The following is a 122,279-nucleotide window of genomic DNA, read 5'->3' as shown; positions in this document are numbered from 1 at the left end:
ACAATGGAGAGGTTTGTGTTTCTGGAAAGGCAAGGAATAGTTGTTAAAGACACTTTTAACTGCCTTCTTCAAGGGTGTTCTCTTTTTGAAGGCTACAAAATCATTTGAAACCAGCAAGGGTTTCATTTATAACCTCAGACTATTCTGGTACATAGACTACGTTGAAAGCCACTGGGTGTTTAAAATACATGCACAAAAAAAAAAAAAAAAAAAAAAAAAGACAATCCTTATATGCATTTTATACCTGGGGCCATTTCTCAATATATGGAATCAGCATCCTCAGCCTGGCTTCTAAAGCGTCTCTCAGGAATTGATCTGTAGGCTTCTTCCTGGGTGAGGAAAAAAGTACAAATATGAAGAACATCCAAGTTAAAATCAGTTCTTGAGAACCTCAAGCCTCGGCAACAGCGATGCAAAGTATTGTGTATCCTTGTTGTCTCTAGTCCAATTTTGTATTGGGGAAGGTGGTATTGCTTGAGTAAATTACATTTCTGGATGGCCTCTCTGTCTATTGAGTTCCCATTGCCTGCCAAGGAAGATGCATTTTTATACCCAGTACTCACTCTGTCTTGCCCAACTGCACTTGTTTTTGTTCCTGCTCCAACAGATCAGACAGCTTGGTGTTGCACTGAGATACAAAGTGCAGGATCAATTCACTGCCATCGTTGTGAAACATCCCTGCTGCAGCACCAGAGAGACCCAGGGTCTGCAGGGAAAAAGGGAGAAACACAGATCGGGTCATACATACACTGCTAAGCAGGATCGGGCTAGTAAATATGGTGTGTTTATTTTATAAATGATGTTATATGAATTTAAACAAAATAATGCTGTATTAAAAATGCTCTGATACATATTTTCCTCTCATTAGGATCACTACTCTGCATTGTGCCTCAATTTAACTCTTAACACCGTTACCCTGCAGTTGCTGGGATTCATTCCTGCCCAGTACCATCTGCTGACTGGGGTACGCTGTCCAAGTTTATGTGGGGGAAGCATGCAGGTCTGTCTTTGAACTTCGGTTCCATCCAGCTTTTGACTGGTTCTTTGCTTCTCTCCCACATACCTTGGCTCCCTCTGCAATGGCTTCTGCCGTCCAGCCATGTTCAGGCACAAACTCCAGCGCTGCTGTGAGGATTCGGTGCTGCAGCTGCTCCTCGCTCTCATAGTCCTCTGACTCCTGGCCGCCCTGGCCAGTGTAACTATGAGAAGGTATTGGTACAGTGAGGGGAATGTTACCATCACCTGTCAGCAACATGGACTCTATCGCTCACTCAGTGCCACCAGTGTGTGTGAACATGCTTTGAGATCTGCTCACTCAATATACTTCTCATCTCTTCCTGTAAAATCCTTCCCCCTCCATTCTAGAAAAAGGAATTTTTAATGAACCTTTGCTGCTAGAGGAGAAGAGGGAAATAAGGAAGGCTCAATCCAGTTGGTTACCTGGAGATCAACCAGCCTCAAATACCCCACTCCTTAAAAAAAACAAGCAAAAACCACCTAACTTTACAGATATAAGCGCATGGACACTGCAACTATAGACTGACACAAGAACACAGAAGTGCGGGCCTGTGCTCTGCAGACTAGAAAGGCTTCCTTGTGAAAGCAAGTCCCATCTTGTCTCCACGATGGACAGTGGAATTCGCACTGTCACAGCTACTGAAGCGCCAGTAATTCTGGACTGCGCTGTCTCTGAGCAGCAGCAAGTTTCAGCAAAGCAAGTCCTTTTGATCTCACTGCCGGCAGGACAGCTCTAAAGCGAGCTACTGAGTTACCTGGAGCGAGGGCCCTGGGGTTCATGGTCAGGCTGGGGGTCTGCTGGGGGGGCGTCAAACTGCTGCTGAGGAGAAGATGCCAGCGGCTCCTTCTTCTCATCTGAGGCTCTCCTCAGTACAGCTGAGGCGTGGAGGGCCCGCTGGGGTGGGTAGAGCTGGCACCTGAGCCCTGAAAGGGAAACAAGGAGTCAGGCGTGTCCTTCAGATACAAGACAGCACAGGGGCTGGAGGAGAGCATTGTGGCAAACACAGCCAAAAGGCACAGAAACCCGCAGGGAAAGTCAGCCTTTACTTCTGAGAAGCACTCTTGTCATCCTAGACTTAACTTTACTTGATGAGGTGGGAACATACGCTGAGGAGAGGAATCCTGCACGCGGGGCAAACAGCGAGGAGCTGTGCAAGGAGCTCGCTGACAGCCCGCTGGCCTCACAGCCCCGGCGGGCCCCGCTGCGTGGGGCGGGGGGGGGTCGGCCCCGCAGCGCTGCCCTTCACCTCACCTTCCCCCGCACCCCACGCGCGCACCCGCCCGCCACGGGCACGCGCAGGGGCAGGCACACGAGCACGAGCAGGAGCACGAGCGCGGGCACGCGCGCGGACACACGCCCCCCTCCCCCCCCTCCGCCCCCTCACCCGCGCGGCCCCGCCACAGCCGCCAGCCCGCCCGCCGCAGGCTGCCTGCCGCCGCCGCCGCCATCTTGGAAGCGGGCAGGGCGCGATGACGCGGCGGGGCCGGGCCGTGACGGTGTCAGAGCGAGCCGAGCCGAGCCGCGCCGGGCAGAGCCACACGCAGGTAAGCGAGAGGGGCCCTGGGGCTGCCCCGGCGCTGTTTTTCCTTTTTTTTTTTTTAGTCCTATGGAAGGCTGCGGTACTGCTGAAAGCCCCTTCCTTGCCCTGTGTGTGGGAGGAGCGGCGCTGCTCTTCACGGCCTGCTGCTGCCCGTGAGGTGCGGATAAGCCCCGCGTCCCGCAGGGCGCCCGCACCGCGCCCCCGCCTCGCCCCCCGGTGACGGAGCTCGGCTGTGACCCAGAGCGGGCGAGCGCTGCACCCACAGCACGGGGTGCCGGCTGCCCCGACAGCCTGCCAGCTGGCTTGGCAGGTCCCACAGCCGCAGGCCTGCGAGAGAAGGCTGGGGTGTAACCCCTCCGTCCTAAATAAGTTCCACTCCTGGAAATCTCAGGGGAAAAATACCCGCTGCCCTGGAACGCCCCCCGTCATTGCTTGCCCTCTTGAACAGCCGCAGCCTGTTCTGAGAGCAGGGTGGGACTTTGTTCTATTTTTTTTTTATATGTTTTATATGTATCTTTTGAGGTTTTCAGCCACCTGCCTGGGAAAGATGACGTTTTGTCACGGTTAATACAGGTTTGCTGGTGTTAATCTTAGTTGTGGTTGCTTAGCTTGCATTCCAAGTGCCCTCAAGGCCGACTGTGAGGTCCCACGACCTGTATCATGTGCCTGAGATCTTTTACTTGTGGCTGTGCAGGCTGGATTACAACCCTTTCCTACTAGAGTCACTTGGACAAGGCTCAGGGTTGTCCCATTCTTCACGTCTGCAGTTTCTAGGAGTCTATGACATGTAGAGCTTGAGGAGCAGGGAGTCAAAGACTCCCAGACTCTGGGCAACTCAGTTAAATTTGGTGCAACACGTCTGTAAGCTCTTTGATGAAAACATAGCAATGATAAGGTTTTATCCAGGATGCATCATGTTGTAATAATTTTAGACGATGATCTTAAAACAGACTGTTTTGGAGCAAGTGCATGACTTACATCTGACTGCAGATGTAGTGGGCAACCAGTATGCTCATTACTGTCTCTGTCCTCCATGGTTGTGTTAAATTAGAAAGGCTACATTGGATGAGTAAAGTGAGAGGACAGGAAATTGTTTTCAGTAGTTGGTGCTGCAATGAGCACAGGTGACAACATGATTGACTCCTGCCATGATGCTTTTATGATGCAGATTTTCTTTGGCCTCTCTCAAAGATACAATATTTTTAAAGTATTATTACAGAGACAGGTTTCTCCAAACTCACAAAATACACATTCAGTTCCCCTCTTCCCTGCTGTATAATTGTTCTCCCAGTGCCTGCAATGGTAAGAGTTAAAAGAGCTTCAGTCTGGAGTGCTGGGAATGCCAAAAGTTACTTTTTTTTTTTTTTTTTTTTAATTATTATTATTTCCTTCACATACAGTGGAAGCAAACTCCACTAGGTCATGTTGTGAGCAGGGGACAGTTCTGTCAAAAAGTTGTCACTAGTCTTGTACTCCAGCAATCCTGTATACATTTATATTCAAATCCAAAGGAAAGCATGTAATTATTTTTATTTTTTTAAGCGTGCCTTGCAGTCTCCCTGCAAAACAAGCCTCAAAACTGGAGAAAAACCCAAATTATGCCCTTAAATGTAGATACTTCTTAATGTCATATGAATGCTTTACTTGTGGGACTTATGTGCTGCCTGTCTCCAGAAAAATTCCCGTTTATTACAAGAAGTCAGTGCTCAATGACCCAGTCATATTGTGTGAAGGTTTTGGTGCATTTGACAGTTACCCTTCCTGTCTTCCCCTGCCCTGTACTTCTGTTTGCTGTTGCCAGGCTGTTGCTGCTGCTGCAGAAATGGGGGAGTATGGGGTCGTACCTGGGCAGCGTGTGGCTGTCATCTGGGACAGTTCCTCGCCGGCTGCAGCACTGAAGGATTTGGTGGATAAAATTCAGGCACTGGTGGGAGCTGATAATCGTGTCTCTGTGGAAAACATTAACCAACTGTCTCAATGTAAGAATGATCCTAATTTTTCACTGCTTCTTTTAAAGGGAGAGGGTACTTTATCTTACGAGCTCACGTGTTCCCTGGTTTGTAAGTCAGCATTCAGAGCAGCAATAGCACCCACTGTTAATGCTCTCCACTGGCAATGCAGCAAAGACAGTGATATACCCTGGTCGTGCTTCCTATGTCTGGTGTCTTTAACCAGTTATTGCTGTTATACACAAGCATGAGAGTTGAAGAGGAATGTAGAACTGATTATTAAGCAAAGATTTGTGCGTGTGTGCATGGAAAATTGTACTATCTTACGTCTTTCTTTCTTTGCAGCGGCTCACAAGGAGTCCAGTTTTGATGTAATTCTCTCTGGCATGGTACCAGGCAGTACTGTGCAGCACACCACGGAGGTGTTGGCAGAAATAGCTCGGATACTTAAGCCTGGGGGACGTGTACTTCTGAAAGAACCGGTGGTTACAGAATCAGGTGAGAGAATCTGTATCAGCCTTGCTTTCGTGGTAACAGAGAAATTCCTGTGAGAATTAGTCTGTAATGAAAGGCATCAGGAACACTGGCCTCCATTTAGAGATTTTCATTCTCCTGACACACTAACCTGAATAGCATTTTTTTTAAATCATGTGTTTGAGCTGATAGCCATCAGGGGTTTCTGCAGGCATTCTCCTTCTATCAAAAGTGCAGGACAGGCATGTTCCTGAACTACACTGAAAATCTCAGTGGAGGCTGGTTTTCTCCTGGAGGTTGTAGTGTTAACAGATTGTCACAGGTGCCATGTTTCTGAGCCTCCAAATTGATTTTTAAAACAGGTGACAAATGCTGAGAGAGGCTGTTCTGGAAATATTCCTAGGACAAAATGAAAAATGTGCACAGTCTGGAGTAGATGGGGTTTTTTGGTTTCCAAAGTCACATCTGGCAGGCTGGACCGTGATGGACTTAGAATAAAGTGCAACTGAGAGTATGGAGACAAGGTGGCTGAACTCAGCACAGTCCTGTGCCCAAGGGAAGAAGCCTGTAATGGGTCTTTGATTAAACAGTGACTGTAGTAACTTATGTTTATTGGCACAAGGCTCTTGAATGTTATGTTTCTGAATTTAATGCTCATTTAGGAATCCATGTTTTGAAAATTCATGAGTTTTCACTGCACTATATTAAAATGTTTTGAGGGATCTTTCTTTCCTTTTAAAATTGGTGTTGATTGTGTTGAAGGAGGTTTTGGCATATGTAGAACAAATCTGGACCTAGAACCAACTTTGAGACCCCAGGCCATTATTCTAATGAACAAGCTGCTCACCCTTTCTGGTTTGTTCCTGCTGTCACTGGAGAGGGCCCATTTTAAAGCAAAGGTTTGGCTTGAGTACCTCCTTGTAAAGCTGTCTTGCTTTTCCAGGTTTCAAGCACCATATCCGTTTCTTAGTGACTTCTGTTCTTCCCTCCTGCTATTATCTGGTTTTGTGTCTTCCAGGAAACAACAGCAAAATCAAGACAGCAGCCAAACTGTTTGCAGCTCTGACTCTCTCTGGGATAGTGGAAGTGAAGGAGGTATGTTTGTACTTACTGCTTCCAGAACTCCCTCGTGCTGTTACCTTGAAATATTAGACGAGGACTTGATGGGTAGCAAGATGTTTTGCTACCCTGGTTTACTGTAAATGTGCATGGACATTGCCCCAAATTTTTGTTACTGCAAAGGTAGTGTTATTCTTTAGGGCTGAAAATAGAAGATAAACTGTCTTTTGTCATGACTGATTGCTTGTGTCATACTAATCAACCCTTTCTGCTGCACTGCAACAAGGACTGAGTCACCCTCTGCTCTGAAGGATAAGCAGCTGGAGCCAGACACAGCTGATTATCTGTGTTCACAGGAATAATGTACAGGGCACTGAAATAAGGTGGCTCTGTGTGAAGTTAACCTACGATCTTGCATTGCAGCTGCAAAAGGAACCTTTGACCCCAGAGGAGGCCCAGTCAGCCCAAGGTCATTTGGGTTACCAAGGCAATGACCTTCTCATTGTTCGGATAGAAGGCAGAAAACCCAACTTCGAAGTGGGATCCTCAAGTCAGCTCAAGCTATCCTTTGCCAAGAAACCTGGTCCTTCAGGTAATGTGTGGTGCTTGCTGTATGTGTGGATCACCTGCCTCTCAGGTGAGCAATATCCCTTGGAGCAGGGAGGCTGCTCTGTGGTAGGGAGTGCTACATAAAAATCTGCAGAGTGGGGGCTTTCCAAAGTTTTTGAATTCTCTGTTTGTTGGAAATATGGGGCAAAATACTGCCCAAAATTTGTTGGGCAATGGTTGCATTAGTTACTATTTCTTGTTTTGGCTGCAGGAAAACCTTCTGTGGATCCAGCCACTGCTAAGCTGTGGACACTCTCTGCCAATGATATGAATGATGAAGAGATGGTATCCATTTTTATTTGTGAGACTTCGCTGTCAATTCCTTCTCTCTTCTATTCTTTCCTACTCTAACTAGTTTCAGTCATGTCTCATGGGAAGCTTTACAATGAAAGAGGTAGAAAAGAATCTCTAGGGCAAAATTTCTCAACTGCTGTTTGAGGTGTTGGGTGCCCAGAGGTGTGGTGAGGGTGGAGAGGAGACGAGGTTAAGAGGGGATGGCTGCAGCACTTTATTGCTAGTGCTACAAACAGTGGCATTTCTGTGAACACAGCACAGCAATGTCATTCCTTACTAACAAGTCCATTTGCTGTGTGTTATCTTCCATGGTATGCTCCAGGATCTTCTGGACTCTGATGAACTGTTAGATTCAGAGGATTTGAAAAAGCCAGATCCAGCTTCCCTCAGAGCTCCATCCTGCAAAGAAATGGGCAAAAAGAAAGCCTGCAAGAACTGGTCAGTGCTGGGATTAGAGTAACAGTGAACCTCTTAACTGTAATATTGAAACTTTAATGTTGCGTGTTTTTTAAAAAGATTATGGGGACTTCAAAGCATAATTCAGTTGGTTCATGTCCTTTCTTATCTTACCTATTTGAGTGTGAATCCAAATACAGTGAGAATCGGTTAGCTATACCAAAACTGCTACAAACTACCACACTGATATGATCAACACTCTTCTTGGAGGTAGCTGCAGAGTTTGTGCAGCCTTCACTAAAATCCTGGTTCCTCAGATTCCAGGGAGAAATAGTTCGTATAGCAAACGTTTTAGAGCCATTTCCCACTCAGTTCAACTGGACAAGTTTTCTTCAACACTTGTTTTGCAAACTGTTGTATTGGAAAACAAGGTGTGTGAGAGTCCCAGAGGCATCTGTGTAATGTGACAAAGTGAGGGCTGTTGTGTGTGAACAGGTCTGGAACAAGTATTGGTGACTCACAACCTTTAAGCAGAAAGATACATATTTATTTATTTATGATTTATTTATTTTCTGCAGCACATGTGGCCTGGCTGAAGAGCTGGAACAGGAGAAGAAGAGCTCACAGCCCAAATCTGCCTGTGGAAATGTAAATAGTCATTTTTGTTTGTGTTGTGGTTTACAAGATGTAGTATGTATCTAAGAACAGTTTTCTCTGGTGACTGCTCCCTAAGCTCACTTACTGCTTTCAAATACTGCCTGTGTGGGTGCTGCAGAGCATCTGTTTTTACTCATCTTGACTCTGAAAACAGCCTGCTCTCTTGTGCCTGCATGCTATATCGCAATGTGTGCTGTCTGCTACAGTGCAAGTGCCACCCTTGTAGGTGTCAGAATGAACAGTGAACCTTTACTTCACTTGCTAACCAGTGATCTCCTCAGGGAAGATCACCTTATGGGAGTAGAGGGGATCCTTGTGGTGGTAAGAGAGCTGCCCAAGCGCAGCTTGCAGCAGTGGCTGGGCAGTGCAGCCCTCCAGTGGGGCTTGGGTGGAAGCTTGCTTCTTCCACGTGAGTGTCCTGCACCAGCTCCACTAACTGTGCTAAACAGGCGTGTGTCCAGAGGAGGTGGAAGGGAAGTGGTTTCTGTGCTGACGTATGCTGAGGAGCTGGTCATTTCTCTAGGTTCATAAACCATATCACAGGAAGAGGTAACTGAAAGTAGCTTTGATTACAGAAAATGTGTTTCGGTCTCTTGGCAGTGCTACCTGGGGGATGCGTTCCGCTGTGCCAGCTGCCCTTACCTGGGCATGCCTGCGTTCAAGCCTGGAGAGAAGATTCTGCTGAAAGAGAACCACCTGCATGATGCCTAACACTGACATCTTTGGATGTCCTGAAAAGGACTCCTCTGCTTTTCCGTCAGTCTGAGATGCAGTCTGAGACTTCTTGCAGTCCTCATCCTCTCCAATTCATGCTCTCCAGCTGATATTCCTTGTGGGAAGGGACACTGTGGGCACTGACATTGCTGTGAGCTCATTACGTGCAATCAACCTTGGGCTGCGTGATAATCTTTGGTAGCGAGTGGTCTTATATGGATTAGATTTAATTAATGTTACACCTTGTTTTAGCTGCCTTGATACTGAGACGCTGGCCGTCATAGCATATCCCACCAGCAGAGGGAACTGGAATCAAGTGTCAGGTTGACCTTGTGTGCAGCAGCAGGAGCCTCAGCAGTACTTCCTCTAGGCCACATTGTACTCCTCCTTGCCCTTATTCTACCTACTGAATCAGCAGCTCTTGCTCAGCTCTCAGGGTGACACTTGGGCTCCTGATGTCTTTGAAATTTGAACCTGTGGTTCTTTACCAGGTGAAGGTGACTCAGCAGCTCCTGTTGCAAGTCAGGAGCAGCGACTACACTTTGCAGTGTACTGTTCCTTGGTAAAGTCTGGCAGGCATGATGAATTTTCAAGTCTTTTGGGATGACATCCCCGTTCATTATGTTTTCATCAAAATGACAAAGACACTGCCATTGAGAAAACTCTTGCTCTTAAGGCAAGGAGCAAATTAAATGAGATCCGGCTTGTCCTCACACACCTTTGACCAACATGAACATAAGGGCAATCTGACCAAGACTATCACCTCTCTTGGTGGCTATCTAGTGACTCACCTGCAGTGTCCAATAAATAAGAACATAGCAATAACTTAATTTCTGGATGGTATTGACTATTCTTTATTTATTTGCATAATTACTGCTAGCGAAGCATCCACACAGGTGTGGGATGAGGGAGCTGTTGGTGTTTTGTGCCAGGCTTGCTTCTCACCCAGGGAAAGAGGAGGAAAACCCAAGATGCTCTACAGGATGTGACTTCTTGTCATTGTGCTTCCTGAGTCAAACAATAAAGTCATGTAAGGAGCTAGGATGAAAGGCTGTTCTGATCTTAAAATAAATGTGACCAATAGTAAAAGATTTGTTTTAAAATGGGTATTCTTGGCATTTTAAACATGTCTCTCCTTTTCCTTGGTCTCTGCTCACTCATCTGTGCTCGGGGCTGTTTGTGATTTCCAGAAACGTACTCTGCAAGCCAACATTTAAACATTTTGGAGTTCTACAAAGATTGTTCCACTGAAAGCATGACTCAGTGGCATGGAAACAATTATGAAGAACAGAATCAAGATGTCTAGATTCACTTTTTTATTCAAAGTAGATTTCAGAAAGAGCCTTTCTCCTGGTTCAGTAAGGAGAAGGCTTGCAGGGAGAGAAATGAGTGAGTCCTTGAGGTGTGCAAAGTCTGTGTGGATCAAGGGGCAGGAACTGCTGTGTTATCTGTGTCATGCTCTCTACCTGGGAGCCGGCAGAGACTTGAGGGATTGGTGGGGTGACCTCCAAGAGCTTGTAAATAGAGGGTTGGTAGTGTCGGCTGCCCTCTGGTGAGAGCATGGCTTTCCCAGGTCCCTTCCTCACCCTCCTGAGGCCCTGGCTCAGTCTACAGCAAGAACAACTCTCAAGGAGCCATATCCAGCAAACTTGTTAGTGCTCTAGTCTTGTAATTTAAAGAAATACGTAAAAGTCTCTACATACCTCTGACCTTTATTTTTTTTTAGTGCCTTTTTCTTCAGTCTCACTGGCAGTAGATCAGATCTTGTTGTGGTCAAAAGAAATACAACTGTACCTGGTAAAGCAGGTGTCACCTTTTTACAGGCAAAACTGTTGTAAGAATGGGAGTGTTTATCTTTTATTTTTTTTTATCTTCTTAATATATTTATATTTTGTAATTAAGAGTGAAAGCAGGATGGTGGCTGACAGATGCCTGATACATCTGCTAAGCAGAGATGTTACTGAGTTTTCTAGTTCTCTGCGGCTAACCAGGTGACCCCAGTTGAAAGTGTCTTGGGCCTGGAGGTTTCGTAGCCACTTGAAATGCTGCATCTCTTGGAGCACGCCTGCCGGAGATTGAAGAGCTGGTCACTGGGGTAAATGAGCTGAATGTTTCAATATGAAAGGTCCCAGATAAAGGCAGAACTTACAATTAGTTCTGCTTTCTGAGGGAGGAGGTGGCAGTGCCTTTTGTTTTACGATGATTCACTCGACTGGAATTTAAACAAGCTGGAAATGCTTTCAGATACTGCTGTGTTCAGTTAAGGATGTTTCAGGCTGTATAATCTTGTTCTCCACTTCAAAGTGCTTGCCCTGGGGATGGACTTTAGCAGTGGGACGGGGTGGGAAGATGCCGCCATCGAGCTGGTTTTGAAGATTATTTATCCTTTTAGGCCCTGTCCCATGTCTGATGCAGGCTCCAGCCACTGTCTGCCCTTGCATCCCAGTCCTTGCGTGTGGTGACTCACCATGTCTGGGAGGGTGACACTTGTCCCTGGGGGTGAGTAAGCTGAGGCTGTGTTCCAGTTCCCTTGCAGCTGGGATGGTTGTGGGAGCTCGGGAGGGGAAAGCGAGGGGCAACAGTGCCATCCCCAGGGCCTGGACACTTGCCAAGTGGGGCAGATCCCCTAGCTGCTTGATGTCCTCTTAGTGTTGTCTGATAAAACATTCAGATTCATCACCTGGTACGCAATAAACCAAATAAACAGACTAGAAAGAGTCTGAGAAATGAAGAACTCCCCTCTGGTTGAGGAGGGAGTGGTTCGGGAGCATCTGAGTGGGATCAACGTACAGAAATCCATGGGCCCTGGTGGGATGCATCCACATGTGCTGAGGGAGCTGGCGGAGGTGATCGCCAAACCACTCTCTATCATCTTCGAAAGGTCTTGGAGAACAGGAGAGGTGCCTGAAAACTGGAGGATAGCCAATGTCACTCCGGCCTTCAAGAAGGGCAAGAAGGATGATCCAGGCAACTACAGGCCAGTCAGTCTCACCTCTGTCCCTGGAAAGGTGTTGGAACAGCTTGCTCTGGATGCCATCTCCAAGCAATTGGAAGAGAAGAAGGTTATGAGGAGTAGTCAGCATGGATTCACCAAGGGGAAATTGTGCTCAACCAACATCATTGCCTTCTATGATGGCATCACCAGCTGGGCAGGTGTGGGGAGAGCAGCAGATGTCATCTACCTTGACTTTAGCGAGGCTTTTGATACTGTCTCCCGTGACATCCTGCTAACAAAGCTGAAAAGTGTGGGATAGATGAGTGGACAGTAAGGTGGGTTGAGAACCGGCTGACTGGCCGAGCTCGGAGGGTGGTGATCGGTGGTGCAGAGTCCAGCTGGAGGCCTGTGACTAGCGGTGTTCCCCAGGGGTCAGTGCTGGGTCCAGTCTTGTTCAACATCTTCATTGATGACCTTGATGAGGGAATAGTGTCCATCCTCAGCAAGTACACCGATGACACAAAGCTGGGAGGAGTGGCTGACACGCCAGAAGGCTGTGCTGCCATTCAGCGAGACCTGGACAGGCTGGAGAGATGGGCAGGAAGAAACCAAATGAAGTTTAATAAGAGCAAGTGTAGAGTCCTGCACCTGGGAAGGAACAACTGCATGTATCAGTACAGGCTGGGGGATGACCTGCTGGAGAGGAGCTCTGAGGAGAAGGACCTGGGGGTCCTGGTGGACGACGGGTTGGACATGAGCCAGCACTGTGCCCTTGTGGCAAAGAGGGCCAACGGAATCCTGGCGTGCATTAAAAGGAGCGTGGCCTGCAGGTCAAGGGAGGTGATCCTCCCCCTCCACTCTGCCCTGGTCAGGCCTCACCTGGAGTACCAGGCAGCTGCTGCCGTGGACATTATGGCCTCGAGGACAGAGGATGATGGGGAGTTTCCCACATTAACTATGCCGTGACAGAAGAGCTCATCACACCTGCTATGTGCCAAGCTCTGACATGCAGAGTCCGCCGGGGGATGGGGAAAGCTCTGCAGGCATCTCTTTGTGTGCAGGTCCTAAAGAACAGGTCAGAAAAATCCTGGTGCACTCTGTAAGCAGAGGTAAATTAAATTTTTTGCTGAGGTTCATCACAAACACGTTCATGTCTCAGTCTAATGCTCTAGAAACATAAGTCCCCTGCACAAATCCAACCACTGTGTTAGCACAGAGCCTGCCCCAAAACCAGAGTAGGAAAATGCCGGCAAAGACTCCAGAAAGTGCCTTCTCTTTCCAGGCAACCCCTACCCTGACCTTCCTCTGGCAAAGTCCCCCCAGAAATGCCCTGGGGGTGCCGTGGAGCTGTGAGCAGCCTGCCCCAAGCAGCAGCCCCTGCACAGCAGCAGGACCCTGCTCTGCCCTGCCCTGCCGGGGGGGCTTCTTCTACCCGCAGCTTTTCCCCGTAGCATGCCGGTCAGCTCCTTGAACAGGCTGAGTGCTGAGCCTGGCAGGCGGCAGAGGCCCTGCACCGGCGTACAGCAGGGACCCTGCTCTGCACCACAGCCCTGGCCACCCCTGCCTGCACCCTAGCTGCACAGTCTGCAGCCCACCCAGAGCGCAGGAACCACTATGCCCTGTCCCCCTGGATATGGGGCAGGGGAGCTCCTCCACACTGCACAAGCCATGAGACATCCTGGCAAGTCCTGTCCATTCAGAGGTGTACCAGCTGAAGGACACCCTCCTAGGAACCTCACCTGCATTGTCTTGCAGCAAGAAACTTACCATGCCAAGAGGTGTGAAGGTTTGTTCTTCACTGAGCTCTCCTCTGCCCCCACACTCATTCTGCTGCCATTAATTCCTTTCTGTCTTGATGACTGCAGTCAGAGCCCACAGCCCTGTTGTGCTGTGCAGAGGGGCTGCTCCTGGGCAGAGCTGTCTGCAGCACTGCCCACTTGGCAGGAGCTCCCTCCAGCCCAGGAGCCTGACCCAGTTCAGCAGCAGAGGCCCAACCCAAGGTGTTCCTTGGTTTGTCCCAATGGGTTCCCTGAAGATGTCCTTGTGGCTATGGTTCACAGCTCCTGAGAAATCTGTCCTCCTCTGCAGAGGTAATGTGGATTTAAGGCATAGTTGAAGAATGGCTTTTACTTTTCATTGAACTGCACGTTCCTTTGTTTTGGTCTGTTGGCAGTTAAGAAGCATCCTTCTCTGTCTGCAGGCTGGTCCTTCTCCAAGAAGATCAGGCTAATGTGCTAACAGTCTTAAAGAAGTAGTTATATATTTTAGTGGAGAAAGCCCAGATTTTAGCAAAGCTGATCAAGTCCTGGGTGACTGATAAGAGACATGGTGGCTTGGCAGGTAGGGACGAAGACCACCCATGCAGTGTCTGACAGAAAGGGTTCTGATTTCCCTGCATATTCAGACTCTATTGGGAGACACTCAGGATCATTATCAGATGGAGATTGCTGATACCACTTCATCTCTAAACAGAAAAATGAAGGAGTGTAGGAAGAAAAAAAAATCCTTTCTTATCGGTTTCTAGTATTGAAATCTTCTGCCTTACACTACAGCCCTGAAATCCCCTCAATAGCTGCATAGGTATCAAATACTTGAGGGTATTAGGCACAGTCTTGGCTCTTTAGAGTTTTTGCACGATAAGGAGCCCTCTGGTGCCCAGTTATTGAACTGCAGGTGCTGGAAGATGGAGCAAGGCTCGAAAGAAGTAAGACACAAACCTCCCAGGTTCTGCAAACCTTCCCGCTTTCCTTTCAGAAAGCACTAGTGGGCCCGTGAGGGCCGTCACTGAAGAGACCGTGGAGGGAACGATCAGACAAGGCGGCCATCCCTGGGGAATGGTGAGGTAGGAGGTCAGAGACATTGGTTACAGAGGGAAAACCAAATGTGGAAGTGGCTCTGATGGCAAGTAAAAGCCCTTTATGTTGTTCACCAAGCAGAACAGCCAAGCCCAGGCCCTCATCCCCTGGCAAGGGGGATCCTTTCCTTCAAGGGATACTCAAGGGCTGCTGCTGGGGGCAGTGGGATATGGTGTGCAATTCTTAGTGGAGGAGAGCAGCAGGCTCTCTGCTTCCTCTGCTTCCCAACCATACTCTGACCCTGGGATCTCCCAAGCTCTGCTGATGTCTCTCTGTCCTCACTGGCTGTTTCCTCTATTTCAAAGTTATGTTTTCTGGAGTATTTGCCAATGCCTGTGAGTCCTTTCAAAGCCCTGCTAGTGCTCTTCCTTCACACAAAATATCCCAGTCTCAATTTTTTCTTGCCTCCTCCCTTCACAGCTGTTGTGGGTACGCTCTGCTCCTGTACTTGGCACAAGTCTTAGGTTTATGAGCCACTATAGGCCTCAGTGTGATCACTGTTTGAACCGGATAGCTCGTTAACAATGAATACCTAGGCACAGCTCCTTCCAGGAAACAACCTGATAAGGAATCTGAGCTGCACTACGAGCCAATCACTTTATCTAATAAATAGGAAAGGAAAAGCCATCATGGCAGCATTCCCTGTTATCTACAGAATGTGGTGAAGTCTGACGCTGTCTCACTCCCCTGGGGAGGGCTAAGTTGTGGGGAAGGATTGCACAACCTGACTCCTGAGCAAATTGTCAAAATACCCGAATCCTGGAAAATTACTGACCAAAAGACAATGGCCTTGCGATCCCATTAATAGCAATCCCAAGCAAGAAATCTGGGCTCTCCAGGGACCCAGTGGGCTGCACCCTCGATCTCCCCCTGAGCTGGGACGACTCCCATGGAACCCCGAGGGAATGTGCTCCTCAGGGCTGACTCCTCGAGGAACAAGCTGTGGTAGTTTTAGTCAGCTGGGCAGCTGAGCTCCACCACAACTGCTCTCTCACTCCCCGTCCTCAAAGGGAAAGGGGGACAAAATACAATGGAAAGGGCTCAAGGGTTGAGATAAGGGCAGGGAGATCACTCAACAATTATTGTCATGGGCAAAACAGACTCAGCATAGGGAGATTAATGTAATTTATTACCTATCACTAACAAGCTAGAGCAGTGAGAAACTAAAAACACCTTCTCCCCATCCACGCTCTTCTATGTGCTGTTCCCTCCGCGCTGAGTGAACAGTGTCCCCCTGCAGGGGAACAGGAAATGGGGGCTGTGGTCAGTCCATGATGCTTCATCTCCACTGCTCCTTCACAGTCACTCTTTTCCCCTGCTCAAACATGGAGTCTGTCCCACAGGATGCCTTCCTGAACTGATCCTCTGTGCAATTCCACGGGCTGCAGCTCCAGCCTGGAGCCTGCTCCTGCAGGGACTCTCCATGGGCCGCAGCCTCCTCCAGGCCAGGTCCCCCTGCTCCACTGCAGGCACCTCCATGGGCTGCAGTGTGGAGATCTGCTGCACTGTGGTACACCATGGGCTGCAGGAGAACAACCTGCTCCACCACAGGCCTCTCCACAAGCTCTGCAGGCTTTTCTATGCTGTCCCACACATCTGAAGCCTGTAGACACATACCTCTCCTCCCCAGATTGCTCTCAACCTAGCTTTTCCATAACGTTTCTCCACTCTCACCCACCTGTTCCAAGAAACACAAAGCCATGGGCTGATCACAGACACCTTTTAGGTAACCTCTGGCATCACAGCACTATTCTTTGAGTGACATTTCCTCCTCAAGCCCAGTCCCCACCTTCCAAGCTGCACTTTGTGGCAGTCTTTCCCTTCATGCTGTTTCCTATTAGCAAGGAAAGTTCCATCATCTTGAAAACAATCTTTCCAGTAGGCATCCTGTCCCATCACCCTTCCTGTGGCCTTTCAGGAGACCAGTCCGAAGTAAGCTCTCCACAGTCTTCCAAGATATGTGCCTTTTGCTGGTTTCTCAGCTTCCTGTGTAAGCCATGTGCCTCCTGCTGTGCAGCTGTGTACTCAGGTGGAAGGGACATGATGACCCATATCCAGGCCCTCTTCCTGTATGGCGCCTACCAGGTATGTAGGCAGAGGGGATCTCACAGTCAGTGTGCCAACCAGGTGATATCTGCTGCCGTATTGAGGATACTGACAGATCTGAGCATGAACACACAGATCCTCACCGTGAGTCAAAGGCTGACTTACCTGCTTCTCCATAAAAAGTGATCTCATAGTCCCTTTCCATACCACGTTCCTGCTGCTGGGCTATCAAGGCCAGAGACAGAAGTGGCCTCATGGTTACCTTTACAGCCATGTGCCTCCTGCTCGTCCAGGTGAACCTCACTGGAGTCATAACGCTGAGGAGTATGTTTTGTTTTTTGGTAAATTGTCTCATGTTTTAGTGTTACTTGTTTTAAAATAAGGAAAAAACATTCTGTGACTGTGTGCAGCCAGTTCACTAAGGAAAGCAGGTGGGATTTGGAGCAAAGGAGCAGTGAAATCTGGCTGCTGATTTCAGTGGAGAGGTCTGGTGTAAGGAAAAGAGGTGCAAGCCCCAGGTGGCCCATGAGAGAAATGGCTGTCCTGGTAAGGTGAGGAGCAAAGTTGTCCATCCAGTGACTGGCTTCAAGATACTGCTTTTCCAATCTACCCAGAACTCCTTAGGAGAAACACCAATTAGGGAATGCTGCTGTCACTATTTGTCTAAACTGAAGACCAATGAAAAGTACCTGATTATCAAGTGCTCATTGAAGTTTTCCACTTTAACTACCCTTCCAGAACTTCACTAATTAGGTGTACAAGATTTAAAGGCTTGAAGAAAATTGTCGAGACATGGCTTGTTAGGCCTTTCTGTGTTTTAATGACCCTATGGTGTATTTAGTGCTCTGGTACCTCAGATACTGAGAGAATATTGAAGAAATCTCTCAAGGAGCTCAAGTTAGAAGTAAACACCAAAGTCTCTTGGAGCATTAAATTGGCCCCACTGAAGGTCATTAAAGACAAAGCTTCTCCATGGAATTGATAGAGCAGATTATCTGGAAGCCTTGATTACAGATAGGCAAGGGCACTGTCCAAGTGGCTGTTATGCTGAGAAAAGCCTTGGTTTGGACAAAGCAGAAAGGTCAAACCCTGACCACAGGCCTGGGAAGAGAGGTCCTGTCCCTCACCCATGAGGCAGTGAGATGTGGGGTATGTGATGGTGAGTGAATGAAAAAGGTATGACACTACAGGGCCTGTCCACAGAGAGGCAAGGAGGCAACGAGGCCCCAGTGTCACAAGGACGACGTGTCTCCTCATAGGCCACAGTGGCAGAGACATCGCTCATAGCCAAGGGGACAAAGACCTCTGTCCTGTTAGGGCCTCCAGCCTTGCCAGTGTCCTCTGCCATCTCCTCTGCAAGCTGACCTACACCTGCCCCTGTTTCCCTGCACCCTGTAGACACCTATCTCCTTTCCCCACTCAGGGCATTTCTGTACATGAATGTCACTGAAGTCTCATAGACGGTTCCTTGAAACACAGACATGGTCTGATCCCAGACTCCCTTTGGGTGACCTCTGTGCTCTCCTTTGAGGGACATTTCTTTCTTCCTCATTTCCACTCCCCACCTTTATAGCTACACCTTGTGACTGTTTATCTTTTTCCTACTGTTTTCTACTGCTAAGCCAAGAACCACCACCTCAAAAACCACTCCTCAAATAGGTGTCCCCACCTATCAGTCTTCCTGTGGTCTATCATGTAACCAGGCACAAGTTGCCTCACAATCATCTCCCAAGCTATGGGCCTACTGCTGGCCTTTAAGCTTGTAGGATAGACATAACCAAGCCATTGCACAGATCCCAGCCAGGAGTCAAGACCTGATACTATATATATATACACCCTCTATACTACTTCACTAAAGATGACCTCACAGCCCCTTTGCCTGCACCATTCCTCATGGTGGCCTATCAGCTGCAGAGACTCGAGGTGTTCGGTTCCAGGGCAGACACGTATTGCAGCAGGTCCAGTTGATGGGCAGAGGCCCATGGGATGAGGTTCAGCATGGCTCAGTGCTGGGTCCTGCACTTTGGTCACAAAAACCCCATGCAGCACTACAGGCTTGGGGCAGAGCGGCTGGAAAGCTGTGCAGAGGAAAAGGATCTGGAGGTGCTGATTGATACTCACCTGAACATGAGCCAGCAGTGTGCCCAGGTATGGTCAAGAAGGCCAATGGCATCCTGGCTTGTATCAGGAATAGTGTAGCCTGCAGGACCAAGGAGGTGATTGTCCATCCCCCTGTACGCTGCTCTGGTGAGGCAGCACCTCGAGTACTGTGTTCAGTTTTGGGCCTCTCACTACACGAAGGACATCGGGGCCCTGGATCGCATCCAAAGAAGGGCTACAAAGCTGGTGAAGGGCCAGGAACACAAGTCTTATGAGGAGCAGCTGAGGGAATTGTGGTTGTTTAGTCTGGAGAAGAGGAGGCTCTAGGGAGACCTTATTGCTCTCTACAGCTACCTGAAAGGAAGCTGTGGGGAACTGGGGATGGGCCTCTTTTCACAGATAACTAGCAATAGGACTAGAGGGAATGGCCTCAAGTTGCGCCAGGGGAGGTTTAGTTTGGAAATAAGGAGACATTTCTTCTCAGAATGAGTGGTCAGGCATTGGAATGGGTTGCCCAGGGAAGTGATGGCATCACAGTCCTTGGAGATGTTCAAGGAAAGGTTGGACATGGTGCTAAGAGACATGGTTTAGTGGGTGACATTGGTTGTAGGGTGATGGTTGGTCCAGGTGATCTTGGAGGTCTTTTCCAACCCTAATGATTCTATGATTCTGTGATTTTTGTGGCCCTTCTCTGGAGTTTTTCTAAAACATCCATGTCCTTCTTGTGCTGGAGGTACCAAAGTTGAACACAGCTATGATAACTGTAATATCACAATGATTGGGTGAAGTCCCTGGTGTCTGCCACAAAGCAGTCTGACACTGGGCTGTCCCCTGTTTGGGAAGTATCTTGGCAGGGAATGCCTTGGATGGTCTCAGCTGAGTTTAGGGAAAACATGAGCTAGCACCAAGGAAGTCCTACAGCATCCTGGCCAGAGGAACAGGACCACAACCAGTTGGAAGAGGGAACTGATTGTCCCTTGATGTTACGTACTAGAGTACCTTGAGATAGCCTGTCCTGCTTTGGTCTTCCCAATAAAAGAGAGGCTTAAGTGACTTCCTTGGAGTGTATCCAAATCTTTCAGGGTTGACACTTTCAGGCAGGTGACACCAAGCTGAGTGGTGCAGTTGACATGACAGGAGGAAGGCGTGGTGTCCAGAGGAACCTCAAGAGGCTTGATTGGGCATTAAGCAATCTGATATAGTGAAAGATGTCCGTGTGCATGGCAGGGGAGTTGGACTAGACGGTCTTTAGAGGTCCCTTCCAACCCAATCCCTCCTATGATTCCATGATTTTATGCTTCTGTGATTCTCTGCCTTCACTTTCTCTGCTTTCACCATGCTCGCTCACCAAGACAGAACAGAAATCGGGGCCATGGGGCTCCTCAGCCAGCTCCCACATATCTCAGGTCTACCTTCCCTGTGCCTACTTTTTTTGCATTTTGAATTGCAGAGTCCTCATTCCCCGAAAATACCTCAGCTTAGCACGTTATCTTTGGGTGAGTCTACTTTGGGAGATCTTTCACTTTGTGGGCTCCAGCCATTGGCCTACCCATGGAAAAACAGTCCCTGGAGATCCCCCAGGCTCTTCAGGCTGCTCCACACTTCACTCCTTAAGGACATCATCTGCATGTCACATGTGCCCAGGGAAAGAAGATCAGTGACCATACACAATCTGCATTATCATGGGATACCTATGGATGACTTCTCAATCCATCCCTGGGTCTCCAGTGGCTACCAATATTAATATGATCTTTTGTCTTCCAAATCCAACCATAAACAGCCCTAGGGTGAGTGTTCACCCATTTGAGTGAAATAGTTTGAGCTTGTTGTTAATACCATCCTTGGAAGAAGAGCCCAGCCATCAGGCACTGGAGAGATCCCATTTAATTACAGACATGACAGGAGAGCAGCGGCTCTGACACAGTGTTAGGCACACTTTTATAGAGGCTTCAGGTGAGACAGAGAAAGTTGCTTCCTCAGGAGAAGTTAGATGAATCCAAACATAAACATAGGAACATTATACCACAGATTACTACAAAATAATATCAACAGCAGTACTAATAATAAAAATCCAAACAAAAGGAATAAAAAAAGAAAGAAAGAAACAAAGAACAAAATGAACACAAAGTACAGTCCAGACATAGGATAACCTGAGAATCATTAGCATAGAGTGATGGGAAATTTATCACAACTGAGAAACATTCGTGAAATCACTTTCTTTATGGCATCCTTGAGCTCCTTGTTCCTCATGCTGTAGATGAGGGGGTTCACTGCTGGCAATAGCACTGAGTACAGAACTGTTGTCACCAGGTCCAGGGATGGGGAAGAGATGGAGGGGGGCTTCAGGTAGGCAAACATGGCAGTGCTGAGACACAGGGAGACCACAGCCAGGTGAGGGAGGCACGTGGCAAAGGCTTTGTGCCTTCCCTGCTCAGAGGGGATCCTCAGCACGGCCCTGAAGATCTGCATGTAGGACAGAAAGATGAAAACAAAACAAACAGAAGCTAAACAGACACTAACTATGAGAAGCACAACTTCCCTCATGTAGAATTGTGAGCAGGAGAGCTTAAGGATCTGGGGAATTTCACAGAAGAATTGGTCCACAGCATTACCTTTGCAGAGAGGTAGTAAAAATGTATTGACTGTGTGCAGGGCAGCATTGAGAAAGCCACTGCCCCAGGCAGCTGCTGCCATCTGGGCACAAGCTCTGTTGCCCAGGATAGTCCTGTAGTGTAGGGGCTTGCAGATGGCAATGTAGCGGTCATATGCCATGACAGTGAGAAGACACAATTCTGCTACAATCAAAAAGAGAAAGAGAAAGACCTGGGCAGCACATTCTGCATAGGAGATGGCCCTGGTGTCCCAAAGGGAGTTGGCCATGGATCTGGGCATAGTAACAGAGATGGAGCCCATGTCAAGGAGGGCGAGGTTGAGGAGGAAGAAGTACATGGGGGTGTGGAGGCGATGGTCGCAGGCTACAGCTGTGATGACGAGGCCATTGCCAAGGAGAGCAGCCAGGTAGATGCCCAGGAAGAGCCCAAAGTGCAGGAGCTGCAGCTCTCGTGTGTCTGCAAATGCCAGGAGGAGGAACTCAGTGATGGAGCTGCCATTGGACATTTGTTGCCTCTGGATGTGGGGATCTGTCCAGAGAGGAAAAGGCATTGAAAGGTTAGGAGAGTAATCGGTTTCTAAACTAATTCAATTTCTTATCAAAATCCCCCAGACTGCCTTTAACCTTCCAGGAAGAACTTTTTCAGGTGCCTTACATGACCTCTGTTTGAGAGTATCTGAGGGTGTTACTGGGAGCAGGGCAGTTTAATGGGGACTATTTAGCAGCAACCGTTAAATAAAAGCAGAGGGTGATCTCAGCATAAATCCACTTACCATATCAAAGAGCTTTTCAGCATTGTCACTCCCAATTCAACCAAATTCTGAACAGGGCTGTAGGGATTGTATGTTTTGTTCCCGTGGCTGCACCAAACATGGGGAAGTGTTTTTAAGGCAGAAATTCTGGACATCTCTACTGCACTGCAACTGAAACCATGTAGGTCTTGTGAGGCACAGGTACTGTTCCTGAGCCCAGAGTGAGGAGAGCTGGTTTATACATCAGTCCTGGCCTCAGCTGCCCACTCCTGGCACCTCTCTGAGCTGGGCAAAGATCACACTCAGACATTTCCCTGCAAGGAACCTGGACACTGCTGAGATCAGAGGAAGCCAGGTTCCAAGTTCAGATCTCCAAATCCCTCACCTGTCTCATCACACTTGAGGAGGGCTTCACTCAGCTTTTCCTCCCAAGCAGGGCTCATTTCCACCCAAAGGGCTCATTGCAGCTGCCCAGTGCCACTTCCATGGCCTTAGCACCAAGGTGTTTTCTCCATGGATCTCCGGGAGAGCATAGAGGTGCTATGGGAGAACTGTGCCTTTGTGGAGGGCAGCCTGCAGCCCAGGAGGACCCTCCAAGAAAAGACTCCAATGTCTTGATGATGGGGTGTCCTGAACAGCAGCATACACACACACACACACACCCGTGCAGTGTCCAGAGCCTTCAGGCTCGATGAGGACAAAGGAGGCAGGGAGAGGAGGGGAAACATGAAGAAATGCTTCTGGTGGCAGCTCTCTCTCACTGCCTGCCCATGTCTCTGCTGCCTGAAGCTGTCCCTGCCAGGAGCTGTTTCTCTGCCCCCATGTCTCCTCCTGTCCTCACAGACATGCTCACAGACCCCATCCCACATGCCCTGTGCTCAGCTTTGCCCTGCAGACACCTTCTGAGGACGGGGCACTGTCTATGAGCATCACAGCATTTGCAGATCCTAATGACCATCTGAGAAAAACCCTGAGGGGACCATAAAAGTGAGCATTCAGTGTGTAGGCTGAGGGGTGTGAGGGGACTCTCTGAAGTTCATCACTGACATATTGATCTGCAACTGCAATTCTCTAGGAGTCTCAGTCTCCCTTACAATCCTGACAATCCGTTCTCATGTAACCTCTCTCCCCTCCACAGCAGGAATCTGAAAGTCCAAGCTCCAGAAAGTGTCTGCCCCTTCAGGTAGCCCATGCCTTGCCCTTCCTCTTGAAAATCACAGAATCACAGAATTCTATGGGTTGGAAGGGACTTCAGGAGATCATTGGGTCCAACCCCCCTGCCAATGCAGGTTTCCTACAGCAGGTTGCCCAGGCAGGCTTCCAGATGTGCCTTGAGTATCTCCAGAGAAGGAGACTCCACAACAACCCTGGACAGCCTCTTCCAGTGCTTCATCACCCTCACTGTGAAGAAGTTCTTTCTCATGTTGGTGGGGAACTTCCTGGGCTCCATTTTGTGGCCATTGCTCTTTGTCCTGTCCTCACAAACCACTAAAAATAGGTTGGCCAAATCCCTCTGTCTCCCACACTTAAGGTATTTGTAAACATTAATAAGATCCCCTCTCAGTCTGCTTTTCTCCAGGCTGAACAGACCCAGGTCTCTCAGCCTTTCCTCATAGGGAAGATGCTTCAGGCCCCGTATCATCTTTGTGGCCCTCCGCTGGACTCTTTCCAGGAGATCCCTGTCTTTTTTGTACCGAAAACCCCCTCAGAAATGCCATTCTCTAAAGCCTCTTCTATTCCACACAGGAGAAAGAGGGACAGTCATCGTTACAATAAGCTATCAGCCCCTGGATGAGCCAGCTTTAGAAGACCCCTTGTGCAACCCCATCTGCATTGCCCTGCTGCCAGAGACTCACGGTGTAACAAGCCTGCAGCTTTGTCCTGCCACACGCTGTCCTCTGTTGCACTCTTCACAGACTTTAACTTCTCTCCTATGCTCTCCCCTTGTAACCAGCACCTTGTAAGCTCTGCTGTTCTGTGCAGAGGAGCTGCTCCTGGGCAGAGCTGTCTGTCTGCAGTGCTGCCAGCTTGCCAGGAGCTCCCTCCAGCCCAGGAGCCCAGAGCAGCCCAGCAGCAGAGGACCTGACCATGGCATCACTTGCTGTGTCCCATGGGGCTCCCTGGAGATATCTCCAAAGCCTCAGGGCTGATAGCTCCTGAAAGGCAACAGGGTCTCTCCTGGGGTGTGTAGTCTGAAGCAGACTGAAGTAATTCCTGACCTTTCCTTTCTGAACATGGGAGAGACATTAGGAGTGTGCTTTGTTCTCAGAATGTGGCTGTCTAACAGGAGGTACAAGTAATTCCCTCCCTTAACCCCTGTTCCATACCTGTTGCCTGGCAGAACACCTTGGCCGTTACAGTCAGGGATCATTTCACCTCTCTGACCTTTCTTCACAATTTCTTTAAGCAACTAAAAAAGAAGCATCTAGCTCATTGGTGTCCTACCAGGAGAGAGGGCACCAGAATGCCCTAGAATTTCCCATGGAGAAAGGGGAATGAGACAGTCAGACATCATTGACTGAGTTTTCCATACTGTGAACACAAAACTTTCTCAACCCTTAGACAAACCTCTTCCTCCTCTCCCACATGACCAGCACAGTGACTGGGATTTGGAGAAACCTCCTCATCGTGCTGATGGTGGCAAGCCAGCTTCTACAGACACTCATTAACGTAGGTTCCGTCTCTATTTGTATGCATACTGGGGTCCTTGGGTGGTCGGTTGTCTGGCATACTTGGGTGGTCTTTTGTTGAAGGCCAGAAGTCTTCCTCGCTGCTTGCCTTCTGGCCTTTCCTGTCTTTGACAGACTTCAGCAGTCAAGCCAGTTCTTGCTGGTTCCATTATCTATGCATACAGTCTTTTATTCCCTTATCTTTGGGTTGTTAAGATACAATTGTGCTAACTAAGACCTAGGAATCACTATCCTTTATCTTGTTCCCTGTCTCTAGTTTTCTTTATCCCCCTTTTCTTTATCCTAAGGAAATTCTTTTGCTTATAACACTCCTTCTTGATTCAAAGTTTTCATAAAATTCTTATCAGTTTCTACTTGGTGCTTGTTTCGGTTACACTTACAGGTTTCATAATCATCTTGTCCTTTCATGCAGCACCAAAATGCACACTGTACCAATACACAGGTTCAGAATACTAGTAAAAGCAAGAACAATATTCCTATAAGCAATTGCTTAAGCCAAAAAAAGTTGGGTAACCAAGAGGTCAGTTTGTTCCATAATTCTTGAATCCACGAGGTGTCATCTTGAACTATCTTGTGTAAGATCTTGGTCTTTTCCCAAATATTTTTGAGATCAGTCTCAATTTTTCCTGCCTCATTTATGTACATACAGCAACAATTTTTCTCATGTCTTTTGCCAGTACGCCCACACACAAAACCAGTGAAAAAAACATTAAGCCTGAATGGCAAGGGGAGCATAGGAGAGGAATATAATAATAAAAATGTTGCTGCTTTGTCACAGAGCTTGATGTAAGGATGAAGTAAGGGCCTAGATGTCAGGGGACATTTCCAACAGCTGCCTGTGTGGGGATGCATTTATTTTTTATCACAGCAGAGCTCCAGCACAGAAGTGCCAGGTGCCAAGCTCCCCAGCTGCCTCCTCTAGACCTTTCAGGCACACACGGCGCTTCAGACTCGGGGTCTGGGAAAGCCCCCCTGAGGCAGGAGCAGCAGGAAGGCCATGAAAGGCAGCGCTCTCCCTCCTCGCACCCACCGACACCCCGCGGCTCTCAGCGAGCCGAGCCCGGCCCCGCTCCGCTCCCTGCCCGCGGCCGAGCCTCAGCCGGGCGCCGCCGCCTCCATGGGGCCTGCCAGAGGGCGGTGCACGCGCACTGGGGGCCCGCGGGCGGCTTCTGGAGGCTTCTGAGGGTGGCGGGCAGCGCGCTGAGGTGAGGGCAGCGCTCGGGCTTCGTGGCTGTGGGGACGGTGGCAGTGGCTCTGCCAGCTGGAGGGCACTGCCGTGACTTCTGTCTCCTGAAATATTTCGTTAGCTGCTCACCTGTGGTGTGAATTCTTCGAAGCGGTAGGCTAAGCGCTGCCGTGGTGAGTGGCGTTGTGATGTGCGAGGCTGTGGTGAAATGGCGTGCAAAAGATCTGTTCTGTTCCAGTAGAAGTGTGCTGTGAAAAATGAGTAAAAATTTCTGTTGTACTAAACTGCATGTCAAAGGTTGGGGTTCATGTCTTTATGTTTTGTTTTGTTTTTCAATGATGTAAGCTTTTGGGGTTTTGCTGACTGCTTGGTCAGGTAGTTAGATTGCAGCAGCCCCAGTCTTCAAGATAATCTGAAGACTGCATGTCGTTAATTGCAGTGCTAAAGAAACTTACAAGTTTAGAAGTCATTTATTGAACTAATTGTGTGAACGTGAAAGATGCGTTATGCCTATTAACATTCTTTATGCTGAATATCTATTCCTATAATGTAAGAGGCCTTGCTAAAGGTTTTAAGATTCATGTTTACTACTCAGATGCTCATGAAAATACCCTATCACTTCAGCAGGAGATAATACTACTTTTTAATCTACTGTTTGCACCAGATTGAAGATCCGAGTTGCTTTTGAGTTACTATGGAAGGATGTGGGCCTTACATAGTTGATGAAATAGAGTATAAAAACCAGAATGCAGAAATAAATCAGTTCTATGGCGAATCTTGTGAAAATGCAGATGAAGTAAAGCCGGTAACATTAGAAGGCCAGGTAGAGATATTGCTATTTGTGTACAATAAAATAAATAATTTGGTATTTGCATTGGTTTAGGGGGTGAATTATCGAAGATGCGTGTGGTTTTTTTGTCTTGTTTTGTTTTTTGTTTGTTTTTGACTACTGCTTTGTAGTAGAAAAGGACATCTACATGGTTTGCGCCATCTTATCTGTAAGCTTTATTGCTAAGGAAGCTGCAGTACTTGCAGTTTATAAAGTAAATCAGGGCTGCATCGTAAACACTGTTTGCTTGCTTCTAAAAAAACTGACAGTGATGTTTGTTCCGTTTACAAGAACCTGTTGTCTTGTTCTTTTCTTCTTAGATTTGTGTGGTTTTCAGTGAAGAACTGAAATGCAGGTGTAGAGCAGTTATTAAGTCAATCATGTACTGTGCAGGTCATTATCAAACAGAATGCTTTCTGGGGGATTATGCCAAATACACTTTTGTTAAAACAGAGAAGTAAGAGTTTGTTGTTTTTCTTTTTTTTTTGGGGGGGGGAGTGTCACTGAAATGTATTTTGTTGGTTATCAGTATTTGTTTAGTTTAATAGTCACAAGGCTTTGGTCTCATTGAAGTGTGGTTCCACAAGAAACTGCTATCCATATGATGGGCCCTTGTCAGTGTGGATGCAAACCAGTCTTTGTTTTGTTAATTTTTTAAAGATGTTTTCTATTCTATTTTTCTTTTCCTTAAAGACTTGGAACTGGAATAGTGTCAGTTTAATATGATTGAGATTTATGGTTATCAGTTAATATTACTGAAACTTACCTTATTAAGGGATAAATAAATAAAACCACTATGAAACCAATTATTTCTAAAATATTAAAATGTGCCTTAAAAAATCTCTTCCAGCTTTCAGCCATGTTTAAGGTTCATTTCTTTAACACAATATTCAACTTATCGTACAAGAATCTTTACCAATGTTTTAGTAGTATTCAACAAAATTAAGAAAGCTTATTTAAAATATTTCAGAATAAGTATTTTAAAATCTTAAAATAAGTAACATTTTTAAATTGAATGTGCCTGTATCAGAGAGCAACTTGACAATGCCATGAGTTTAAAATACCTTCTAATAGAATTAAACACGTGATATACTGCTTTTCATTATGAAATAACTTACTTGGACCAAAAATGATAACTATATGGATCTTAAAAGCTTGGTATAGGTGGTGTCTTGCTGTTTATTAAATGTCTCCCATCAAACCATTTATAAGGGGTAATTACGTATAGATCAAGGCTCTAGTGATAGCTATACAAATATTTATTTATTTTTCTAGGGAAATGAGTACAGATGCATGTTAGTATATTTATTAATTTCCTTCTTACTGACTTTAGTCATACCTGGTTTCTCACTCAGATATAAGAATTGCCAAATGGCATATGCAGCATCAGATGGTATATATAGTGTATGAGGTGTAAATATCATGAAAAGACTTTAAACTGTACTGCAAACCTTTCTGATGTTTCTCTACTAAATGGGAAGTGCATTCATATTCAGGGCAAATGTGTTTATTAATTGCTCCTTACAGGACCTGTCTTAGATACAACCTACCTGCTTATTTGCAAGTACAATACAATACACACAGATATTTGAGGAGGAGAGGATGAATTTATAAAAACAGTAAAGAGTCTCCAGGCTGTTAATTTTCCATACTAATGGAACATGGCACTTCCATGATTTAGAGGTTTTCACACATCCAAGTATAATGCATTATTATGCAAAGTAAAGGTCAATAGGAAGCAATAACAACATGGAACTTGATTTCACAAATACGCATAAATAAATAAATAATTTCAGTGTATGAATAAAACTAGTTTCTGTGGACAGGTCATTAATGCTTTTCAGTTCTCAGTCTTCCTTCAAAGACTGAGGGCAACTTCATTTTTTGAGCTCTGTTCTTAATGCCTTGTTAGATTCTTGTTTCATTTAAAAGTTACAACATTTGTATTAGTTTTTCTTCCAAGAAATAGGTTGCATTCATTTAACCATTATTTCTGTTTTTGTATAGCTTGAAAAATACTGATAATTTGATATGGGGTTAATATTTTTCCTTTTTATTTACTACTACATTTGGCAACTAGGCAAATCAAAGCCAAGTTATGTGCTGTAGGAGATAATACATTTGATGTTATTCTTTATGTGACAATAAAAGATTAAAAAGTAAGATACTTCTATATCTAGAAACCTATTTGCCTGCTTTATTATGTAAATCATAACTTTGTAATCAGCTTAGGACTGAAAAGCATTATCTGCAAGTGAGTTTTGTCATTTGCCAGGTACAGTAGAAGCTAAATCATTAACTTATTAAAGATATTGTTTTATGTTAGTGTTGATGTAACTCTCTGGACGTGTTCCAGGAGGCAGAAATTCCATTTTCATTCATGTGTACATTTCTTTTGAAGGTATTGGCAGGCAAATGAAGTACAAGTCTGTAGCATTGCACAAAGATATGTTGTATAACAAAAAGTACACATTCTCATAAGAACTGCACATTTAGGTTATTTCATGCAAATTTCTTTTTGCCCTTTCAAGATTTTCTTTCATTTTTACAAACTTCTGATGAAGGTAATTTATTTTACGAATTTATCATTTATAGTTTGGCTTGGTTTAGGTCTAATTACAACTGTTAGAATTACAGGACAAGGTACAAGAAAAATCACAAATCAGGCTCACAGAAAATGAATGTTATGTTCCCAAAGCTGTTTTCCTGCTAGCTTGGTCTGGTGAAAGGCTGAGCAGCAGTGGATACCAGAGTCAATTCTACTCACTATAACCTCATTCATCTTTTTCCTCATTGTCCTAATCACATTTATTTCAGTAATGTGTTAAAATTTGAAGTAATACGTTAAGTTCTTCGCTGTTTAAAATTTTATATATATATATATATTTAAAGAGCAGATAACAAAAATTTTAGGGCTATCAATATTTTATGGAACTTGAATTTAAAAAAGTTGGCCTGAACAATGTTATTAAATGCATAAGTGTGTGAATGCTGATATTAGTGTTAAAACCAGAGCACTTAAACTTTAAAGTGGAATTGTTGGAGATAACTTTAAATGAACTAGAATTGTCCTGGGTGAAGTGTTGTTTTTCTGTTGTTTTTGTTTGGTTTGGTTGATTTTCGCTATTCCTTTTGATTACCTGGAGTTGTAATGCACAGCTGTTTTGGAGGTTGTAACACTGAAATGCGCAGTAGAACTGTTTGTCTTTCAGAATCTGTTACCTGTGTTCAAGCATTATAATATTTTCTTTGCTTAAAACAAATATTGTCTTTGAGGTTTTTAAAGAAATATTTGTTGTTATTTAAGTTGAATTACTCTGCATCATACAATGAGATGTCCCTTTAAAAATATAAATATACAGGAAGCAATTCAAGTGGACAGCTTTGTGAATTATTTACTGCATTTTCACGCATTTTGTGTTATATTTAGAATATTTTGCAACTACTTTATTCAAGTGCCTTTAAATACCAGTTCATACTTGCTTTGGATGGGGCTTTGAGCAACCTGGTACAGTGGAAGGTGTCCTTGCCCATGGCAGGGGGGTTGGAACTAGATGAAATTTAAGGTATGTTCCAAACTAAACCATTCTATAATAAGACTGAGTCCTCAAACCTTCATGGGGAGAAGTAGCTCCACTTGTCAAAATGTCTAACTTCTGCCAATAATCTGCTGTAGTTACTGTCAGACTTAAGCAGCTGTAATGTAGTTATAAAATAATTCACTTCCATCTGCTTGGATCATTCAGCGTTAAAGGCTGTTAACACTGTGGCTGTGGTCATTGCCATAGACAATAACTTTGAAAGTACATATAAAGTCTTATACCTTCTATCCGTTCAATTCTATCAGCTTAAATGTTCCTATTGTTTAAAACTTCAGATATACCCTAAATAAGTATGCAATGTTGATTCTGGTCAATAAGGATTTTTTATTATTATTATTTTTATTTTTTAAGGTATGCATTAATGATGATGTTGTCTCAAAGAACTTTGCTTGCTTTGTGGACACTGAAGAGAATACTGGAAGTCTTGCAAAAGATTAAGAGAACCAGACATCATTAAACGCTGAGAAGAAACTAAACAGCAAATCAGTGGCAACTCACTGTAAATAACAATATTGACTTTTTATGTGTTCAGATAACTTAAAAATTTCTGATTATCTTCTTAGGTCATAGTGTTTCTAGTTCTTTTCAGGAAAAGACATACCAAAGATCAAGCACAGATCTAAATGAAAGTACCAAATCTGTAAGTATCATGTTGTGTAATAAACTGTCAAAGGTGAATTTGATTAAGCATATATGGGACAGATAAGAAATGCTGTAGTCATCTAGTTGTTTCTTCTATGTAACAGATCTGGGAGACTGTAGTAATTATTGATAGAGTTAAATTGGAGTGGAATGTTGTTTCTTTTCTTTAAAATGCAGAACATATTTAAAAAAAAAAAAAAGAAAAGGTGCTAATCCTTGAAAAGGTTATGCCTACTCTTTTGCTCCTTTGCCATGGTTTTATGAAGATAATAGCTGTCTACAGTGGGACTTTCAGTTTTCTAAATATAAAAGACGGTAAACTTTAACGCTGCCGTGAAAACAAAATAGTCCTTATGCTACAGAATGGTTGATGTTTATTGGAGTTTCTTCTTGTTTGTTGAGTAGTCTAATGCCAAGTTCCCTTTATCAGCCACCTGAGTGCTGCAGATCTTTGACCAAGTCATGTCTGTTGATTCCTTGTGATAAAAGATGGTTGTTAGAAAATCCCCAGTTCAGAACTGAGGATCTTTTGAACAAGTCTGGATATAGTGTCTGCTACAAGTTATTCCACTGAGGATTTTCACTGATGTTCAATTTACCTTCATGTGCATTCACCTGTTTCTGTTTTTTCCTCCAGTCTGAGGTGTACAGACTTCTCATGATCTTTTATTCTCTTTTTAGAAAGATGTTTAAGAACTAAGCAATGTATGTTCATGCTAGTTCAGATCCCCGTTAGGGCTGTTGCTTGAGATATGACTGTGACCTAATGTTAATGTTTTGTTTTGTTTTGTTTTGTGGGCAGTGGTCTTGTCAAGTGCTTGAAAGAAAATTCTGCTCCATAAGAAGTTAGATACTTTTTTGAAGTTTGCTTCATTAAAATTGTTGCCTCAATCAGAAAAACATAAAATTTGGTACAGAGAGAAGTCCAAAATACTTGGAAAATCCTACAGTTAAGTAAGAAAACCACTTTTACCTCAGTACGTGGAAGAAATACTTCCTTGAACAGTATTTTAGTGCAAAGAAAAACATAGTTTTCATTTCTTCTTGATAGATTACCAAAGTATTTTCAGGTTTGCCTTGCAAGGAAAAGTCAGTTGTTCACACGGACAGGTACGGTGTGTTGTGATAAATATTTGAAATTGTTATGTAATCAGGGATTTAGGTGGTGGTGTATGTTTTGAGTTACTATTCTTGATCACTCAAGAGAAAAAAATGTATATGCACGCTTTTGGGCAAGAAGGGAGTTTGAAGCTGTTGATATTTATTCAAAGTACAATAAAAATAGTTCCTTTTCAACTATGGTTTGGTAACAAATATTTGATGGGGAGGATATTTTTCTGCACTCTAAACATGTTAAGTTTCTTTATTACATCAATTGTTAGAGTGATTTAATATTTTCAAATTCAATTAAATATGAATTGATTTGTGCTGTGCTTTGATTTACTATGATGCAGATCAGATAACCCATACTTAATATGCCTGAGTTGTTGGAGTATTTTAAATTCAGTATCTAGCTGATGGAAAGAACCATTGCTTCATTCCTTGAAACTTTTAAGAAATCTTTCTTTCTCCAGTGATGTTTGATTTTTTTTTTTTTTTCCCTCTAGATTTGAGAAAGCTACTAATTTTCTGTTAAAAAACTGTTTGGGGTTATATGCAGATACTAAAAAGCAAATACTGAATTCAGTTTTCAAATCCGTTTTCTTTATTTCTGTAGTCATGTTAGAAGGTTTTGCTCCTCAGCATAGATTATGCATGAAAAATATTTTGAGATTGAATTGGTTCTTGAGATTTTAGAAATATTGGTGGTATTTATAAATTGTACTTATGTTGTATTAGGTGAGTATTTTCTTGTTTTCTAGTTGTACATTTGTGTTTATTTCTTCATGGTGACCTATGTTCTACATTAAATACTTAAAACTAGGTTATCTTGTCACTTGGTTATCTTTTTACTTGTTAGTGCTGCATCTACTCTACTCCCCCCCACCCCCAGGTCTCAGGGTTAAACTGCTGAGAGGGAAATCATCAGGAAGCCTTACTTATGAGAAGGAGATTAAGAGTTGTTTGATTTATTAGTTACAAGAACCATTAATACTTTCAGAGAATTTCCACAGTTTCATGATCCTCTGCTAATACGGAGGCTATTTTCAGTTTGGAATTCAGAATGTCTGAAGCCTTAACATAATTGTTTCCCCCTGTGTTCTGGTAGATTTCTTGGTTTGTTTGTTTTTGGTTTTTTTTTGAGTTCTTTGCAAGAGCAAAGACTTAACGAGTTTCAAACTTAATTTTTGCCTTTTATCTGTCAACAGAAGATTAACTTAATTATATCTAGAGGTTCAAGGTGTTAGCATTTCTGCATTACTGGAAGTGTTTTCTATTTTCTGAAGTATGTGGCTGTGGTCTATTCTTTCTTCGATATTGTTATGAGATTCAGATTTACACAGATCATAAACTAACTTGTAATGCTGTCTGCCACATGCTTATGAAATGTGTTGAAGAAATAATGCCTTATGGAAGTGTATTGGGAAAAGATTTTCCTTGATTCTTAAGTCAGTGGATGGGGGGAAGGAAACAGGCATTGCAAATGTGACCTAATACTTCACATGCTTAAGTATTTTGGTTCCCTTACATTTGTGTTTAAACCATGTGTTCAGTTTTAACAGATGACTGTATGCAGTTTTGGGGAATTACAGATGCATTTTGCATGATACATTTCAGTTTTCCCTCTTCTCCAAGATTCTTCGGTCAATGTCTATACAACATGTCTAACAACTTCCATGATGTGATAGAGGTTTTAATAAATCTTCAACAAACTAATGTTAACATTTGATAATTGTTTGGTGGATAAATAAAAGCTTAGAAACGCATACATATTTTTTAGGAATCATCAGTAGATCAGGAACATACAAAGGCAAGGTCATTCATACTACTAACAGAAAACAACATGTCATGCTCTTGGGATCCTGCGCTATTAGAAGTGTGCTGAAACTGAAATTCCCCAGGAACTGCATGATTTTACAGCCAGGGTGCTAGAAGCTGAAGAAGAAAAGAAATTATTTCATTGATAATGAAATTGAATGGATCCCAAAGATAATATTCATCATCCTTTTTTCATAGTATTTCCCACAGGTTCTTTAATTTGTGTGTTTGTTTTCTACAGGAAAACAGTTATGAACTGCAAACTTAGTTATCAAATTTAATAGCTTTTTAGTCTTATCAATAAATATCTGTTAGTGGTCCAGATTCTAAGAAGTTAACTTTTAGCTTTTATTTGCTTGCAAAATAATATAGTGAAATTTATGGGATCTTCTCCTATGTGATTTAAATGCCTTCTTCCAGAACAAGTTATCGCTGCTTTTAAGTTTGTGGGGAGTAACGGAAGGTCAGCCTCTGTAAATTGACCTGGGCTTAGGTAGTCTTCTATTACTAAGTTCCTTCCTAAAGACTTAACAGTACTTTGATCCATGGTAAAATTACAGTATTTCATTAGTTAAATCGTTTCGATGTATTGAATACCCTTATTGTTAAGCTCAGATGATGTTTCACTACAATTCAAATAAATGCAAAGTTATCTTGGTATACATCTCAAACATGGTGTTTCGTTTTTCCTAGGTAACCCATCATATTCATCACAAAATTAAAGGAAAACTACATGAAGCAAAAAATAGTACTTACCCTAGGAAATACAGTTTGGATTGACCCAATGGTATTTTTAGTGTTGTTGAGTTAAAAAAGGAGCACAGGCAGAAATATATTCTGATTTTCATCTACGTAGCATTCACGCGTAACTAAGAACTGGAACAGATTGCTCAGTGAAGTTTTATACTCTCCATCCGTGGAGATACTTGAAGGTCCATCTGGATGCAGTCCTGGGCTACTGGTACTAGGTGACCCTCCTTGAACAAGGGGGTTGATTGACATGACTCCCCTCTCATAGCTTCATCTGTTCTGCAATTAACATGAATGTTCGTTTATAGATGGAATATATGTGAGAGATTAAAACTTGAACTGTAAATCTGGGGAGCTGAAAATGCACCAGTAACAGAGTATTGAATTAATTATGTCATCCAGACTATTTATCTTTTTGTAAAATCCAGACTATTTCATGAAGTTAATAACAAAAGTGGTTTTTTGGTTTTTACTATATCTTTTTGTAAAGTCGTTACATTTATGATATGTACTATTTATCTTTTTGTAATACTATTAGCTTAATAGAATATTTCCAGATAGGAAGTATCTGACATAAGTACCAAATGCATGGTTGCAGTAGTGCTTGCAGTAGTAATCTGATTGCTAGTGAATTATTTCTATGATGGTATGGGGCTATTCTGGAATCTGGTTTGTATAGTATAGATAAGTATAAAATATCTTCCTCGATTTCTTATTTTTAGATGGTGTAGCTCAAAATAAGGAAGCAAGCAGAAGACTCTACCCTGCATCAGCATAAATGGTACAAAAACTCAGAGTGATTTTGCTACCATGCTTGCTTTTTTTTTTGTCCTGCCAAACAGGACAATTATCCTTACCGAGATTATCTGTTTTATGTGTAAATAGATACAATACAGGTAGAAGTATCCTTTAATTGTTAAATTGACATTGAGCTCCAGAGACCAGTGGTGGTGTTGAGTATCTCCCCTCTTAAGCTAATAAATACTCTCCTCCAAAGGCTGAGGTCACATTGCTTTTGTAGCAAGTGAGGCTGACACTCTGTTTCCTGATATTGCTACTTAGAGACAAATTATTATGGCTTGGATACACATACAAGTGCTGAAACATACAAGTGGGCAACCTAAGGGGAGAATTCTAGTTGTATGTAAGACAGTTTATTTTCTGTTTGGGCTAACCCCAGTTAATCTTCCTCTATTCTAGCTTTTATCCAGAAATAAAGTGGTTTCAAAATGAAGTGACTGTTACAGTGAAGGTAAAAATAGCAGGTATTGCTGACTATAAATGTGACTTTTCTAAAGAGAAGGTAATTTTCAGGTAGGTTTATGAAACTTAAGTTTAATAAACCTAAAATGTGGCTGTTAGTTTGTATTTATTTATTTTTAAACATTTTTATAATTTAGTGCTTGTTCAGGAGACAAACTTTATTTGGCTGACATAGAGCTACATCAGTACGTGCTTACAGAAAAGTCATCATGTGTGATTAAGGACAAAAAGGCTGCTATTAGCCTCACAAAAGAGAAGAAAGGAGCATGGTGCAAGTTACTAAAGAAAAAGGTGAAGAGAAAATTGATTTGAGAATTACTGAATATTTCTAACATACTAGCTGTGCTTTGGTACAGATATTTCAGACTGTTTTTTGTTAACAGAATCCTCATGTGTCTTTTGATTTTGAACACTGGGAAGATTTTAAAGACAAGGGTCCTTTTCCGGTTGGTAAGGATTGAATAAGTCAGTGTTCATCGTGTATGAAATGTTTATCGGCAGTAGCCAAAGATCTGGTTGAGTCTTCAGACGACAGCAACGTAGAAAGTGATGAGAAATGTGGAGATAAATCTTTATTGTCTGTTAAGGATAATGTTGCAAAATATTGTCTCTCGCATGATCATTTCCCATAAAATTGCTGAAACTGAACGTATAGGTTGCAGAACTGTGTTTATTTTTTGGAGGAAAATAGTAAGTAAAGTCCTTCTTGTGTTCTAAGCATCTGAAAAAAATACTCTCCAGAAGAACTTTATGTATATTGTCCAGTGCTTTCGCTTCAAAATTGTTGGCTTTAATGATGACGTGCACAGATGTACTTTTAATTTAAGTAATTAAAGAGCTTTACTTACCTTAGTTTGCTGTGTTAGCAATAGTTAATAATTTCTGCAATTTCACAAACTCTGATGGTCTGTCAATTATTTCTACATTATCCTTCATACACATACGGAATCAGTTTTGTAGCAATTGCCTGTTTCAGTTCTGCATAAATAAATGATGCCTGAACTCAGATGGCAATCTGTACCTGACTGGAAATACATGAACTTGGCATGAAATACTGTACTGTGCAGCTAACTAATAGCAAACTGCTGTACTGTGCAGCTAACAAATAGCAAACTGCTGCATAGTATTAGCGGAATGAGCATTGTGGTAGAAAATTCAGTGTTTTCAGTTTGACATTTTCATGTGTTGTGAATTCTTTTCGTTACTTAATTTCCTCTCACCTAGCTAAAACTCTTACGCTAATGAAGGACAAAATCTTGTCTGCCTAGCTCAAAGGCTTCGAGCTTTCATGTAATTTGTCGGTAAATAATTTTACGCTGTTATATTTGTACACACCAGAATATCTCACAGTGAAATAATAATGCAATAGCTACTCATAACAAATTAAGCTGGTACCAATCTCTTTGCATCTGTAGATCTTTAAAACATGTTAGTCTCTCCAATGGAACTATATGATGACTTAAAATAGAGATTTAGCTTTACAGATTTGTTTTAAGAAGCCTAAAATTTTGTTGAAAATAGGAGACTGTCACATGACCTGCAAAAAAAAATATGGTGGAGCAGCATTTTTCCTTCTTCACGCATTGTGTCCTTCTGACTTGTCTGATACATAAATATAGTGTAAAATTATTTTCTACCAGTGGAAAAATCTACAATCTAATGGACATAGACAGTTATCTCTTAACGTTTTTAAAAAGCAAGGCAACCCTGTATAAGGTAAAAACAGAAGCCGTCTTTAGCCCTGTGTTTGTAGCAGGTGGCAAGAGCAGTCTTTTTAAGAACACTATAAAAATGTTTCAGTAAACTCCAAGTATGTTCTCTTGGCCTCTAGCTATTTTTGATGAGAGTCTTCATGAGGAAGAGGTTCTCTGTGGACTTTTTGCTTTGATTTGTTGCTTTATGAACCTCTGTCAACTTCTAACTCCTGTGTTAAGGAACTCAATGGTATAACATCTTTTGTGAAGAAAGTTTTGTTCTGTGTTTTGAAGCCATCCATGCTCTGTCTGCTTGATGTCCTGCACCAAGATGTAGTTTGCTTTTCCGAGTTTATTGACACTTAAGACTCAGTCACCATTTTCATCTCTACCCCCAGTCAGGTATGTTTTTCAACCTTCAAAATAGTAGTAGGTGGAGTTGTTTAATATTCCTGTGTTATGTATTTGGAATGGATGTATTAAGTTATTCAGAGGACTTGTGCTTTCAGTATTCCAATCTTTCTCAATATAATCACTTTAAAATATTGACACATGACTTGAGAAAACTACTTTCTTTATCCATTGGATTTGAGGGAACATAGTAAGTATTGTAAGTTACCCAGAACCAGTTTCTTGGCCAGGGAAATTAAAAGCTGCTTAAATCTGTGTATGAATTTGGCTCTTTTTTTAATTATTTTTATTAGGTACCAAATGGAACATTTATAGGATGATGTTACTTCTGTAAAGTCACATTCGTGCTGAGGATAATTTCTGTTGCAATTGCTTGGTGTTCTGTACCTTAGATGGCAGTGGAGAAAACACATACCTGAGAAATTAAGCCTTTACTTATGACCTTGCTTTAAACAAAGAATCACTCTCTTCTTTTCAGGCAGGTATGCTGTCCATTTTTACTTGATTCCCATTTCCTTAGTCTTCCAATTCTTTGATAGCTAGTGTTTGGTCTGAGCAACTGAGGATTAGAGTTAGTATGTGTTTATGCAATGTGTCTTCAGTTTTGTGTCACTTGTGGGTGATGCTGTGAACGATAGCTATTCTGTTCTTTCAGCAGAAACAACAACAGAGGCGTTCTGGCAGTGCTGCAGGTGAGTACCATTGTCATAATTAAAGTGCTCCTCTTGTTTAAGTAACATTAATGAAGAAAATAAAATAACGTATTAGCAAGCAATGAAAAAGGCTCTGCTGTACACTATAGTCTGGCTCAGAAATCTTTTATTCTCATATTTAACAAATGTCAAGTACTAAGTAGTATTGCAAAAATAACACATGCCAGCATGAACATAGCAATTTAGAAAGTATAAATGCACACCAACTAAATGGAATTTCCTTCAAACAATATAGCAAGTAAAAACACTCTAGTACATATAAAATATTTTACTCCGTAGTTTCCTCTGCTGGAACAACTTCCAAAAGCATCTGAAGGTGCATAGTGATGGGCTCTGAGAAGAAAATACATTGTTAGAAGCTTGTTCTGAGAACAGTATTCAGATTAATACTATTTTTCTGAGTTAGAGAAATGTCCTTCTAAGCAGTTGTTTCTTTTCTGTATTTGTATCTCAAACTTAAAAACAAATAAATAAGAGGTGGGAAATAAAAACAATCTTAAGATCCAGGCCAGTATATTTTGAGATTTCTAATATTGCTCTTCATAGAGTATACTGCTTCTAATTGCATGATTAGATCATACATAATAATTCAGGAGGAGGGGGAGGCAGACATAATGGATTTTCTTAATGTCCTTAGAACTACTAATTCTGTCCTCTGCAGCTGGTTCTACTTTCTGTTGTGGAAATGCTTGCATATCAGTTTGTCCTTGAGAGATGAATGAAGAGCTCCTTCTGAGACTATGCAAGATCACTTTATGCACACAGTGAGCTTTGCTAATGTTATCTGTCTGGAAAATTGCCTCCCTCCCTGTTCCCCCCAGCATATGACTTAAATTGCAATGGACCATATAATGAACTTTGTTGGGGTAGTTGCTTTAAAGTTTAGAGGTGTTCTATTGAATTTGGAAATGGTCTGTAGTATACTTACTTGATATTTTCTGGGGCCAGCTGAATTTAAAATGAACAAAAAGTACATAAAATATGAGTCCACTAAGTATAAATAAAACACAGTACAAATATGCCAGTTCAGGTGCACTGATGATTGGTATCAGCACCAGTAAAATGGAGACTAATGTCACTATGACTGGAATGACAATGGGTATCTGCAAGATAAAGATAAATAAAAAATAAATAAAAACACAATTACTTAGCTAATTGTTTTACTGTTCTTACAGAAGTTGCATATGTGAAACATAGCTTAATCGTCTTAGGATGTTTTTACTTTCAAAATTTCTGGAATTAGATGGGACAATTGAAAAAGTAGGAGGAAATAGGTGGGAAAAAGTTTTTTCTGTTGAATTGTTAATAAAGGTCTCTGTCTTTATTGCAAATAGCAATGTAGTATGTAGTAATTCATATACAGCTTAATGAATTGGAGACCTGACTCAGTACAGTGAAGTGTGGGTCTATTTCCAGGCACTCTTTCAGTGGTAGTCTGCTGACTGTAGTTCCCCATCCCTGAAAATCTGCCACAGCTTCCGCCCATCATCTATGTGAGTAAAACATTGCCTGGGCTTTTCTCAGTCTTTGAGCTTTGTCATAGTGCAAAACTTGAACAAAAACAACAAAAAAAAGACACAAATAAATGGCTAGATTTCAAGTAAAGTGGGTGGTGAGAAACCTCTACCTCAGGATGTTCAAATATTCAGAGTTTCAGGATGAGTTCATGTTTTAGTATTTACGGAAGTGGAGGAGAAGTTACACTGAATGTTGAACTTACCCTAATTGGTCTGTTGACTTCCTTTCTTGTAAACCTCATAACAATGAGTGCAAACACAGTTAAGCCATAAAATATCCAGACTGCAAAACTAAAGTAGTTTATAAGTGTGTTAATGTCACCAGGGATAATATAAATAATAGCAATGGCACCCTAAAAATGAAAACAAAAATTAGTATCAGTGAAGTTTAACCTTACTTTATAAGAGCTTATGTGTAGGTATGTGTGTATGTTTAGGGTATTCAGAACATAATTGGTGCGTGCTTTTGCTTAAACATCTGGGTGCAAGTGTATTGCAGTACATTTAAAGATAGTATCTGTAGCCTGACAATATGTTTGCTTTTCTGTGCAGTATGAATTCTATTTTAAGTTAAAACACGTAATCTTGTATATGCTAATCCATTTTGTTGCTGCCTGACTATCTAGAAGGAAGAGATAATATATTTATAATAATAATTATTATAATAAATATATATAATATTAATTATAATAATATATTATGTTTTTGGTTGTTGATTCTGGGAGTGGACAGAGCAAGAATTTTGACTCTATCTGGTATTACATTGATGTAAAAAGGTAAAATACAAAAAAAAATACAGCCTAGTTTTATTTTAAAATGTATTTATTAAATGTGTAGATTTTTTTTTAAATGAAAATATGTAAATGCATCCTTACAGGAGGACATAGAGTAGGAAATATTTCATAGGCTTCTTGTGAGATAAAGGATTTGCCTAACACTAATAATTTATCTTTTTATTTCTTGGTTTTCATGCTATAGATTCTTAAAACTTTGATTTGAATTTTGATCTTCTGGAATGAAACTTTTCAAATTAAGAAGTAGTTTTCATTGTATGGTCTTTGTTCCTAATAAATGTTCAGGATGTATGTTTATATAAAGATTGTAATCTCACAAAGATGCAAAGACATGTCAAAGCTGCTGGTAGGAAATTTTGAAAGCATGTGTTAAGATTTTTTTGTAGGTAATTTCTCTGTACTTAGAGTGTATACTTACATAAAACATGATAGCAGGTGCTGGTGTTAAACGCTTAACACTAATGTAAGATAGCACCTTTAGCATATGCCCTTCACGACCTGCTACATAAACAAGTCTGACAAAACAAAAACAAGGCAAACTAGTTAGTGTGGCACCTAAAGTTCAAGTGGTGTTACATTTTAACACTGCCTGTCCCCTTCCCCCACAAAAAAAAAAAAAAAAGTTTTCAAATTTATTTTATTATGTGTCTACATCTGACTAGAGCTTTCTTTAGAGTACACCGGTATTTCCTTTAGCATACAATGGGATTTAAAGAATATTGCACTAAACTGAAATAATGGAAATAACCAATGTTAATGCACAGAAATTGAAACTAATTCTGTTTTCAGAATCACTAGTTTGTACATATCGTTTAACTAAAATTGTTTTGGAAAAAGCTGCTATCTTTTAATTAAAAAATCCTTTTTATTTTTTTTCCATATTAAATAGCTACCTGTACAACCTTCTGTCAAAAAACGTCTGTACAGCCCTACCATATTCAGATAGATCTTACTTTTACTATTAAATAGAAGTGTTGAAAAATTGATAGAAAGGAATGGCTTTCCCTTCCAGTTCTTATCTTGACTGTTAGTGGTGTAGTTATGTTCTTATTCTTTTTTTTTGTTTTGTTTAATGACAACCTTTAAAATTAGCCAGCAAAAAGAAAAGGGGGAAAAAACACTTTCATGCCATGTCTACTTTGAAATGAGAATATTTTATGAGAAAAATCTTTTCTGATTTTTCAAACCTGTATAGCCTCTGCTTCCTTTTGCAAAATAAACTATAGCTAGATTTGTAAATACTTGTTATTTTTTACCTTTAGATCATAAGTATGTCGATATCTTTGTGTCTAAATACAAAAACATACATACACATTTTTCACCCTTAAAAAAATTAAGGTACTTTAAGGTACTTAGAATGGGAACTTACCTGCCTGCAGTAAAACATGTCCCATTGGCAGATCCAATTGTAGAAAAGGCCACAAAGAGAGGTACTATCCAAGAGGCTGGGTAAAGAATTCTATCTCCAAATGTCTGGGATATGGGATTAAAATGAATGTTTTTTTGTCATTTTAACTGCTATTTGGTATATCTGGAAATGTTGGCACCTCTTTAAAAATACAGTAAGTAACGTATCTGATGTATTAGTAAAATATTTGTTGTATATTTTGTTATTCAAGGATACTTGGCCAAAAGAAGACCGGAATTAATAGACAAAACAATCTATAAAGAGTGGAATATTGTCTTGAATGAAACAAAACCACTTAAATTGCTTAAGACACCTGGTTTGTGGATGTCTGCCAAAGAATAGATGTGATTACCACAGAGCACAGTGTGTACACAAGGTGATTCCAGTGTAAGTAAAAAGAATAACAATAGTAATGAAGGCATGGCAACCTAGGCCTTGTCGTGGGTGAGCACGTGAGGGACAAACTTGCCAAGTTCTTTCACTATACTTTGATTTTTTACCTGTGCCATGGTATGTTAATTGTTACAGCAAGGTGGGTTGGAACTAATGTAGGTACATGGATCTGCTGTAACTGAATTTCAATTAAAATTGACAGGTACATTTTGGATTTTCAGTTGAGTAAGTTAAGCATATCAAGTTCTACTTTTGCACAAAATTACCATCAGTGTAGTTGCTTTACCTGGTAGCAGCACACTCACCAGCACAAAGCAGGAAGGCTCCTTACAGATGTATAGACCTCTTTATATGGAGCACTCTGCTTATTTTGCTATTTGCTGTGGCCCTTTTGTGCTGCTCAGTAGAAGTTGGATTTTCTTTTAGTTTAGTCTGATCGCTTTAGAGGTAGCTGATGTGTGCTGTTGAAAGATGTTAAGCTTAGTGGTACACTGAAGAGATGTGGTTCTTTATCAACATACAACTTAGTATGCAGTTTTGCACCTCTTGGTGAAAAAAAAAGGCTGAAATGCATCAAAATTCTACATTTTCAAATACCTTTTTATTTTGAGGTTTTTAAGTATTTCTACATATAAAGTACATTTCCACTGTGTTACAGTGCATTCATGTATGCATGTGTGCATGTCACATGCTGTTCGTTTTCCCCTAGAACTTATATAAGGGGAAATTGCTACAAGCTCTCTGAACAATGGTTTGGGAGACAGATGTCCTCTGGAAAATTTACCGAGTAGAACGGAAGGGACAGATGTGTTTATATAAATTTCTCAAATGTTAAGAATAATCCTTAATGATTTTTTTTCTGTAATAGTATGTCATCCAATGAAGTAAAGAGGATAGTTCTCAGTTTAGTTAAGGTAAAAGGAAAAATGAGGAGGTGAATTACAGACTACTTGCTGTTATCTCCAGAATGGCAAAAATTGATCTGTTATTTTGCATGTGTTTATTTCTCAGAAATACTGGAATCACTGCAAAGCAGTAGTCAGATACTATTTTTCCTTCCATTCTTTCAGTACCTATGGAAAACAGTCAACCTCTGAGCTGTGGTGTTTACAAAACGTTACCTGAAGACTGCATTACTTCTGCTTGCTTTTTTTTTTTTTTCCTTTGGGATCTGATGGAGCAGTTTAAATTAGGCACTACTGAAATTAATTTTGGATTCAGAAATGACAGATAATGGGGAAAAATCAAGGTGAGACTGGCAGTTTAGAAATAAAGTGTATCTTAAAACTTAGAGGTTGCTTTTTACATTTTTTTTAACTGCTCAGGATGCTTTAATACCCATGGTTTTCTTTAGATGGCTTATTACAAAATAAAGTGGCTTACCACAGCAACTGCCTGGGACTGTAGGAGTTCTGTTGAAGTCATTACGGTGAAATATGCAATGTTTATCAGAACGTAACAAATTGTAACCAAGGGGATTCCAATAATTATAGATAGTGGTAGATTTCTAAGGAATGCAAAAGTAAGACTCCATCAGCATTGCTGTATCACTACCAATATTACCCTAGTAAACTGTGGACTCTTACTTTCCCCCATATACTCTAGAGGTATGTGTATATTTCTTTACTGTAGAGAAAGATAAATCAGGATTTAAAAAAACAAACAAACAAAAAAAAACAATCACAGATTTATGAAACCCAGAATACATACAAAAGGCTCTTTTTCTGTTAGTGCTCAAGCTTTCAGTAAGCATTCCTTTTAAAGATAAGCTTTTACTTTTCTTTTGGCATTAGTAGTACTACTTTTCTATGTGGTTTTACCTGTAAGGATTTTTAAGTTCTTCTGTGATGTAATTGAGTTGATTCCTGGTAGGAAAAACATTAAAACAATATTTGTAACAGTCATATGTAATGTGTTATAAGGTTAGGTGTTATTTCTTTTTTCTGTGTGGTGTGCCTTTGTAGTTTTTGTTTTTTGTTTTTTTTTTTTTTTAAAAAGTAAAACTGCAGAACATAAAACTGTGAGCTTCTTATCCAAATGTAAGCCTGAAGTAACTAATTTTTCCTCCTTAAAGTTTTGATGCATCTTACATTTTTAGAAGTACCTTAGATTCTTAGCCCTTGGTTAAAATATCCCCGAATAAGCAAAAACTAGGTGGACATCTGTTTCAAATTTACAAGATTACTTTTGAGCTTTGAGCTGTGCAATATCTAATATTTTTCAAATATAGGCACTAGTTGACTCTACCCATTGCAAGGTATCAAAAAGTCTAGGTAAATGTCTGAAACAGCAGATGTTCATGTCTAAGTTGAGAGACTCAAGCTTGGAAAAAGAACCTGGAAGAATAATCCATTTGTCTTACACATTGTAATAGGACTTGCTTTGCTGTAAGTAAAGTTTTATATTCTTATTTCCTTTAAAAATACAGATCTATTTGCAAAACTTGACAGTGTGAATATTTAAGAATAGCATTAATGGATCAGAGCTTGATCTTGGATTTGTCCCAACAGAGATTGAGACCAGTTCACATTCCTGTTAGTTTCAGGAACTGATGTACGTAAATGATTTTCAGGATTTTAGCAGAGACATTGGTATTCCTCCAGTAAGTTTATTTTAAGAAAGTAATAGTGGAAAGCAGCATCCGGAGTACCGAATATAAATGTTTTATGTAGATCATAAATGTAAACCTACAGCCTTCCATATTTGTGAGTATTTTCAAATGTATTTTCTTTGGTCTAACACAATGGATAAACAGATGAGGAGGTTTACAATGGGAAGCTTCTCAGGGAGGGAGAATTCAGTGCTTTTACATCAATTCTAAAGCTGAATAAGAAAAAAATGTAAAACCCTATGAATTCTAACTTTCTGATACTTATTCTTTTGTACTAGTCAAAAGACACTACGTATTTCACAAAACATGGACTTTGATGGGGGTAACCTGTGCGGACTTTAGGAATTACATTTTTTTTTTTGCCTATTGGAATTGCTTTTGATATCTTCCTTATTGTCACAGTATCTAAACACCTTTCAGCAGCCCTTTCAGGATCCATTATAGAATCTTTCCTAATAAACAGTAACCTGAGGTTTTGTTTTTTTTACCAAGCTAGTGTTCTTTTTCCAGAATTCATTAAGAGATTCTTTATAACAAGTCAGATGTTAACTTTCTTAGATCACATCTTTGAGTTCTACAGGGAGAGAGTAAACCAGTTAAAGGCTGTTAAACTATAACTGTTAACACTAGTAAAGATACCTTACCATCCATCATATGCCCAGAGTCCATTATAGAATGCCAGACCAATAGAGCTAACAGAAATTTTACTGTCCTTGAAAGAATCTTTAAAGTTTTCAGTTTTTCCTGCAAATAAAACAGATTACTGTCAAATGTTGAAATTAATCCCTTTAATTGCCACTAAATGAAGAAATATTCCAATGTCTGTTTAATGTTTTGAAACATTCTGCAGTTGAAGATCAATTTATACCAATTTTTATAAACATACATACTGTTGAATTTCCTGCCCCCTTCCTCTAAAATACGTAGTACCGTAAGGAGTTCCAATGATGTGGAACTCAAAACTGAATAAAGAGAGCCCTATTGTTGTGCTGTTTTTGTTGGGGAAGTTTTTAAATGGTCAACAGAAACTAAAATAATTGCACATTAATGTATATTTAATTACCTTGCGCAAGTAGAACAATTCCACTTACAATAATGATTGTGACAATGATCATTTTAGCAGCCGTGAGAAGATTCTGGAGATAACTTCCCAGCTTCACGCTCAGTGAATTCACTATTGTAATAACCACTAGAAGAAAGAAATTCATATTTATCTTGTTAAATTTGTCAGAACTGAAAGAAACATTGACTTCTAAAACATTTTTCCCATATTCAGTGTACTGCTTTTTCCTTTCAGGCTGTTCATGTATATATAGTTGTTTCTTTGTTTTTACCATAGTATGTTTGGATGACTTAAAATTGTGAGGAAAAAATGTTTCTGAATTAGATATCTACCATTAACAACAACAACAAAAAAGTAATTCTACAGCATTCTGATGAATACAGAAATATCTCTGAACTTCTCACTTTTCTGCTGCACATAAGCATTCTGTGCAGCTGTATTTTTCTTGGTAAAGAAAGGAAACCCAGGCTAGGAGCAAACCATCATTCTGTCCTTTTTCTGCATGGAGTTAGTTATTGTGGGAAAGACACGCAGTTTCCCAAGGTTCTGTTCCTTTCAGCGTAGGGCTGCTTTCTGATGTCCTCTTAAAGATTAATGTGCTGAAGTCCTACTATGCTATGTGTTCACTGATAGGACTGAACAGAAATTGCTAAGCAATTATGGAACTTGTCACTTTACAAGAAAAAAGAAGTCTTACCAATGGCAGCTGCTGCAAGACACTTGATGACAACTGGAGGTGGATCACAACCTGGATAAAAAGGAGCTGATGCATATTCTGCAAAGCTGAGACAAATGATTGCAAAAGAGCTGGGCTTTGTGACGAGTAAGCTTGTCCAAGAAAACAAAAATGCTGGAATTGGGCCAAATGCTTCCATGAGGTAAGGATATTCTCCTCCTGATTTTGTGATCATTGTGCCAAGCTCAGCAAAACAAAGTGCCCCTGAAAACAAGAAATGTGCGTGTTACTGGTTGTTTAGTTTATGCACTTTTCAAACTGATTAGAACAAAATAGTGCTTTTTTATAGGTAGCAAAATTGCAGAACTGGATATGTAAATATGTCATTTTTCCATGTTTGAGTAGTGTACATGCTAAATTTTAATTACTTGCAAGCAGTTTGTGTAAATGTGGGGAAAAATATACTGAAACTATTAAGTTACAATACAGAACTTACTATTACCTTCGTTTAAGACTTCAGCTGTTGAATTATGAACGTCCTGATTTCTTAAGAAACCAACACTTCCAACAAAGGTCCAAATGGGAACTGTGCTGGCTGACCTACCTTTTAGAAATTTAAGGTGGAAAAACTAAGCTTGCTGCACAACTTTTAAATTAAAATGCCACTGTAATTCAAAGCTGATCTTCAGTAGACGCTTCTAGCTTTATTGCTGTAGCTGCTCAAAAAAATACTTTTTCTATGATTTGTGGCTGACATGATGCACAAAGAATTCATTTTTGTGTTTTACTATTTGAAATATGTAGGAGGTGCTTAGCATTAATTTTTTGGGTGATAAAGTTAGATTTGAGGGATTGAACTAGATGATCTTCCAAGGTCCCTTCCAATCCCTAACATTCTGTGATTCTGTGATTTGTGCAGCTGTAGGAAAAATGTTAGAAATACCAGCCCTGTGCCAGCAAACTTTCATGTGCTATTTTGCCTGTGATTTAAGTAGAAAAGTACTCTATTACGGTTAGTTTTATTTTTGCTTATTTTATCCACTTGCTTTAAAAATGAACTGAAAATGATCATTACAGTTTTAAAAGCTTAGTCTATTGTTTATGAACAGCACATACTTAGTACACTCATCAGGGTATGACTAGTTTTGGTCTAGATGTCATTACCTAATTTGTAAAATGAATGGTATGCAGTAAATAAAAATATTTAAACAAAGATCCAAACTTTGTTGATTCTTTGTTTACCTAGTGTTGCAAGAACTCCGCAGGCTGCCCAGATGACTAAACAAGGACCCACAGCTCCAGCATTGGCAAGTACAGATTTTGGAGAAACAAAGATACCTGAGCCGATAATTGTACCAACAATCATGCAGATTCCACTGATCAGGCCCACCTTGAAATAAAAGGAGACATTTTGGTAAAGTAACTTCTAATATCTTAATTTATCACTAATTAGTTTTCAACATAAAGTTTCTACTAACTAATAAATGATGAAATTTTGTTTCTAAAATGCGTACAAATACTGTGCCATACTCCTGCTGTTTCCAGAAGCCATTACTTGTATTTTACCTGCTTGCATATTTGCTTTACTATCCTTTGGACTATCCATTTTTTTTTAAGCAGTTGCTCCTCCTTGCTTCAGGTATTTGTTAATATTTTGAAATTAGTACGATATTGCTAAGCGGTTAAAAGATCATGTTCTGACTTTGTAGTGACTTACATGTTACGTGAATCTACTAAAACTTAGGTATCTCCTGCTAAAAAAACAAAACAAAACAAAACACCATCATGGGCTGCTTAAATTTTCCTGTTAAGTCATGGCTAGTCTGATAACATCAGTATTTTGACAGTCTGTGTTCTTGGCACCAAACTGAAACTACAGAGTGTGTCTTTTTCCAGGTTACTTAAACTGAAAGAGAAATCACAATTCTCTCTAAGAGGCTTGTCAGGGACAAAAGAAGTGGCTTTTTTTTTTGTTCTTGTAAAAACATCTGTAATTTTCTGGAGAAAAATTACCAGTTGTCTTTCTGTACCACTAGCTGTTTTATAGAAATAAACATGTTTTCAGAAGCAGTGAGCCAACAACTCTGTTTAGACTCTAGAAGTTTACGTGGAGTTTGTAAAGTTTATGAAGTTACGCTCTCTTGAGCAATTTTGAAATTACCAAATATAAGACTTCAATATTATATGTTCTCACTTCTTAATTGTGTTTGTGTCCCAGCCATTTCCTAAAATGTAAATCTGCCACACTATGAAGATAAATCAATGCAAGTTTGGATACAACTTTTCAACTTTTTTGTGATGATGCGTCTACACAGATGTTCCGACTACCTCCCTCTGACAGCCCCTCACACATGTATTGGGGGAGGTAGGGTGTTGGTGCTTACCTGCTTTTGTAGGTTTGTAGTTTGGGGTTCCTCACTCTGAATGGATTGTCCATCCTCTTTTCTACTGTCCTGTCCTTTTCTTTTCCTCAAGCTTTCTTCACCCATTTGGCTTATTTTTTGAAATATCTAAATAAATAAAAAAAAAAAAAAGAGTCGAGTGTATTTTACTGATGTGTGCTTGAGTTTTGCTGCTCTAAAATAGCATACTACTGTCAGAAACTACAAAAATGCACACATGCAATACACAGGCAAAGGTCTTCCATCTAACTACCTCCTTGGAGATTAAATGAAAGAGGTGGTAGGTGTACTTTACCTCATCCATCAGACTTCCTGTAGATTTCCTGACTCACCTGGCAGTGGATGTCCTTACACCTTATGCCTCAGGTTACGTTTGAGAGAATCTCCTTACTGGAACAAGCTGGGTTTTATAGCTAGTCTCTGCTTTGAATTCCTCTAGGGGTCCAGTCGGATTTAATATTCCACCCAGAAACTAGCCTGTTTTCTTATCTAGGAGACATTCTTTCTGATCTTTGTTAAATTAAGCCTTGTCCCAGTTCCTTGGAGATGCAAGTATGTTAGACCAAGTGTCGTCTCCTGTAATTGTCTAATTAACAGCTCTTTTCCTCAAAAGGGTTACTGTTCTTGTTGACTCAGGATGAGTGTCTTTTACTGAACATTATATTCTGTTTAGAATTAGAATGGAAACAGTTTGGATTTAGAAATTCAAATTTATATTTGAGATTTTTTTTTTCTTGAGAATTTTGCTCATTTGCCACAGTATTTGAATTAAATACAACCCGAGATAGTGATGGAAACAATTTGTAATAGGTTAGGTCCTGATTCTCAAAAACTTATTCAGTCTACCTCCTCAGATCTTCCATCTGTAGTTGTTAAAATCTGAATGTTGAAAATTGTTTTGTAGTTAAATAAACAGCAGTTCAGGAATGCTTCATGTGTAGGCAACTTAGTGTCTAATAATCCTTGGCTTTTTTGTAGTATTTTGAATTCACAGAACATCTGTCTTTAGTACTGCTGGTCTTAAGAAACATTTCTGCTATAAACAGATCTGTTTTACATTTTGATATAAAGATTCAAAAAAAGAAAATCATCATGAATCCAACTTACGATTCAAGCTACAATAGAAAATTGCCCGTGTAAGGAATGCAGGGCTTGGGTCACTGAATTCTATTACAGCTTTAAGCCCAACTTCTCTCTTTAAAGTCTTTTATCATGAATATGTTTTAATCACCATCTGAGAGTAATTCATACTTTCACTTACCTTATTTATTTAGATTTGTTTAGTGTAATTCAGGCTTCAGGGATCTCTGTGTAGCGTGTTTCTTTATTTCTTCCGTTAGATTTACCAGCCAGTTAGAGAGCAAGACATGTCCATGTCTGAAACCAGAATACGCAGAAGCAACAGCAGCTTAAGTACAGAGGTTATAAAAGGTAATCATTAAACCCATTCTCAGCCAAGAAGCTTTGAGATGGGAACCACAGGTAAACCAATAGTCCAATTAGTTTATCTTTAAAAACAAAAAGTCTTTGTTCTATTTGTAAGAAAGTTTGTCCAGTACCTAAGTATTTTATCATGTAGTGAGAGTGAACCATAATTGGAGCGTATTTTGATTTAATGTCAAGTTATTTCTAATTTAGAATCACTGTGGAAAGATAACCTTGAAATAAGGTGCATGAAAGACATCTGTCCAGATGTTAACTGCATCCTATAAATAGTTGATGTTTTTTATCTTAAGGAGGTAGAGAAGTGTGAGCAGAAATCTTCACTTTGTTTTTCATTAACCTGAAAGCAGTTGAGTGGGCAGCTTGTGTTCCCTTCACATGCAGTTCCAATTATTTTTTCATTTTTGTAAATGTTTAAAAATCTTGCTTTACTGGAAAAATGACATTCTTTACTTAGATGCAGTTGTATATCCAGGAAAAAGCTGTCATCTTGAGTGCTGAGTGCTTTAATTCCTGCTAGCCATCCCTGAACTGTTTGCAAAAAAATCTTAATTATGCTTCACTTCATTATTTTTGGTAACGCAACCAGTAAGTCTTAATCAACCTGATGAAATCAAACTTCGGCTGACTTTAGGAAAAAAAAAAAAAAAAAAAAGTAAACATCTACTGTTAACAACTAAAAAGTGTATTAGTATTAGTCACGTTCAGATGTGTTAAGATTTTTATCTTGTTAAGGTAGTGCCTCAGGAATGATAGTATGGGATTGGAAATAAGCCCATATTGTTAGACTTATGTGTCAACAAAACAGGTGAAGACTTGATCTTGTCTGTATATTACTCCTTCAGTGATCTTGTCTATATATTACTGCTTCATTTAACACAGAGACCAATAATAACATATGGCATGCAAAAAGCAAGCTACCAGTCTGTCCCATTTATATCCTGGCATGATGTGATTGTCTTTTTCTCTTCTTTCTGATCTTCTGTTTAAGCACACAGGCTTGATCAGTAGGAACTCCTATTGATTTCAAATGTTAATGTAAATCTGTGACTAAAAATGAACTCTTCAACCAGTGTAAGACTGTTTTACATTTTCTTATTTGCCATATTTTGTTCTGGTTAAGTCAACCAGCTGTATCAGACTTTCTGCAAGACTGAGATTGCAAAGTGATGTCAGTACTGAAACTAAAACCAATGCTGCATTTTTACAGCTCTCACTATCTTATTTTTTTCCTCCATTTTTTTCTATAATTCTTGCAAAAGTTAGGGTTAAGCTTCAAGAGAAGCTCTTCCATTTCAACAAACTTGTTCAAAAACTATCATCTGAATGACAGTCAGATAATATTTTTTTTCCAACAGAAAAAGAGATTATTAAAATAGTCTGAATTCAAGCATATTAAAAGCCAGATAGCAGGAATTTTCACCTTCTGCATCTCTTACTAGGGCTTCAGAAATATTTTTCATGGTAGGTGTGGTATAGGACTAAGTAAATTGATGTTTCTATATCTATCAATTGCAGATGCCTAGTTTGGTATCAAATATTATGTAATGTAATTCTGTGTTCTCTAGACTTGATTATTTTGAAATTAAGGTACCTAATCTTGCCACTCCTATGTTTTTCCGGAAGTACTATGGAGACTACTGAAATAGCTAATGTAAAAAGAAAAAACACTTTTTTGTGGTTGGGGAGCAAGGTCATATATGTTGCTATTTTTTCCACTCAAAGTGAAGTATATACCTTTCACATCAACTGCAGCCTGGAATTTCCAGAGCAACAAAAAAGGAAATGTACAAATCCTTAGGTAGTTTTGATGGAAAGATAATGGAAAATGTCACTTTTAATTCCATGTTAAACAAGGTTTTACTTAAGGATATTTTTTCTTTTAGAATTTTAACCAAGCAGCCAATTCCTTGAGTCAGCCTAGAATTTGTATTTGTAAAGTTTTCATTTGTTGAATAGAGTTCTTAAATTTCTGCAGTAGCTTGACCTTAATTAGCCTTTGTTTTCTTATAAAAATCAAGATGTTTTGTTTTAGGGATTAGTTCTGGGATGCTGTAGGCTTCTTTAAGGACTTGGAATTTTACCAGAAATCCTTCTTTTCCTGAGCCACTCAAGGAAAAAAAAAAAAAACAGACATGGAGTTCAAGGATTCTCCTGGTGTTTTTTTTTTCTTCGTGGACAAGAGAAATTATGTTTTACAGCCATGGGAGAAGATTCCTTCCTTCTCAAATACATATGTAGATGAAGAGATCAAGGAGTTCAAATTCCAAGGGGCTGCAGAAGCAAATACTCTGTAGGCCTGTCCTGTCTAAACAGTGTAGTTTGAACCTTTTCAAATAGTGTTTACCAATTATATCATAAAAAGTAATTTTCAACTTTAATTCAGGAAATAACAAGAACATGGTGTATAAATATAGCTTTTATTATCATCTGTCACTAATAATAAAGGTTAATGTTTGTTAGGGTTGGTATTTATTGCTTGCAGTAATGCACGTATTCTGCTTTGGACTGACAATACTTATGCAAATGGTAATGACTGTTCTGACTTGCAGGTTTTACTTGGAGCTTAGCAGTATCTCAAAATGGGTACTTTCCATTCTAACCTTGCTACTTAACAGGTTACTTCATTTTTATCAGAGGAATGGTGTGTTTACTTGCACTTGCTCTTCTTTGAATCCTACCATTAACAGATGTGCTTTAAGAAGGTATTTCAATTCTGCCATCCTGCAAGCATGCTGCAAGTGGAATGTAAGAAAACAGTCTTTCTGAATAGCTGTGTCAACTGGGTTGTGCTAACATTGGCAAGATCTGTGCATCTTGTAGCAGTCAGTTGCTAGAACACCTCTGATATCACACCAGTGTTCTGGCTGCTGCTGCTGATCAGTGCTGGCACAGCATCAAGGCTATCCCTCCAATTCCTGCCTCTGCGAAGGCCATTAGGCTGGGCATGGGCAAGAGATGGGGAGAGAACACAGTTGAGACAGCTAATCTAAACTGACCAAAGGAATATTCCGTAGTGTATGAGGTTCTGCTGAGCAATAAAAGCAGTGGAGGACTGGGGGTGGGGGGTGAACTCACCATTAGCTTGTTAGGAAAGCATCTGTCTTCCCAAGAAATTGCTACATGTTTCCCTGGCTGAAACAAGGACAGTTTGCTCAATTTAGTTGTATGAGCACTAATTATTGTGTGATGCATACTGTTGCGTATGATTATATGGAGTGCCGTACAAGTTTTGAGCCTGAAAAGTATATGGAGGCAAGTGAGCTAACTCAATTCTGGAGCGTTTCCAAACTTTTGAGTAATTTTAAATAATGGAGGTGCAAGTAAACTTTAACATGTCAGTATTTAAATGCTGATCAGATGTCAGCCAATAGTACCATAGAGAAAAAAATGTTCATTCAATTTCTTGTTGACTGTTAAGGAATAATTAAGAATGAAAATGAAAGAGTAATAGTTTATCCGCAATAAGCATTTGGTAAGGAGGCACTTCCTTCTAGAGGTAGTTACCCACATCAGCTTTTATATGTGAAATGATGCTTTTTAGACACTCTAAGCCTTTCCAATGTTTGTCTTCTAAATTATTGTTTAGTTGGATTATGGATTAATTTTAGACTGTTTCCATGTGACATAGCGTTTTTAGAGCTGTTTGAGTTCTTCAGTCTGCTTGTGTGTTCCTGTTGTGCCGATCTGCACTGAGAGATAAATACACATTAAGAGATGGTGTATTTTGTCAGGCAGTGTATTTATTGCTCATGTTCTTGAATTTCACACTATAGGTCAAAGTACCTATAAACCATGATTTTTAATAGATATTACTCTGAGTATGCTCAGCCATGTGTTTCTACTGCTGTAGTGAAGGCTCTTTCTGATACTTTGTCCTTTGTAGGTAAACACCATTTTTCTGCTGTCGTTGTGATGGTTGGTGTGAGATGCTTGACACAGAACAAATACAAGGCTCTCAAAGCTACATCTTAAAACCATGCAAAGGACACATTATTTTGTTTCCAAGATCCTATTCTGTTTACTTACATTTTTCTCATGGTATTTTATATCACAGTGAATTATGGGACTAGAAGACTTAACTTTTCTAATATACTAGAGAATTAGGCAATACGTTTGTTAAAGATTTTCAGCTCTGTTGTGAAATACAAATACAGATCATGTTAGGATGTTAACAACATCTTTTAGAGCAGACAGGCTACTCAAAAGATACTACAGTGAAGTAAAGACATAACTGAAGTTTTGCTGATTCAGTAAGCTTACATAACAAGTATAGCTATTTAGATAAATTTGGAGGGTTTTAATAATCTCAGTATGTAGATATTTTTTCTTGGCATAATTATTAATTTCAAAACAAGTGTTTAAAGTTCTTTCAACTAATAATAATTTCACGTCTTTGTGGTGAAATTCAGGACATATCCAACAACCACTACCAATAAATAAGTAATGCTGTAGGTTGTGTTTAGGAGACAGGTTTGATTTCTGACATTTCTAATATATAAATCTGAGTTTAAAATTAAACTTATCAAAACCAAATATTTAATATGTAAAGAAACTTTTAAGTACTATGATATGAAATCTTCAGATAGTATATGAACATGTTGAAATTAATTTAGCACAGGAAAAAAATCTGAGCTAAAAAAATAGGGAGATGTCACTTACTGAGAAACCACATTTTTTAAGGTAAAGAAGTCCTCAAAGTGCATCTGCTCTTTTGTACTCAAGCTGATGGATACTGTAGAATTTTTTATCACATTTGTTTCCATTAGGTTTGCAGAGTGGGATGAGTGCTGAGGTATTAAATGGCAGATCACTGCCTGTCCAGCCAGGGATTTGTAATTCCAGAGGAAAAACTCATAGAACACTTGATTCAGATTATCCATATAGTGGTATGAATTTTTCATGGTGAAGAATTTTAGGAGCTTCTCTCTTCTGAGCTATTGAAGAGCAGTGTTCTAGCTAGAAAGATGCAACATCTTCATGGCTTAAGAACATAGGAAGGGAAATGATAAGCAGCTGGGTTTTAGGTGACTTCCAAATCAGCGTATGTCCAGTTATTCCAGGAAGGAATTACTTGATATTGTACAAAATTTATAGCACGCTTTCTGGTAATCATTACAAAAAAACACACTGAAATATCTGCATGTCTTCTGTTTTACCTTGAGCTAATGATAAGCATTTCAGAGTACCGGATATCAACATCTATAGATAATACTTTTCTTACCTGAAGCTTCCTCATAAGCTATAAATTAGAAAATGAATGACCTGTGGTCCCCAGGACACTATAGGGCATATTTATCTTAATGTGTATGAGCAGCAGAATCTCTCTGGTATCTGTACAGTAACTGAAGCTCTGAGTACATGATACTGTGCTCTGAAAACAAAGTAGTAATGCCAGTATATTTTAACAGTATTCAGAAAATGCATCTGAATTGCTTTGGTTTATGTCAGCCTCTCCAGTGTTCTTGTTTGTTTGTCTTTGGAAAGGCAGTAGTAGTGTTTGCATTTCAATTTATAATCAGATTATTTGATCCAAATACTTCCGAGGGAAAATAATGCCTTGTTACAAACAGAATATGGTCTATAAATGGAGAAATTAAACTTTAATGTGACGACATTTTCTACAAATTCCAGATTTTCTCAGTTTCTTGATAAGAATTGAAGCGCTTTCCCTTTTTATAATTCGTTTTGTGAAAGGAAGTTGTAGCAGTAGCAGAAACTTCATTGTTCAGTTTACAAAGAGGAGACTACTGTAAAAGGAAGCAGTGTGCTTGAAATCAATAGACTCAGCACTGGCTGAGTTAAGATAGTGAGTTGCTAATGTCAGCTAAGTAGCAAAAAAAGATAAATTGGCATGGGAATAAACGGTCAAATAATTTATTTAGAAGAGTATCTGTGTTTATTTGAGTAATTACGAAACAAGGCCAAGAAACATGATTTTAAAACATAGCAAAGTCCTGGTTTTGTTGTTGTTGTTGTTTTATTCTTAGGCACGGTTTTCTTTAATACTCATGTACTAACCAAACTCATTTACTCGATTATGCAAAGTTCCAACACATTCACACTTGAACATGTTTGGAACTTGTTTCTGATTACAAGGTGATGATTTACTTAGATAAGGATAGCTAATTCTTCATTTCAGCACTTTGAGGATGCGTAAAGCTGTGGTGCTTATGCAAATAGGAAAGATTATTCTGTTTATTTCTTTGTATTACTGTAGTATTGAGTAGTAACAGCTATGGCACTGGACTATGAAGGAATTTGTTGCAGTGAGTATGAATTTACCAGTCAGACTAAATCTGGTTTTATTTCTCAAAATAATAAGCCAAATGGATAGGGAAGAATATTGATTTTAGAAGTGCTTTTATTGGTGAGACTGCCTTTGTATTTTCACCAACAAACTGGGGTGGCAAGGACCAAAAAATAGTCTGTAATAGAGTAGATGAAAATTAATTGAAAAAAGTGAGGAAGAAAGAATTAGTGACTTGCTGTCAGGCTTGGAAAAGTTTTGTCCTGCAGGAGTTTTTCCTGGGTCTGTTCTGTTCACTGGTCATGTTTATGTTGCAGCTGACAGAAGATACTATGAATATACAGATTAGTGAACAGTACAAAATAGGGAGGATGTTGTAATGCAAAGTGAGAATTCAAAATCATCTTGAAAGCTTGGAAAATGATCTTAAAAAGTAAATAAGACAAGGAGGACTGTGACAAGGTGCAGCGTGTAGGCAAGAGTAATCAACTGCACAGGTCAGGGATGGCAACAGCAGGTTAACAGCAGTTCTTGAGGGGATTCAGTGCAGTGACTGGAGAAAAGAACTTCCATATTTCACCAGAAATGGTCATCATTGTGTTGTTGTGACGAAGACAGCTGTGTGGTACGTGTAATCAGAACAGGAATGCAAGCTGCAAAGCATATGAAATTTTGCTTTGAATGGATGGTTAATCTCAGAGAGAGGAAGGGAATAATCCTTTCTCCATGTCCATGGTGAATAGGACTAGAGGTCTCGCACTTAAACTGAAGCAAGAAAGATTTATCTTAAATTTTCTTTCTAAGGGAATTTTTCAGTGATTCTAGATTTTCTGTTGTGTTGAAAACAATACCTAGCAAAGGAGGGAATTCGGAACAAATGTAGTCTACTGAAAAAGCTTTATAAGACATAACAGTTCGAATCATGAAGGCCTTTCATGGTTGCTTCGTTGTTGCTGATAGAAAACATCTTGAATGGTGTGCTTTTCTGTTTTGTTTGTTAATTCATGTCCGTGAACATTGAGCAGGATTCACAGCATATGCTTTGGTATGTACAAAGTGATTTCTATGCAAATCATGCAAGCTGGAGAGGTAAAAGTAGACCTTTGTCTATTTGATTGCTGTGGGAGGTACAGTTTTCAAAGGTTTACGATATCCATATAATGTTTATGAAGTACATGATAGTAGTTGAAATTTAGAAAACAAGTACAACATAAATGTGTGATAGAAGGCTTCTGTCATCTTTGGGATTTTTGTCTTCAATACTTTTTCCCAATGTTGTTTTCTGTCATGAACTTCATCCCATTACTTAGTTTGCCATGGCTCAAAGGTTACTGAAGTAATGTATTTTCATCCTTGGATGTTAACAGAAAAGTGAAGAATGATTACAAGTTTTGTTTCTTCCGTAGTTTTCACATTAGTTAGAGAAGAAATCTGTAACTTTGTATTTCCATGAAGCTCCCTCCAAAGAGGACGAACAATAAATGTCAGATTTTTAGTTTTCTTTTGGTTTAGCACCATTACGTCTTTGTGCATAGTAGCAGGAGTGGAAACATACTGGTCAATGGCTAGTACGACATACTATTAGGGAATTAAAAACACATTGGAGTAGGAGTTCTCTTTTACTCTGTGGAGAAAAGGTAAAATAACGAGATCCTAGTAGTTAATTGGAGGTCGAACTGCAGTCATGTCTAACAGTGTAAGAAGTAGTATCTTTACATTTTGCACAGATTATTAAGGTGTTGAGTTTTTCTTTTGTGGTTTTTGCCTTTTTTTTTTTTTTTTTTTTTTTTTTTTTCATTTAACTACCTACTCAACTGAATCAGGGTGAACGTGGCCTTCCTGCTTTGTTGGTACAAGTTAGTTGTGTGTTCTTTTACAGGTGCTAGCCAAAGAATTTTTACCAATTGTCAGGTGGTATGTGATGAACATAAATGCAAAAGAAGCAGCCAGCAGGTGTAAAGTACTTTGTTACACGGTGAGTACTTTTTCTGTATGTAAAAGCATAACATCTCTTGCTACCGAAACAGAAATTGGTAGGCATTGATAGCATATTGAGATCAAGTACTGCTTTTATATTATAACCCTTGCCCATTGTGCATACTTTTTCATGCTCTCGTTTTTATACCAGTACTCAGTTTAGTAGATGTTCATTTTTTCTTAGCTTACCCTGTTGTAAAGAGCTCAGTGTAGTGGAATGTGACAACTTTGAATTTGAAGACCATTTAAATATTAAATGATCTATGGCTGTTGTCATTATCTCCGTTCATAAGGATCACAGGCTTAGTAGGAGCAACTCTGAAAACTACAATTTTATATGCAAAGTCTGAAAACGAACAACTGAATTCCTACTACTAAAAACTTCTGTGGCTCCAATCCATGTGTATAGTAGCAGCATGGCAGCAACCCCTAAGTAGGCACAGAGTCCTGTACAGTGCATAAAACAACAACTACATCAAAGCCCTTAAGGATACTTTCTCCTGTATTGGGTTAATGTGGCAAGATATTTTATCAAAGCAGTTCAATGTGTGCTTCTGGTAGGAATTACAAGATGATCAAAATCATATGACTGATGGGGAGGAGAATCAGTAACCATTAAAGTGTTCAGAATACTTGTGCATATATGTATGCAAAAGTGATTACAACAGTGAAGATCACAAAATTTAGATAGACCCGCACTTGTGAAAATGGTACGCTTCCTTTTACCTTTGATTTTTTCAGACCACAATTAATCCTCTATTAAAAGAATCTGATACTGTTTTAAAGGGAAGAACAGATACCAGCAGTTATTTCTCATTGGTTGATGTTCAAGTCTTACCCTAACTTGACCTGTTTGCTTCTGACTTGTATAGCTCCTCGCTTTCCTATCTTCTTTTTGACTACTGCAGCATGAAGCTAATGACCATGGAGAAGAATCAGTCATTTGAAGCATGAGGTAGCCAGTGTCAGGGAATATCAGTACTCCAAGTGGGTAATAATGCAAGTACAATATCTACCCTTCTTCCCAGTGGCTGCAGAGACTCAACTTCCATACTGTTTCAGAGAAAAGGAGGAGGTAAGGAAAATCATTCTAACCTTAACAAAGTCAGGTGTGCATTCTTTAGGAAGAATGGACTCCAGATAATCATTTCTATGTTAATAAGGCCAAATAGCATTCCTGGGAGGGATGGACTTCTTAAATATCTTGTAAACTGTTGCAGTTGACATTCTGGTGGGGCCTGTAGGAGTGGCACACCCAGTATTATCTTAGCTCAGAAGTGGGAGATAGAAACTAGAGACTGCTAGTTTTTGGCCAAAGGTCCCTTTTGTTAGCATGAACTTCTTAGACCTCCCAAACATTAATCTTCCACCACATGATGTTTTTGTTTTGTTTTAATATGACTTTAAGAGAAAAAGGGAACAGATGCTAGTTATACTTGACAGTTAAAATAAAATGGTGTAATACTGCCTTGCACGGTCACTTCACGTGAAGTTCCTGGTTGTCATCCCTGAGATCTGCTGATCCTGCATTCTTAAGCTGATACTCCACACCCTTGTGAGAAACATTTATTTCTCTGCTTGTCTGTCTATTATCCCTTCACTTACAATCTGTCTGTTTTGCCTGCTCCTTTACAAAATTAAAATAAGTTTCAGAAGCACTGGTGGTATCAATCATTTCCTTGACAGGAATATAATATATGTTACCATGTACACTTCCCAGCACTAGCATCTGATTCAATAATTTTTTATCATGGTGTAAAAACATTGTTTCATTTATCATCTTTATGGAATTAATTTGTAATGCAAAATTAAGAAGATAGGAATGTTGTCTATTAATTACAAAAAGACGGATCTTGTGTTTCTATGACAACATATATTTGGTAGCGATAAACAAGTTCTCAGTCTTCCACATGGTAATTTAATTCTAACCTAGCCCATTTAAAACCCTTTTTTTTTCTGATTTCAAATGGAAACAAAGTATTCTGTAAGTTGTTTTAGTGAGTTGGCTTAAATGAAGGCTTCTGCTGGATAAATGCCTGTGTTCTAAGGCAATATATGAAAAAAGTGTGCTTCGCTTACATTAAGTATGTGAAATAAAAGGTCCTTGTATTGGAAGTTAAGTTCAGCCTATCTATCTTTCATTCAGTGTCTGTGTTGGTTACATTGCATTTTCCTTTGGTTCAGGCTGAATTTATTTACCTAATCCAAGTTGTAATAAAACGTAACTTAGCAACTGTGTTTATAGGTATATTAACCCAAGGACAGAGTGAAGGAACTCTTTTCCCAGTAATAGAAAAAAATAAAAAGTTTTATTGACCTCACATTGAATAAAAGTGTACGCAGTTCTGGTAACTAGAAAAATTAGATGTTTTCTGGTTAGTTGTCACAATTTTGTGCAACTTCAATCATCATTCCGAAGTACTACCAAAACTTCTGTCAGACCAGTTAGACATAAGTCTGCCTAAGTGCTACCTCCATGGATAGCGGTTAGTGCCTTCGTGATATCTATTATATTGCATGATAAATAGATTAAGCAGTGACAGGGAGGAGATGCTGCATTTTGTACTGTATTTGGAAAGCCTGACAATCCAGTGTCAATCAATTTTTTCTACTAGATAACCTTTCACTTTTATAACACCAATTTTCAAATAGCATGTAATTGTATCTCATTTGATTTTTAATGGCAAGTTGTAAAAGTGATTAAAGCTTCTTAACCGTGTTTGTTGTTCACATCCAGAGTTTAGCATTTACCTTGGGTGACTTTTACAGGCAGTTCACTTCAATGCTGTCAACGTATGTTTGGGGGACCATGTTTTCCAACTTAAAAATGTGTCTAATTTTTCAGGATATTTCTAATATTACAGAACTGTTGGTCATATTGTATAGTATTGTTAAAATTTTCTGGTTCCATTTAGGTTTTTGTTACAGAAATGAAGCAACAAACAAAAAGCTGGTCCACAAACTTGCATGTGAATTCCAAAATGAAAGTCATACTCCGTATTGCTTCAATATTGATGTGCAGTACTGTTGAAACACATTTATTATAAAAATTAAGACAAATGTGTGTCATACTAATCTAAGGACTGGTATTGCTGCAGAGAATGCTCTGGAAAAAATACTTCTGGCTTCCTGCAAAGCTGCTGAATTGGAAGTGGGAAAGACCACTCAATCTGGAGGGAGGACTGCATCCTCTGCCAGGGTCTTATCCCTTTGGCAAAACTATGTTAGGAAACTTGTTGAGGCCTGGGCTCTTTTAAATCTGCTTTGTGGACAACTGTGCGTTCAGGCACCACAAGTTGTCATGAAGATGTTTCTGTCCTCTTTGCTTCACAAATATTTCTGTCTGTGAGAAAACAAGATTTATGGCTGGCAATTCAATCTAAGAACATCCTTGAAACACAGAATGTCAGGATGCTTCATCACCAGCAAAGAGAACGGACAACACCATTTTTTTTTTTTCAACTTTGGTCATGATCTATATTTTATTTGACAGTTTGTGGGGAAACGCCTGAAATTTGGCCTTTTAATCAAAATATATAAGATACGTAATAGACATTAGCACACGGAGGTTTTCTCTTTCCCTGTTCAGTTGATTTATAGCACGCTGTATGTGCTGTTTCTGTGTTAGCACTCCAAGCTTATTATTTTTATTTTGTTAATTATGTAATTGTGGACTTCTGTTAATTTAGAGCTGTACCACATTTTGCCTGAATGTGGAACAGCCTTTTTTTTTTTTTAAAAAAAAAGTTACATTTTAGCCTAGAATTACACTAATACCACTAATATTGCTGTAGGTGGAAAATTTGTTGTCATTTTGAGGACTCTTTAAAAAAACAAAAATGAAGAGGGTAAATGTCCTACTGCATTGCGTTGTTGAAAAAGTCAAATTCAGGCAGATAGTTCTGTTTTTCTGTGATAATCCTATCTTTGGTGATATGCTTAAGGCACCTTTATTCTTATCACTAAGATTCTTGGTGAATTTCCTTCTTAGTAGGTGATGGTTTCACATCACAATAGCTAAAATCATGTCCATAAACCAGGTCCTTATGAGAGACTTCATCCAAGTATGACTCATGAACTGTGACAGTATTCCAAATGTCGTTTTTTCCCAGAGATTTATGTAAGAGTTCTCTCATTCTCCTGTTTTCTTTGGATGTGGATTCCCAAATGACTTCAAGTTCACCTTCCACTTTTCTAGAAAAAAAAAATTAACAGCAATCTTAATTTTAAAACCACTTTTAAGCACTATGTAATTACAATATATGCATAACTAAATTATACAACATGTGTATTTAGATGCTTGAAATGTTCTGATTGAATTTTTATTGTTTTTAAAGGCCGGTAAATATCATGTTAGGAGAGGACGTGATCAGGAAGATTTCTGACCCACATAATGAGTTGGATTAAGTCCACACAAAAGAGTGGTGCTTGTGAGATTCAAATATTATGACCATCTTCGAATCAGGCTCTGCTGTGACTGCAGTTCTGCTTCCTTTAATAGGTATGTTTCTGTAATGAGTGCCCTTTTTCTTCTGCCAGATGCCAGGAGTTCTGTATATTGTCCACTCAGAAGCTAAAAAAAAACAGTCTGCTCAGATGGTTGGTTCAGATTGTGCTCAGCTAAATGCCTCTTTGTGGAGGCCAAACAGAAGCGATGTCGACTTTTGGGTTGGTTTAGTTGGTGGTGGTGAGTGGGGATATGAAGAACAGTTCTGAAGGCATTATGTCATTCTTTGTATGCTAATTTCTCTGACTGCATGAATGAATTATTTATTGTTCTTCTCAAGAAAAAGGTTACTTGTGAGAATGGCAGCTAATGCTGTTTAATAATGCACTATATTCTAGCCACTGACTTTTTAGTGAATTATACCTGGTCATAGTTAAGCACTTGGGTTTCCTCTGACTCACTTCTAATATATGTCAAAATACAACTTAATCAGTAAATTGAGATTACTTGAAGTGGAAAACAAAACCATTGCATGGAAAATGAGCACGCATCTTAACATTGTAGAATTCTGCTAGCCCTTTATACAAATTCTCCTGAATAGGGAAAGTGAATACCACTTTCTAAAAATGAGAAAGAAACCCCTGTTAAACATAAATGTAAGATTCAGTGCTGTCAAATTATATTTTTGGCAAAATATGTGTACCAGCAACTGTATAATCAGCACTTCTTATAGGATCCTTCATGATCAATTACACCTCCCATTGAGAAAGAAGTGGTAAAAAGTGGCCTCGAAATAGTAGTAGCTCATTCTGTGTCACCTTACGAGTGGATATAGAGACAGAAGTCAGAAAAATACCTTACTGAAAAGGCATTAGGATTGATTATCTTCATATTGCTTGGAATAAACTTCTGGTGGCAGTAGTAGTCTTAAGAATTGAATTAAAGCAAAATAAGGTAGGTGGAGGCAGTAGAATTGCTAAGAGGATCCCCAGGACTCTGCGCAGGAACATTAGAAGCCACATAAATGATTTGGAGCTTTCCATTCCTGCCAGGTCTCTAAAAAGCTAATTGAGAAGCAATCTCTCATTTTTGAAACACCAAAACTGTAGTTTTGTTCTCAAGAATTGTATTTCCTGTTGACACAATAATAAGGGTATCTGATAATGCTACCAATTACTCAGTATATGCTTCAAAATACTTCACAAAGGCAGCTATTCTCTGCTTAAATTTTGGGGGATGTAAGTTACAAAGAGTAAAAATTGTATGATTGAACTTCCCCTGGAAGCCATCCTGATATTTACCCTGAGTTTGCTTATCTACTTTCTAAGGCCAACACTTTTTTTTTTGTTTTGTTTTGTTTTTTTAAAAAAAAAACACAAAAACAAAACAAAAAAAAACTGTTGAATTGTTAATGCTCATGATCCTGAGGGAAAGTCAGAAGTAAGAAGACAAAACCGAAGATGACTGAATTCTGAGTTGTAGTTCAATGTTGTCAGCAAGGCTGACAAATGGGACAGGTATCAGACCATCCGAGCTATGCTCATTGTCACTCTACACACACAGTTTAATAGCAACCATGTCAATTTTTGAAAAAAGTAGTTCAAAGAGAGGTTTTAAAAGCACCAACATGGTTAGAATGACATCAATATTGAGAAAGCATGCATGTAGAGGGAATTGTGTATCTGAACTCTTCTTGGAGGATTAATTTTTAAACAAAGCTGACAGATGCAGAATCTGAAAGTGTTTGCTGACTTTGCTTTGGAATGAGCAGTCAAATCGTGTTGTTGTCAAGGAAGCATATTGCAGATAATCCTGGCTTTGCATGCAATATACTACAGTCAGAAGTAAGTCTTCAGTGTGGCATAATAGCTTTTATAGCTCTGTTTTTTTTGGTGAGCATCTAAGCAGCAGCAGTTACAGTCTAATTGTAGTTAGGATAGTGTGGGGTTTTGTCTCTGCAGGTTTGTTTGTTTTTTTTTTTTAACATCAATTTTTTTTAACAACAATCAAAAGCTAAAAATACATTCTGCTTATGTTGGGGGGGTAGTCTTTTTGTCCTTCACACAAAAATGAGTTTTTGTATGTTTTTAGTATTTCTGAAACTATATACTTAATTTTCTCTGTCTGCTAAATGTACATTTTCATATAACCTGTATTGTATGTTGTTTAGAAGACTTCCAGTACTACATACAATTTTTTTCCGAAGTTTTGCAGTGTTTCAGCATCATTCTACTTACAAACCTTGTAGAGTTCACAAAAGCAATCCTACTTTGTTATTCAGTGGATTGCAATAGCAGTGGATCTGTCACTGTCTTAGATTACCTTTCTTACACTTTGAGAAAAATCTAAAGGTTTAAAGAATAACCTTAAATACATTTTTTCTTGAATATAATTTAAAATGTGTTCATGTTTCACTTGCAAGCCATATGGGCACATATAGGAAATACCAACAGTTAGAGAACAATCATAATGCAATTTTTAATATATTAGGTCATAAATGTAATTGAGATACTGTTGTTCAACATTAGGAATGCCAATACAAATCAACAGGGTTTTGAGCTCTATAGTACAAATGGCATGCCTGGACTGAACTAGTTTATAGTACAGCTCGACTGCTGTTCATAGTCATAAAAATCAGTTAAATATATATATATTTTTTTAATTCTGAAAGTGGCAAATCTGTCCCTTGTTAACAAAACGGTAAGGTAGATTCAAAAGGAAATCCATCAAATGTGTATTTATTAGATTCATTTAATTTACTGCTACTCTGTTGAGGCAGGAGGACAGGAAAGGTGTTCAGCCTTCAGTAGAAGATGTTATTAAATAACTAACATATGTCTTGGTTATTTTTAGACTCCTAAATCATCAGAGACTAGGCTCAGATTGGTATTTTTCATACATATTGATTTTCTTGATATTAAAAAACTTGTAAGAATAAATTTCTCCTTCAAAGGGCATTTTTTTGGAGTTGATATGGATGGAATTAAGAGTATTTCAGCATTTTCAGTATAGCTATAACAGGAATGAGAAAATAATATACTGTTTGAGGCTCTGATGGAAAACAAGAGCTTTCTGCTGTGCACAGTTGACTGCCCGACCCCTTTTTTCCCTGTTATATCTAATTGGATTACTTCTGCCTATGACTGACATACCTTTTTTGCTGCAGCACTTCATTAAGGGTTTCCTGTTTGTCTTCTAGTAAATGCTGCAGGTACTTCAGTTCTTGCTGGTACTGAGCAGTCTTCCCAGCAAATTCTTTCTCCTGCTCAGTCATTTTGAGACTGATATCTCCAAGCTTCTCAGCTGCTTTCTTTTTATAGAGCTGTAAAAATTAATAGGAAAAATGTGATGACAGCAGAAATAAGAACAACTTACTACCAATAAAAGAAGCTTTGCGAGTTAGCAGTTTGATCAATGATGCCTTGCATTGATACATCAGGTAGGTTGCTTATGTGTATGCGTGGGTGTTTTTTTTTTAACCTATTTGTTACGTGAAGGCATTACACTGGTATTTTGCCACCTTGGGCAGGGACACCTTCTACTATATCAGTTTGCTGAAAGCCACATGGTACTTACCAGTTGTCCAAGTCGTATTTATCCATGTATGCTATAAGAAAGCATGTTCTGCTCTTTAATCTTAATACTAAGAGGTAGAACAGAGTAGCTTCATGTTTTAAAACATATTACTGTTTCACGTAATAGTTCATTCTGTTTACTGATGGCACAAGTCATTTTATGCTTATTGGCAGTAATAACCAGGTCTAATATACAGGTCTAGTGCTCTCTGAAATAACTTCTCCATTCAATTACATAACCATATGAGGAACTGAAAAAATACGGCTTGTCAGGTGTTGTTACACATTTCTACATGCTGCTTTTCTCTTGGCAGAAACAGACATTATCCAATAACAGCTTTTTTCCTGTGATTACATAGTGCTTAAACTGTTGATATACATGCAGAATGTCATGTCTGACATAGGCTATAAGAGATTTTTGGGATTGAAGCACTCAATAGAGCTGCAAAATATTTTGTGATCCTTTTCACAAGCTGTTTTCAGTTTAGTGCTTGTAAAATGTGTCACTTTGGAATTGTATTTTCTGAACGTAATAGTAATACTGTTGGCTTGACATGCCTGTTCTTCCTCTGCCAACTGAAGCTGAGCTATGTGTGCAGAATGGTTTCAAGATCAGTGGGGCACAAAGGGCAATAGTGCACCATTTCCTGGCCTACAGATTAAAACTTGAGACTAGATGTGAGTGATACAGAGTTCTTATCTTGTTCCTAGGAATGTTTATAACTAAGTTGATGTAAAATGCATAAGCAGCAAAACTTCAGCAGGATGGCTGACGCTAGACTGCTCCCTGCTCATTTTGGGGAGCTGAGCCAGGCTGGGGTGGTTCTGGGCACGCAGCTACAGGCACTGACAGGACCTTTGCAGCAGCTGCTATGTTTGAGTTGTTCAACATGGTCTTGTATTATTTTTTTTTCTGAAGTGAAGCAGGCAACAGTGAGTAGAATGATGGCAATTACCATTTGCAGGAAGAAGGGGATAACACAGCTGGAAGTGGTACTATTTTTCCTCTGTAGCTGAAATGGGTAGTCTGCCCATCGTCATGGCACACTAGGAATATAGAAAGCACCTGAGAAGAGCAGTGATGATGGATATAGCAGCTGGGACTGAACAGGACATAATCTACAGTCTTATAATTTCAAAAAGGTATGTTTTGAGCACTGTGTTTCTTTTATACTGTGTGTACTGAATTACTTGGCAGCTATTTATGTTGTTCACATGCACATTTTTCCAGTATAACTCTTGCTTTAAACAGAGCTGGTAAGCTAAATGATTTTCATCTAAAGTAAAACTAAATAATTAGGTGTGAACTAATTTTTTGGTTATATAAAGACTTTCTTTTTCCTTTACCGTTTAGTGTTTCCCAAGTTGCTATGAGTCAGAAATGTTCCTTGTATTTTCAAAAAAAGAAGGAAAAAAGCAGGAATACACTCTAGATAAAAGAGCCCTGTGTACAGAGACTTAATCTATGGTCTGATAACGTTAGATCCAAAGCATCTATCCCTCAGTGCAGATTACTGTTAATAGGAATGATATGAAGAAGCACCCTTGTTTCATTCATATGCCTTGGTGTGCGCAACTAGATTACCTTCTGCATCCTGTCAGCTATGCAATGACTACAGGCAATTCTGAAACAAACAATCCTTAGTGTTGAGGAATTGCTTGGAGCAAACCATTAGCATTTTCTCTTAGCAGTAATTTTGTGCTCCAACTGCAGTATGTAGCAAAGTGGAAGGAAAAATAAAATAGCCAGTCTGTGGGGTAAAGTTACCTGAAAATGTAATCCCAATGGGAGAGGCCAGATATCTTCAGTATAAAGGTTGCTTCTACCTATATTTATAAAAACTTTATCATTGATAAAAAATATTACCAATAGAAATTCAGAATCCATGAAACAACTTGATACGACTTCTTTTTGACAGTGTGCCCAAATGATGAACTGGAGTGCAAAATCTGTTATCAGAATTACAATCTTCACAGTTGTAAACCCAAAGTTTTGAACTGTCTTCGCAGAATTTGTGCTAGATGTTTGAATAACATACTACTTAGAGGAGGCGGATCTCTGCATTATCTGTCTCTCTTGTTGCCATGAGATTGAGTTGCACAAAGATGAAGTTAAAGCACTCCCTAACGATAAAAACATTATGTCCAAATTCCTATTAAAAGAGCAGCATGGAATTCTAACTGTGGTGAAGTAGTTTTAACACCAAAAAACTTGGCTTCCCCAAGCTCTTCCCATGAATCACCCAACTGTTTAGTAATTATGATTATGGAAGTACAAAGAGACTCCCCAAGGACTTCCAGTCAAACTGCTGCCTTAGATTACTATGCTGACCGTAGCATTGAGTCAGCATCTGCAAGTTTGCAGAGTCAGCTGGTCAAGATCTCTTTTCCAAGCTACGCAATCATGTGTACCTACAATACTGGTATGGCTGATTGGATATATATATATTTTTTTTTATTTTTTTTTTACTTTGGTTCCCTCCCTGTTGGAATCTATTTACTAGTGATTGAAAAAGTGACCCTAGGTATTGTGGTTGTGTTTTGTTCCCTCAAGTCTTACTGTATGTCTCATGTATGGCTTCTGCCAGTGCTTCTGCCAGGAAATTTGTGACTGCTTTTCAAAAAGTTGATATGCAGATTTTTTTAATCAGTAAGTATTTAACTGAACCATAAAATAATTTAATCAGACTTTAACCTTTATGCTCTAAGCATTTTTAATAGTCTAACTTCAGAAAGCTTTCTGATGATCTCTTTGAGCTTTCTTTTAGCATAAATGTATTTTTGTGAAAGCACAATAATTTGTGTTATTTCTCCGGTAGTCACAACATGGTGAGTTTTTTTTTTTTTAACTTTTTTTTTTTTTTTTTTTTTTTACTAAAAAGATAGTGGCTACTACTGCCTGTTCCCAAAGTAACAGTTTTAGACCACCAGCATGTGAATGAAAACCAACTGTGAAGAGATATTTGAAGGCTATTTAAAACAGTTGTTAAACAAAACCATTTTTATCAAATGCATGCTCACTGTTTAAAAAACAAAAAAAGATCAGAAGTGCTGCATATAATATGCTTAAAAATGTCCCATTGCAAGATAGTTCATGTTATATATGATTAATGAGATAGACAGAAAGAATACCAGTGGAAAAACTTAAACATTTGAGTTGAAACTTTTCTGATGATGAAAGGAAATAAAGTTACATTAAATATTCTGCTCCATAATCAGTAGTTTTTTTCAGGTGAGTTCTGAGTTATAACAAATATGACAAAGAATCATGTAGTTGAATCTTATAAGGCCAACTAAAGAACAATTTCTTCAAGTAAGCTTTAATATTTTCATGATTTAGTAAGCCTGAAAAATTGTCTAACAAAAGAATACCAAAAGATGTTTTGTTTCCTTAACACAATTCCTGAGCAAAAATTATTTTTCTGAATATTTGTATACAATCTATTTGAGACTTGTTCCACTGTCCTATATGGTTGTACTGATAACCTACAAAACATGTTGTACAGTGAATGACTTAAAAGGTTTTCAGTAATTGCTAAGTCCCAAACTAAAAATGGGTACCTATAAAGAGAATCACTTAATTTGCTACCTAGCTCAAGCATACACAGTTTAAAATTGATAATAGAGCTGTGTATATTAAACATCTACATTGTTTTAGGTTTCATTTAAAGCTCAAAGGGTTATTGCTAAAAGGATTTCACACTTATTGTGTTCAAAAACAGGTCTGCTTGATCTTGAAGGTTCTCAGTGAAAAACTGGGATTTTCTCAGTGAAAATGGGATTTTTGTTCATTTACTTTACCCAAAAGAATTTGCAAAACAGTAACAACTCTAGACCAGAAAAATCAGATCCACTTCGTCTGCAAAGCACACGTGACTTCAGAGGAAAGTGATCTAAAGGGAATAGAATTGCCAGATTTTTGAATGACAACTGTCTGTCTACAGGGGTATGTGCCATACATTTGCAGTGAAGAATGGCTGTTCCACCTAGTCATCCTTTTTTCCTTTCCTCCAGTAACAATTACAGTGATGTGAAAGAAGCCCCACAAAATCTGTTGACATGTACTCTTTCTGCCATGCATCTGACCTGCACCATGGTTTTGGAGTAGTTTGTGGACACTGAGATAGGAGGCGATGAATTCACCAAAAGGTAACCTACAATGCCTTATCTTTTAGGCACTTTTAAGGAACTCAAACCTGTATGTAGGCTAGAAGCTTTTCTCTCATTCTAATCTGAGGACTGTATGCTCTAGTTCATATGATAAATTTTATATTTATTATCTTGTATCTCATTATAATAGCTAAAAGTCAATGCAGAACACTCCTTTCTAAGATAACAATTAATGTAACACAAACTAGGAAGTTATATCAACTTCTCACAAAAATGTGTACGTTTTAAGTACTATTACCAATGAAGACAGATCTTGTCTTAATACCTTGTAACAGGTTCACCCTGCAACTTGGTACAAGGGGCAGTTATTCCAGCTGCAGTTCCCTGAAGCAGCTGATAGTGGTATTCCTCTGGCAGACTAATCAAACTAATGAGATCTTTAACCTATTTTATTCAATTAAGTAGGAAGTGTGTAATCTTGAAGAATGCTGTTGTTCAAGTTTCCTGGTTGCTAGAATCGTGCATTAACTGTGGAAGTAAACAAATCTTCCACGTAAAGAATTTATTGCCTTTCCATGTTCCCCTGAATTTTTATTGACAGCGCTTAAAGCGGAGGGGTGATATGCATTACATATTAGGATTAGAAAAGCCTTGATTAAAAAGAACCAAACTTAAAAACTTGACAATGTTTGTATTTAAACTTAGGATTTTAAATAAAAAAGTAAAACTAAGGAATACCCAGAACTTCTCATAAATCACTAGAGACAACAAAGTAATAAAGCTTCTATTTAGAAAAGTGGATTACTTGACTGGAGGTGTTCAAGAAATTAAGGTGTTCTCAGCAAAAAGGTGATTGAACTTTGCTAAAAGTTACAGTTAGTATGATAGTCAAGAAGTACATGATATTTTAAGTTTCTATATTTGACTGTTTAAGTCCTAAGCTATACTGACACAAATTAAGAACAAGAAAGTTTTGCCAGTAGTTTGTCACTTTTTTCTAAATAGACTAGAAACAGCAATATTTAAAAACATTATTTATAGTTTCCATTAACAGTTGATAGTGTTTTTTTTTTTTTAAAAAAAGGATTTTTGTTTATCTGATTTCTTTGTGATCTATCTGATCTCTTTATGAGATTTCTTTGAAGTACTACACCTCTTGCTTTATGTGATACACAATATTGAGAATACACATATGCTTAGAAACTGTGAGGTTGTACCTCAAACGCTATTGCTTAAGTGTTTACCTTGAATTACTGTAGCACTAAAGATATTAAAACATAAGAGTTTCAAATGTATTTCAGACTAAACATTGTTATAATGCAATTACATGCTATGCTTTGTATTTGCTTAGATAATCCTAAAGATAACCTGTGATGTATTAGGCTAGATGATTAGGCTAGATGATTGAACATACTCTGAGTTTCTAAATTGCCTACCCTTTGGTCACATAAAAGTACTGTATACTCAAGATAGTTTTTCACTTCTAAATCTAATTGCAAAGGATTTCAAGTTGAAGCATTAGCAGAGAGTGGACAAAAAAAAGTAGAATAATTGGACTACATTACTGAGCAAAAATCAGAAGTGCTATTTTATTTGTATTTTATCATTTTTACAACTTGTCATAATTTTCTGGGTAATGGTGTTAATGCAGCAACCTAGCAGATACACAATATGAAAACAAAATGGAAAATGTCATTTACAAAAACTGATGATCCATTTCATTTTTAAAAAACTACTTACTTCTCTCATTTAAAAAGATAAAAGTTTTACAAAATACATAGGTTAGAAATACTGCTTACCTTAACTTTTTCTTGCAGCCTTCCTAAGCGTAGACTGCCTTCTACTATTTTGTTGAGAACACCATGATTTTCATTTTCCAAACACCTGGCCTGCAAACATATATATCAAATTACATACATTGAAGGCAAATCTATTCTGAGTCTTAAGAACCAAAATGGAGAAAGAATCTTCAAAATTATGCTAATAATGTCTAATTAATAATTTATTAACTGGCTGTGAATATGATCACTAACAAAATAATACTTTGAAACACTTCTATTTTGAAAGGATCATAGATATATTAATACTGCAAACCAAACCAATTCTGCACATTCATCGACAGGTGTATATACGTATGCTTAGGGATTCTATTTGTACAGCTGACCCTCCAGGTCAGAATCAGTCTTCTCTCAGAAAAAACCTTGAAACTAGCAACAATTCATGGCAGGAATTTGGCATGTGGCTTACAAAATGGTTTTGGCTCATCCCTGCCTCCATCACTTTGTAAGTAGTGAATGTTGAAGTAGGGAGAATGATAATAGACTTTTACTTAGACATCCTGCTCAGTGTTGTCTCTTAGTAATAATGAGTGTCCAGTTCTAAATTCAGCCCTCTGCACCCCCCCCCCAATATTTTCTAGGTCTCCTCATTCAAAACCCTACCAGCTTATCTGAGTACAGGATACCTGCAATCTAACTTTCTGCCAAGGTATGTATCAAGTTCAGTGACTGAAATTAGGCACGGGTTGTTCAGATCCAATTCTAGCAGATAGCAAAGGAAACTGGATATTTTAAAGTTTTACTAGCATGAGACTATTTCAATAAAATAGGCTCTCAGAGCATTTCTGCTATTAACTCAGAATTAATTTAAATAAAAATAAGTGAAAAGCTTCAGAAACGAGTACATATTTTTAACTGCTCTACATAAAATAATCTTTTGTTGCTTCTATTCTATTTGCAAACATTTAAATAGCTCAATCAACTGGAATCATAGCTTTCTTTTACTATTAATTTGAATTATTAAGAGTTTTTTCTAGTAGGAGGAGAACTGAAACATCAGTTAAGCCATATTAATTAAAGGTAATTACCAAAAAAATAAGGTGATCACGTTCCTGAGCTATCTTCTCCACCAAACCAATAAGGTTTGTTAGATAGTGATGGGCTGCAACTTCTTTTTCTGTTGCTTCCTCCAACTGCTGTTTCAAAAGACCTATTTTCTTCTTTAATTGCCTATAAAATTAACATGAGACCCTTTAAGATTGGAAACTAATAATGGCATTAAGGGAACTTCCATTGTAGATACAAATCAGCTTGCACAAGTCTCAAAAACAATCAAGTATAGTGTTAAAGATGTACTGGCTCAAAGTATTTCAAGGGCTGAAAGTATCATTGCCTATAACTTTTTTTTTAATAGTATGCTGCATTAAGAGTAATTATAGCAGATACTCAAAAGAGCAATTTCTGCAATAGCTACAAGTTCATATTTCTTAAGAAAAATAATGATATTATTTTTACTTTTGAAAGGTTTGTTCTACCTCTGAACCATTCACGTATATGAGAAAGTCTGCAAATACTGAAATATCCTGTTCTTCAGGTGAATACACAAATGATTAATCATCATAGCTAACTACTAGCATTGAAGATATATTCTTAATTTGCATGTAAAGACAGATATGTCTACGAAAACAAAAAATTTATCAAAATTATTCAACAAGTAGGCCAAATAGGTGTGAGAAAGATGTATTTGAGGAAACACGGCTGCTCTACAGTAGGTAAAAATGTTACCGGGATGTGAAAAAAATGTTTTTACAGATATTATTGCTATGGTATATTTTAGAAATTTAAGTATTGAGAAAATGATAACATAATATGAAGTGACAAAGGAAGATAAACCTGTTTGTCTTTTGTGTCATTTCCATATCAGCTTCCAGGATCTTCTTGTCAGCCATGAAGTTATTTTTCTCTAAAAGCAGTTTCTTGTTTTGAGCTTGCATTGATGCTATCTTTCCCATTAGGTCTTCCACCTCAGAGCGCTTTTTCTCCTGCTCCTGTTGTAAATGGCTGCAAAACCAACCATTTAGTACACATGTCACATATACACCTGCTGTACTTTAAAGCCAAAATTATGGTAAGACACTCATGTTAAAGATATGAAAAAGGTACACTGATAATGTTTAGTGATGTCAAAAAGTGGTATTACAATCTGATGATGTATCAAATCATGAATGAAACATAACGTAGAAAAAGTAATTCATCATCCTATCTGCATTTGAAATAATTTTTAACTATAAAATACATCTTCTAGTTAAAATGCAGTCCTTTTGTATATTTCCCCTCAAAGAAATTACTAGCAATTATGAGTACTTTTCAGGAAGGTGTCGTACCAAGAAACAGTAACTTCAACTATCCTAGGCCTGGAAGCAAACAAATTTACAGGAAGCCTTTAGAAAAAATATACAAAGTATGCTGCATGGCAGCACTTCTGTTTCATGTCATTTTCATGCCTCTAGTGTTGGGATTTATTTCTAGAATTACAATGTTTTTGAAATAGTAACTTTTCTTTCTGCTTTGGTAGTTACCTTTTATAGATTAAAAATTACCGGTATATTCCTACATACAAAGTGATGTATGCAGGTAATGATCTGCTTATGTGAATATTTTGCAGAATTGTTTCTCTATGCACCATATACAAATTCATACCTTTTTAACTCATTCACCAAAGCAAAGTGCTCCTCTGCTGCTATTTTGCTATCCAGTTTTGCTTTCAGCTCTTCACAAGTAGTATGTAAAGCTTCCAGCTGCTTCTGGTACTCTGCTATCTGTTCTTCTTGACTCCGTTTTTTATCTTCTAAAATTATTATCTGCTTGGTCAATTTTGAAGCTTTTGGGAGGGGAAGAAAAAAATGGTTACAGCACAGTAATAACAATAATTCAATCACCTAGTAGAACTCCAACTAAACCAATAATACATTAATTCATAGTTATTCAAAGCATTATGTGACTGGATTTTTCTTGTTTTTTTTTTTAAATCCTAATCAGTTAGGATTTGGAATCCAAACAGTTTGGATTTTGTCTCAATTTGTTTTGGAGAAGTACCACATTTTTCCACAGTTAAGCAAAGAGTTCTATTATAAGTCTGATTTTCACTGAAATCTGCCTTTCCCCATTTAAAATCAGTAAACCTGACATTTCAGATAGTATCTAGACAGAATTCTTTTTTGAATAGCTTATGGTGGGTTAGAAGAGATTCTTAGAGGATATTCAAAGAATCTCTTCTGATCTCTAGCGCATTCTAGTGGTGTTATCAACATAACTATAGAACATTGACCAAGAAATTCAGTAGAGGACACTGCTACCCACAAAACTATGTTGAGCAAAGAGCCAACCAAAAGTCATAGATGCAGAGCTACCTACAGCTAATATCTCTTTTGACTTCAGGTAACTCAAACAAGGCCACATGTCTGTTTCAGAACATTTTCCTTTCTTTCTTAACACTCACATTTTTTCTTAAAGAAGAAAGAACACAGCTCAGTGTATTTCTAATACTGGTAATGATTTTTTTTTTTTTTTCAGACAGAATAATCTTTTTATTCTTTGGAAGTGCTTGGAAAGTGAGAGATCAGATTAAAGGCAGTTTTCTATTCAAGAGGCTTCAAACTCAAGGCTACCTCTTTTCAGGCCTACGAGCTGTTTGCTCATTGAAGCATCATTTTGTGCTGAAAAATCTTTTAATTCATTTTGATTAATTCAGGAAAAGAACCTGAAATCAAACATGAGTTTTGTAGCCTAGCAGACAGGACACATCTACAGACTGTCTAGTTTCTGTTCACCAATCCACAGGTTCTTCCTATAGCACGTATTTCCATCACTTAATGCACTGCCAAAACAGTTAAGGTCAGGCTCTTATTTCCTTGTGAGAACTACAGCAATAAATAACAAAATCTGTCAGTCTAGTAGGAATTTCCTTCCAATTCGCACCAGATCAAGCTATTTTGAGACATGGAAAGCAGAACACTTGATTGGGGGTATTATATTCTCTCCAAAAGCTTTATATTAATGATACATAATTAAATGTTTTTCAAGGATATCCTAAACTGTGAATTAAGATTCACAGAATTCGTACCTTCAATCTTGCTTTTTAAACAGTTAACCTTTACTAAAAAATCTTACTTTCATTGTTAGGATTTTAAAATGTAACATGTCTGTCCTCTTTCTGATACACAGTCAGAAGTCTATTAACAAGAATTACCCAGAAGAATTTGCTCATACAAAACATAACCATTAGTAGAAAATTTTTTAAGAAATTATATTCCTTGTCTTGCTTGTAAGCATTCAGCGTTCTGAATTCAATTCAACATCTAATAAACAGCAATAGATAACAAAACTGATCCGTTACTTAACACATGGATGTAAATTTAAGCAGTATCATGCTACTTATGATATAATCAACTACATTTTATTAGCAATAAATATGGGTTACATAGCAAGAAACAACCTAAATTGAACATTTAAATAAACAAATACTACCTCACAAATATCAACCTGTAAAAAGTTAAGGTGCTCTCAAATTAGGAAAAGATCCAAAAGTACTTCTGTTTAACAGTTCACAAGTTATACAGTTACAAGTGACGTTGACGTTACTTTTCATGATCAGCTGACAATCAGAGCTTGACTTCATTGTGATCTTACCTGTATTCAGCTATGCATTGTATGCATGTATCAAGTTGTAAAAAAGCAAAACACCTCCACCACAGAAAACCTGCAGAACTACGTACGGTGTAAAATGTGTAGTTGCCATGTCTAGCAATTCAGGCACTTACCTTCCTGAACATGTTGTCTGTGACTATCTTTTGCTTTAGCATGTTGAATTTCAAGTTGCTCCATCAACAACCTGTTTTCTTCCAAGACCAGTGTGGCCTGAGTTTGTAGCTGATGCCTGCACAATAACAAACAGTTTATAAATAAAGTATTTCTAATTTTAATTTATGTCCAAAGAAAAAAAAAACAAACAAAAAACAAACAAACAAACAAACAACATTGACTTCTAACAGTTTAAACTTTATCATATTTGAATCCCTTTCAAAAAGGAATGAAAAACCTTAATTGAAAGCTATCTCAGAATCCAAAGTAAGCTTATTACAGACATGAGCTCTCAACCCTCAATACATAAGTTGTTTTTAAAAAATATTTAAAATTTTTGACTAATTAAAGCAAAAATTCACTGTGGAAAGAAGGAAAGATATGCATGTGTGAATTAAAATCACAGAATCAGTGTGTTTGAGGCTGGAAGGGACCTCTGGAGATCATCTGGTCCAACCCCCCTGCGCAAGAGCCAGACATAGTTTTTCCTCAAGATCTATAATCTTAAACATTTGCACAGTACAAGCAAAACACTAATTTCTGGTAATATAACTTGCCATTCTGTAGTGGTAATAAAGTTATTTTTATTTAATTGCTTATGCAGGTCTTCATTCTCCTTCACCAACTCTTCAACTTGCACTTTAAAGTTCTTCATATCCTCCTGGAAGATAAAGGAATCCAAATCATAATAGCTGGAGGGAAATATTTTAACTTTGACATCAAAATACACATACCTGGGTACCCTTCTAATTCTCATGTTAACAGCATTTTATCTCACGAGTCACTCATCTTTAACTCAGATGTGCACACTTGATTTTTTTTTCCAAGTGTGTTTTGAATTAAGCAACTCATAGATCCTTAACATATGTATTCAAGCAAATTAATTCTGGAAATAACCAGATGATAGCATACATTTTCAGAATGAAATACTGCTTATTTTATGGCATAATTTTTGAAGGAAATATTCTCAAAAACTGTAATAGTTCTGCTCTGAAGCTCATGTAGTTCCTCAGATTTGGTCATACATGGTTGTAAATGAGACCAGATGAGTGTCTTGGTAATCTTTTTCATACTGTAAACAAAGATTCTCAAGAAACTAATAACCATTTTTTGAAGATTCAGTAACAGAAGATATTTCTAAAGAGCAAAAAGAGTCAGTACCCATGCCTTAAATAACTTGAAATAAATATTCTTCAGCCACAAAATCCATAGGCCTGCAACTGGTAGATACAGGGCACTGGATTCCCAGTTATGAATGGCAACAGTAAATTGTTTCAACATGGACTGACTGTTTATGGTTTACTCTATTCCCATACATTCAGTGTTGTGTCTGCTTCTACAGCTGAACAGCCTGACAAAACCAAACCAAGTGCTTTTAAAACAGCACAATAACAACGTATACCAAAGTAAAACAAAGTCACTTTTAATTTTAGGTAGAACCCAGCTTTGACAAATCCCTTCTAAAAAATCAGTAGTTTTTTCTGCCTTATTTTAGAAGTACATTTTCTTTAAATGGCAACTTACCTCATATGCAAGACTTAAATCTTCCTTTTCTCTTATTCTATCTTCGTATGCCAGCAGAAGAGGTGACAAATATTTCATATCCAGCTTTAAAAAACAAGTCAATATAAATAAATTGCAAACCACAATCTCATCAATATTTATTATTTCTTCTCCTGATACACATTGTCAGTTTTAACAGCTATTAAGGGCTTTCAGTTGCTATTAGTTTTACGTATAAGTGAAGAGGGAGGACCTTCCGGTTTCTGTATAGCTCTGAATAACAATGGGAAAGGAAAATTGAAGATTCAGTTAACATATGAAGAAATTGTTTCACATGTTATAGGTTCCATTTCACAGATTACTTGCCTTCTACTTGCCAGAAGTTCGTAGGCTACTAGTGGATCCACAAACATTCCTACCATAAGACTCACTGAAATATGCTATTTCCTTTTAGTTTTACCTTAAGCAATCACAGCAGAAGATTAACAATTAAGATTAATAATGAAGCAATAGACCTTGATGCATTGTGTATGCTGGACAGTACTAATGGAAGATGTAATTTATGATTCTCAGGGCAACAGTACTTAATTTACATTCAATAGTGCGAATTTGGTAACTGTAAGCAGTCTGTAGCTTACCATAAATTTAGCCAGTTTTACATATTCATTGCAAAATTCTGCCCTATTCCTTTTTATGTTTATCTTGTTCTACCCGTATGTGATATTTCAACAACATAATTAAATAAAGGCCTGCAAATCTGAATATTTTGGTTCCTCTAAAGGAAGGAATGAACAGATCAGTGAAAATATGATGCTACTTACCAGCCATGGGGGTGGTGGTCCTTTCATGGGTAAACTTTTTATTTTTAGATGCTAAAGAAGATATGTGAGAAAAAAATTAAATTATTTCCTTCTTTTTGAAGCAGCAACCATTGACCACTGCAAAAGTGGACAAGTCATAACTATTACCCTGAACAAGCTTACGCCTCTAATTACACATTGCATACGTAACACAGACGGTCAATAAAACTGAAATTTAAACATCTTACAATACAGGAGAATAGCTAACTTCTTAAAGTTAGATTTAATGATAAATGCTTATTTTCAATTTCAGAGGAAGCCTATGCCATTTGTGGACTTTAAGATTATTTTATCTGGATTTGCCTCCCAAAACTTACAGGTGACTGAAAGGGCAATGGGACATACGTATGCAAATTGCCTTTATAACCAACATTCTCACCTCTTCTTGCAATAGTGGCCTGAATTTAGTTTGATAGCGACTTAATTCTACGTTCAAACGATGGACTGTCATTTTCAAAGCATCATTTTCGTCTACAAGTTCTTGTGCTTGTCGTTTCAGAGAAAGTAATTCTGTAGCTTCCTCTATTAAAACAAATATTCAACTCATTCTAGTCAAAATTCAAGAAACATTAACAATAATTTGTTAATTATAAGGGAAAAAATCTCAATAAATTATTATCATAAGAGAACTTCCCAAAATACTCTTACAGAATAAAGCCATGAGAAGTTATTAGCACAAAAAAACATTATGAAACAACCGAGTATTTTTCCCATGATCCTGTAAGTATTCCTTGACAAAATTTCTACAAATGTAGAAAATACTGTTCAGAAACTACTTCTGCATAGATACTTCCTCATATCAGTGAAGTAGAAACCTCCTACCAGTGGAAAAGTTGTAAAAAAAAAAAAAAAACTAGAAAAATCAAGCATGATAACTAAGAATAGTTTGTATTGAAAGAATGTTTCTCCCACCTTCTTTGTGTATCTTCTTTGCAGCTTCTTTAAGTTTTCTGTTTTCTTCTTCTAATCTCTTCAGTTTTACTTGCTGTTCTTCCATTTGCTGTTTTGTCTCCTCAAATTGCTGGGCCATAGCCTGGTATACCTTATTCAAAGACCAGTTTTCTTGTTTTAGCTCTCTGAACTTCTCTTTAGCCATGTTTTCCCGTGCTTGCCTTGCCCGAATGGATATATCTATAGATGCCACATGTCAATATTTTCAATATTTTAATTGGTACATTGTTTGACAATCACTTACTTAACACTTCAAAAGTCACTCAGATTAGAAAGTAAAAACAACTCAAACATCTAGCATAAAAAGCTTGGAACCACTGTTTTCAACATGTATCACAGAGCATTCAGCATTCTTTTATCTCCTGTGCAAGATGAATACTTTTCTTCCTCCCCCATGAATTAGGCTTAGTGAGTACAAGCAAGAAAATGTATTTTTTTTTTATTACACATGTATTCTTTAAAATGAAGATTTGTAGTAATGGCACAGAAAAATCAGAAATACCTGGGGATAGTGGAGGTTTCTCCCATATAAGATTTTCAGCTAATGCTTTTTCTTCCTAGCAGAGAAATTATAAAAAATAAAACAGTTTGCTCTAGCATTTATCTTTTCTGAAGTACACTGAACAGCATCTTCGCTGGAGAACTTAAGAAACAGAACTTTTGAAACAGTTTATTTTTTTTTAAGGTTTGATTTGCTACTGACAATATAAATCACTTGTCATTTGGCTATCTTAACATCTTTTTGTCACGTACCAAAGTCAGTCACTTTTGGATGCTTGAAACGGTATTTTCATTAGTTGTCAAAGACATACAGTTCTCACAAAATCTCATAACAGAAAAAATAAATAAAACAAATTTTCTTGACCTAACATAACTGATACGGCTCCCTTGTTAGTTTGCATAGAATATTCTAGAATAGAACACTCTTACATGAACTGTCAGTCCATAATTGGGACTCAAGTATGTTGAAGTGTAAAACCCTATACAATAATTTTGTTCTTCCTGTATTAGTTAAAGCACATATTTTTACAGTTTCAGAAAGTTCTTTCAACAGTAAATAATTTGTAAAAACAGCCTGTATTTACGCTAATACATTTACTCAGGGTGAACATGACTGACATACATTTTTATGAAACCACAGAGAAGTTCTGTAAGAATACAATGCCATGTGATTTAACATGCTGAAACACTGATGCCCAAATAAATAGAAATTCAAGAACAATTTCAAAAGAAAATATATGTTGTCAAGAATTTGAAAAAGGAAGAAATCAACAATGTTAGCAGTGGAAGGCCTGACCATTTTTCTAAGTAGTATTCCATGACACTGATGTGAGAAACCAAACTTTTGGGTATTCTTTTTCAAGCTCAGAAAAGCAGTCAGATGGGCCCAACTCATAAACTACATAAAAATCTGGTGAAGGCAAGCTCAGGAGAATTATCACTGACAGCTCTCTCTTTCTATAGAGGATGTCTCCCACTCTCACTTAGTTTCATTCTTTCACATGAGGAACAAGAGCATTTTTTGTTATTTTTAATAAAACCCACACCCAACTTTTGTGTGGTCTACACACCTATATGATGGGGATTTTTCAAAAGGAATGATTAGGCATTCTTGTATGTCAAAGGAAACATTCCCTAGTGACAATAAGTTAGTTTTCTTTTACGTGGATTGTAAATTGTCAGCTAACAGCACCAGAATGCATCACAAATGAACCTTCAAAAGTCTTACCTTTAAATTCAAGCCAAGATGTTTGTTTTCTGTTAAAGAAAAACAGATCTTTCAGTCAATTAAGAATGAAAGCATTAATAAGTCTGTAAATTACAAAGGTACATACAGATACTTTAGTACACATATTACATACTGTAAATAAATGTGAGAAAGTCCTTGAGGCTCCAGCCCCATTCATGGTATATTAGAATATTGATGTGATACCTTACTTTACCTCTCACACTGTATAGATACAATTAAGGAAGAAATTAAGTTGTATTATCAAAAAAAAAGTTCTTCTAGCTGATTTTCAGACACAAACATGTCTTCAAGAAAAATTAATAAGAATTTTTTTTTTAATCTCCTTAACAGTAATAGCTTCTGGTACTTCTTGGGTACTTTCTTCCATTTTTTGAGCATAGTTACACTCCAATAGCTTCCAGAGTATAAACTGGATTGATCCTGGTACATAGATCAACAGAAACATAGTAGCTATACTGGACAAAACTGAGCTCATTATTTTTTGTTGTCTTTTAAATGCACCTGATTGTTAGTGGATGTTTAGGAATTTCAGTTTGATTGCAGATTTTCAATTTTCTCTAACTACTAAAAGTGGCACTTTAATGGCATTTCTTTATCTGCCCTTTTTAAAAGGAATTTATCATTTATCATATGGTACTAATAAATCTAGTTTGTTCAAAAATTGTTTTTCCCTTGTCTTAAGTAAGCTTATTTACCTTCTGTTTGCACATTTGACTCATCCACCTGCATGTGAAACTCAGTTTCATGAGACGATGTTTCTTTCTTCTCAGCATTATTACTAGGAGGTAGTGGAGTCTCTTCCTGTATAAAAGACAAACAAGTCTATCTAAATCATAACACTGTCGAAATAGCCTATGCCCAAATGTCTTGATATTGAAGTTTTCATACAGATAATGTCTTGGTCACATTCAGAATTGTACTTCAAAATTTTAAGATAATAAAATATACACTTTTTTGGCTTTAGGACTATACATAATTAAAATCTAACCCTTACTGTGATCAGCAGGAGGTAAAGAACTATGATAATCGTCTAATCTATCCCAGGGCAATATTCCTTGTCATCTTATTTAGTCAAAGAATTGATGAAGTTATCTTTTTGCTTGTTGTGTCATATCTAAACTTACTTTTTAAGAAAAATGGGTCATTTATCTACCACATCACAGTACATGAGGAATTCATGAATAATTTTTAGCCTTGTCTTAGCTGTTTTTCCCTGTTAATTGCATAGCAGCATCCTGTGTATTTAACACCCTCCCTTTTTCCCCCCCTCCTCTCCTCTAACTGATTACTGTCCCTTCACCTAGGTGTGTTTTCCAATTCCTTTCACATACACGGCATTTTATTGCTTCTCAGCTACTCAGTTACTTATTCCTGTTTGTTGGAACACATTGGACAGGCATGCAAACTGAACTTTAGATGTGCCTTAACTGTCTTAAGCTGCTTCCACGCTGTAACATGGAAAAATCCACTGGTGTTCAAGCCACAAAGTCATTTCTTTTGATTCTGAATGTTCCTATCCCTGTGAGGGTCACTGCTCCTTAGCACAATATTGAATCAAGAACTAAGCTTTCACCATACATAGAAGTTCCAAGTGCATTTAACAAAATATGTAAGTGTCATGCTCAAGATGAAAGTATCAGATGTTTCATAAGATTAAAACACATACTCTCATTAAGTTTATAGTAAGAGCCACACTACCAGTGATTTCCTATTAAGTTCCTAATAATCAGAGATAGAGAATCTGTAAGGATCAACAAACAAACCTATCTTAGTATAAAGGTAACTGAATCATAAAAACATATAAAAATTGAATAAATGCATAAACATTAAGAATATTTAGAAATATTTAATATATTAAAACGCAATAAAAGAATTAACTGATTTGAAAATCCTACCTTTTTATTTTTGCAAGGAACAGCATAAATAGCATTGTTGCTAAAGCTTTCTTCCCTTTTCTCATTACTCTGAGAGCTGGACTCTTCCTCTTTATCAGGATCTGAAGGATAGGTATCCATGTCCTCATCCTCACAGCAATTGCCTGATATTTCTAGGGACTGCAGAGGAGATCTGTCACTACCATCAAGTTTCCAGTTGGGCCTGCAAGTAGAAAGCAGTTTAAAGCTTGCTTCAGTGTCGCTTACTCTTCTGAAAAATAAATGTTTGTAAAGTAGAACCATCAATCTGAGAATATACACAGGTCCAACAGCAGAAGCAAACAGACATGTAAGCTTCTTTGGCTGCAAACAAAGTACCTAACCTACGCAATACACTTCAAAATAGACAATTAGCACTACATTTACTTCTTTCGCTTACAGAAAGCCCCACACCAGAGATCAAAGGTTGCCAATTCTACAGTAAAAGTAGACTAAATTTTGCACAAAGGAATTACCTGACAAACAATTCAGATGATTCCCCAGCATTTAACTTCTTGTATAACTGATAGGCATTTAGCAGAAATAATGCATGTTTTTACTTGCTGTGCAAACCAAGTCTCGCTCTGAGGACTGTGTGCATGACATCACTTCATGAGAAATGGAATAAGAACTGTAGACATTTTAGACTCTATTTATGATGTGGTACGAAAAATGGTTATAACACTCAGAGTTTAATTAGTTTTCAGTAATTCTTGGGTAAAAATATCTAATTGGCACATTTTATCTCTAATTTAAGATATCCAAACAGAAAGTATATGTTACCCCATTCTGAGCTCTGTGACTGTTGCATATGGCTCAAAGCACTCTTGTTCCACATAGGTGGAATCACTTTCCGAAAGTGATCGCTGCCGAGGCTGAGGAATAGCAACAGTGCGCCCTGTTAGTGTTGTTGCAAGGATAGCTGCTGCTAAAGCAGATCTGGAAGAAAAAAGAAAAAAGCAATGAAACTACTGATGTTGTCTTCACATTTCATATCCTCTTCCACTGCAGAATGTCTTCACTATTTAAGCAAAGCAAAAAGTTCAAAGTTAACATGCATAAGCAACACAAAGTGCTAAGGGACTAGTTTTTAACTATCAACTCCCAAAGTAAAGCACAAAATCAGGTGTGTTCTCAAGGCAGATATCAAAGAGTACAAGTACCTAAATCAAATGCATGAAAATAACAATGAATATACTGAGTTATATTTCCAAAATTAACACCAGTAATTTATAGTACTTAGCATTCACTTCAGTCATAACAACAGTACCTGGTGGCACACTGAAAAAGTGTTTAATATTCTGCTATTTTGTTTTCTAGTTCCTGTTATCCCCTACTCTGAACCTTTTACTGATGACTGAAGCTGTTCATAGATCCTGGAGCACTGCAAACTAGGACAAACGTAAGTAGACAGAAGCGCCTATTAGTGGGATGATGCAGAGCAGAGAGAAGCGCAAGATGAAGAGGGAAAGACAAATGGGAACAAAGATTAAAGAAGAGAAATGGTAGGGACTGTAACAGGAATGACAACAAGTGGAGGTCAAAAAAAGGAAGAAGAAATTAACTAGAATTAACTAAGAATGTTATATACTAGAAAGACCATAGAAAATAACCAGAATTTAACTAAATATAGAGAAAACATAAAAGAAAAACTCCATGAAACTACAAATGAAAAGGAAAATATATTTGTATTTTCACTTTGTGTAACTTGGCTGTATAGCTAATTCAAATCTAATCCAACATGGTTTTCTATACAAGTTTTTAAGTCTTCTTTTTTTTTTTATATGCAATAAAATGGCAGAATAGTAACATTAAACTTCTGCTCTTCTAACAAGCAAAAATTTCTAAACTCACTAGCTCTGCTACACTCTAGCACCCAAATTAAAAACAGCCCTAGCATTAAAAAATCAATTTGTCATCTTTCTAATAAGTTACATATTCATAAAAGTAACTGTTCTAATTACTTGGCTTGCTTACGTATGGGAGGAAAATAGGCATCTTTACAATTCAAAGAAGGGAACTGCTCTAATTTAAAAATACATTCTGTTTATGAAACAGCTTATGTAAATGCTACAGCAAGGACATGCAATTCTTCTCGTCATATTTTTCTAGTATGCTATTGCAATCGATGAAACAAAAAACAACTCAAAACCTACCTGGGCCTTTCTGGAGAAGGGTTTGGACTACGAGGGGGAGGGGTGCGGGGAACTGCAGGTTTAGGAGCTATGGTAGCAGCAGGGACCAGGCCATGAGCTATATGTTTCTAAACAATTTAAAATAAAATTAGTTGATAATGACTTTAAGGACCACAATGAAGTACAGAACCAAACATGCACAAAAACTAACTATACAAAATAATATAAAAGGGAAGAACATTTACATGCAATTAATGTAAACAGAAGACAGAATGATTTTAAGTATAACTTCAGAACGTGTATGAATAGTTGCTAGTGAAGGTTAGAAATGTAATTTATGTAAGACCCATGACTGTAGGTTCTCTACCCATTACGTCACTATCCACAAAATTCAGTTTCTTAAGGACTGGTCTGTTTTTGTGTACACACACAAGAAAAAACATACTATAAATCAACTTTTTTCAGAAGATTTGAATCTAGTTTCATAATAATATTATTCCCTCTCTTGTACAAAGGGTTTGTAAGTCAGAGGTAATCCTCTGTTGCACCAATATGAGATGAAAACAAACAAACAAACAAACAAAAAACAACTATCACTAACAAGTTTTAAGGGTCGTAACAGTTCATTTAGCCTGAAACGGGGTTAAAAAAATCTTGGGGAGTTTTTAATCAGCAAACCCAATACTTTTTTTTTTTTTTTTTTTTTAAAAAAAAAAAAAAAAAAAAAGGATGTTGGTGAGTGCCAGCAGAGAAAAAAAGGTGCCAGCACTCCCCACAGCGAGTGCTCTGAGAAGGGCCACAGAGCAGCGCAGGCTGGGACGAGCTCTGGAGATGGGGGCTCCGCGACCTCCCCAGGCAGTTCCAGCGCTGGACCACCTCACAATTTTTACAAATGAGGTAAATTTTATATTTGAATCCGCGCCCACCGCCTCTGATGCCCGCTGCAGGCACCAGCACACGCTAGGCGCTAGCCGTAACCGCTGTGAGGGGCGAGGCGGGCGCCGGGTTCCCGCCGTTTCTCCTCAGAGCCCCCCGGGCGCCTCCCGCCGCAGGACGGCCCCGGCCGGCCCGGAGCGGCTCCGCCTCAGCGGGGCGCTGCCCGCAGGCCCCGCACCCGGTACCGGGCCGCCCTCAGCTCCCCCCTGCCTCGCCCCGCGCCCCGCGCCCCGCGCCCCCCGCCCCAGGCACTCACGAAGGGGCCCCGCCGCCCCCTCCCGAGGCGCAGCGGCATCGGGGCACCGGCACCGGGACGGCACCGGGACGGCACCGGGACGGCCCCGGGCGCTCCTCCGGTCGCTGCGGGCCTGCTACCAACAGCGCCGCGGATTCGCCGCCGCTTGGCGCTCCCCAATCGCCGCGCTCCTTGCTCGGCCGTAGCGACCGAGCGGCGGCGGGCCTGCCGCCCCCTGCCGCCCCCTGCCGCCCCCTGCCCCGCAGTGCGGCCTGCGGCAGAGCGCCGCGTCTTCTCGTGACCTGTAGCTTTAAAAAAGCTTGGAACAGGCTTACAGCCTTCCTCTTCATTATTTTTATTTTTTTAAACAGGGTGTAACTGCTGCTGAAGAGCTCCAGGCGGTGTAATGACAACAAAAGCAAACTTTCCTGCGGCAGCGGGATCCGTGGTGGTCCCCTATGGGCACGTGGTTGGGAACGAGAAGTGGAGAGGGTCAGAGATAGCCCAGCGGCTGCAAGGTAAGCACGAACAACTCGGGAGGAAAAAAGCAAAAACCTAAGGCGAAGCAGTCCCTCTGCTGCCCAGTGCTGTTGGATTGGCTGGGACACGCTTTACTCTCAGACTGGGGCTGTATTTGTGCAATAATCCATGGTAGCAAGCTGAAAATTCTGTACCTGTGATTAATCCTGTCATAGCTGCCGAGCAGTGCAGAGGGGAAGAACTGACTGCTGCTTGGGAGCCACAAGCAGTGAGTGCGAATTCACCACTGTGAATGTGCACCGCCACTGAAATCCCTCAAATTTGTACAGATACTGGGGTAGTGCTTTCACTGGCTGGCAAACTGAAGGTGATGCTGTCAGAAAAGTGTGGGAGGTTTTGTTCAAGTCCAGAGTTTATCAAGAAGCTATCTGGAATCTGCACTGTCAAAGTGCTGTTAGTTGGCATTTTCAAAGGCATCATGCAGTACTTTAGGTTGCTTGTGCTGGCCTTGCTTAAAAAAAGAAAAACTTGACAATCAATTTCACTTTCTTTAGAAGCCAACAGGAACTTTGACACATTAGGAAGGTTGTGCTGTTAAAGTACAGTAGTTAAAAAAATATAATTGCATTTTTTTCTTTTAATGTTCTCATGTTAAGGGAAAATTAAGCTCATTTTTGAAGATGGCTTGGGACTCGTGGACTTTCATCTTTCAAACAAAATTTGCATTTTATACATTTCTGAAGCAGACTTGGTTGCAGGAGATGACTTCAAACGAAGATTGGTTCGGTTTAGGAATGTAAGTAACACATAAAGAGAAAAAGTTTCCAAGTGGAACTCACTTATTCTGTGCTTCTGAAAACATTCTTCATGTGCTCTTCAAATTCTACAGGAACTAAAGTTGTGTCATAATTTGACACAACTTTTTTTCAGTGAAAACTGAAAAATTACAAATCTATGTAATAGTACTTTACTGAACTCCAGTACTGTTGCTGCAACTTCTGTTCTTCCTCTGATTTGCTTTTAGGTAAATTAACTCATACACGACAGGAGTTTGCTCTGTGCTGCATTGCATCAGCTTGCCGTTAACAAGGACTTTCTTTTTTCCCCTGCCTTCCCTTTCCAATACAGGCCAACAGTCTTGGTGGAATTGTAATTGTCGAGAGGACTCAAATAAGCGACCAGTACTTCATAGCAGTGCAAAAGCTTGTTGTGCTAGAACTCGGAATGGTGCTGCTTCCTGTGGCAAATCAAGCAGAAGCTTCTCAACTTATTACTCAGCTTGTAAGTTCCTATATTAGTGGAGAAGCACTTACTAAGCTATGGGAGGAGAATTGCCTATTTTTCCCTACAATCATCACCTGTGTTCAGAAAGAATGGGTGTGATCTTAAAGGAACACATAGTTTTGTTGGGGATTGTAAGGAAAAAAATATCCTGCGACAATAGTAAGGTAGAACAGTTCAGTGGGAGGAGGAAACAGAGGGGAAAAAAAAAAAGAACTAAGTACTGGATTATATATATCTTTTGTATTTGATGAAGCACTGAGATGCCACTGGACAGCACTAAGCAATTCTTTAAGTCATCTGTCAAAACCAACTTGTGATTGTTGTTTAGTCTCAGGCTGAGGAAACTTCTTACAGTGATTACGTCAAATAGGTAACAAAATAACTGTTTTAGTTCATGGTTTATTTTAAGAAACTCTTAGATTTCCTAGTGAGGCTTTGTGGATTTGCATCTAAACCTTTGAGGGCACAAAGGTGAGGGGCAAGGATGTTTGTTTCTCGAACTTCCTCGTGATTGCATTGAAATTGTAAAACCTACTTTAAAAACCAAAAGCAGAACTCCAGCAGAGGGCGCTCGGTATCGCCGATGGTTTGGTTTTGTTTCAGGTCCGTGAACAAAGTAAGGATCACAACAGTAACCCCTTTCTTCGTAAACAATGCTCTCAGCTGCTAGAGCCATCCGTATTTCGGACTGTGCAACAAATTCCAGGAGTTGGGAAAACAAAAGCTCTACTTCTACTGCAGCAATTTGGAAGCATCCACCGGCTTTGTAATGCATCTGTTGAAGAGCTTGAGGTAGTAGTTGGACAAACGGTAGCACAACAAATCCACACATTCTTATGTTCCTGACCTGTGTAGCATTGTTTTGGAAGACAAGACTGCTTCTGTTATTGTGAAGTCTAAGATTGTTTTTAATGATCACATACAATGGTAACTTCCATAATCCTGGTAACAACCAGAGGGTGTTGAGTAATTCTCTAGAGTTTACTTCCTCTTTACCACTGCTCTGGTTGTGTAGACTGAGCTGTGAAAACTACCTTGGAAAAGGGACTGGGACGTGTCTTACATCCATCTTGAACAAAAAAAAAAAAAAAAAGAGAAAAATACGTTTTTTTCCTCCTGTGAATGCTGAAAACAAGGTAATCTGTCCACATACATCTTCCAGAAATACCACCCAGGTGTTAACAGTGTTTATTTATTTAGAGTACATGCTACAATCTAGCATTCGCCTATCTTTCAGTAGAATAGATTGTCTTCTCAGTAGCTAGAAATATGAGAGTTAAAATGCTTGTAAAAAAAAAGTACGTCTTTCACCACCTTTTTTTTTCTCCCTCCAGGGAGTATTTATAACAAGCTGGGGGACAGATATTAGTCTATCATGACATGACTCTAGTTATTAAAACATTTTTTACAGTAGCTAGTAATATGCTAACTTCGTATTGATTATTTTTTTCCTTAAATTACATCATCCTAACACTTAACACTGCAGTTTAGGTAAGACTTCAATTGTTTTATAGTTGAATTCTAAGGTGAAATTGTTTCTACAATCCAGAAAACATGGAATACTCAAAAGAAATGCTTACTAACTACAGTTTCAGATTACCTTTTTTCATCCAAATATAGCACTTATTTATAGTCAGTTGTATGTAATAAACATACATGAAGTTGATTACTCTTTGTATACCCCTCATTCTTTAATGGGAGCATGAGTTTATGTATTAGTGCGTGTATAAAAACAGTTACAGCTTACAGCAAAAGTCATCACATGCATCCTCCCTAGAACCGTGCCTTATTTTGTAGAAGTTTGAGATAGAGATGAATTGTAAATCCAGATGACAGCGCTAGTGTGATGGTGATGCAGTTACATTGGTTATTAGATAAGTTTATGCAATTAATGACAGTAAATTTTTTAAGACTTTTTAAAATTTAGATTTATTGTACTGTACAACTTCAGACAAGCACAATAGAGTATAATGATTACTTCATGTCACAACCAGAGAGAGAACGCAGCTCTTGCTATCAAAGTTATTGCAGCTTGCTTAAGCTGTTTGTTTCTAAATGTCTTTGTAAGAGGGAACTTTTCAAACTTCACTTGATGTAACCTCCCCCTGTGGTGCTTCATGGTAAAACTTATGATTTATAACTTGGGAGTTTCTTTGGAAAGTGCTACCGGAAAACATCTTTGACTACACTAACTAACTTGTTTCTCTGGGTCCTTCTTCAGTCCACAAGTTGTTAACAAACTTACTTCATTGCGTAATACTTCCACTATTAATCTTTTTCAAGAATTGTGTAGTGGATGGGTTTTCCTGACATACTTTTTATTTTAAATGATAGCCAATTCAGTAAGGATAAAAATTTTTGCTTTATGCACTCATTAAGGTGGTGTTAAAAGTTCTCACTACTTGGGTTTCAGATCACAGCAGGAAGGCAGTGGAGCAGGACTTTCAATTCTCGTTTGTAAACTAAAAAGCAGCAAATAATAGAGCCTTGGCACCTCTGTAATCAAGCTAATCCACCAGTGAACAGCAGACAGATCTGCTTCTTATACTGATTCCTTACTTGGGATCTAAATATACTTGCAATTTGGCCATTAAATATTTACTGAATGGTAAACATCAGAATATCTAGAACTATAAAACAAGATGCTGTTTTCTTACAATTAGGGAATACTTAATTTTCATTACAAATCAAGGTATGTTGCTATCAATATTGCAAGGTAAACACAAAAGTGCCTTTGTACAATTTCAAATGCCCACTTGTTCACTACATTAAATACTTTTAATTAAAACTAGTAAGTAGTAGTACTGAAAGAGTTATAGGCTGAAATACTGAACCATTGCAAACCTTTACTTTTTTAGGCTTTTATAGTACCCCTATATATTACATCTGTTTGGAACTGTATTACAAATATGCTTAAATCAAAATAAGAATCTTTAACAGCGTAACTTGCTTTGAAATTAGCATTTGTCCTATGTTAGCTATTAACATAACATGAATCTTGAATTAGCTGTTAGAAAATAGTAAATATATATTTGTACAGTACTTCATGTGATGATGGGAAGGGAAAGGCAGTTAACCATGCAGCTGAGAAACATGAGAGGGAAAGATACTTGCAGAAAGACTATCACAGGGAGCTGAGAGGAGAGGAACAATGAACTAGAAGGAAGTTTGTGTTTCTTTGCTAGGGATTTCACTAGCTGGATTATAACTTTCCCCAGCTTTGCAAAGTAACTATCTTCTCTGTGGAATACTAGGTATCAGGCTCTTGCATTGTATCAGTATATGACTGCTGCTGGTGTTTAAGAAAAAAAGTGCTACTACAAATACACACGAGGAGTATTAACTACTAAGGACAGATTAGTCACAAGTCACATAATTGTTTATGCAACTCTTATAGGAAAACTCTAGAAATGTGTTAGTATTCCTTGTAAGGAAGCAAGCGTAATACTAGTTTGTAAGTTTCTCTACTTTACAATATAAACTTGCAAGTAAGATAAATTTCTATGCCTTTTTAAGGAGCATTACAGAAGTATGCAAAGAGATGTAAATACTCAAAACTTTTAAGTTACGTTTTACTGTCCAAGCTGTAGCAGAATCAAAAAGCCACTACTAAACTGCAGCATTTGATTTTTATTTTTAAATAAATCATTAACATATTTACACCTATTATGTAAGAAACTAAAAATGACAACTTTGAAGCTTATATGCAGACACAAACTTTCCCATTATTTTAAGTTTTGAGTATCAAACAGCACATATCTACTCTGTAGACAGCAACATTAACTAACACTAGTGTTAGTTCTTCCTCTTAAGATTTTATAAGCACTTTTTTATTTTGAAGGTATCACCACAATTTACATACTCTTGATCAATATACTGGAGAATGTAATTTTTAAGATTTGTTCCACAGGTATCAATTTTATCAGGACTAATAAAATACCAATCTTAATGTAACTAGGTTAAATAACTTCAAGTTTGGAATAAAGCCTTTTTTTCAATAATCCCATAAAGTAGCTCTTAAAATGAAAGCTAAATCAGGAAAAGAGCAGAGTCAAACTCTTTTGTAGTCTAAAAGATCATTTGACTTCTAAGCCCTCTAATTCTTTTCCCGAGTTAACTATTCCACAGAATACACCTAGTACTCTCAAAGAGAATGTCTATGTATAAAAACCACAAGTCTGTTACACTACCTTTTGGCAAAGGTTAGTTTTTTTTCTGAATAACATTATTCTCTCTCCTTTGCTGTTTAAGATAATTCCATAAAGTAGTATGAAGCAATTTATATCAACTCTAAACTTTTACAGCAAAATCATCAGTGTGCCACCTATTGTTTTGCATGCAGCATTGTTTGTAATAAATAAGTCTATAATAGTTACAAAAAATTAGTTATAATGTATTTTGGAATTCCAAAGGAATCCAGTCTCCGTATAAGAAATTCTTTCATCTACAAAGTGTTATTCTACACCTCCCAAACCATTTTGTTCTAACATTCAAATCTTACTCAAGTTTTACAGTTTTTGCTAGCCTCTGATCTTCATAGTGGCTCAATACACAGCAAGTAAAGTCAAGGGCATTTGTCTAAGTTTATACAAGTGTATATAAGGATAACATCGATCAACATATTTTATATACATTTTCAAAGGAAAAACCTTCATGTTAACGGATCCTTCTGAAAACTTCAGTACAATGAACTTTCTGTATTCAGAAGTGCAAAAGGAGAAAGCTTTTTCTTAGTTTGAGAACTTCCAGCCACAGCAGAAGGAAGGCAGAGGGTGCTTGCAGCTTTCTGTCTATTTTTAGTTCCCCAACTTAGAAAAGGCAGTTTCAGCGGGGCCTTCTTGGTCTGATCAATCTTATCTTCTTCCATGGCTAAACAGATTAGGGAGTATGTCTTCTGCATTCCCACAGAATATGTTGCACTCTTACTATGCTATAGGAAGAAAAGAATCGTAAGAATCAGTCAATAAATAGGTCAAAAGTTTGAAGATAAGATTATGGTGCAAATAGTTTTCAAGGCAGACAATGGCAAGATTTCTGTGCTAATTATGTAATAATCGAACACAAAGTCCTTCAGTGTGCAGGATTCTGGTATTTTGCCCAAGTAGACTTCAGAGGTATACTATGCAAGTGTAAAGGGACTTGTGAATCTGTAACAACACAGCCTGTGTAAGTTAAATTGGAAGCCAGTAAGTGCTGTATGACGTATATGGTAACCTTTCCACACAGTTTGAGTATGTTGTTCTTGCACAAATCTCTCAAGGTGAGTTTTTGGTGTCCTTGGAGTCCAGAAAGTCTTAAGAGTTTGTTTTGTTAAACACCCATGAACAAGCTCAGTGTTGATTGCAGCTATTACAACAAAAGCTACTGTAGAATGTTCTTTTGGGTTATCTGGAAGGCACAGCCCTCTCCACCTTATCTTAGCTGTGTCTGATTATATTCTAGCCTTTTATGTCCTGCAGCAGCTTGGAATGGCAAGTTTGCAATTCCTTATATTGAGTAAGGAAAATGAACTTAAAACAAGAAAACCCAGTGGCAGTAAGGGCACCTTGATCACTTCTAAGGCAGCAATAATTCAGTGCCTAAGCTTGCCAGGGAATGCTAGAAGCATGAAGCAGTGGATTTAGCTGAACTACATGTTCTTTCACGCTACAAATAATTTTTTTTTTTTTTTTTACAGCTTAACATTTTTGAATCTTGTGATCAATTTTCCCTAGTCTAAAGCTTCCACAGCAGTTTAGTAACTAACTATATAGTTAAAGTTCATCAAAATAAAACCAAACACATACATTACATTAATCTGTGAATTCTTCTACACTTACAGATCATTTGTGTTAACAGTGAATAGAAAACGAGCATGTCTTGGATGCCCTACTGTATTCTATTAATGTTTCATTGGGGCTTTTCTTCTGCTGAACAGGATGATAACCTTCTTTATTCTCTGCGACAAGTTAGGGGAAAGTTAAATATGCCATGGAATTTTTACTGCAAATAAATTAAGATGTTCGACTAACAACAACCTGCCAACAACAAAAAACACAACCCCAAGCCATTCTTATGCACACAGACTGCACTATAGCATGGTAAGCCATGATGCAAATTCAACTCATTTTAAACGCACTGCTTAAAACAGAACGCATGGCTAAACACTTCATATATTCAGTGGTGAAGGTGGGATATCTAACTGTGTGAAAGTAAACATAATCAAGGATTGAAGCCAGGAAAATATAAGAAAAAAAACAATCATATCAAATCTGTAAATGTATTTGCCTCGTTACCTACCATAGATGCTGTTGTATCTTGGCAACTGATAACCTCAAACTCAATGGGCTGCTCTCCCACGCTTTTGAATTTTTCCAGCACCTCATTTACTCCAAGCCATTTGCAATCCACACCACCAACTGAAACAATGTAATCGCCTTCTTTTAGGCCCACCGACTGTCAAAAGATTTCATACAGGTTACAATCTGGAATTATAAAGCTGTATAAAGTGTTTTTGTCATCATGCAGTATCTACCCCAAAGGCATTTCCTTCTTAGAAGCCATGAAACCACTGTCTAGCCAGACATGTGGAACAAAAGTGTATAACTAGGATAAAAACATGCAAATATCTCAATTATACAAGTTACCTCCTTTGTGGAATTACCGTTGATAAATATGATTCTAGTATGCTCATAGCTTGTTTTATGTCCTTTTCACTTTTCTCTGAAGTGAAACCTGGTTTTGCTGCCCTGTTATGTTCCATGAGGTATTTTCTCCAGTTTTCACTTCTATTTCTTTAATATTTTCAACTGTACTTATGTGCTTGCTTCTGCCTTTGCTATAGCTAAGCTATGCTCATCTCTGTATGTTGTTTTATCCCCTTCTTCCCAAAACAAGGGCAGTATATTAGAAGCCATTAAAACATACTTTCCCCTCATTTTTCTTTGGCACATGCTAACCTCCCTTCCTGATACTCATCCTTATTGTAGCTACTTTCTAGATTCTATGTTCCTTCTAACTTCCTGAATGAGATGGGGGATAACACACTTATTTTATGTTTTGGATTTTCTACCTATTAAGTGTCGACAGAGGAAGAAATCTACTTACTGTACTTTAATATGATGTCAGGGATACGAATACTCTAACATCTAAGGTGTGTATGTAGCAATAAAAACTTATTCAGATTGTATGAATTAACTACAATGACATACACTAGAACTCAATAAATATTCCATACACCAATATCAACAAGCTAGAATTGCATTTAAAAGACTGTACTGGTAGGGTATGAAGATAAATCATTAATATTGCACCAATCTACTTACTGCTGCAGAGCAAGCTGGATCAAGACAATAAATCTGTACAGGTGAGCCTCCTTTAAGGCTGAATCCCAGCTCTCCTGCTTCACAGTGGAAACAAATGGTACGTGGAGCCGTCCATCTCTGCTTGGCTGAGAACACTGACAGTGGGCCCTGGAAGTAACACAGCGTATTATGGTTTACTGTCATTTGTAAGTAGGCGTTTCTATTTATTTATTTATTCATTCATTTTAACTCAGGTTAACTTCCAGTTAATTCCATGGAAACAGAACTGAGATTTATCCCAGAAGTGCTCAGCTCTGCTTCAGGGCTGTTCAGGTGACACTTCAAACAGAGCAGGATGAGAGCAACTGCCAAGCTGTTCTGAGATTAGTCTGCAGACTCCAAGGTCCTATGTTACTCCGTTTTGGAGGAGATAAACTGATTCATGAAACACCACGTACTCTGATCCTAACCAGAACTCCCCATTCCCTTTGCCCACTGACAGACACAGACACCTGAAAGACTGGTTTGGTAGCATGCAATGTTACGTATTCTGCCTGCCCATTTCCTGATACCACTTGTTTCTCCTCACCTTTGAGTTGTATGAAACTATCTATTGAAACTTCGTGAGACTTTTATGAAGCTTATCAAGAATGAATGTTGTACAATGCCATATAAAAAACAGCACTCTTATTCTTTGCTAGTTTCAAGCCTCTAAAGCTAGGATTGATCTCTCTAATAACTTCTGAAAAAATAGTTACTACAGAATACGGGATCTCTCTCCCCTCCTCCCCCCCAAAAAAAGCTAAAATACTTGTGTCACTTCCCTCATTTTAGAATGAATTTAGAAATGACAGAGGTCGTTAGGCATGTTACATACCAATCTGTGAAAGAAGTCTTTCACTTTCACCTTGGAAAATTGAGGAGTGATTGTTTCTACTTTATGCTCTGTTTTAGCTAAAACAAAAAGAAAAACAAATTAATTTTCTCTTGAGTATTAGTTAAAATACATACTACACTGTATTTTTCTTGCATTCTAAGTTAGATACAAATTTATCCTGAATTCTTATAAGGCTATAGAAAAACTCATTTGTTTGGAGATTCACATCTCTATAGAAAGACATGTTTCTGAATCACATTAAAAGTGTCTTCAGAAATCATGGTATCAGTGCAGAAAGCTTAATCCATCCAAACAACACTATGACATTCCCCTCTTCCTATGTATACATATACATGTATCTGTGTAAGATTAGCAAAGTACTTACAAACGTCTGATTTATATTGAAATAAGTTAGAGAAATTGTTTAATAGTCATATCTGAATGAAAGCATACACATGTATGCAGATGTCATTCTCTAAGTACTTCCGTGATCCTACATGCAAATATTTTACAACACAACAGATAATAAAAGCACGCTATTGCTACTGTTACTGGTAGCTCTTAACTGATCTTCTAACACCACCTTTTTTCATCTCCTTCAGGCATATCCATTACCTACCCTCCTGTTCTCTTTAAAGTCTTCAATAGATCTGTGTACCTCTCATTAAGTTGACTCATTAACATGATCCAAAGATTATTCTATTAGTCCCTTAAAAGGAGTCATCATAAGACACTTTCAAGTTATATATACATTACTTCAGAAAAATATTAATACTGATTAATGGAGAAAAAATTAGGATCATATTTAAAAAGACAGAAAAGTCATCTTTAATCAGTCAGGAAGGCTGGGTTGCCTAATTGAAAGCACAGTTAAAAGGCTGCATTTTTCAGATGGGAAGAGGAAAAAGGGTAGCCCAGCAATACCTGAAAATAGGACTCTTAATTGACTTAATTTGGGCACTAGATTATTGTTTAGATACCCTTTTTGCTAGCTGTGGATACTTACGAAGGATATCTGGAGTCTGGATTAGACTGAGAAAGTCATCTTCCTTCTCCTGCTGAGCATATTTGAGAAGTGAGCGCTTATGTGCGGCTGTCAGAACCTCCTGAAGAACATCAATGTTCCGAAGCTTTTTGCACAAACCACAGACTCTTAGAGCTTCTTCATGGTAAACAACAGCTTTGCGTAAGTGTGCTTTCCCTGAAAAAAAAAAAAAATTGAAACTGTTGGTTGTCTTCCACAGAATAAATAAAGGATTGTTTTCATTTTTTCACAGAATGGTTGAGGTTGGAAGGGACCTCTGGAGATCATTTGGTCCACCCACCCCCTGCCAAGCAGGAAACTGTCAGTTACCTAATTGTTTTCTCTGAACTTTGTCCTTTAAAACAGTGAGAGCCATCAGTCCTTCCGGCATGTAGTCATACAACTGGGACAGGGCTTTTTCCTGCTGATCTTCATCATCACTGGACTGCACTATAGGAATGGATATAGAACATTAGCCATCGCACATCTCTTGGCACCTTGTTCTTTCAGAGTACTGTGCAACAGTTACTACTTTCTCTCCAAACGCAGATATTTTTACATATATACACTGACATAAATTTCACATTTCTAGGACTTTTATCAGTATGCAAGAAATGCTTAAAGCCAGAACATAATCACAAGAATTAAACAACTTAGTAGCATATAATAGATTAATAGATATAACATTTCTTCTGTTTCTGCAAGAGGTAGCTTGTTGAACTTTTCCAGTCTTCTGTGAAGGACAAAGAAGCCTGGCCTCGTATCTGGACAGGAAAGTGGCCACAAAATAACATACATTGAAACTCCCCAATGTTCCAGGCTCTTTGTTGTATTCACAGACTAAATTATAATTATTTACATGTTTGTTAGTGTTGTTTACATGTACATATATCAAACATGATTCTTACATTCATGGTCACACAAAATGGTGGCAATGAAGTAATGTGCCAGAGCTTTGTAGTGGTCCGATTTTATTTGTACCAGTTTAGACCAAGAATAAGGGATATTCTCTTTGACTGGTTCCTGAGTCATTGCAGTGTTAACCATCATGTAAACCTCTCCCACCTAAAATAAAGCACAGAATTGAAATGTGACAGCTTTACATTAGTTATTAGGAGCTCAGTTACTCAAATAAGGGATATTATAGTCAGCCTTGAGATAATTTTATGTGCAACCCATCACAAGATAGACCACTTTGGCTAATAAGGAGACAGTAATATCTCTTCTATTCCAAAATGGCTCAGAAAGCATATCCAGATCTGTTTTCATACCCAATTTTTAATGTCAACAACCTCAAGTACAAATGCTACCTTCTGGGGCACAGCCTGCCTCTCCATTTTTCATGCAAGTCCCAAAGCAGCTCTGCAGCTACCAATCTGATTCTGTGCCCTTCCCCCAGTTACAATTCAGTTACTCTTTTGGACTTCTTAGGTTTGCTCAACCTCAAGCCACTAGGAAGTTACAGATTGAGTGTTCAGCATGTAACAGAGAACCACACAAAAGACTCTGCTCTTTTGTATGCTGAACTGTGGACAAGGTCTGTACTGTTTGGTAGAGCAATACAGCAAATTGCTTGTTAAAAGAAAAAACAAAAAACAAGCTTTGGCAAGTGCCCAAGATTGCAACTTTAAATATAGTTTGAGCTGTTCCTTGCTACTTTGGGTTTTCATTAACAATTGTCAGAATTTAGGCTTAATAAACTCTTAATATTACTAGAGGTTTATCTAGTAACACCTCACTGGAAACCGTTATTTTAAAGACTAAGTATTAAGTCTCTTATTTTACCTTGGCAGCTTCCTGTGTCATCTTCACTAGTGTGAAAAACTCATTGCGTATTCCAGGAAGGCTCATCTGCTCAAAAGCACACTCCTGAGCTTGAGCAAGCATCATTTTTACAAGTACGTTCAGCATTGCTGGGCTCATGTCATAACTTGGTGTGTGAGTAAAGGTCTCCTTTAAGTAGTTTAGGACTCCTGAAAGAACAATTTATTTTTTTTGGTCAGCATTACAGAAAGAGAGAGAAATGGGTGAACTTAATTCTAGCATGTATGATAATAAGATTAAAAGGTTTCTAGTACTGAATTACAGCAATCTGAAGGGATTCCTGGTATGCATAAAAATTAAACTGACCTACTGGTTTTGCTTTGCATTCCCATAAAACGTACAGATCTCAAAATCACAATTCAGAGGAGCAGCAGAAGATACAGGTTTTAAGGGCAATACCTTCAGATTTGTTTATAACAGTTCTGGTGACTGACCATAAAGCTACGCTGAACTGAATGTGACTTTTATATGGGGGTCGTAGGCTAGGGCTTTTATATAGAAAAAGAAAGAAAAAAAAAGTAATCTATGCAACTGTAAATTGCAGAACCCTTCAATGGAGTGAGAAAAATGTATAAACTTATTAATTATGAGTCTCCTTCGTAGATGTTGCTAAATGGAAGCTCAGTTTCATATAAGTAAACTAGGACAGTATATTTAATTGGATAAAATTACATTCTGCTCTAGACATTTGGTTTCACCAACATACTAATCATTCCTATCATTTATCACATTAAAAGCAAACACTAGCTGTAGTGCAAATATTAAGGAACAGTTTCACATATGAAAGCGTAACCTTCAGCATGCATGTCATCCAACTGGTTTAGTGAGCTCTGCTGGCCTGCTAATTACTGATAATACTAAACAAGTGCAAAGATAAGACCTCTGCTTTCTGAGTGTCCCACCTTCTGTAATCTTACTTCTTGTCACTTCTTTTATTTCTGCCATGCTGTGCTATGTTTTCCTACTGCCAGTTTCTGATATCTTTCATTTTCTATGTTATATTTGTATCTTTTAACTTAATATATCCTTACACAAATTTGAATTATGGCCATCTCTGCATTTTTCCACCACCACCTAAAGCCATTTGCCAGACACATCCAAGTACTGACAGAGCGCCCTACAAAAAGGAACTGAAAGTACAGAAAAAAAATCTTTTTGGTTCTCAACATAGTTCTGCTTACACAGTAAGCATACACACAGTGAGAGCTTTGTTGAGAATAAACTCTGTCCAACATTTTCCATTCAGCACTGAGAAATGGTTAATACATGCTGTATATCATGTCTCCAGCAACATAATGAACAGTGTTACGGAGCCATGCACAGGTACAATGAAATGCCTCTTGAGCATGTTGCTTTGGGGCCCTGGAAAGGTATTGTGGTAGTAGATGATACATTTAAATTTGTGAATTAATTCTGTTCTGCAAATATATTGAAAAGTAGTGACTTCATTTGCAAAATGGAAGGAGCAGCTGCAAAACGGAGAAATCTCTCAAATACAAATTTTCTACCTGAAATTTTAGTATCTGTAAGATACAAAGGTTGAAAACCAAAATCTACTTAATAAATGCATGAAGAAATGCCATCGGATTTTCTGGATAGCTGTTCTGTGTGCTCAGAAAAGGGGCTATATGACAATCCTATTATGTGGTTCACAGTTTGCAGCATACAGAGCAAACCCACAGCACAGATTGTTACTGCAAAAACAAATCTTAGAGTACATATGAATTATATGAATTACATAGGTAGTGTCTTTAAGCACTATTTGTAGCACAGATGATATTTACAAAAAATTAGAAAAACTACTTGAAGAAAAAACAACAGCTTCTACAAAATGTTATTTTAAGGGATCCAATTCCCTTTATTAGAATTTGCATTTTTCTTTGCTTGGGATGGAAATTTAGTATTTTGAATGTTTGCCTTTGGAATCTATAGACAACCTAGGTAGCCAACTTCAAATGAATTGTAAATTTCACCATAGAACATAGTAAGATTAATTCTGAAAAGACCATACAAAAATGGGTTCTAAGCTCCTTATTAACTCTTCAAATTGTTTATTGTACAGATTTTACACCAATGTAATATCACAGAGGCCAAAGCAGCTATGCCCATGAAACAAAGAATGAACAAAATGAAACAGTTAGCATTAGGACTATCACTAAGACCTTTGAACTACAATTCATTAATCATTAACCACAGCATTAACTGTCTTTATCAGCACATTCAAACTGCAGTTCCAGGTTTTGAATTAAAGTTTCATCTCAGATCTTCTCTAGACTTTTTGAATTTCCCTATTGCACCTTTTTTGCTTAAGGAATTTGGTAAAAAAAATGCACAAATTTGCAGGATGTCAGGCTGAGATAAGGAACGTTCACATAAATGTGTTTTTATATTTTGTATTTTATATTTGTACCTGCAGCTCTCTGAAAAGCATCAACAGCATTTTCAAGCCCATTCTGGGTCTGACGATTGCATCTTGTTCCAATCTGGGTATAGAGGGCTCCAATATTAAACAAAATGCTAGCTTTTTCAAGCAACAGATTTTGCTGACATACAGGAACACCTGTGAAAGAATCATACCTTTGGAAACAAACATTAGACTAAGTGTTAAGATGTGCAGAACCCATTGAAACTACAGATATTTTCATTCAGTTTTTCCAAAAGAACAGTGTCATTCTTAATAATTGTTCTGCTACAGTAAAAATAAAGGTGATTAGAAACACCATTATGTATTGCAATGACAATTTAGGTGCTGCAAACTACAGAATGGTTTTAAGACTTAGTTTTCAGGTTTTAAAGCAATGCCTCCAGAAGCATATTAGTAAGTGCCTATAAAACATTACTGAGGCTGAGAGCATCCTGGGGAAGTATTCCTACGTGCTTGCTATGTTCCTGTACTTTTTAATCAGGCACGCACTATTAGATGTTGCCACAGATTAACTATTGGCCCTTATATTCTGACCCTATATAACTTGTATTTTAAAGTTCCTTTTTGCAGTTATGACTATTAACAATCTTCTTGCTTGTATCATAGTTCTCATTTTTTTCAATCACAAAAATCAAAATTCTGAATTCAGAGTCCATCATCCTTGCTCATAAGTGTAGTAAACACTACACTATAATAAATTACATCATTCTTCTTTCCAGGGCCAGATACTCAAGAAACCGAAGGAGTGTCTGACCCATTCCCCATCTGCTTCAAGCAACAAAGTTCAGAGTCCAGGAAACATCTACAGTTGTCCAAAATGATTTTTTGCCCCCTTTTTCCCTTATGCAGACCTGTAGCCCAAAACATAACTCAGACAATAGCTTCATCCTAAGTATGAAAAGGGCTAACATATTGTATTCAGGTTTACACTTAATACCAAAAAACAAACAAAACAAAACAAACACACCACAAAACCACCAACCACTATTGACAATGCACACTGGGATGGGGGGGAGAGAAGCACAGACATGTTTCAAATTAAACAGGAGACAAGTTAAAGATTAACCGTGTTCTTTTAAAAAAAAAACAAACTCCACACTTACCACGTAAATAAAATTCCCATGTGCCTGGTAGGTGGGAAGAATCTGCTTTCTACATAACCAAGTTGAAGGAAATAGCTTATCAACATCTCAATGCCAGCTTCATCTCGGCTAGGAGTGCGGCAAGCCTTAAAATACAACAGGTTAAAATTAAGTCTATTCTGTTGAGTTACAGGATGAATACTGCAACACCCAGGATAAAGCTCTACTTCCTCTGGACTTCTGCATTTCATAGAAACGTGTGGAATGCGAGAACACTAAGCTTAAGACCATATGGATGTACTCCAAAAAAAAAGAGTTTTTCAGCTACACAGAAGTAGCACATAACTTTTATGGAAGAAAAAGGGTCCTGGTTTGTGAGTCTCAGACTTAATTAAACAAAGGTTGCAAGCATTTTATGAAAGCTACAAAGAAATTTTGTTTCTAATATAATACTGGAAACAGTAGTTAGAAATAATCACCATTTCACTGCAGTTCTTTGTGAGATGCACTCATTTGAACACTCTTCCTACTAAATTTACAATACTTCAAGTGAAAAGAATAGATAAGCTGGGATTTACAAAGCTGTGTCAATAGCTCAACCACTTTGCATAAATTCATTCTTTTCTCACTTGTTCTTTACTCAGATTGTGAAACTCTTAGAAAATGGAGATTCATGTTCTATATCTCAGAAATTAAGTCAGTAAGAATATAATAAGTCATAAGTAACAGTGACATATGCCGATTCTACACAAATGTTAATATTTGTAACTTTAGATTAAAAGATCTCATGAAAAAAAATCTCATTATGCCATACTCCAACTTACTTGTCTGAGATCCATGAGATCTGCTATTTCGTCTTCATACTCCGAACTGTCTTCACTATAATGTTCCAGAATAAAATCCTAAAAAATAAAATATTTGAACAGATAAAATTCAGCTAAGCTATTCATTATTTTTCCCTGCAGTTCCCAACAGTACAAAATTGGTTCAGTCCTGAACTGCACATTTTCTAGTCTCCTCCAGTCAATAGTATGGCAACATATAGTGAGTGATGAGACTTCAAAAAGACAGCAGAACTAATAATTTAATTGAGAGAAAAACCCAAATTTAAGTCTGGTGTAAAGGTACCAAACACCTATTATATCAACTCTATTGAGTTTTAAAACAACAACACTTAATGATTTTGAAAGGGATAAATGAACCCTGTTATCTAAAATAACAAGGGAATAAAGTGACCATAAAAACTTGTTAACAGAAAGAGGCTGCCGAATTCCTGTCAGCTATAGTAGTGCAATTCCACTGAAATTAGCACAGTTACAACAGCATAAGTGGTAGTATAATCTGGCCATCAAGATTAACCTACAGATGTAAAAGCAAAGACAACTTCTATGATGATAATAAAAGACAGTTTGCCATGAGGTTCAATAACACATCGCACAATACACAGAAAGGCCCAAAGTAGAGAAGGTGGCAAGGCATATTAGCCCACAAACAAGTGGTAATAACGCTGCAACTCTGCTTTTCAACTGAGCTAGCTTGGCTAGCACAAACTGGAGTATCATTCCGTTGTGCTCAGTAAAATCTTTATTACTATTTCCTTTACACTTAGAGCAGTAATCAGTTGTAATCTTATTGGAACCAAAAACTATAGAAGGAATTTTGATTCTTTTATTATTTATGCTCATTTTAATTCATGTAACTATACTGTCTCTAAAGTGGGATTTCTTATAACATCTTCTGACTCCTTGTCCTACTTAGATACATTATTTCAGGTGCTATCATAAAGAGGAAAATATGGACATGAAGGCCAAGGAAGCTGTAACATGGGGGTTAGAAATAAATATTGAATGGAACAGCCATAAATAAATATTGAATACTGATTTCAGTAATAAATATTGAATGGAATGGTATCACATTCAATCTTTGAACTTGCCAAGTCCAGAAGGAAAAGTGAAGTTTTATGTTTGTTTTGCAATTTGAGTAACATTTTACGTAACTAATTCCAAATGTTACTTGTAGCTTCCCCTGAAAGCCCAAAGATTATTCTCAGTTTAAACCCATCTTCCCCCTTCACCTCCACCCAAGATAAAACACCTAGTGCTCCTGTACAGCATATTTTAACTATTGCTTGTCCCTTGAAGAATCAAAAACAAATCTAAAACTGAGGACAAATAAGCCAAATATTCATAAAGGGACCAAACCATCCAATAGTTCCACCGCAGGCCGAGAATAAAATTATACTAAATTATTTGTCATGCTGTTTAAACTGTAACAGCTTCTTAACAAGGAAGATCTGCATCACTTCAAGTATGTAGTGCTTAGTAAATGTGAAGCATGGGACAAACACTAAAATCTTCATCTCTGCTAAGCACACCAGGAGAAAGCAGGCCCAGTTCTCTTTACACTGGAATGTAAATTAAGGCACAGAGCAGGGCAACAACCCAAGTAATTACTGGGTAATTTTTAAACACACTGTGATCACAGTTCTAGGACAAATACAGCAAAAAATATTTTGTACATAAGTTACTCCTACTTCTTCAAACAAATTTAAAATGCAAATTCTGTTAAGTATTCTGAAATGTATCTCTGAAATTTACCTTGAGGGGGAGTGTAAAGTCTACTTCTTTGGTTTCCTTCAGGCCAAGAGGTACCAAGGGAATGCTGAAAGTCTCTCTGTGGAAAAGATTAAAAGATTCAGAAATCTTAGTTTTATATTTGTCTGTCAATGATTATTTCTGTTTCATTTGATGACAGAAAACTAGTATGCTGATGGGTGCTCAGGTAAAACTTATATAGTTTAGAACAGGTCCTTCCTTTCCAAGAAAGTCTGCTTAGTAGCCTGGGAGTACTAGAGATGAGTGAGGAAAGTTATTTCTCTGTGCCTTTTTCATTTGAGACTATTTTTTCCCTAAGAAAAGAAAACAAGACTTTCAAAAGCTGGCTTACTGAAACTTAGCTCTACCTTTAAACACCTGCACAAGTTATACGTGCAAGAAACAGCTCCACAACTGCTAGGACATCTGCCACAGTAAGAGTTACTGTAATTATCAATAATTATCATCAGTATTTTACATGTTAACAATGTTTTTCTATGTAGAAGTGATGTGTCTAACAGGGAAAAGTGGGGCCAAAGTGTACCAACTTTAACAGGGAAAGGTCTAAGACTAGGAAGTTTGAGAACTACTGAGACAAAACAAGGTGTTAACCTTGTGTACAACTCAAACCATAAAACATCAAAGGGTGATAATGATGAGAACTGTGATATAAAAAATAATAATCTAATCCTCAAGAGAATACGCGTCTATATTATGGACTTAAACCCATATCACACTAGTAAACAACACTAGCTAATGGGACTCTTATCATTTAATTAAAAAGTGAAAAAAACTACCATTTATCCTTCAGTATGAAAGCTACTTATATTGCTCTTCCTCTATATTACCCTATTATAAAAAAGAGAGATCAGAGTTAGATCAGGATTGCTTCCAGGTGCGTAGTTTGCTTAGTAGGTTTAATGGATTAGTATCTGGCAATTATGAGTTTTATCTGATATTTTCCATTTTCCTGCAAGCTGATTCACTGCATAGTCATTATTCGGAGTATACCACTACCAGCTACAAAATGACACGGGTGTGATTCATCTATGGTCTTATCAGCAGAACCAGCAAAATCACTTTCTCAGTGGAGAAAATTCTATCTGGGGAAGGTAGGAGTAACAATGCAGCTTCCTTAGCAGTGGAAGAGTGCTAAAACTGGTTTGCATGATCCAGAAAGTGGCTCTGCTAGCTTGGAAGGGGCTTCCAGGGTACAGAGCAAAAACACCACCACAGGCAGTGAAAATTTTATTCCTGATGAGGCTTTTGGAAGAAACCACAACCCTTTTACATCACTTTGTATCCAGATTTTTTCCCTCGGAAGGAAGTGAGACACATGTAAGCAAAATCCTGCCTTACTGATTTAATGAATTCTAATGCTGCCCACAGTTCCTGTAGACGCTGGCATTTGTTACGCAGAGGCATTTCTATTTTTCAAGTTTCCTAGGGGCCCCACACCCATGGAGTCAGCACGGATTACATCATGGAGGCATTGGACAGTTAGGGAGGCGGTCCTGCATTTCCAAGTCGGAGCAGAAGTGGTGTTATGCTGCTCAATGCAGCCGAGACGTGCGCAATAAGCGGGAAGACCAGCCCTTCAGACCAGTGCAATACAATAAACTGTAACCTAGTGATGTGGGTGTGACCTCATGTTGAGGACTGTACACAATGGATTCAGGTGGTAGCTATTAATGGCTATTTGCTATTAAAGGCTGGTGAGCGGGTACAGAGTGAGTGGGTTATTTTAGTGGATGACATATAAAAAGCATCTAGAGCTTCAAATGTACAGCATCACAGTGGCAAAAACGCAAAACTCAGAATGGGAAGGGATCGGGAGAGAAGAAAAAGCATACTGCTGCCCAGCCACAAGGCTTCTGCATGCCTTGGGGCCTGACCTACTGCTCGTCCTTCACTGAGAATCCAGATACTTCAAATATTTAACTAGAAGGACTGGCATTGCTGGAGTCTCACTCTTATTAGCATAGCCATATCTTTCATTGCTGCTCCCTATGCTCACATCCACCTATGAAGACCAGTAAGATTTTGAACAACAACAAAAAGATAATTATCTCATCGTATAGAGAATTGTCATGGTAGGAACTTTGGCACAAGTTTCTTCCGAGAAAAAAAATAAAACATAAGATATTTTGCAGTGGGACAGCATATATTGGAAACGTACCCCACTGGAAACATGCTTAGTCCCTGTGCATTCAGGCTTCCTTGTAGTCTACCCACAAGTTAAAACCTTACCAAAAACAGTGCTAAGAAGGATCTAAAATTATACCCCCCTCCCACGAAGCACTTTAGTTTACATCTTGAGCTGCTAATGTTAATCAAATATCAGAAATTCAGTTTCAGAAGCAGCAAAACATGTACCCTATAGAGAAATCTTTGCAGTATTCAGACAGTGAATAAACTTTGAAGTTAAAGTTTCATATTTGGGAAGTCCAATGCAATTTGAAGTTTTGTGTGCTTTTTCAAGTTGAGATAACATCTTGGAGCAATTCCAACTTCATCTATTACACATTTGTGTTTTAGTCCTCTAATTTATATCTTTCTATCACTGTAACGCGCACCTTAAGGATTATCTCAAGTCTACTTTGAGCTCCAAAGCAGTGTTGTTCCTTTATCCTCTAGCTAAAGAGAGGGCTGTTGTATGCCTTTGAGAACAGATAGGTGCAACTAGGTTTGCTCACTCCAAAACACTGTGAACCAGTTGGCCATCCTAGTACTTCAAATTCTACTAGGCGTTGTGTGTTTCTCCATAATGCCCCAAGGCCTTTCAATTCTTACAATATTCCCCTCCATGAAGGAACTCCGTATCTAAGGATTAGTGGCACATACCTTTCTCAAGTGAAAGACAAATATGCAGACTAGCCCTTAGTCAACAAATCTACTATCAAGTATGTTCTCTTCCTATCAAGTTCTCTGTTCTTTCAGGTAATTATTGTCCAGCATTCACAATAATCTAGAAACAGTTTTATTTCCACTGGCAAATAGAAGATCTGTTAATAATTGAGTAACTTAGTTTTAAACTTACTCTGTATTTTGATAAACTTCTACTGAGATGTTGAGTCCTTCTAATTCCTCCTTTAAGATCTGCAGGTCCGAGTTTACAAAACTTAGTTCCAGTAGTACCTGTTCTCGTACTTTGTTGTTGGTGGTAGCCCTGCAGAAAGAAGTGATTTTTTTTTATTGCTGAGAAACAGGTTTTGTATGAAAGCTTTGCTGACCCCCTTGCTAGCATTCTCAACATTTTTAAGATTTTTTTTTTTATCCCCTTAAGAGATGATACAAGACCTCATGTTTCAAAATTTATTAGTGTTACTGTCAACAGAGAAAGACAGTTTCCAGCTAATAGCATGCAGACACCTAGAAGATTTTTCATGTGCTATTTTTTTGTAAGATTAAGGCTCAATTTCTTTTTCAGATACATTAATCAGTAACAATAAAGCATTTTAAACAGAATCACTATCCCGTTTTAGGATTATGCAGTCTCTTCCTATAAGATATTAGGGTGGGGAGGAGAATCCGGAAATATTTTTTCAAAAGAGACTTTCCCACTTTGTTTAACTAAGTAATGATCTGCTGAGACTTCTGATCTTAACAATAAAGAAAACAAGGTTTACATAAAACAGTTATTACAGAATGTTTTACAGCCAAGTATACAGGTAGAAAAGTTTCTTTGTAATACAATATGATTTTCTCTATAATTCTTTTTTTTTTTTCTGAAGCAAATAGGATTTTTTAATTTGTTTCCTTTGCCATTTATATATTTACATTATAACTTCTTGAACGGCTAGCACTGCAGGTATTAATACAAGCCCCAGAGCATTTCTGCGTGATTTGCTATTTGCATGTTTCAGGACATTGTACGCCTATTTCTAACCCGATTCTCCATACAGTATTACTGTTTACAAGAAACTTAAACTATTACCAATAAACACAGATGTGAGTTTGAGATAAAAAGCAAGTTTTTTGTTGTCCAATTTGCAGCATTTTGTCTTTACCTTTAAGTTAAAATTAACCTCCATAAATATTTATGAATAATCTTCTCATACATCTGGCTCTACTGGGCACATCCTTCAGTTTTGCTGAGCATCTGGGTGAAGAACTGCATATCCCAAGGCTACAATTCTAAGCTTGTACTTCATATTTTAAATATACATTATCTGTATGTTTTCCATATTGAACTTCACTGGATTCCTGAGATTGCTTAGATTAAGCAGTGTTAAAATTTGCTGCCTGCATAACCCACGCTGGATGTAAATACAGAATTGAGTGAATCTTGAGCACCACATAAATAGATGGCCAAGCTTTGATGATAGCTGCAATTTAATTATGATGTTATTGAGGCTCAATGTTTGGGCTAGCTTACCACCATCCACAGCAGGGATTCTAGTATCTTTCCCAGAAACCCCAATATTCTGTCCAGGTAAACATCTCTAATATGGCTATATTGCTCTTGACAAGGTTCACTTGCCATTATTACTAGCAATAAAGTTGACCAAACAAAGCAAGAAAGATAGTTACAGTAAGTCTAACATTCAGCCTGTATGCTGCAACACAGCAGCTTTGAAAGCGCACTTTATAGCGGGCAGTAACTCAACAGAGTTAGTGCAGGAATATTCACAAAGCATCCAGCAGTCATTCATCTCCCCTCTCTCCTCACCAAAAAAAAATTAGTAATAATTAAAGAAATCATTTTGCTGTTTAGGCCAGAGAACTAGGAAGCGATGGCACATACCGTAAAAGATTTTCAGCACCAGCTCTCATTCTTACTGCTCTCAAGATCTGTTGGTTTAAGACAGCTCTTTGGTTTTGTAGTTTGCTTCGACCAGTCTCAGCAAGAGGATTACATCCCTGAAATAAAGGAAACAAGTTTTGTTGTCGTTACAGGATTCTGACAAGTGAGTAATGCTGTATTTGAAAGACCTTTAATGGCATGGGTTCTGTATGAATACCAGTTACCTACACTAACATCAGTAACAAATGATTGTTTTGACAGTATTTCTTTTCTCAATCTTATTAAAAAACAAAAGAGACGCCATGATCAAAGCATGTGACACTAAATTACAGGCTGAAAATATCTGGTTTAAGGCTTATGCACATCTTTGAGCCAGTCTGTTCTCCCCTAAAAATCTTCTGAAGCTATTGTCCAATTACAACTGAATTTGACAAAGTGCTATTAAATTCCTACAGTTCATTAAAAAAAAAAAAAAAAATCTGACAAGGCAATAAATCTTAGTAATGCTCCTCTTAACCTTTGTGAAATATCTGAGTTTCATACCAAGAGATAAAGGCTTGAAATACAAATTTATCAGAAAGCAGGATATGTAGCACCACAGCTCACACATTTAAGAATTTTTCTAAGAATCTCTGTTCTTGTTCCTTCTGGTGCTCAAACCTTTGTATTCCAGTGAGCAGTGATAAGATAAAACTATTACAGATGAATAGGATTGCATGTTTGTCTGACTTTGTTTGAGAGGAACACATTCTTAACAGTTTTTTTTTTTTTTAAACAGAAGTTTCAGTTCCACTGTTGTCATTTTTTTTTTGTTTTTCCTCTTTGCCTCTGCTCCCCCCTTCTTTTGAAAAGGCTTCTGTCTTTGAACATTAATACTCATCACAGCCAACCAGCACATCCCTACAGCCTTAACTACTGATTCTGAAGTAAGATCACTCTTTATTAAGGTTTACCCTTAAATGAAGTATGCCCTTTTGTGTGGCCTTGCTGGGTGTCAAGTTTAGCTGGGTCCTGCTGGATCACGCACTACACACAGAACAGGCTCAGCTCTGTCCAACTCAAGCTTTCCCACAAGTACCCCAGCCAATAGATTAGGCAGTTTTGGACCTCCCTCTTGGATTTTGACTAGAAGAATGTGGTTGTGACCTAACAGCATTTAAAAGTTTCTCAACAAGCTCTAATTATGAGTGGTCGGGCAATGACATACCAGTACATCAAAAGCAAGTATTTAAATAGAACATGAAGTTCTAATCAACAAGTCTTTATTTGGGTTAGCAAGTGAAGGCAAATTGACCTGGCAATTGAGCAACGATCTGATCAATCCAGATTACACAAGTTTATCTGAGAAAGCCTATAGCCTAATATTGTTAATTTTAAATCCCTAGTTTTACAAGTTTGTTAATAAATAGGTAAAATGACAGGAAGCTTGTGTAAACGTCTTCCAAAGCATCGTTTGCCAGATAACTTGAAAAAACATGTCACGTTAGATTACTCTCATCGCAGAAATGTTTCTACACTGAAGGACCAATTACAGCAGAAGCCCGAGACTTGGATGTGCTCTCTATACTCTCTTTGTGGAGAATGCATTGGTGGCAAACAGAACACAGAGAAGATGAACTTTTTACTGGAGAGTACATGCAGGTGTAGCAAACTTGTTCATTTATCTCAGATTAGGAGGAGTAATACTTAGGCATACTTAAAAGTACAACATGGTCTTGTATCTACAAATTGCTTTCTGCTCTTAGCCTGTAACTTCTTCTGGGCTGCTGCTGTTCTTCCTGCTTTGCTTTTTCTTCACTCTGTATTGTATGATATTTCTCCAGTACTGGTGTTCAAAGCCTTCTCCCCTTCCATTTTATCCACGCCATTTTTCATTTCAACCTTGCCAATGATTTCATCTTGCTTCCTGTATTCAGCTTGAATACTTGATTCTTGGGCCTCTCACCTTTAAACACCTGTGTAGGTCTGTGATGTTTTCTTTCAGCTTCTTGCCCAAACTGCTTAGTCCAAGCATCCTTCCTAAATGTATCAACATGCTACCCTTGTCTTCATTTTCTCTATGGAGCCACAGCTTCTATCCACACCTCCCCTACCTTTCTGTATGCCAAACAGGTTTCCTGACATCATTCAAATACTCCTTTACAACTATTTCTGGAAACTTTTTCAGAGAGATTAACTGCCTGATTCGCAAGCCCACAAAGCTCAGCAGAAGTGTTTTGTTTATTTCCATGGACATTTGATCAAGGTCCAGCCCAGAAGTTAAACAGACTCCAGCTGAACAATGAGCGCAAAACTGCAGTGACCTGAAACTCTGTGCTAAGAACAAAAGGGGCAGAGATGTTCCCCTTCGTTTTGGGGCCAGCTACTAATCTCCATGTGAAGCTTTAATGCAAAAAACATCCCCTGGGGACTAAAAGGAGAAGGAGCTAACAAACTGAGGTATCCATATCAACCCCAGTGGGTTGTAAGTGCTGCACTTTTGTCTCCCTGATGAAAGGCTTCACAGGGACAGAGGAGTCTATTTTCAGGATAGACTCACCTGCTGCAAGCACATACCTCCATCCACTTCAAGGCCAATAAGGAACTCATATTTTACCTTTTGGAAAATTGTGCTTTTTAGTTCTCCTGCACACAGTATGGGGACACTGCTAGTTTGTGTTCATGTGCAGGCTTAAACTCTATTGTTATCAGGCTGCCAAAAAACTCAATGCAGGCTGCTACTCGTCAGAACAGTAAAAATAACCAACACCTGCAAGAAACATTATGGCAAGTAAGACAATCTGAAGATTTCCCCTTGTGTGAAGCACAACTCTATGCACTTAGGTGTTGTTTCGGAGACAGATTTTTGTTTTCCTCCATGTAGAAGGTCCCTTTCTCAGCCAGCGTTTGCAACTGGCTCACGTTTGCATAACCCCAAGAATGATGATGTACATTAGAACAGCTGGCAGCCAACCTTCCCTGCATTTTCCACACCTACTGTTTCACTTCTTGTCAACAGGATGCTAGATGGGTCATTTAATTACTGTTTATTTCTTTGCAGAGTCGAGACAACTTGGAGAGTGAACTGGATCTTACCCTTATTATCCGCCATCTGTAAATTATTCATTCAATAACAACAAAGAATTTTTATTGCTAATGAAGATGCGAAAGTTACCAATAATAGGGTATGATTTAAGCTTTCATTGCATGTGTTTTTGGAAAAATAGCTTTCCTGTACAGACATTTCAAATCATGAACTAAGCTATCGGTTTTAAAGCCTTCTCCCACCCTTGAAGTATAGCTACACTTCACAAAGTATTTGAAGTGTCTAAATAATGTTCTTAGCTCCTGAAAAACTAGAAGCTCTTAAAAACCTGAAGTTCAATTTGCTAGCTACTTTTACTTTTTCCTGCTTGGTTGAGCTGCACAATCAGGAATCTGGTATGTTTTTAATGCCTCTTTTTCAGAAGCAAGACCCATACACCAACAGTTACAGATTGTTAACATTAATTATTTATGTACCTAGTTAGATAAATTCTCAGAAGAAACAGAAACTGATATTAAACAAACAAACGTGCATCTCCTGATGAAGGCTGGCCTATTCAGGGCCAACGTTTCATAGCAATCCTCTGACTAATTAATGGAGTGTGCTGACAGATTCTAATAGGATTCCTGCTCATCTGTTGTTAGAATTAATGCCTGAGCTTAGGTGGTTGGATATCCCACTGGTTTTTATTTTTAATCCTGTAAACATTGTCCTACACGTGCTTATTTGGCAAACAGCTGCATTATGAATGCCTGTGGGATCTCAGTGCGACTTGCTGTCTCTCAGACCAGGCACAGCCTGCTTAACAGCAGGAGGTCATGCAGAGCTGGAAAGCAGCTGATGGACTGTTCAGGGCTCACATGGGATTTGGGGAAGATTTTATTCTTCAGATTACACAGAAGCAGAAAGAAAGGGTAGCCTGGCAAACCTGCAGTCAAGTACTCCCGGTTAGCTGTCAATGGACAACATCTTGCCTCTATGCAAGAAACCAGTGCTCACCTCCCACCTGACAGAGCCTTCAGACCCCCAGTCTGCAGGGCACAAGCAGTATCTTTGTGGTTATCTGAGGTTAGGGGTGATGGAAGGAAACTTTCATGGAAGGAAAACAGCTGTCAAAAACACAGATCCCAAATAAAGAAATACCTGTATTAAACTTGAACGCCTAGGAGTTATTTCTCTAAAATAGAAGCATAAGGTCAGATACCCAGTTGTGATGCAAACAAAAATCATGAGTGTTTGCCTAACAATGAGCAATCACAGGAAGCATCTTTAGTTAGCATAAGTATGACTTGTGGAAGCAGTGGTTTGAACTTTTAAGATGAGCCGCGTACTGTCTGAAGGTGACACAGAGTTGAAACTGGGTGTGCCTTCTTCCTTAAAATAAAACATTCCTTTCCAGCCAGTGCAACCTGTGCTGCTTGTAAAGCCCTGTGGAGTATGCAAATGGCCATAGCCTCCAGATATTTAAATGTGTATGTGACTTAACTTACGGAGGTAAATTCCTTGGCTGCAATAGAGTTTATGGTAAATAAATTCACACTAGTATTTCTAGTAGGACTTCAGGAAATATACGTAATAATTTAGAAGTGATCCTATCTTCTACAATTAAAGTTGCTTTTTGCATATTTCTGTTGGTTCATTGTTGAAGTTTTAGCCATATACTGCAAATCTTTCAATAGTAGGTGTTTTTTATCTGTGGTTAAAATAAGGGGGAGAGGGGTGAAGAAGATCTTGTCTTCTGGAGCCCATACCATAAGCAATTGTTTTACAGATCTAAGTACCTGGCCAAATTATTAATGTAAACTTTCAGAATTAATCTTTGTATTAAGTTCCAAATCCGTATTTTCTGTACAATAGTATCTTGTTGCACCACTCACTAATCGACAGGAAAAAAATCAGTATTCAGTCAGAGAAGTCTGTCCCCTGATGAACCACATTTCAGAGGATTCCTTATCTCACATGCAGGTCTGCTTTCAGTTTTAGGTTTTTGAATTTGTATACAATGAGCGGTCAGGGCATGGCATGAAGTGGCGCGTGAATCATCACAACATTGTTTCTGTCCCTGCTAGACACGTAGAAAGAGAACAAACAGACAAATAAATATTCCTGTGTCAATGCTAATGTTAATGGTTGCCTGGCTACTAATGACTACAGACTTCCAGCCCAGTGGAAGCACAGGTGCAGCAGGTTGGTAAACTGAGCCATTAAGCACAGCGGGGCAGGGGGAAACCCTACAGAAGAAAGCCCAAAAGCTAAGGAGTGGAAGGAGAGAGGATTAATCAGGGAAGTGCTGACTCACGAGCAGGTTACCATACCTATCATCTTTTTCAGCCTGGTGCTTTATTTACAGAACTGCCTGTGTTCTGTTTTTAGCCCTTTCCCCTGGCAGGCAGGACTAATATGTACTGTCTTTCTTTCTGAATCACTAGTTTGGTCTAGATGGCAATTTTCTAGTCTCACAGACCAAGCCAAAACCTTTAGAAAGGTTGAAGAAAACAAGCATCTCCGCTCACCTGACCAGCATCTAAAGATTTATTAAGCTAGCTGTCCAGCTGCTCTGCCTGCGTGCAACACAATTTACTGCTATCCAAAACAACCACACTGAAGAAGGGACACTCGGTGCTGTACCACCAGCAGGTATCTGGAGACCTACAGAAAGCATAAGCCTGAAAAATGAACTAAGGCTTTATCTTATCTATTGCAGCTTCCCGATCAGGAAATTTGAAAAGTTACAATCTGCATAAGGAGTTATAAAGCAATAAACCAAGGTGGCAAAGATGTATTAAAAAGAACTTGCTAGAAATCTCTTCCTTCCTCTGCTCCAAGCCAACAGGAAAAGTCCCAGGACTGGTAAAACCCTACTAAGATCACCATGCAAGTGTTGGATCCTCTGGCTAGGTGAACACAGCTTTAGAACCATCCTGTGTTTTGTATATTGACCTGTTCTTTGGGTTACTTTGTGGTACCATACTGGTTTAGTGGGGTGCTGTAATCATGGGAGGGGAGCAGACATCAGCTTGGAAAACAGAATTGTCTTTCCCATGAGAACTCAAGAGTAACTAAAAAAAAAAAAATAGGAAGAGGTCTGAGCAGCCAAGCAATTCACAGAACTATGGAAAGCTTAAAGACTGACTTCCCAGAAGTACAAGCAGCATCTCAGGTAAGCAAAACAGCACACAAGGATAGACCTGCTTTAATTACTATTGGTCTGTTGAAAAATCCTTCCCATGTGAATGCCTTGCTCTACTTTTAAAACAAGCTGTTCTTTGTTCTTATCATTAGTTTTGTCACTCTTTTCTACTGGTCACGGAGATTCTTGCATGGGAGGAAATACAGGGAGTGGACGTGAATGGAGGGCTGGCATAAGCATGCTCGATTCACAGAGTCACAGCCAAAACCAATGAAAGAACGTGAAACTCTGCATGGAAGAGGTCGAGGCACAAAGCTAGTCATCTGTGAGCACTTGCACCACCCAGAACTATGAGTACAGTGTGCCCTGGTATCATACCATGGGGTAAACTGAATTACACTCTCAACATGTAATGGGCGGAGATAAACAAGACAATGCCCCAGGAAGCTGGTCCTGCTACTATCTTCCCAGAAAGCAAGAAGCTCCATCTCCTCTTTGATGGAAAGCCCTAGTAGGGTACCTCTACCACCTTGCCATATTCTCTCCAAGACATCAGCAAGGATTTAAAAAAATATATAAATAAAAAATAAAATCCCTCACTAATTAACTAATGAAACAGTTGAAGAAACTTCTTTTTCTGAGGAGTGTTATAAGGGGAATGGAGTAAGGGCAATATTGACAGAGTTCTGTTATACGTAGTTTTAACAGAACAAGGTGTGCAATCATACAGGGGATCTATTTAAAAAAAAAAAGTGGGGAAGTCCTCAGGAAGAAGAGGAAACTGCAATTTGCATATAGAAAGATGAGGGGCCTTTGCCATGGGGAGGAAAGAGAGAAAGGACACAAATATGGGGTAAGAGGAGGAGAAAGGTCACTGCAGGAGAACGGTAAAAGGAAGCCTGAGGGATGGTGCAGGGAGTGGCCAGGAGAAGCTGCCACCATCATATCTAAGACAAACCTGGCAGAGTCACAGCAAGACTAACTTTCTAGTGTGGCAACAGGTCCGAAAGCAGGAAGGAAGATTATATTTCTGTTTCCACATTTCTGCTCATTGCCCTTTACACAGAGCCAGTCATAGTTTTACAGGACCTCCTCCCTATAGAAAAAAAGCTAAACAAGAATTAAGGAAATTAATTTTTTTACATATTGCATCTTGGGTATATTCAGTGTCACTTTCTGGTATGTTGTATTCAAGACTACAAAAGGGTACTATATAAACTTTGAGTATACTTCCCACATCAATTCATTCATCACAAGAAAATATCAGAGTCTAGAACAAATTGATATATTATACGAACTACTCACTCAGATTTCTCAGTGCTAAAATTGCATATAATCTGGCAGAGTACAGAAGACAACCACTCTGCATAAAGAATATTTGGAAGCCCTTCTGTGAGCAGTACTGATACAAAGCAAGTGGTTTCACCTTGCTCCACAGTTTATAGAACAAAGATCAATTAAATAAGCATCTTTCAATCTCAAAACACAACCAACAGCCTTGGAAACCAGTGTGATTCTTCACCAATGATTCTGGTGTTCTTTCAGGGAAACTAAGTAGTGTGATTTTAGAAAGAGAAGGGAAAACAACGTGAAGGAGCTCTTGAGAGGTGGGGGAGAAACCCGTGGACACACATGACCAGTTCTATCAGTTTGTTACATTAAGTCATCTAGCATACCATTCAAATGAACACATAAGGTCTAAAGAGTAATTCTATCAAAGTAACTTCTTGGATCACGGCTTAAATCTGTACAACATTCCAGAAGGCTTTTTTCCTCTTTAAAAGTTAGTTTGTTTTCTTCTGGATGGAAGCTCTGATCTTTGAGACCATTCAACTAATGTATAACAAGGAATACTGGTTTTCCGTTTACATTTAACTTTTAGGGATAGAAGGCTTTGAGCATCTAGCTTGATCTGAAGTTTGCAACTGTATTAAAGATATGTAGGAGCTAGATGAGCCTTTCAAAGATCTCCTGAGTTAACAGAGTAAATAAAGTGTGCTACTGCAACTCTGGCTCAGCCAGATTTGTTTAACATCAGTTTCATACCCATTTTATAGTGGTTTAAGACAAGTGGGAAAGATGTTCATAAACAGATATAAAATTGATCTTGGATACAGTATTTTTATATTAGAAAAGCCTTTTACCTTTTCAGCGTATGAAGTTTACACAGACCTAATGTTGTTTCATTGAACTTATCCCCAGTGTACAATAACGTCATCAAGAAAGACCCAGCCCTCCAGCCAGTCTGAGTACAGCAGGTATATTCCTCTTACGACTTACAAAGCACAACGTGACTGTTAAACTGCAGCCTGTCCCCACCAGGAAGAACAAGTGGGAAAGACAATTTGTACCTAACTTAACAAAAACCTGTCAAGTTCTACTGACATGCCTACTACCAAGGCAGCCCGCAGGCATCCAGTACTCTAGAAAGTATAGCTGTGAAAACTCTAAATAATTACAACTTTGCCACACTTCATGATTTCGTGCTGTGGACTACTAAGTGATTACTCACCATATATTATAGTAGGATTACTCAAGTGAAGAAACCAGACAAGATTTGGTCAAAGTTTCGCTTCAGTCTGCCTAGCTGTTTATGTGGCAGTGCCGATTCCTCACAGCACGGCAGGCACAAGTAAAACTTCGCCCTTTTCAGCTGCAAGCAGTTCCTCTGCTAAAGGGCAATACTGTTTGCTTAAGCTTTGCAGGCTTATGAATACAGACACTACTGGGAGCAAAAGCCAAACGTTTTGTGAAGGAGGCAGCAGAACAAAGCAAATGTGCCTCCCTAGGGTGTAATCCAGACGGCAGCTGCAGCGTAGCACAGGGTTTGATGTCTGTGAGAAGAGAACGCCAATAAGCCGTTCACGTTTTGTTTTCCCCACAGAATAAGCAGTTTATGGTCTCCAATACACAAGTGCCACCAAAAACGCCCCCACATCCCCCCTGCCCCGGGGCCTCGCGTACTGGGGCTGCTGCTGGGCCGAAAGAACCCAGTCAGTCTGAAGAGTAATTAGGGCAAATGTTTATTAAAAACTTCCTAACGAGCCTGTTAACTTGACTGCTTCACTCCAGTGAGCTTTCCTACAGGTACACACGAGAGCTAGCAAGGACACGTAGCGAGAAACAAACAGAAAAACACGTAGGAAAGGGAGAGAGAGGAGAAAAGAAAAAAAAAAAAAAAAAGTCAGGTGGAATTTGGCTCGTTTTGTGGAGGCGGGAGAGCGCCGGGCACCGAGGCGGTGAAGCCGCCTCAGATCCTGGGGCGGGCAGCAGGGACCCCACGGGCGCCCTCCGGGACCCCGGCCCGCCCGCGCCCTGAGGAGATGAGGGAGGTGAGGGTGCTGAGGGTGTTAAAGGGTGCGCAGGGGGCGGCCACCCCAGCCCCCTAGGGCACAGCCTGCCTCTCACCTTCCGAAAGTAGCTGTCCTCCGCTGGCTCCGCCGCCTGGCAGCCGCGGGGCGGCAGGGCGTCCGTCATCTCCAGGCGAGTCTCTCTGTTGCTGCTACTCCTGCTGCTAAGGAGGCGATCGCTGCTGCGGGGGAGCCTCGACCCTTCGGGAAATGTCGGCGCTGCCCCACGGCACCGCCCGGCTCCACCTCCGGCAGCGGGGAGGAGCTGCCCCGCCTCACGGCGGTGCCCCTCACCGCTCTCTGGGCGGGTGGCCGCGGCACGAAGAACCCCGGTGTGGCACGGTCGTTCTCTTCACGTTTCCCCCTCACAGCCCACGGGGCCCGGCAGCCCCCGTCCCGGCAGGGGTAGGGTGAGGCGTCCCTCATCCGTGGCCGGACAGTGACTGAGGGGGAGCGGGTGCTCCGCGCCCCTCTGCACCGCCTCCGCCGCGCTCCTCCCCGGCCCCTCCGGCTGTTCTCCGCGCTCCTCTGGAGCGTGGCGGAGGCTGGCCGGGAGCCTCGAAGGCACCGCTCGCCTCACGCCGCTTCCCCTCGGTCTCCCCTCACCGCCGGGCCAGGCGGCAGCCCCCGGGGGGTCCGCCATGTGCCGTGTCCACACACACACGGAGCCCTCCCGGGCGCGGGGGTCGCCTCAGCGAGCTGGCCCCTCAGCGCGGGCTCGGCCCCACAGCAGCGGAGCTGGCCCCGGGAGGCCGGAGCACTCCTTGGTCGGGAGGAACCCCAAACCCCAGGGGGAGGTGGCAGGGCCCTGGGTCCCGGCCCCGGTAAGGGCAGCGGTGACCTGGGGGAGAGGCAGGGC

The 122,279-nt window shown here is 38.8% G+C and overlaps 8 protein-coding genes across 9 annotated transcripts in view; 3 read left to right on the top strand and 5 right to left on the bottom strand.

Annotated features, from left to right (window-relative positions):
- COQ9 (coenzyme Q9) overlaps window positions 1-2,541 on the bottom strand; it is a 7,491-nt gene extending 4,950 nt beyond the window's left edge. The window contains exons 1-5 of the mRNA XM_084294730.1: window positions 2,403-2,541; window positions 1,773-1,941; window positions 1,064-1,199; window positions 564-706; window positions 245-329 (exon numbers count right to left, since the gene is read on the bottom strand). Of these exons, the coding sequence (XP_084150856.1) occupies window positions 245-329; window positions 564-706; window positions 1,064-1,199; window positions 1,773-1,941; window positions 2,403-2,466 (597 nt within the window). The 5' untranslated portion in view covers window positions 2,467-2,541. The remainder of the gene's footprint in view (window positions 1-244; window positions 330-563; window positions 707-1,063; window positions 1,200-1,772; window positions 1,942-2,402) is intronic.
- CIAPIN1 (cytokine induced apoptosis inhibitor 1) lies at window positions 2,433-9,817 on the top strand. Its single transcript, XM_084294729.1, has 9 exons — window positions 2,433-2,562; window positions 4,360-4,537; window positions 4,853-5,005; window positions 6,000-6,076; window positions 6,464-6,632; window positions 6,861-6,934; window positions 7,266-7,381; window positions 7,918-7,987; window positions 8,597-9,817. The coding sequence occupies exons 1-9, from the start codon at window positions 2,488-2,490 to the stop codon at window positions 8,705-8,707; spliced, it is 1,023 nt and encodes a 340-aa protein (XP_084150855.1). The 5' UTR covers window positions 2,433-2,487; the 3' UTR covers window positions 8,708-9,817.
- Window positions 9,818-20,806: 10,989 nt separating this feature from the next.
- On the bottom strand, window positions 20,807-21,763 carry LOC311214312 (olfactory receptor 14C36-like; the record flags this gene model as incomplete). The annotated part of the gene is made up of 1 exon (XM_084294823.1): window positions 20,807-21,763. One exon carries the CDS (start codon window positions 21,761-21,763, stop codon window positions 20,807-20,809), a length of 957 nt encoding a protein of 318 aa, XP_084150949.1.
- Window positions 21,764-38,976: 17,213 nt separating this feature from the next.
- On the bottom strand, window positions 38,977-49,659 carry SLC7A9 (solute carrier family 7 member 9; the record flags this gene model as incomplete). The annotated part of the gene is made up of 12 exons (XM_084294611.1): window positions 38,977-39,041; window positions 39,637-39,811; window positions 40,429-40,578; window positions 41,438-41,534; window positions 42,389-42,492; window positions 44,204-44,327; window positions 44,641-44,685; window positions 46,076-46,175; window positions 46,495-46,620; window positions 47,192-47,434; window positions 48,413-48,560; window positions 49,555-49,659. 12 exons carry the CDS (start codon window positions 49,657-49,659, stop codon window positions 38,977-38,979), a joined length of 1,482 nt encoding a protein of 493 aa, XP_084150737.1.
- An 11,578-nt stretch (window positions 49,660-61,237) lies between these two features.
- Window positions 61,238-88,415, bottom strand: CEP89 (centrosomal protein 89). Of its 2 annotated transcripts, none has more exons than XM_084294533.1 (19): window positions 88,317-88,415; window positions 87,146-87,252; window positions 85,773-85,928; window positions 84,972-85,221; window positions 83,772-83,877; window positions 83,056-83,084; window positions 81,829-81,883; window positions 81,288-81,506; window positions 80,755-80,897; window positions 80,337-80,387; window positions 79,537-79,620; window positions 78,570-78,673; window positions 77,973-78,088; window positions 75,853-76,033; window positions 75,046-75,213; window positions 74,241-74,382; window positions 73,174-73,263; window positions 66,842-67,011; window positions 61,238-63,436 (listed from the first exon to the last, which is right to left on the bottom strand). In XM_084294533.1, exons 1-19 carry the CDS (start codon window positions 88,353-88,355, stop codon window positions 63,205-63,207), a joined length of 2,442 nt encoding a protein of 813 aa, XP_084150659.1. In that variant the 5' UTR covers window positions 88,356-88,415; the 3' UTR covers window positions 61,238-63,204. The 2 variants fall into 2 exon arrangements, with proteins under 2 accessions (XP_084150659.1, XP_084150660.1); XM_084294534.1 differs by having other exon boundaries at window positions 84,972-85,173.
- On the top strand, window positions 67,819-69,894 carry LOC311214194 (E3 ubiquitin-protein ligase RNF182-like; the record flags this gene model as incomplete). The annotated part of the gene is given in 8 exon segments (XM_084294667.1): window positions 67,819-67,942; window positions 69,184-69,322; window positions 69,324-69,430; window positions 69,433-69,636; window positions 69,639-69,670; window positions 69,673-69,723; window positions 69,726-69,802; window positions 69,804-69,894. Coding segments are annotated over 8 exon segments (825 nt in total).
- On the top strand, window positions 87,906-91,752 carry FAAP24 (FA core complex associated protein 24). The gene is made up of 5 exons (XM_084294535.1): window positions 87,906-88,021; window positions 88,667-88,813; window positions 89,432-89,571; window positions 89,904-90,056; window positions 90,663-91,752. Exons 2-5 carry the CDS (start codon window positions 88,702-88,704, stop codon window positions 90,903-90,905), a joined length of 648 nt encoding a protein of 215 aa, XP_084150661.1. The 5' UTR covers window positions 87,906-88,021; window positions 88,667-88,701; the 3' UTR covers window positions 90,906-91,752.
- A 2,985-nt stretch (window positions 91,753-94,737) lies between these two features.
- On the bottom strand, window positions 94,738-121,562 carry RHPN2 (rhophilin Rho GTPase binding protein 2; the record flags this gene model as incomplete). Its single annotated transcript, XM_084294447.1, has 15 exons — window positions 121,479-121,562; window positions 111,916-112,031; window positions 110,209-110,337; window positions 107,172-107,247; window positions 105,399-105,476; window positions 104,596-104,720; window positions 103,478-103,644; window positions 101,029-101,216; window positions 100,152-100,308; window positions 99,574-99,693; window positions 99,226-99,420; window positions 98,220-98,296; window positions 97,364-97,510; window positions 96,339-96,494; window positions 94,738-94,989 (listed from the first exon to the last, which is right to left on the bottom strand). Exons 1-15 carry the CDS (start codon window positions 121,545-121,547, stop codon window positions 94,738-94,740), a joined length of 2,052 nt encoding a protein of 683 aa, XP_084150573.1. The 5' UTR covers window positions 121,548-121,562.
- Between the last annotated feature and the right edge of the window lie 717 nt (window positions 121,563-122,279).

This window comes from Netta rufina (genome assembly GCF_964035555.1).
Source record: "Netta rufina genome assembly, chromosome: 13".
In the NCBI taxonomy this organism is placed as follows: Eukaryota; Metazoa; Chordata; class Aves; order Anseriformes; family Anatidae; genus Netta; species Netta rufina.
This window is presented reverse-complemented; position numbering and strand designations above follow the sequence as displayed.

Coding starts and splice junctions, on each gene's coding strand:
- CIAPIN1 (XM_084294729.1), top strand. CDS start 2,488: ATGACGCGGCGGGGCCGGGCCGTGACGGTGTCAGAGCGAGCCGAGCCG. Junction 5,006..5,999: donor ACCGGTGGTTACAGAATCAG/GTGAGAGAATCT, acceptor TGTGTCTTCCAG/GAAACAACAGCAAAATCAAG. Junction 7,382..7,917: donor AAGAAAGCCTGCAAGAACTG/GTCAGTGCTGGG, acceptor TATTTTCTGCAG/CACATGTGGCCTGGCTGAAG.
- CEP89 (XM_084294533.1), bottom strand. CDS start 88,355: ATGCCGCTGCGCCTCGGGAGGGGGCGGCGGGGCCCCTTC. Junction 83,878..84,971: donor TTCCTTGCAAAAATAAAAAG/GTAGGATTTTCA, acceptor TCTTTTATACAG/GAAGAGACTCCACTACCTCC. Junction 63,437..66,841: donor GAAGTGCTGCAGCAAAAAAG/GTATGTCAGTCA, acceptor TTTTTTTTCTAG/AAAAGTGGAAGGTGAACTTG.
- FAAP24 (XM_084294535.1), top strand. CDS start 88,702: ATGACAACAAAAGCAAACTTTCCTGCGGCAGCGGGATCCGTGGTGGTC. Junction 89,572..89,903: donor GATTGGTTCGGTTTAGGAAT/GTAAGTAACACA, acceptor TTTCCAATACAG/GCCAACAGTCTTGGTGGAAT. Junction 90,057..90,662: donor CTCAACTTATTACTCAGCTT/GTAAGTTCCTAT, acceptor GTTTTGTTTCAG/GTCCGTGAACAAAGTAAGGA.